The 144179-nt window shown below is 41.3% G+C and overlaps 1 protein-coding gene across 2 annotated transcripts; it reads left to right on the top strand.

Moving 5' to 3' along the window:
* The first annotated feature begins 29443 nt into the window (after positions 1 to 29443).
* KIT (KIT proto-oncogene, receptor tyrosine kinase) lies at positions 29444 to 132628 on the top strand. 2 transcript variants are annotated; one of them, XM_049886886.1, is made up of 21 exons: positions 29444 to 29620; positions 77633 to 77902; positions 80548 to 80829; positions 82069 to 82205; positions 85473 to 85644; positions 89448 to 89637; positions 92048 to 92163; positions 112406 to 112520; positions 114944 to 115125; positions 116303 to 116409; positions 116502 to 116628; positions 116910 to 117014; positions 117099 to 117209; positions 118658 to 118811; positions 121101 to 121189; positions 121836 to 121963; positions 123028 to 123150; positions 127799 to 127910; positions 128027 to 128126; positions 128675 to 128780; positions 130451 to 132628. In XM_049886886.1, the coding sequence occupies exons 1-21, from the start codon at positions 29494 to 29496 to the stop codon at positions 130565 to 130567; spliced, it is 2970 nt and encodes a 989-aa protein (XP_049742843.1). In that variant the 5' UTR covers positions 29444 to 29493; the 3' UTR covers positions 130568 to 132628. The 2 variants fall into 2 exon arrangements, with proteins under 2 accessions (XP_049742843.1, XP_049742842.1); XM_049886885.1 differs by having other exon boundaries at positions 114944 to 115137.
* The last annotated feature ends 11551 nt before the right edge of the window (positions 132629 to 144179 follow it).

The raw sequence follows: 144179 nt of genomic DNA, 5'->3' as shown, positions 1-144179 counted from the left end.
AAGTGAATCTCTCCCACCAAGGCAATCCCTGGAGAGGACTCATCAGACACCAACATTCCCGGCAGTTGTAGGGAGGCATGCCTTACATACAGGAGTGGTGGAGGTTGCAGAAGGGTACCATGGCATCCCTTACAGCTGCTAGCTCTCTTATTGAGTGAAGACCGGAAAGAAAATAGACCGTAAAGAGCAGGCGGTGAAACTCAGACCTTCCCAAGCAAATAAGCCTGATGTCAAATCTTATCTGTGCTGTTTTCTGTTGTGTGATTCTGGGCATGTCCCTTAACTTCTCTGTTTCAGCTTCCTCATCTCTAAATTGTTGTTGTTAGCTGCCATCAAGTCAGGCCCTGACTCATGGCAACCTCAGGGACAATGGAATGAAACGCTGCCCAGTCCTGAGCCATGCCCTGTGATCGGTGGTAGATCAGACCACCGTGATCCATAGGGTTTCCATTAGCTGAGTTTTGGAAGTAGATCATCAGCTCTTCTTTCTAGTCTGTCTTAGTCTGGAAGCTCCACTGAGGCTTGTTCAGCATCACAGCAATGCGCAAGCCCCCACGGACAGACGGGTGGTAGTTGAGTATGAAGCGCATTGGCTGGGAATTGAACCTGGGTCTCTGGCATGGAAGGTGAGAATTCTACCACTGAATCAACAATGTACTCTTCTTAGAATTGCTGTAAAGATTAAATAGAGTAATCAGTGTAAAATGCTTAGTGTAGTACCTGTCATTTAGCCTGTCCCTTACGTGTTAGATTTGGTGATTCATGTTATTATTCAATTACTTGAATTATCCAATTATTATTCAATCATTGAATCAATAAACAAATCCAATTAATAAATTATTTCAAGTGTACTTGTTTCGTAAGCTCAACTCACAATCCCTTACTTACTTTATTCTTTTTGACCCAAACTCAGACATTTAATATGTGAGCTGGAAAGGAAGGGGAAAAAACCCTACAAGAATGCCCAGCAGGTGACACCAGTCATGATTTAAGACACATATCAGTAAAGTCTGGGATTAAGAGGATAGAACCTGGAGCCCGGCTGCCCAGGTGACACTCCCGGTGTGCCACGAACTAGCTGGGTGACCTTGCAAGGTCATTGTGAGAACCAAACGAGATACATGTGTGAAGCTCTCAGGACACCCCTTGACACATAGTAGGTGTCATATGCGTTTGTTATTGTTGTTCTTGTACTACAATATTTCCACAAGGGCAACACTGAGGGAAGAAAACCCTAACTCAGGCCTAGCAGGCTCACCAAGAAGTTTAACACATTTGGAGTACACAGACTGAATTTCTAAAGTTAGCTGCAAATCCTTGGTGTCATCTGTTACTAAATTAACCCTTCACTAGCGCCAATCCCCTGGGTTATGTGTTTAATCATTTACAATTGCAACAGGGTGGCCAAAGAAGATGTTTTCTTTAGTTGGAGGTGGGACTGGATGGAGAAGAGAGTGGAATATAGAGATGCTTAGGAAAATTCATTCCAGAGATTAGCCAAAGGAATATGGCGTTCCTTAACAATCCTGGGCCTTCTTTGAAGGTAGAGTAAGGTAGGTAAAGTAAGGTATTTTGAACCCTTTATGCATTATATGACCTTTTCCTAATTCTTCTTCTTTTTTAATCTAGAAAGATTACTAGAAGTTCTCTTACCCCTATCACAACGGGTAAAAAAGGCTCAAAACTGGGGAAACTTCAGACACTCTAATCCCTACAGATCTGCCACTTTCCCCATATTAAAGCAGTTGCTATTGAGTCGATTCTAACTCATGGTGACCCCATGTGTGTCAGAGTAACTGTATTCCAGAGGGTTTTTAATGGTGATTTTTGGAAGTAGATTGCCAGGCCTTTCTTCTGAGGAGCTCTGGGTAGACTGGAACCTCCTACCTTTGGGTTAACAGCTGAGCACATTAATCGTTTGCACCACCCAGGGACCTTTTCCCTGTCTTACATGTTACCTAATTTCTTTCTCCCAAGCCCATCCCAACCTGGTACACATGTACTGGAAAGGGTTGAAGAAAACATGAATCGTCAGAACAAAGCTGAGACTACACTATTTGGACTTGGAAATGTGGAGTGTAGATCTAAGAGGACACTCTGTCACCAGAGGGCCATGCTCAGGGCTGGGAGCTCTTGCCCCAACCCCCCGTCTCCACTCCTTGCTCCTCCCTCTGTATTAAGTTGAAAAAACATCAGATGTTTACTTTGATTTTTCTTTTCAAGCATGCATGATTTTCAAGCCCAACTTGTTAGGGACATGGCCCCACTGGGCCCTGGCTGACTTCACTGGCTCCCTATCACACCAAGCAAAAAAAATAAACAACCTACAGAAATCCCAAGTCTCATAGCAAGTCAGTTTTTTTGGACTCATTTAAACTTTCTCCAAGAGTAATTCCTTGTTCGTTTTATTTGGTTAAGGGTCACAGTAAAACTTCTTCTGTAACTGTGGTGTCAGAGATTTTTTAGAAGACCTAAGCCATAAAACAAATGCACAAAATGTTTTGATGAAAGGGACAATCATGCTGTTTGTATCTTTTAGAAGCCAAAGAACTTCTGGTGACCCAAAGTTTTGGCATTTAGGGAGATACTTAGCAGGCAGGATCGTGCCCCTGATTTTTATCTTTGTGGATTTAAACTCAGTAAAAGTCAGTTCCCAGAGATATTATTAACAGGCAGGAATGGACTGTATATTTCCTGCACTGACTTTCCATATCAGAAGGTGTGGCTGATTTTTAACATAGTGATGTTTACTCCACAGAAACAAATAAGAACAGGCAAACAAATAGTCGTGGGACTTAAGGGAAAATTCCCAAAATAAAACGTATGTGAATCTATTCTTTTCTATGTCCAGTGCCACCATCCTGGGGCAGTCAACACCATCTCTTACAGAGGCTGCTGTTTTCAGTGGCCTCTAACTGATCTCCTCATGTCAATGTTTTGCCCAACTCCTGCCTGTTTTTGACATACACAGCAGCCAGAGGGATCTTCACAAACGTGTTAATAAAATCAGGTTATACCACTCCTCTGACTAAAATTTTATAGTAACGTCCCTTGCTCTTAGGATAAACCCAAAGCTCTCACTATGGGTACATGGCTCTGTGTGATCTGGCCCCTGCTTTTTTCTCCAGGTTTAACCCACTATCCTCTAGCCCCACTAGACTTTAGTTCCTTAAGTAAGCTTTTTCAGGCCTCAGGGTCTTTGCGCGTGCTGACTCTTTCTCCTTCTCATTCTTTAGACCTCAGCTTAAACGTCACTTCCTCAGGGAGAACTTCTCTGACTATACTTTGTAAACTAGGTTTCTCCTCCTTGTTTTTTTTTTGGGGGGGGGCGGATTTTAGTCCTCTTATATTATTTATTTATTACAATTTGTCATTATTATTAATTTTTTGAATTTTTTTGTCTGCTTACTGCAATTAAATATAGAGGGTTAAAATCAGGTGTTTCTTGTTTACCATTGTATCACTTAGGTCTAGCCAGGCACTGGGTACATATTAAAAAAAAAAAAAAACAGGGACTCAATAAATATTTTTTAAATGAATGTCTTAGCCTGAGTTTTACCAGAGGAGCAAAACCAGTGAAGCGTATATATAAATATATATATAGAGAGAGCGATTTACTTCAAGGAAATAACTCACACAATTGTGGGGGCTGGCAAGTACCAAATCTGTGGGTTAGGTGACAGGCTGAAAACTTCTGATGGTTCACGTGGTTGAGGGGGCTGAAAAACTCAAAATCTTCAGGTCAGGCAGCAGGCTGAAGGTTTCTGCTGGTTTACATTCCAAGAACTGAAGGTCAGGCAACTAGAAGAGTACAGGGTCAAGAAAGAGAGAGCGAGCCTTGCCAGAACATCCATTTATACACTGGAGGCAGGTCACATGCCCAAGGAAACTCCTCTTTCAACTGATTGGCTGTTCACATCAGATCACAAAATAGGTTATCATATTACATTATGGAAGCACAATCAGTCCAATGTCTGCCAAACCACTGAGAATCATAGCCTAGCCAGGTTGACACATAACATTAACCATCACAATGAATAAACACTTACTCCAATAAGGGGTTGTTAACATAGCTGCCTTTTCCACAAAGTAGCCCATTTTTAAAGGTTTAATTTGATTAAACTCTAAATAGCATTGAAGTGTCTACTAAAATTACCTAGCTCTATAGTTCACTGAGATTTTTTTCACCCCCGATTCCTTATGTTTGTCCTTTGTGAATTCCATAAATTCCATGAGTATGAATGTATGCTAGAATATGGGCTTTATTTTGCCTGTTTTGTTTACTGCTATATCTCCAGTGTCTAATCTGGAATAGTCCTTGGTACATAGGGCATTATACCCGCATACAAATATACACACATGTATACATCTATATGTTTACATCTCTGTCTCTACTTATGGCTATTGCACATAAAATCTATCTGGGATGAATTTCTAAACTGATTTAGCAATGAGACTATAAACCCACAGAGCAATGCTTTTTATGATACAGACTTTTCAAATGGCAGTCTATCAGCTGGAACTAGCCCACAGCAGTGCATTGTTTGACCTGGTTAGGATTAAAAAAAAAGAAAAATGTTTTTAATTAGTTTTGAATATTTTTTTAAAATTAGGAAATTTCATATAAAAATCTTGATGCCATTCTTCTTGAAAAGCCAGAAGATAAGGCCGTACGGGGTCCTTTTTGCCACAAGGCACATGGAGCTGAAGCTGGGTAGCACCTGCCCCTATGGAGGGGCACATCCTATTCATTTCCTGTAGCTAATTTTTTATATAGCATCCCTTCGCTAACAGTTTATGCTCATGGAAGAGTCTGCTCCACTACATATTTCCTGAAAATAATAGTGGGTGATTTTTTAACTAGGTAAATATAGGCTTCCATCAGGAAATTCATCAAAAATGAAGAACCAACTCAGGAATATTAGTGCAAGATTGAGATGGAGTTAGGCCTGGTTAGTCCTTTAGAGATTAGTTCAAAGCTCTTTGCAAGTGGTACAGTAGGAGGTGGCTGGAATAGAAATTACTTACCCTCAAGATCTTCTACGTTGTTAAATTCTGGACAGGGAGGAAGAAGTTAAACTGATTTCTTCCTCATTACCAAGCTAACTCAGCTCATAATTATTCAAGGGCACCACGCCCCAATTGCCCAAGAAGGGAGGCAACAGCGTATAGGCAACATTTCCATCTGTTACTGGTCCATATGCTTTGGAAGTTGGCGAACAACTAGTGCCCTGATAAGACAAGTCCAAGTGCACATTCTACCAATTAATGATGGGTTAACAGCAGCAGCAACAGAACATCATCATCATCATCATTGTGGAAATCTGAGTTTTGACATTTGGACATTTGAAAACAAGTTAAGACCCCAAACAATATAAAAAGCTGCTTGAGCTTGATATGTTAAAGGGGCTCAAGCTACATTTGGTCAGGAAATACTTTGGCAATATGTGGGCAAAACCAAACCAAGCCAGTTGCTGTTGAGTTGATTTTGACTCATGGCAACTCTATCTGTATGTCACAGTAGAGCTGTGCTCCATAGGATTTTCAAGGCTGTGACTTTTCAGAAGTAGATCACCAGACCTTACTTCCAAGGATTCCCTGGGTAAGTTGATTGTGGAGCACTTAATTGTTTGCACCACCCAGGCCTAATATGTGGACTAAAACCCGTTGCCCTCGAGCTGATTCCAGCTCATAGCAACCCGACAGGACAGAGTAGATCTGCCCCATAGGGTTTCCAGTGAGAGGCTGGTGGATTCAAACTACAGACCTTTTGGTTAGCAGTCAAGCTCTTCACTGCTATGCTACCAGGGCTCCAAAATGTGGACAGTAGGGTCAAAACAAGCAATTTATGAGGCCTAGAAATGAGTTATTGGCCCAATTAAATCTTGGTTGATTTTAAAATGATAATTTAAGCTTATTATAAGCATTTCTATTTAAAATTTTGCCTCTAGTCCCTTATTGTTTTGGTCACTGTGGGAAAAAAACCCAGGCCTGGTGAGGGTAAATACGTCCAATGCTGTGGAGTTGGATTTAGCCCAGCAATTACATACATTTTTACAAGTGCTACTAATTGTCCCTTAAAATAAACTGGGATGCTATGAAAATGGATGTCACAGTCTAAATTTACTCGTCTATTTTGAAATCTAATTCATGGCTTCCACTTAAATGTTTACAGATTATAGTGAAAAAAAAAAAAAGAACTATCAAAATTATAAAATGTTTGAGCATCATTTGTGGGGAATTTATCCTTCATGATTTAATTAAGTAGTACAGCGAGGCTGCTCAGGTTCATGCCTGAATACAAATATCTTGCACCCCCAGTACTACTGTAAGCCAGAAGTTTTACCTCAACACAGCTAGTTTTTCTTCCTTCTTCTTCTTCTTTTTTTTTTTAAAGTGGGCAAAAACAAGAATGTAGGGAACTGGAAAAGAACGCTTTTTAAAACATGCACAAATTGACACAGAGTCACTGGAATCGTAGTGCTGCCCTATGCTTAAGAGCCACAATCTTGGATTGGAACTGATCTGGGATTCCTGGTCTACCCCACTTGACTCCCCAGCCTAGATCATCTGAGCTCCAGAACCAAGGATGGAGTTTATTTAAAATACAAATGGCTGAGAAGATTCTGATTGCTTAGTTCTAGGTTAATATTTGAAAATCTGTATTTTATAAAATTCCTCAGGTGTATCCGATGATCAGCCGCATTAAGGAAGTACTGATCTAGTACTTCCTTAAGAGGATGATGTAAAGGAATGGACTTGTCATCCGATGTCCTTCAAACTCAGGGGAGCTTCGAACCCATGCTCTGAATAAGTTAAGAACCCTCCAGGTTGATTTGCTACTTGCTGTCCAATTGTCTCAGATTGAAATGCCAAATTCAAGGCGAATGATTATAAAGGGATGGGCAATCTGAAGATTTGGGGTCTTGTTATCTTTTTGCTTCCAACCTGCAGTGTGGATCATCTTTCTGGGCTGGAGCATTATCTACCTGTAAAGTGAAAGAGGTGGAATAAATGGCTCCTAATTTTTTTTTTTTTTTTAAGACAAAGATCTCACTACCTGTCTGACAGTTTGTCTACTGTGGTAGCTTGTGTGTTGCTGTGATACTGAAAGCTATGCCGCTGGTATTTTAAATACCAGCAGGGTCACCCAAGGTGGACAAGTTTCAGTGGGGCTTCCAGACTAAGACAGGATAGTAAGAAAGGCCTGATAATCTACTTCGGAAAATTTGCCAATGATAACCCCATAGATCACAATAGAATATTGTCCAATATGGTGCTGGAAGATGATTCCCTTAGGTTGGAAGGCACTTGAAATACACAGTGGGCACAATAATGGACTCTAGTATACTAAGAATGGATTGTAAAAATGATGCTGGACCAGGCAACGTTTCTTGCTATCGTACACGGGGTTGCCAGGAGTCAGAGCTGACTCCGCGGCAACTAACAAGACGACAAAGATTGCAAACCCATGGGCCCAGGCCACATCCAACCTATAGATTTATTTGATTTTTGGTCTTTTTTTTTTTTTTTTTTAATTGAAGTGAAAACACACACACCAAAAAAATTCTCCAACACAACAACTTCCGCATTTACAGCTCAATGACATTGATTACATTTTTTCTTGCCCTGCCACCATTATCACTATCCTCATCTAAAACATTCCATCACCGTTAACATAAACTCAATGCCTCTCAAACAAACACTTCCTCTTTTTCCCTCCCTGCCTGCCCAGGTAACCATTAATAATCTTTGTTTTCTATTATTTGCTTATTTCATGTGAGATCATATGGTATTTGTCCTTTTGCAACTGACTTATTTTGCTCAGCATAGTGTTTCCAAGGTTCGTTAATATTGTGGCACACATCAGAATGTCATCTTTTTATTGCTGCATAATATTTCATTCTATGCACATACCACCTTTTGCTTATCCACTCATCTATTATTGTACATTTTGGTTGATTCCGCCTTTTGACTATTGTGAAAATGCTGCAATGACTATTGGTGTACAGGTTTCTGTATGCATTCCTGCCTTCACTTCTGGGTACATACCTAGGATTGAAACTGCAGGTACGTTCAACTTTTTAAAGACCTGCCAAGTTGTTTTCCATAGCGGCTGCACCGTTTTACATTCCCACCAGCAATGAATGAAGGCTCTTGTTTCTCCACAACCTTGCCAACACTTGTTTTTTTTGTTTTATTTTGTGTGTGTGTGTGTGTTTTTATCATTGCTGTCCTAGTGGTGGTGAGGTGCTATCTCATTGTGGTTTTGATTTGCATCTTCCTAATAACTAATGAGGAACCCTGGTGGAGCAATGGTTAAGTGTTCAACTGCTAACCAAAAGGTCTGCGGTTTGAACCCATCAGCCACTCAGCAGGAGAAAGATGTGGCAGTCTGCTTCCGTAAAGAGGATAGCTTGGAAACTCTATTGGGCAGTTCTGCTCTGTCCTATAGGGTCACTATAAGTCTAAATGAGTAATGACTAGTGAAGTCAAGCATCATTTAATGTGCTTGTTGACCATTTGAATACCCTCTTTGGTGAACTGTATGTTCAAAGCCTTTGCTCCTTTTTTTGATTGAGTTGTTCTTCTTTTTGTTGTTAAGTTGTAGAAGTTTTTTATCTGTATTGGCTATTAGGTCTTTCTCTGCTATATGGTTCCTGAAAATTGTCTTCCAATCTGTAGGTTGTCTTTTCACTTTGTTGATAAAATCCTTTGATGTATGAAAATATTATTTTTATTTGTCTTTGCTGCTCAGGTTATCATACCTGATAATCTATGGCTAAACACTGGGTCTCACAGCCTCACCCCTACATTTCCTTCTAAGATTTTTATGGTTTTAGTTTTCACATTTAGGTCCTTGATTCATTTTGAATTGATTTTTGTGTGTGGTGTAAAGAAAGCATGAATCCTGATTCCTTCTTTTGCCTGTGGAAATCCAGTTTTCCCAGCACCACCTCGGAAGACCCTTCCAACCTGCAGATTTATATTTCTTGGGCCTGCCTGGTGTTGGAAAATGAGCTTGAAGAGTTTCCAAATAAGGAGATTTCACAAAATTCTGGATTTTCAGCCTGTCTTAGAAAATTGGAAATTCTGGGCAACACTGAGCCCCTCGTTCTTACCTAGCAGCTGTCACTTGGGTAGAGCAGTATCTGCCCCTCTTAAAGGGTATGAGATCTGACATCCAATAATGGTCTCCCCTTTTACCCACCAGCCTGTTCATACATGTATATTTCCTGATTGGTGCCTGTAGGTGTTGACTCTTGCCCCAGGGCCATCTTCAGTGCTAACATTCTTTGATTCTCTAGATAGCACCAAGGGGCGTCTCCTTTAACCTGGTCTGAGCCTGACTGGCACCCTTCACAGCTGCTCGATCCTTCTTAATTTTTGAGGTAGAAAAGCAATTTCTGCTGTTCCTTTTACAGGGTATGGTATTGTTGCTATCAGCTGCCATTGTGTCAGCTCCTGACTCATGGTGACCCATGCACGATGGAATGAAATACGGGTCGATCCTGTGTCATCCCCATGATCAGTTGTGGGCCAGCCCATTGTGACACATAGGGCTTTCACTGGCTAATTTTGGAAGTAGATAACCAGGCCTTTCTTCTCAGCCTGTCTTAGTTTGGAAGCTGTGTTGAAACCTATACAGCATCATAGCAACATGAAAACCTCCAAATGACAGGCAGGTAGTGGCTGTGCATGAGGGGCACTGGCTGGGAATAAAACCAGGTCTCCTGCATGGACAGTGAGAATTCTACCACTGAACCACCACTGCCCCCTTTTCAGGGTATAAGGAGTTTTTAAGGAGGAAGCAAGAGAGTAGGCAATTAAAGAAATGTGGCGGCTGCTTCTTCAGAAGAAGGAATGAAAATTTCTATGTTTACAAATTCCTAAGTACAATATATCCAAATGGACCATATTTAGGCTGAGTGTTTATACCAAGTGTTTTAAAACTGCATGTTTCGTGCAGTTTTACCAAGAGTAAAGACATTACCAAATTACCAGGTTTTTGCAAATTATAACGAAAATTGTATGGCACTGAGTCCAAAATTCTTGTACCAATATAATAATTACCACATAACCAGCATTACTGAAAGGAAGTGGCTTTTCTGAGAAAATAAAAAGTAGTAAAAAACCTTTTAACCTTTTCAGAAACATTTTAAGCCTAAAGGTGTGAGGATTTAGGCTGAGGGGCTTGTGTTTTGGATGTTATTGAGTTGTTATAAACCTGATTGTGAAGTAATCAGATCTCATCATTATTGGAGGGATTGACATATTCAGGATATGTTTTTCACATCATTTTCACCTAAACTCCTTCAAAATAAGTTGAATACAAAGAGTGGTTAGTGTAGATATGACTCTTGGCTTACCAAAGAAAATTAATGTCAAACGCACAATCCCTGTATCATTTAACTCAGTTCAAACATTTCTTGGTCCTTAATTATGTGCATATTCTGTGTTATGTAAGATGTATAAAATCTGAGTCCAGAAGCCAGGGTATGTTACAGATATTAATGTTAGTTACAAAAACATTTGTTGGATGTTTTAAATGATTCTATTGTTCAGAAATAAACAATGCGCTACTGGAAAAGGGGAATCCCTGGGCAGTACAAATGGCTGATGCTCTCGGCTGCTAACTGAAAGGTTAGAGGTTTGAACCACTCAGAGGTGCCTTGGAAGAAAGGCCTGGCAAGCTAATTCTGAAAAACTGGCCATTGAAAACCCTATGGAGCCCAGTTCTAATATGACTTATATGGGGTCACCACTGAGTCAGAATTGACTCAATGGCAACTGGTTACAGGAAGAGAAGGAGGGTATCATTTAGGTTGGGGCTTGAAAAATGGGTTGAGTTGGATGATGAAATGACAAGAAGCATTTAGGCAAAAGGCCTAACAAGAGCAAGGCATGTTTGGCGATTCTGCTGTGAATGGAACTGAAGCTTCATGCGTGATGAGAGAAGTAAAAAGGAGTGAAAACTGGCAAGAAATACAATTAAAAGCTAAGTTACAGCCAAACTGAGAAGGGTCTTAAGTGCCACGCTAAGGCACTGGAACATTATTTTTAGGTAATAGCGAAAGTCATTAAAGGTTTTGAGAGAGACATTGAAATACCATATTTTTATTTTAGGAAAATAACTCTCCCTGCATTGTACAGCATGGATTAGAGGGGTGGATATGAGAAGGGAGGAGCCAAAGTTATCTTGAGCTTTCTAACTTTCATTTGTTATTATCTTCTGCCTTAAGTCTATAAAATATCTATTAATTTGTATTTTGTTCTATTACATGGTTTAATGTTAATTTAATGTCAAACTTGAGTAGTGCCCTTCCTAGCTTACTGAGTTGTTTTGTTAAAGATACATATATCTCATTTTATTCTAAGGCATTCTTTTATTAAAAATTAGTATAAGTAAAAAAGTAACCACAGCAGCTTAATTATTTAAGAATATTTCCCCCTCTTTATGAATATCCTAAGGAGCCCTGGTGGCACAAGGGTTAGAACAGTTGGTTGCTAACTGAAATGTTGGTAGTTCAAACCTACCCATACCAGGTAATCTCCGGTAAAGATCACTGCCTAAAAAACCCTATGGGACAGTTCTACTCTGTTACATGGGGTAGTAATGAGTTGAAAATCAGCTTCATAGCACCTAACAATAAACAACATGAATATTTCTTCCTCCTCTGTCCCTCTTTCATTGTATTCTAAGCCATTTTGCAGTTCACTGAGAGCTATACTACAAGGTTTGCCCAAGGAGGCAGGTGATAGTAAAGTTTCAGATATGGTTTGGGGGCTCCGAATGATCCTTGATATCTCTGTTCTCTCTTGCGACAGCTGAGATTGTCATAAGACATATGGAATGGGAGCTTTCAAGTTAAATGTGGTAGTAAACCAATAAACAAGAAATATGAATATGGAAAAGAAGTAGAAATGAAAAAAAGGGTAACCCACTGAGAAAGGGAAAAAACAACACACGCATTAATTTTTCTGGTATGCCTTATATTGGTCCATATATATAGCACCTATTTCAGCCTCATGGAAAATGGATGATTTTCAGCAGAGTCTACCAATGACAGACCTTTGGGGACTTTGAAGGGAAAAGTGAGCCCTTACATATAAAATAAAATTACAACCATGTGAAATGTCTTCTTGCTGGGTCTGATATTATTACCGCACTGGCAGAGACATACTTAAAAGTTCAATTTGTGGAAAATATAGAAAATGACAGTTGATAAGGAATATAAGGCTGCTTCATGAATTTCATATAACTTGGGCAAGTTCTGCCCACTAGTATGCATGGCTGAAGAAAAAGTCCATGGAATGAGGGAAGGCTGAAGGTACTATTTCATTACTTTGTTAATATTTGTGTTATTTTGGAGGACTGTACACAAACTGCTTTCTGAATATTTGTGTTAAATATTACTATGACTAATTATGGAGCCCTGATGGCGCAGCGGTTAAGTGTTTGCTGCTAACCGAAAGGTCAGCAATTTAAACCCACCAGCCCAGTTCCCTGGGAGAAAGATGTGGCAGTCTGCTTCCATAAAGATTACAGCCTTGGGAACCCTATGGGGCAGTTCTACTCTGTCCTATAGGGTCACTATGAGTTGGAATCGACTCGACAATGGCAACTTTCTTTTTTTTACAACTAATTATAAAAAAATATTATATTCATGAAAATAATGCAATCTCAGAATACTTCGATGGGAAAGATGGTGAAGAGCTGTTAGTATACTGCAGTGCCCACATTCAGAGCAAAGGAAAGAGGTGGAGTTCCTTAAAGATGACAGTGCTAGGCACTAGAACCCCATGGCAACAAATTCTCTGTTATTTAATCATAAATTCTACTGATAATTCAAGATGGTCCGTCGCCTTTCCCACCAACATACAGAAGCCAAGGTTAAGACCTCCAGAGTCAGACAGGCTTGGGCTGGAAAGCTGCTCTGCTACTCATCAGCTAGGTGGTTTGGATCAAAACATCTAATCTTTATATTCCTCAGTTTCCTCATCTGTAAAACAGGGATAATAATCTCCTAGAGTTGTTCGAGTTTTAAATAGAGCATTCTTCTATAGCACGGTTTCTCAATCTGACACTATTGAGATTTTGGGCCAGATAATTCTTTGTTATAGGGGGCTGTTTTGCAGCATCCCTGGCCTCCACCCACTAGATGCCAGTAACAACCTTCTCCCTCCAGTTACGCCAATTAAAATGTCTCCATGCATCGTCAAATATACCCTGGTGGACAAAACCACCCCATACTCTCCAACCACTGATCCAAAGTTATGTGCCTGTCACATAGTAATTGCTCAATAAATATTGAGTGACTTATGATCTTGGCTGCTAACCAAGTGTTGGAGTTTCGAGTCCAGCCAGAGGTATCTTGGAAGAAAGGGCTGGTGATCTATTTCTGAAAAATCAGTCATTGGAAACACTGAGGAGCATAAGTGTTCGCCACGAGTCAGAACTGACTCAATAACAACTTTTTTTTTAATTCTTATTTGGATTGCCATTAAGGCACAGCAACTTGGCACTTACAGAATCTCTTCGTTTCCTTAGTCTTCATGAGAGTGCACAGAAAAATGGTCAAATGCAAGGAAGGAGCAGGGCAAGGGAAAGGATGAGTCACAAAGTGTATAATCAGTTCCTGACAGGTTTGTTAATTTAGTGTTTTGTTTTTTTTTTCCCGCTATGGGGAAGAAGGCGACCTAACCCTTGGTTACCCCTGATATTTTCCAAATTTTTACCAGGCTCTGCAGATGCTTGAGTAAAGAGAAGATTGTCACTGTACTAAGCTTGCTGTATGAGAAAAGGGAAAAAGATAACACGGTTAAATCTGATACTCGCATCCTATCATACAAGTTTCGCTCTGGTGAGCCAAGCCGTCCCCGAATGTAATTTCCGTGTATTTCTTCACCTCTCACCTTCCACCATCGCAATCACTTAACCCACTGGCCCAGATAGCTGCATATTAACATTTAATACATGTGGAAGCGTTAGTGGGCTTTGACCAAAGCGTGGGGAAGTTTCTGATTTGCTTTTAGCTCTTTGCCCTTGAACCATTACATGAGTAATTCCTTAAAACTGCTAGGCCATTGCGAGAAGCCTAGCACATATTTTCTTGATTTAAGATAAAAATGAACAATTCCCGAAAAGACTTTGCCCCCTGATGCATGCAAGCTTTCACTCATTGAACAAATGTTGATGAGCTCTCATTATGCTGGACATTCTGTGCTAGGGAGGTTGAGGTGAACAGACACGGATTTTATTTTCCAGTGGATTGTATTGGGGGAGGGGGGGTTGGGAACCACAGACAAGTCAATGGGGAATTGCAATCCAGTGTGAGAAGCTGTAAGACGCAGGTGTGTCAATAGGCACATGGGGGCCAATTTAAACACATAGGAGGGCACCCAACCCAATCTTCAGAGGTTAGAGATGTTTCCTCTATCAAAAAGCAAATAAAAAGAGAACTATCCCTCACTACCCTCCACTCCAATCATAATAATAAATTAATTTAAAAAAATAAATTGCCGCACTGACAGAAAAATGCAAAAATCAATTTAGATCTTACACATTCAATTTGAATTCAAGAGGGAACCTGAAAGCTTGTGACATCTAAAGTGTGCCACCCCTCTTGAGACTATGTGGACAGCTCTTGTCTGGAGGCGAGACGAGAAGGCAGAAGGGGACAGGAGCTGGTTGAACGGACACGAGAAATACAGGGTGGAGAGAAGGAGTGTGCTGTCACAGTGTAGAGAGAGCAACTAAGGTCAAATAGCAATGTGTGTATAAGTTTTTGTATGAGAAACTGACTTGAATTGCAAACTTTCACTTAAAGCACAGTACAAAAAAAAAGTGTGCAGCCCTGGTATATGCAAAACACAAAAGCATTTGGGAATAGGAATGTTTAATTTGGCGTAAGTGTTTAATTATTCCTAAGTTTGTTCCAAAAAAAAATTTGAAGTAGCTATATTTGTCAAATGTTGTTGTTGTTAGGTGTCGTCTATTCGGCTCCGACCCACAGTGACCCTATGTACAGAATGAAACACCACCCTGTCCTGCACCGTCCCCACAACCGTGGTCACATTTGAGCATACCCCCGCAGAAACTGTGTCAGTTCATCTCATTGAGCATCTTCCTCTGTATTGCTGACCCTCTACTTTACTAAGCATGATGTCCTTCTCTAGGGACCTGTCCAAAATATGTGAGATGAAGTGTCCCTGTCCTTGCTTCAAAGGAGCATTCTGGTTGTACTTCTTCTAAGACAAATTTGTTCATTCATCAGGCAGCCCACGGTATATTCCATATTCTTCTCCAACACCATAATTCAAAGGCATCAATTCTTCTTTGGTCTTCCTTATTCATTGTCCAGCTTTCACATGCATATGATGCGATTGAAAATATCATGGCTTGGGCCAGGAGCACCTTAGTTCTCAAGGTGACATCTTTGCTTTTTAATGCCTTAAAGAGGTGTCACACTGGTTAAGTGTTTGGCTGCTAACCAAAAGGCTGGCAGTTTAAATCTACCAGCTGCTCCTTGGAAACCCTATGGGCAGTTCTACTCTGTCCTATAGGGTCGCTATAAGTCGAAATCATCTCAATGGCAACAGGCTTTTTTGCAGCAGGTTTGCCCAATGCAATACATCCTTTGATTTCTTGACTGCTGCTTCCATAGGTGTTGATGGTGGATCCAAGTAAAATGAAATCCTTGACAAATACAATATTTTCTCCATTTATCATGGTATTGCTTATTGGTCCAGTTATGAGGATTTTTGTTTTCTTTATGTTGAGGTATAATCCATACTGAAGGCTATAGTCTTTGATCTTCATCGGTAAGTGCTTAAAGTCCTCTTCACTTTCAGCAAGCAAGGTTGTGTCACCTACATATCCTCCAACCCTGATGCCACATTTCTTCTTCATATAGTCCAGCTTCACTGATGATTTGCTCAGCATACAGATTCAATGAGTATGATGAAAGGATACAACTGTGACTCACACCTTTCCTAATTTTAAGCCACATAGTATCCCCTTGTTCAGTATGAATGTCTGCCTATTGGTCTATGTACAGGTTCTGCATGAACACAGTGAAGTGTTCTGGAATTCCCATTTTTCACAATGTTATCCATAATTTGTTGTGATCCACACAGTTGAATGCCTTTGCATAGTCAATAAACACAGGTAAGCATCTTTCTGGTGGTCTCTGTTTTCAGCCAAGATCCATCTGATATGAGCAATGGTATCCCTTGTTCCACGTCCTTTTCTGAATCTGGCTTGAATTTTTGGCAGTTCCCTGTAAATGTACTACTGCAACTGTTTTTAAATTATCTTCAGCAAAATTTTACTTGCGTATTTGATAATTTCTGCATTCTGTTGGATCACCTTTCTTTGAAATGGGCCCATATATGAATTTCATCCAGTCGGTTGGCCAAGTAGCTGTCTTCCAAATTTCTTGGCATAGACGAGTGACCACCTCCAGTGCTGCTTCCATTTGTTGAAACATTTTAATTGGTATTCTGTCAATTCCTGGAGCCTTGTTTTTCACCAATGCCTTCAGTGCAGCTTGGACTTCTGCCTTTAAAACCATCGTTTCTTGATCATGTGCTACCTCCTGAAATGGTTGACAGTCAACAAATTCTTTTTAGTATAGTGACTGTGTGTATTCCTTCTGTCTTCTTTTGATGCTTCTTGGGTCATTCAATATTTTGCCCGTAGAACCCTTCAGTATTGCAACTCAAGGCTTGAATTTTTTCTTCAGTTCTTTCAGCTTGAGAGATGCCGAGTGTGTTCTCTTTCCTTTCGGTTTTCTAACTTGAGGTCTTTGCACATTTCATTTTAATCACTTTCCTTTGTCTTCTTGAGCCGCCCTTTGAAATCTTCTGTTCAGCTCAAATATTTACCAAATAGAAACTTATTTATTTTGTAAATTATGAAAATAATGAACATATTTTAATAAAAGCTCAAACAGTATAGAAACAAATAGAGCCAGAAGTAATCTCCTACCTAACCCCACCATTCTCCAATTCTGCCCCCTGGCCAGAGATGAATCCTGCTGACAGTTGGGTGTGTATCCTTTCAGAGATATATTTATATATTAGGTGGAACCATATAAAAATTGCTGTTTTTGGTCGAGGTACCAGCAGCTTCATGTAATTCAACCTGATCTTTAACATAAATGCAATTATTTTACATATATTATTCTATAATTATATATATTATTCTATATGTGTATATATATCCCTGGTGGCATAGTGGTTAAGTGCTATGGCTGCTAACCAAAAGGTCGGCAGTTCAAATCTCCAGGCACTCCTTGGAAACTCTATGGGGCAGTTCTACTCTGTCCTATCAGGTCGCTACGAGTCGGAATCGACTCGATGGCAGTGGATTTTTGGGCTATTTTGTAAGTTCCTTTTTTCCCTTTAACTACACGTCTTTAAACTCTACGTGAACAAATAGAGATCAATCTTATTTCTTTGGCACATAACATCTTTAGAAGTATTATTTAACAAAAATAATCTTGAGATACGGTAAATGCTACAGAAAGGAGATACTCATGATGTTAGAGCTACTGGAAAAATTACTCATAATAAGCTACCAATGGAAAAATAATTCCTGGCCATCTGAAGTCAGCATGCCCAGAAAGCTCAGTTCTTTCCAAGTGGCCCACTGTGCCTGGTTAAGAAGTCCTTCAGAATGCAAACAAGAAAACGTTCCAGTCCTCTTCTCTGTCTGGAGCTGGATCTTGCTGGCTGGTGTAATTTACCTTTCAGCCACCAGTGTTCTCTAACTGCACTGTGCCGAGGCTCCAGGCTGTCTGGGAGAGAGGTTGGCTGGCTCCGAGACCCGGAGGCTGTAGTCTGAGACTCAGAACTAAGATGTTGTGTTAACAACAAATGTTAACTTAGTTTCTGATGACTTCCAGAATCTGAGGAGAGTGCCTGATCCTCCTACATTGTTGTCTAGTATATTTCATAATTGTATTTTTCATAATAATGCCCTCAGAGGGCAATTTGAATGGAAGCAAAACTGGATTTATAGTCAGAAAGTTTGCATCTTAATGTCTGCTCTACTGCTTTATTAGCTGATAGACTTTGGCTAAATTATTTAACCTCACTGAGACACAATTAATTTTATTAGCTATAAAATATAGTAAAAAAAAATCTATAATTTATTGAGCACTTAATATATTTCAGGCTCTGTTCTTAGCATTTTCCGTGTATTAATTCATGCAATTCATATCACAGCCCAATGAGGTGGTTATGACCCTGTTCTCACCCCATTTTACAGATGAGGAAACTGAGTTGTGGAGAAGTTAAATAACTTGTCCAAGGTCACAGAGCTAGGGTGTGAGAAGAATGAAGGCAAGAGCTGCAGTGCTTGAAGAGAGATAAAGACAGAAGTAGGAGTGGTTTCAACATTTCTTGGCCACATGGCAACAAACAGGTCAGCAGCTTAAATTCGTGGAAACCCTATGGGCAGTTCTACTCTGTCCTATAGGGTTGCTCTGAGTTGGAACCAACTCAATGACAACAGGTTAGTGCTAATCCGAGTTGGTGATTTTTTTTTTCCCCTTCAACTATTGCCCCCATACCAGAGAATCAAAAAATTTGAGAGCTGGGTGGGAACTCAGAGATTGTTGAAGGCAAATCTCTTATCTTAGGAGGGGAGGATGCTGGATTCAGTGTCCTAGAGCTTGGGCAAGGTTGAGACTTGCTGATGAGAATGCTGAGCATAGATCTCCAGCTGGTTTTTCTACTGTGCTTTGCTGCCTACTGTTCTCAGCCATTCCCACCATTTTTCCCATTTGAGAAACCACTGGAGATGGCTAAGAAACAATTCCTATCCTTTGGGTCTAAACAATCAGGTATGAAGTTGAAAGCTTGTTATTAAATGTTGAATGATAGTGTACCGTGGTGTACAGCATAGAAGTTTGCTCACCTGCTGCCTGGGTTCTAATCCTACCTCTACCACTTACTTACTAACCAGGTGACTGTCAATGAGTCACTTGACCTATCATTGCCTTACTTTCCTTATCTGTAAGTTGGAGCTAATAACACACCTAGCTCAGGAGTTCTTGTGAAAAAGAAATGGAAGAATATATGCCAACACTTAGATCGGCACAAGAAACATCATAATTATTCACTAAACACTAACTATTATTACTATATCTTGACATGGTTATGACCCATATAGTAGGAAGCTGGGTAGTTCTAACCATTTATGCCAGGAATAATAATAATTATAATCATTATGATAATGACGATTTTGGCTAGGAATGCAACTGGTGCTTTTGCAATTTTATCTGAAAATGGGCTTGCTCTCTCCCTCTCTCTCTCTCTCTGTGCTTACGCCCTACTCCAAGCTGATGCCAGAAGGACTCAGTCTCTTCAGCCCCATCTCCAAGGTATTTCTTCCCTAAAGGACCTTTGCTTGGCCCTGACATAAAGGATAGGACAGATCTGGTTCTAAGCTGAAACGGGGGTAACAGCAGACAGTTTACTCTAATCCCTACACTCAGGTTAATTCATCCTGGATTGCCCATTTTATGCCTGTTGTCCCCTTTCACTCTCAAGTGTCCCAGTGTGGATGACAAATGATAAGATCACCCCGCCTTCAACCAGTAAACCCTGGTGGCATAGTGGTTAAGTGCTACAGCTGCTAGCCAAAAGGTCGGCAGTTCGAATCCACCAGGTGCTCCTTGGAAACTCTATGAGACAGTTCTACTCTGTCCTATGGGGTTGCTATGAGTTGGAATCAACTCAATGGCAAATGAGTTTGGCCTATGCCCAACTCAAACATCGGGTGTGTTTTAAAAAACATGCATTTTGGAATCAAACTTCCTCTTTCCCCAGCCCCTGCAGAGTCAAAAACCAAACCAAACTCACAGCCTTCAAATCTATTCCAACTCAGCGACTCTGTACGACATAGTAGAACTGCCCCCATAGGGTTTCCAAGGCTGTAAATCTTTATGGAAGCAGACTGCCACATCTTTCTCTCCTGGAGCGCGCGGTGGGTTCCAACTGCTGGTTTTTTGGTTAAAAGCCTAGTGCTTAACCACTGCACCACCAGATCGTCCCTGCAAAATATGCCACCCATCTCCTGTCACCTTACACTCTGAAGACCTGTGGACAAGCTATGACCAGAGCTACTTCTATCACTGGAAATGGCTTAGGCTAGAGCACTGACCTAATATGGGTCATATTGTCCATGTTGTTAGCCTTTCCATGGTGGAAAATAGCCTCCATCAATCAAGACTGAGGGGCGGGTCTTAACCTGAGGTCAAGTAGTTGCAAATTTCAAAAAGTACAATGTAAACTAAACCATTCTGCCCTTTCACTCTCCCACCAATCAGGAGACCTGATTTACCTGAATTTTTTTCTGTGTTAAACACATTTTTACTCCTTGCATTTACTCGACCATTTAAGACTTTTAGTTTTAAAGCAAGTTTTGCTTACCTACCCCTGGAGCTGATAGCAATGCAACATGACTTCTTTAGCAACGTGACTTCTTTACTAGATCAGAAGTAAAATGTAAAGAGATGAAAAGGTCATGGCATTTAGCGTAAGGTTAAGACAGATTTGAAAATTATATAAACCTATGATAACAATAAGAGAAGTTGGAGCTCCTGGGACCAAAAGAAATCTTGATGAAATAAGATAGAAAAAAATTTCCCGGAATTTTTCAGTTAATTCAGTTTTGCAAACTTGAGGTACTTAATGTGTGCATGGCCTTGCTGTAAACAGGCCTTACAATGGTACGCAGAGTTGAGTTATAGTGCAGTCCTTCAAGGAATTTATTATTTAGTGGAGAGACTATGACAAGGTTACAAATAATTCTAATATAAGGCAAAGAAAGATATATGACTCAAGAGGTGTCTGAACCATGTGCTGTGGGGATTTATGGAACACAGAGGTGACTCAAGTTTAGAAATGCTCCTCCTCCTGATTCCGGGAAGCAGCATGGAGTTAGATAAGAGGCCCTATGCTCCTTACTTTCTTCTTTTTTCTTTGTACAGTGGCCCAGTTCTAGGAGGTTCTCAGCAACAGCGGTTGATCATTTTAACAAAGTAGTCTTCTAATATCATATTTTAAGTGCTAAACACTAAGGGGAGCCCTGGTGGTGCAGTTGGTTAAGAGCTCAGCTGCTAACCGAAAGGTTGGCAGTTTGAGTCCACCAGCTGCTCCTTAGAAACCCTATGGGGCAGTTCTACTCTGTCGATAGGGTCGCTGTGAGTCGGAATTGACTCATCAACAAGAAGTTTCAAACACTAAGGAGGCTCTAGGACTTTTAACTTGGCCCCTACATAAAACTCCCCCCCCAGTTTCTCACTAGACTCGTCCCTTCTGTTTCCTAAGGTTCATTCCTCCTCCATCTTAGCTTTAGATTTTTTTTCCATCTCCCCTTTTCAATCATTCTTCCTATCAGCTGGATCCTCAAGGTCTTTCTCTCCTGGGCTTTCACCTCAGCCTATGAACTGCTGAAGGCTTCCCAAACTCCTCTTGATCTCTTGTCCTGCCTCGACTTCCTTACACCAGCAGGCTTGTTTAAATCTTGTCAAGAAATAGACTCACCTGGGCCCACTTTTTCACTTCTCAGTGGCTGCTCCACCCCCTGAATTCTGATCCTACCAGTTGCGTGTGTGTGTTTAAGTCACTAAAGGCCTCTAGATTATTAACTAGAGAACTAAGATGCTGCAGTAATTAGGCATAGGGGCTATGGAGTCAGCCTGCTGACGATTCCGTTCCTGGTTTGATTTTTGTGCAAGTTACTTTAAGTTCCTCGTGCCTCAGTGCCCTCATCCGTTAACGGAGAAGAATAAGAGTACCTACCTACCTCGTAGAGTAGTGATGAGGATTAAATGAGTCAGTGCATGTAAAGAATTTAGAACAGTGCTAGTCACTGTCAAGGTCCTGAGTGGCACGGTTTGCTCTTGACTACTAACCTAAAAGTTGATGGTTCTAACTCACCCAGCAGCACAGTGGGAGAAATGCCTGGCAATCTGCTTTCATAAAGATTACAGCTAAGAGCCTATGGGGGTAGTTCTACTCTCTCTGTAACACTTCGGGTTACCATGAGTTAGAATCAACTTGACAGCAAAGGGTTTGGTTTGGTTTTCATTTTAGTCACTGTTAGTTTTTACTGTAATTACAAACTCCAACTGATGCTTTTCTGTCCTTATTTGATCTTCCTGAGAGATATGATACAAAGGAACACTCCTAGTTTTCTGAAACCTCCTTACCTTTGGCTTTTGTGATAGTCTCCTTTTTTGCATTTTTAACCCTTGCTTACTGCGATCCCTTTTTGGGTACCCTTTTCCTTAAATGTGGGGTTCCCCAAGGTGCTGACTTCCACCCTCTGCTTTTCTTCTAGTATGCTTTCTATCTGGAGTGACCTGATCCAAATCCCAGGCTTTAACCACTTGGCTTTAGCTCCAGACGTGTATATGTGGTTTTTGAGAGAAGTCAATGGGAACCTCAAATCTAATAGGCTCAACTCTTTTATCTTTGATCTTCTACTACAAACCTACGTCCCTGTCTTGCTGAAGGAAAGCACGTGTTGCTCACACCAGAAATGGGAACACCATCCTAGCATCCCTCTTCCCACTCACCTTCCATCATACTGCTAGTCATCAAGTCCTGAGCCTACGTCACATCTCTCTTTATTCATGCCCCCTCACCATGCTCACCTCCACTGACTTAATTCAGTTCACCATTTCTCCTACAGATCTCTGCATTAGGCTTCTCACTATTTTCTCCCTGCCTCCAGTTTTGCCCTCTTTCAGCCAATCATTCATGGAGCTTCCTCACTGTCTTTCCAAAATGCAAATCTTATCATCAGGCTCCAGTTTAAAGTCCTTTAATTATGATAGGGTTCAGGGGTGAAGTTCACATTTCTTAGCTTACACACTTCTTGTTTATCTCTGTGGTCTCAACTCACTCTCTCCAAGACGCCTTTCCTATCTCTGACGTACTACTTGTGGCTCTTATTCCTCAAGCTGTTCCATGCCTCTAGCCCTTTGCCAGGGAGCTCTGGTGGCGCAGTGGCAAAATCACTCAGCTGCTAACTTAAAGTTTGGCAGTTGGAACTCACCAGCCACTCCACGAGAGAAAGATGTGGCAGTCCGCTTCTGTAAAGGTTACAGCCTTGGAAACACTCTGGGCAGTTCTACTTTATCTTGTAAGGTCGCTATGAGTCAGACTTGACTCCAGGGCAACGTTTTTAGGCCTTCGCCTGTGCACTTTCCACTGTGCGAGCATTCTCTTCTCCCTACTTCCCCTCCGCTTTGCTGTCTAAATTCCTCCTGATCCTTCAGAATCTAGTCACTGTCTCTTTGGGGAAGCCTCATGAGATCACATCACTTATGATTTAGGTGCTCCTCTGTGTTCAGACGGGAAACCCTGGTGGCATAGTGGTTAAGTGCTACAGCTGCTAACCAAAAGGTCGGCAGTTCAAATCTGCCAGGCGCTCCTTGGAAACTCTATGGGGCAGTTCTACTCTGTCCTATAGGGCCGGCTATGAGTCAGAATCGACTCGATGGCAGTGGGTTTTTTTTTTTTTTTCTGTGTCAGACAGACATCACCCTGTGTGTAGCTCTGTTAGAGGACTTATGAGAATTTAATTAATTTAATCTTTGGCCCCCTTCTGTGTCTCCCCCTTTCACTGTAAACCCCATGAGGGCAGGGTCTGTGTTTTGTCTGACTTTGTATTCCTGGCACTTAATGTAGTGCATCTACATTAAGCGCCACGTAGAAGGTTTCTTATAAATACTGAACCTTTGTACTAAGACCAGCTATTATCGCCTTTCATCCTCACAAACTGTGAGGTGGTTGTTGTTAGTATAAACCAGTTGCTATTGAGTCAATTCCAACTCATGGTGACCCCACGTGTGTTTGAGTAGAACCGTGCTCCATAGAATTTTCAATGTCTGTGATCTTTTGGAAGTATATCGCCAGGCCTTTCTTCTGAGGTGCCTCTGAGTGGGCTCGAACTTCCAACCTTTTGGTTAGTAGCTGAACAAGGTAACTGTTTGCAACATCCAGGGACTCCATTATTAGTATAACCCCCCCCCCAAAAAAACCAAACCCACTACTGTCAAGTCGATTCCGACTCATAGTGACCCTATAGGACAGAGTAGAACTGCCTGATAGTTCCAAGGAGTTTCCAAGGAGCACCTGGCGGATTCGAGCTGCCGACCTCTTGATTAGCAGTGGTAGCACTTAACCACTACGCCACCAGGGTTTCAATTATTAGTACAGATTCTGCAAATGAAGATTATATATTCATCTCTCCAACTTTATTGACAAAAGGTATTCAAACGGTTACCAGAAAAACAAGGACTATTAAGTAGCAAACTGGAAAAGGATTATAACCTGATGCAATAATTCCATTTCTAGAAACCTATTCTACATAAATATCAGAGTCAAGGAAGTTTTATCCATAAAGATGTTCATCACCAAGTAATTTATGATACTAAAAAAACCTGGAAAAATAGCAAAATGATTAAACATCCAGAATTATAATCCATCCATACAATTGAACATGATACTGCCATTAAAATTGTTTTCCAAATTTTTTTAATAATTTGGGCAATGCTTATGTGATGTTTAGTGAAAAAGCCAGATAGAAAACTAGCGAATATAGTAAAATCTTAAATTATGTAAAGAAAAAAAAAGGTCATATATAAGCAAAGAAAAAAGATTAGAAACATACCAAAATGAACTCTTCAGTGATTATTATCTTAGGCAATTTTTGGTTTTTTGTTCTTTATAATTTCTGGCACTTTTCAAATTTTCTACAACAAGCATTTTTACTTTTACAATAAGAAACATAACATTTACATTTTTCAAGTTAGAAATTATAGTGAACATGTTCTGTTGCCCAGCATCATTCCTCCTTCTTCTGGCGAGAGTACTTCACTCTTTCTTGGAGGACACACCTTTCCCCATTCTTAGAGTGAGTGGTATGGATGAAGTAGAGCTCTGTCTTAGTTATCTAGTGCTGCTATAACAAAAATACCACAAGTGGATGGCTTTAACAGTTTATTTCCTCACAGTAAAGTACGCTAAAAGTCCAAATTTAGGGTGTCAGCTCTAGAGGAGGCCTTTCTTCCTCTGTCGGCCTTCTCATCAGTCTTCCCTTTGACTAGGAGCTTCTCCATGCAGGGACCCTGGGTCCGAAGGACGCGATCTACTCCCAGTACTGCTTTCTTGATGGTATGAGGTCCCCCTGGCTCTCTGTGCACTTCTCTCTTTTATATCTCAAGAGATTGCCTCAAGACACAATGCAATCTTGCAGATTGAGTCCTGCCTCACTGACACAACTGCCGGCCATCCTCCCTCATTAACATCACAGAGGCAGGATTTACAACATATAGGAAAATCACACAATACCGGGAATCATGGTCCAACCAAACTGATACACACATTTTTTGGGGGACATAATTCAATCCACAATAACCCCCAACATTTCCGGGGTAGACATGTGACCCAAGCCTGGCCAAGCATTATATCTTGTCCCTCTGGCCTCCTTGACTGGTTTTCAATGTGCATGTGACTTAAACCAGGCCAGCAAGACCCAGTTTTAGTGCTTTTATAAACCTTTGCAGTGAGTAGATTCTGACTCACAGCAACCTTATAGGACAGAGTAGAACTGCTGCATAAGGTTTCCAAGGAGCAGCTGGTGGACTCGACCTGCTGACCTCTTGGTTAGCAGCCATAGCTCTTAACCACTGTGCCACCAGGGCTCTAGAGTTTTTATAGGAACTGTTGATGGGGCAGAGAAGTTCTGCTTCCACTGGTATTAGAGCTGAAACCTAGAGCTGCCCGAGTGCACAAGAGACAATTAAACAACAAAGAAAGTATTGTTGAAAGATGGAGAAATGTATGTATGTGTCTGTACACACACACACACCACCCTCAAGTCCTGCCGACTCTGAGTTCCTGGATCTAGGAATGTCTAGAACTAGCACTGTTCCTGGACTGTCCAGTTATAAGAGCCAGTAGATTTTAGGGTTCTTTGTTTGCTTATGCCAGCTAGAGCTGGGTTTCTACAAGTTGTAATCAAATGTCCTCATTGACACAATTATGAAAACTATAAAATACATCCTATATAAGATACAGAATATTTGCATCATCACAAATGGTCCACTGAACAGTGCTGATCTATAGTATAGTTCAACCCCATAGCTGTTCACTCGCTGTAGTTATACATGTCTGATTTCAGTACACAGCTAACAAACCCAAAGGCCCAGGTACTGGAGGTTGTCTGCTGTGCCCTGCACAAAGCCTAGATCTAAGGAGATTGAGGGCATCTCAGGGGAGAGGTAGGGGTGAAGGGACACTTAGGAAGTGCTTAAGGCAGTGGCTTTTTTCCAATCAGTACAGAAGGATTTCAATATTCTACTAACCAATATGGCTAAATTGATGTGTAACGGCTGAGTAAGAGCCCTGTTAGCAGATATTATAGTTTCTTATTTGGATGTTTGTTTTTCCTGCTGGACTGTGAATTCCTCTAAGTAGGGATTTTGTCTTACTCATTTTTGGAGGCCTAGTGCCTACTGGGAAACCCTGGTGGCATATAGGTTAAAAGATACACCTGCTAACCACAAGGTCAGCAGTTCAAATCCACCAGGTGCTCCTTGGAAACTCTATGGGGCAGTTCTGACTCGATGGCAACAGGTTTTCAGTAAATGTTTGTTAAATAAATGAATACAGATGACATTCTAGCATTATATAATCCCCTTATTCCGATTTTTTTTTTCCCCCTGATGGAAGTTTCCTTCCTAGAATTAAATTGCAATATGGTCTCTTTTTACCCACTCTTCTGAAGACTTGTACTCTCCAATATCAGTTGATTGAAGAAAAAAATTATAAATTTTCTCTCTCAGGCACAATGTTGATATTTTAACTCATAGTAATTTTTTTTCTCTTACAAAATGGATTTGAGTAATAAATCAAGATCCTGGAAATTTATGATTGCCTCAAGTGATATCTTTGATCTGTCATCTTAAGAAAAAAGTATGGTCTGATGGGCCAGAGCACAAACAGAGACCTTCTGAGTTTCAGTTCTCCCACAGCTGTGTGACTTAAACCATTTGCTAGGAGACTGGGATGTGGGTTCCCACATATAATGATAATGACTGTGAGGGCAGGCCCACATCTGGCTATTAACTATTGTACTCCTGCTACCTTGAAGGAGCCCTGGTGGCAAAGTGGCTAAGAACTCAGCTGCTAACTAGAAAGTGGGTGGTTAGAACCCACCTGCCACATTGTAGGAGAAGGATGTGGCAGTCTGTTTCCTTAAAGATTTACAGCCTTGGAAACCCTATGGGGGCAGTTCTGTTCTGTCCTATATGGTCGCATGAGTTGGCGATTGGTTTTGTTTTTTTTGGACTCCTGGTACCTAGCTTCTCCCTGCCTCACAGGTGTTTTTGTTAGGTGCTATCTAGTTGATTTCAACTCATAGCAGTCCCATGTGACAGAGTACAACTGTCCCATAGGGTTTCCGAGGCTGTAATCTTTATGGAAGCAGATCGCCAGGTCTTTCTCCCCTAGAGCTGCTGGGTGGGTTCAAACTGCCGACCTTTGGGTTAGCAGCCACGTGCTTAACTTTTGTTTCACGGTTGTTTTTGTTGTGTGTTGTAGAATCGACTATGACTCATAGAGACCCTATATGACAGAAAACTGCCCCATAGGATTTTCTAGACCCTCAACAAAATGCATTGACACAGTGGCTGTAGCAATGGGCTCAAACATAGCAAGGTTTGTGAGTTATGGCGCAGGACTGGGCAGCGTTTAGTTCTGTTGTACATAGAGTCACTATGAGTCGGAACTGACTCGAAGGTGCCTAACGACAACAGCAACAATCTTTATGGGAGCAGATCGCCAGGTCTTTTTTCCTTCAGAGCTGCTGGTAGGTTCAAATCGCTATTAGGTTAGCAGCCCAGATCTTAACCACTGCTTTGCAGTGGACAACAATAAATGTTTGTTGAATGAATACATAAATAAATTTAAAGAGAAGCAATTATACATATTGATCATTTGATCATCCTCTAGTAGTGATAATTTTTAAGTGATTAATTTAAGCCAATTTAGGTTATGTCAGCATCAAACAGGAGAGCTTTCAACATTAAATGAAGTGGGGATCTGGGCAATTATAAATTTTGGATGATACTTTAGAGAGGAGTCTAGGTGTACCTACATTGTTCTATAGCTTTTTTCTGATGGGCACTTCCCATTTATTTTCCATTCTTAAGCTCTGGGGAAAGTGGGGGGAGGATGTTTGTCTAGTTCATCAGAAGGCATAGGGAAAGCTCATCGTAACCTGGAGTCAGTTTTAAGATTAGGGTTCCAATCCTGGTCTCCCCTTTATTAGCTGTGTGATCTAAGGCGACTTTTAGAAATAAAATAATAAAGATATCTGCTCTAGCTACCTTATAAAGTTGTTATTGTGAGCATGAAGTAATATTCAGCATGGGGAAGAATTATAAAACTCTATACAGATATTGTTGTTACATTTCATTCAGGGGCGCCACCATAAGCAGGTGGGCGAAGCACTTTCTATGCAAAGGGACCTGGGTTAAAAGTATCATTTTACTATCATTTTGAGCCTGGCACGGGCTGGAGCAGCTAAGAAGAACGCAGGGATCCTCAGCCCTGTAACTGTCGTGATACAGACGCAGAGAAACTGCATAGAAAAAAAAAAAAAAAAAAAGGCACCCAAAAGGCTTTGCACAAGGATTGGTGCAAGTGGGTTTAAAAAATCAGGTTACCTGAGCAAACTTCGCAAGGCGCCCTTCCCCACTCCAAGGCCGCAGTCTTCAGAAAAGTCTGAGCAGGGGGTTGTTGGGTGGAGGCTACGCCGACCAATAGGGAACCAACTATGCTCTTACAGGTAACGGAGCAGGTGGAGAAACTGAGCATAATTACCTAAACTCCCTTTTAGCCTTTTACCGCGACGCCAGGCGCCACGCTAGGTCCCACTTGTCTAACAGGAATGGGGAACAATGTCGGGGTCCAATTTACTAACCACCCCGCTCCCGTCCCGGAACCACTTCCACCACCAGAAGTGTCCACGCCCTCCCTCATGAGTATGCACGAAGGCTGGCGGCCAACCTTTATTGTTTGGGGAACACCTGGCAGGTGGTGAGCCCTTGCCCTAAAGTGCGCTGGTGTTCGGCTTCACAAAACGCACACCCTCGTCCAGGAACTGCCTCCCGAGCCTCTACCACATTACAGAGGAGGAGAGGTGGAGAGATGTAGGGCTCGGGGGTCGAGACCCTGGCTGCGAGGGCCGGAGTGCCCTCCCCCGCCCCTTGGACACAGCCCCCAGGGATTAGCCAGTCGAAAGAGGTTGGGGCCAGCGACGCTAGAAGGGAGCGCAACCCATGCGGGCGGGAGGAGGGGAGGCGAGGAGGGGCGTGGCCGGCTCGCAGGGGGAGGGCACTGGGAGGAGGGGCTGCTTCTCCGCGCTCAGGCTCTGGGGGCTCGGCTTTGCCGCGCTGAATGCACTTGGGCAAGAGCAGGAACGTGGAACAGAGCTCAGGTTCCAGCGCAACCACCGCGATGAGAGGCGCTCGCGGCGCCTGGGATTTTCTCTGCGTCCTGCTTCTCCTGCTCCGCGTCCAGACAGGTGGGAGAGCACGGCGGACACCCCGGACCGCGCCCCCCAGGGCAGCCTATGCCCGACGAAGGGCTGAACATACTGGGGTGTGTCGGGAGAGGTGGCTGTTGGCCTTTCAGGTGCCAGGCGTTTTAGCCTGCGGGAAGATTCGAGGCGTCCCCGGGGACTCTCCTGCGCCCTGCCTTGCTCACCTGCGCAAGAAGCCCCCAGTCCCTGGTGCTGGGGCCACTGAGCTGGGAACCAGAAATGAGGGCAGCGAGGGGGCTGAGGGTGAGCGAGGTTGCAGGCTGAGGGCAGCCGAACTGCATGCGAGTTTGGGATTTCTTTTGTGCCGAGGGTTCGCGGGTGGTAGAGGCGGGCGGTCAGGGGTTCGCACCGAGCGCGTTATCTCTACCGTGCGAGGTGCGGCCACAGCTTCCTTTTGTTAAAAGTTGCGTGCGTGTGACCGGTACCCCAGAGGGCCGGCCGGCAGGTTCTCAGCCTTGCGTAGGGTAAAGTTCGAAAGCCTTTTTTTGCTCTGTGGCTGCTGCTTTCCAACCACGGGCGCTCTTTGTGCCTGCCCAGAGATAGGAACCAACGCGCTACCGCCTCTACTAGCGGCGAGACCGGTGGAGACGAGTCGGAGGCGGCTGTGCTTCCCGGCTCCCTGGTTATGCTTTTGCAAGCGAGGCGCGCGGCGTGCGGCCGTGGGGCCGGACCCAGGGTGCGTGGAGGTGGCGACGACAGGGTCAACTTGGGCAGGGCGTATAGCAAGCAGCCGCTAGGTTGCAGACTTTTTGCTTTTGTAAATCCCGTGCCGGAGGCTCTCCCCTTTTTGCCGCGATGCCGTTTCATCCTTCCACGCGCGCCGGAGCGGCTGGAGGCTGCGTTTGCCGCCGGCTCCCGGGGAGACAGGGACAGCGCGCTGGGGCACTGCGATCCACGACCCCAGTAGCCGCGCGCGCCCAAGGCAGTGTCCCAACAGGCTGGCGGGGCCCTGGAAGCCCCTCGTCTCGGCGACCTGTGATCGCAGCTCCCAGTTTTCTTCGGGAATTTTGAGATTCGCTGCACCCCTTCCCACGTAGTATTAATACTTCAGAGCAGCCTGAGGTGGGGGGTGGGAGATGGAGTGGAACTTTCTGCAAATTCTCCTTGGTTCTTAAAGCTGTTATGGAAATCCAGTTATATCCGCGCGGGAACTTGGGTCTTAAGGTGGGGAAGGATTTGCAGATTCCTGGACCGCTTCCTGACTCCTTTTTTTCTGGGTGTCGCTGGTACACGCGGCCCTTGCGGGTCGCCTGGGTAACCCCCTGAAGCCCTTTTCTCCCTCAGGTCATTTTTTTTTTTTTTTAAATCATTTAAGATTACCCTGATGATGTAAGGATAGAAAGTGAGTCTGAACTGGAATACAAGGGCTCCAGAGAAAGCATCGCAATGAACTATGGTGGGCTCTGTCGACTACCGGTCGTTTCTCCATAAAGTCTCAAGACGCAGCTTCCCCCTCCCGGTCCGAAAGGCATTGTGAAGGCTTTCCTGTCGGGGAGGAGAGGCCTTCCATCTGGACCCCTGTGAAGTAGGAGGGATCATGAGTCAGGGTTCCAATGCCTTGGAATTGACTGCCTAGCTAAAACGACGTATGCGGTTGTTACGTTCTTGTGTCTTATTTTATTTTTTGATTTCAGATAGGGTATGTGAACTAGACCCGAGTACGGTTCCAAGAAAGACAGGCCTCATTAAACATTTCCCTTTTTTTTTTAATTAAATGAATCGATTGTTTCCTTCTTCCCCATAATTCTCCCGCTTCATCCAGCAGATGTTTGGCAAAGGGAATTTTAAAGTCTGTGTCTCCTGGGGAGCACTGTGGTGTAGTGACAAAGCCTTGGACTTCCAATCTGGTTCGTTTTCTCTGCCATTCATTGGCTGTGTGCCCTTGGGCAGGATGCTGAAATTCTTGGGGATCCCAGTTTCCTCTGAAAGTATAATGAGGCATCCGCCTCATGAAGGTTCCTTTGAGTCCAAAATTCTCCTCCAGAGTTCTGATAGTCAACTGAGCATCTTTCTCAACTCTCTCACTGACCCCTTCCAGCTGTCTGGAAATTTCTTTGCTGCTTCTGGTCACTAGGGCCGCTTGGTGTGACCTACCTGTCTGCCCTTATAGTTTACGCTACCCACTCCTCTGCTGCCCTACAGTTTGCCTCTGACAGCTAGGAGAGGTGCCAACTCTCTAATGCCACCCCCTCCCTCCTCTAGTATTTACAGCTCCTATGTCAGGCAGGATGAACCTGGAAGGAATAGTGAATCATACCATCCCCTTGTTCCTGCAGGTGTGAAGCCAGAGTCATCGCCAGCAGCTGGACACAGGGCATGCTGGATTATTATCCTGCTGAAAATAATATGACAGTTTTATGGAGCGATCCCAGATAACTCATTTAATCCCATTCTCCTTCCTACCCATCCACTCATTTTTTCCTATGACTTTATAAATCATATATACTGGGCTTCTACAAAGCACGTTTTCTAATGTGCCCTAAATTTCATATTACATAAACTTGCTGCCCTTGAGTCGGTTCTGGCTTATAGCGACCCTATAGGACAGAGTAGAACTGCCCCGTAGGGTTTCCAAGGGACAGCTGGTGAATTTGAACTGCCAACCTTTAACCAGCCACCAAGCTCTTAACCACCGTGCATGTGTGTTATAAAATAGTTGTTGCTCTTTGATTAGAAAATGTGTGCCAGGCACTGTGCTGGGAGCTTTGCCTGTCATTTCCAATCCTCTCAGCAAGTCCAGGAGGCAGTACTATTACACCCCCAGCACCTACAGCTGAAGAAACTGGCTCAGGACAAAACACTTGCCCAAAATAATCAGTGGTAAAATCCGAGATCGTCGGACCATACAGTGAGATTTGCATTCATTCGTTCAAAAATATTTAATGAATGCCAACTATATGCTGTAGGTTCTGGGAATAAAACGGAGTGAACAGGAGCGCCAAGGGCCTTCCCAATTTTGGTGAAAAAGACCTAGAATTGCTTGTTTTATAATGTTTGAGTTAGAGTATTCTCCGGTGCAATGGTTAAAGCGCTTGGCAAATGGCCTCTATCAAACTGGTAAAAATTGTAGCCTAGGAAACCCGTGGGGGCAGTTCTGCTCTGTCCTGTGGGGTCGCCGTGAGTTGGAATTGACTCGGTGGCACTCCACCACCAACAGCATTCACTGAGGGAGGATTATTAAATTATAGCTTTCCTGGAGGTGTGGAGGCTTTTGATCCAGTGAGGGTTGCACAAAGAAACTTTAGGTGGTAGCTGTTCATTCCAGTTATATGGAAGTGAAGATAAGCTATCTCTAAAATGTTAGTGTAAGTCAGTTGAAAATCACCCCTCAACTCCCCCCCAAAAATGAATGGTCTTAGCATTATGTACTTGTGACAGACTTGTGAAGGAGAAAACCCCCAGCAACAGCTAATACCTTAGGCTATTTACACTCCAGCACCATGAGATATAATGACAGCTTACCACTCACAGTCTTTCTTCTCCGTAAAGAAATTCTCATCAGAAATGTGCCAAGTATTTTGTGGGCTTCCCTTGCAGCGCATTTACGTACAGCTGTTCTTGTACGTAATGGATTTTGCTGCTGTTGTTGACGGCTGCTAGAAGTTACCCTTAGGATTTTGACTCATTTCCTCAAGTCTCCTCCAGCTGAGTAAAGAAGGACATCAGGAAATGAGCCGTGGTGTCCTGCGTTGAATTCTCAGAGCCAGGCTGTAGTGCCGGGACCCCACAAAGGCAGTGGTCAAGGCTGCAGCCACATTTTCCCCAGAATGAATTTAGTTTAAGAGTTGACAGGCTAGGAAGTGGGAAGCTCCTTATTTTGCTGCAGTCATGTGTGGTAACTTTTCAAAAGTGAGGTTAAAAGACATTTGAAGAAATCCAAATATGCAAAATTTCCTAAGTAATTTAAATAAACAAATATTTTCATGGTTACAGATTTAGAATGTGGAGGGTCTGGTAGGGAGTTAAACCAAACCCAACACAACCCATTGCCATGGAGTCGATTCCAACTCATGACAACCCCATGTGTTACAGAGTAGAACTGCTCCATAGCATTTTCTTGGCTGTGATCCTTATAGGAACAGATTGCCAGGCCTTTCTTTTATGCTGCTGCTGAGTGGGTTCCAAGCGCTAACCTTTAGGTTAGAAGGTGGTTGCAAACCACTTGCGCCACCGAAGCTCCATTGGAAGGGAGTTACCAGTGGCAAAAGTTTGACTCCGGGGTAAATCCTTGTTGGAAATGGGGAGGATTTATAAGTAAGCCTGGCCCAGCCGTTCTGATTTCTGACATTTTTGGACATGAGACAACCCATAATTTCACTTAAGACTCTTAATAAATAAAGAGGAGTTGCAAGCTGACAGCTTGTGATCCTGTTTTGTTTGGCCCACACAATGCTTACAAAACATGTAGACAGTATTTAAAAATCTGGAGAATTTATATCAAAATCTAGCTTTCTTTTCTCGAAGAACTGGCCCCTCTACAAGACCTGTCCTTTAGACTCTACTGCTTCCTCCTGCTGGCCAGAGCTTCGGCATCTGAGGTTGGGCCCTGGCTAGTTTAGGCATTTGAGATTGGGACCAGGCAGGTACTGCAGTGGAAGAAGAACGGGCTTAAGTAGTCCAGACAGCCCTGCATTAGTCAGCTAGCTCCATGGCTGACAATCCTGAAGCCTGGAACAAGTTGCTTAACCTGTCCGAGCTTTGGTTTCTCATCTGAGCATTGCCAGTTAATAACTGTGTGACTTTGGGCAAATTATTTGACCCCTCTGTCCAGTGCAGTGGTTAAGCGCTCCAGTGCTAACTGAAAGGTTGACGGTTTGAACCCGCCAGCCGCTCTGCAGGAGAAAGATGTGGCAGTCTGCTTCTGTAAAGATTACAGCCTTGGAGACCCTGTGGGGCAGTTCTGCTCTGTCCTATAGGGTAGCTATGGGTTGGAATTGACTTGACGGCACTGAAGTTTTCTTTAGGGCCAGTTTCCTTATCAGTAAAATGGAGATAATAGCACCTACTTCATAGACTGGTTGTGAGGATTAAATGTGTTACTACATGGAAGGGTTTTAGAATGTGCCTGGCACATAGTACATGCTCAGTGCATGCCAGCCATAATTATCATCTGTAAATGAGGAGTTATTACTGTCCCTAAATTGGGAATAATGCCAACCTAAAACCAGGGCCCTAAAGATTAGATAGAGATGCTTGTTATAGGTGCTTGGCACACAGTCGGAGACGGGTTAGCAACTACTGAATGAATGAACTTCTTGAGAATGTAGGCTTTGACTATTTCTCTTTATAGTCCTTGCACTTGGGTACCAATAAATCCTAACTTTTAAAAATGAAATAAAGTCAATTTTTGTCTTGAGTTTTACATAGCTTTTGATATCATAGTTGCGAATCACTGGTCTTGGAGATAAAACAGATCTTGGAATTTTTTCTCTCCCCAGAGGAAGAAAAAAAAAAAAAAAAAAACACATCTCAGATTTCTTGAACGAAAACATTCATACTAGCTAATTTTTCCATTCATTTTATGCCTTAGCCCTCATGCTTACATTTTGGTCATGACACACACATTTTTGTTAGATATGTTCAAGTATCTACCTTTCTTTCTGACAGCTAGATTTTCAACATTTCTGCAAAATGTAAAGTTTAATGTAAATTGTTATTAAGAGCATGTGGCTTCAGTGGAAACCCTGGTGGCATAGTGGTTAAGTGCTACAGCTGCTAACCAAAGGGTCAGCAGTTCAAATCCGCCAGGTGCTCCTTGGAAACTCTATGGGGCAGTTCTACTCTGTCCTATAGGGTCGCTAGGAGTTGGAATCGACTCGATGGCACTGGGTTTGGTTTTGGTGTTTTTTGTGGCCTCAGTGAAGAGGGTGGGCTTTGGAATTGACAGCCCAAGTTTTATCGCAATTCCTCCATTTACCAGCTGTGTGATCTTGGACAAGATATTTCACCTCTGGCTAAGCTTCATTTCTTCATCTGTAAAATGGGGATAATAGCATAGCATAGAGCTGCTGCAAAATGATACACACAATACGCTCAGCACAGTGTCCTGCACAGAGCGAGCCCCTGTCCGGCTGACTTTCTTACATTTCTCTTTCAGCTTTACCTCTTATGAAAAATTTTGGAAATAGTTTAAAACCAGATTATGTTGGGTTTTTCTTTTTCTTTTTGTATTAAGATGAAGTTTCTTAAACTTACAATTAGTACCTAATTTAAATAAAGACTACAGCTAGTGGTTAAGGCATACTTCTCCCTGATTCTTTGTTAACCTTATTTTTGGACCACTTTCCACCAAAGGGAGTATAGATTTCTGGATAAAAGTTTTAAGAGGGCTGGCATCCCTGGGTGGTGCCTATGGTTAAGTGCTTTGTTGCTAACCAAAAAGGGTGACGTCCACCCAGAGATGCCTTAGAAGAAAGGCCTGGCAATCTATTTCTGAAAAAGAAAGTTTTAAGGGGGAAAAACTCTGTAAATGACCATTTTCCCAAGGTAGATGAGTAAGAGGTAGGTTACCTAGGGTCCACGAACCCTATTACCTTTTGAATTTGCATTGAGAAGTCCTTGAGAGAGAGGGAGCTTTTTCTTTACTGCCTTCCCTAGATGTGCAGGGACCAAGCTGAACTTGTTCATTGCCCCAGGCTTGACACGCAGTGGTGTTCAGTAAATATTGGTTTAACGTCTCTTCTACTCTCCAGCACTTACACCTTGCTTTGAAGGTAATAGATGCTCAGTAAACATTTTTGATTTGGTTTAACAAAGGTTTATTGATCCCTGTCCCTTGCTCCTGTAGGTACTAGAGAGAGAGGCTGGGGCTGGGATGGGGCAAGAGCACAGCTACATTCAAAGTACAATTTGATGTCAAAAAAAGTGCAAAGTGCTCTGGGTAGGATTTTAGTAGAGGGGAGCTTAGCTCTTGGTGAACCGTTGATAGAGATCAGTAACCAGTAAAAGTGTCCCTATGAGAGATAGTATTTGAGATTAATTTCTGCCCCTTAAAGGAAGGAGAGTAGAGTGTTAGTAATTGAGGCTTCAATTGGAAAAAGCTACAAAAACACAGGTCAAGACATGAAGAATTTATCTGAGCATCTTCAAGTCTTTCAGTTGATATGATGGCTGGGGGTAGGGAATCAGAGAGGAAAAGGCTGGAGAGGTAGGCTCTTTGTTTAGCTTCAAGGAGCATAAGAACCAAAAAAAAACCAAACCTACTGCCCTCGAGTTGATTCCGACTCATAGTGACCCTATAGGACAGAGGCAGAACTACCCCATAAGGTTTCCAAGGAACGCCTGGTGGATTCGAACTGCTGACCTTTTGGTTAGCAGCTGTATCACTTAACCACTACGCCACCAGGGTTTCCAGGAGCATCACAGGGAAGGTATATTTTGTGGTGAGTGTTGTCCAGACTATGAAGAGAGCTTTGAAATCGAGGCCCACGTAGACTTGAGCCAGGCTTTACTTATCAGTCCAGTGCTGCTCACACCACCATTCTCTCCTGCTACGCACGCTGCACAACCTGCTCCACAGTTTGGGGAAGTGAGACACCAAGACCTATCCCCCAGAGTTGGACATTCCATTGCTGTATTCACCTAGGAAATTCAGCTAGGAAAGCCTTTGAGGGGGGCTATTTTACCACCATCCATATGTCAGTTTGCTGTACTGTGGTGGGTTGCACATTGCTATGATGCTGGAAGCTATGCCACCGGTATTTCAAATACCAGAAGGTTCACCCAGGGCAGACACGTTTCAGCAGAGCTTCCAGACTACGAATGACTAGGAAGAAAAACCTGGCAATCTATGTATGAAAATTAGTGAATGCCCTATGAGTTACAACAGAATATTATTCAGTATAGTGCTAGAAGATGAGCCCCCTGGGTTGGAAGGCACTTGAAATACATAGTGGCGGCAACAGTGGTGGTAGCATAGGACTCGGCAACATTTCATTCTTTTGTACATGGGGTTGCTATGAGTCGGAGCCAACTCAATGTCAGCTAACAACAGCAATAGTCTTAGAGCTGAGAGCCATGTGGTGGGGAGTCCTGCAGAGGGATGATGAAGCAGCCTCTTTGAAACCTCTCTGGATGAAGGAATGAGGGCCTAGGTGTTGGGGTGCATGCCTTGGGAAGAAGGGAGAAGACTTACAGACACAGGAACATATAGCTGATGAGACTTCATTCAGTTGGCTGATTTATGGGTACCTTTTCTATGAGTTGGAATTGACTCGACGGCACTGGGTTTTCTATGTGTTAGGAGCCCTGATGGTGCAGTGGGTTAAGCATTTGGCTGTTAACCAAAACGTCAGCAATTTGAATCCACCAGCCTCTCCTTGGAAACCCTGTGGGGCAGTTCTACTCTGTCCTGTAGGGTCGCTATGAGTTGGAATCACCTCTTCAGCAATGGGTTTTGGTTTTCTATGTGTTAGGTACTGATGAGATGGAGGGAAAGGAGAACGGGAGCTATTGTGGGTGTAAATAACTAACTGGGAGGAATAGCAGCACTATGGAATTAACAGAAATAAAGTCAAGAAGAGGAGGAAGGCCCTTTGAGGGAGGGCATGTGGTGATGGACTCAGGGCTCCGTTCATTGATTATTTACAGGCTGCATTTACTTGAAACTCAGTTTCGCGGATAAGATGGTAGATGTAAATGAAATTTTCAGGGTCAAATCTGCAAGAAATAAACGAAACACCAAAGGTCACGGGACCTGGCTTTATTTTAACATGAGGGTAGGATTTGGGGACTATAAAGAATTGTGGGTCACCGATGTATCAGTCATATAATGAAAAGTAAATTTGATCCATGAAAAGAAATTTTAGCATGAAGAAGATCCTGCATCTCTTCTCTGTATTAGGCCATTTTTAAGGTATGCTTGTTTTTTGGTTTTCTCAAAGAATAAAGTAGACATTTTGGGTGTAGAAAACATGGAGTTGATTAAAGCTTTGGGAAATAGGCCGTTCCAAGGCAACTTAAAAAGAAATTGGATTTATTAAGCCTGGAGAATATAAGGTGAGGGAAGCTTTAGTGAATGACAGTCTTCAAATATTTGTAATGTGTCAGGGTTGGAAAGGACTTTATTGCATTACCAGAGCTAGTTATAGGGTCTTCGTTGGAGGTATGAGGGAAGGCAAGTAACTGTCATTTTGAGATGGTTAAGTCCTGCCCAGCTCAATTGGTTTGATGTTCCTTTAAAGGCGTGTCTGAAATCTTTTCTAATTAATTTGGAAATGGAAAATAACCAGTCGTCTTTTCTTTCTTTACTGCTTTGGTTATGAGAGTAAGCATTTTTTCCTAAGTGCTGGGTAGATTCTAGCACGATCTACTACTATATTCACAATTTTTGACTATATTGAAAACAGCTGATAAAGAACCCACAGCCTAAAAATGGGTTATTGATCTGTTGTGCTGTTGAGGGATCTAACCACAGAGCAAATTGTGCAGTGTGATAGCTTAAGCTGAGTGTCAAAGAAAAAGGAAGTGCGAGGTCTAGAGATATCCATAATTGATTGTGTAGCCCTAATCTAAGGATGATTGTGCTCTGTGATCACCCAACTGACTGATAATTTTGAGGTACAGCCACATTACATCTAGGCTGAAAAATCTGTAAGGAAGGATGAACTACTGAAGTCCTTTTCCCTTGATTACTTAATAATGGATTGTTCACTTTGCAGTTTACCTACTACCTTGACTTCCCTTCCCATCTCTCTTTTCTCTTTGGTCATTTCATGGTCATGGCTCAATGGTACCTATTAGATGAGCGAGCCAGAGGGAGAAGGTGGTAGAAATGAAATTATGATTCAACAACTTCTAGTAGACAATGCCATTTTACCTGTCACATGGAAATGTGTGATAACATCTGAGAGGCGATCCCTGCCCTTAAGGAGCCTAGGATCTGTGGGAAGATAAGATATACATTCATTAAATGTAATTAAAATTTAAATAACAATTCTAGCCTAGAAGCTCGGACAAATACTCATTACCATTGAATTGGAGGTCATTAGGCACCTCTTCTTGAGTAGAATGGCTGATTTCGAAGGAAGACATCGAACCTGAGTTAAATCTTGAAGAATGGTTAGGGTTTGGACAAGGCATAAGACTAGCAAAAACAAAGGGTTAGAGTTAGTGAAAAGTGATGGCCAGAAGGTTCCACTGGAAAGAATCTTTGTGGAGAGGAGCAGAAGATGAGGTGGGAAAAATTTTAAGGGCACCTGTTGTAGTAATTGCAGTATTTTCTATAGTGCTGTATGTGATGAGGAGTCCTTCAGTGGTGCAAATGGTTAACACACTTGGCTGCTAACTGAAAAGTTGGAGATTTGAGTCCACCCAGAGGTGCCTGGGAAGAAAGGGCTGGTGATTTTCTTCTGAAAAACTCACCCACTGAAAACTCTATGGAGCATAGTTATACTCTTGACACACATGAGGTCACCATGAGTCAGAATCAACTCGATGGCAACTGAAAATATGTGATGAGGTTTTTCAGAACTGTAATCTGGTCAAGTGGTTGCTTATTCAGAGAAATAACTATAAAAAACGGGAAAATACAGCTCTCACTTCTGTATGTGTTACATGTATTGTATGTACAAGGCAACTCCAGAGTAAGTCCACAGGTATGTTCTTTGAGTTGTTTTCTAAATCCAGGGCTAATTACTGCACCTTGTCCCAGCCAAGATCACAGATTTTGTGGGCTCACTATCTGATAGTGACAATAGATGGAAGACTCTTTGCTTCTTAACAAATTTTAAATTCCTTATTCTTGACTCAGTGGTAAAAAGATAAGAAGGAAAATTAAAGACAGAAGAAACCCTTACTCCTTTACTTTTATCTTTAAGTTCTTTTGTTATTGTCAGGTGCTGTCAAGTCAATTTCTACTCATAGCGACTCCATGTGACAGTGTAGAACTGCTCCATTGGTTTTCCTAGGCTGTGATCTTTATGGGAGCAGATTGTGCCAGGTTTTTCTCCCAAGTTGATGCCGAGTGGTTTCCATCCCTCAGCCTTTAGAGTTAGCAGCTGAGCACTTAACCATTTTGCCACCAGGACTCTTTTTAAGTTCTTTACTAAACCAAAACCAAACCCACTGCCCTCGAGTTGATTTCCAACTCATAGTGACCCTATAAGACAAAGTAGAACTGCCTCATAGGGTTTCCAAGGCTGTAAATCTTTTACGGAAGCAGACTGCTACATTTTTCTCCCATGGGGTGGCTGGTGGATTTGAACCGTTGACCTTTTGGTTCAGTCGAGTGCTTTAACTACTGTGCCACCAGGGCTCACTTTTTAAATTCTTTAGGGAAGCACACTATCCAACTTAATTTGAGCTTGCCCTGGGTGACTCTAGTTATTTCAATGGGCGTTATAAAATTCTTCAAGAGAATCCCCAAACTCCTAGTAATTTAAATATAATAGCCTATGTAGACCTTAAAAGAGGAATTACTTCGCAGAGTTGGGACAAAGTAGGGTATTATCACAGAGAACCTTGGAAATTATTTGGTGTCTCAGCTTCTTTGTTTTTAATTGGAATTACAGTATTTATAGAAAGGGATCCAGGGTCAGTATTGGCTTCTGGGGAGAACTGATTTTTAGGATTTTTGTCATTGTTAAACCAAGATTCTTTATATAAACTATGTCATTAGAATAAGCAATTGGAAATGGTTAATTGGGGTACTTAAATATTCTGTTTATTTTAGTACAATCTCTATATTTACTATAGGGAATGCAGTAGATAAGTTTCTAGCTCAAAACGCATCACTTTCATAAAAAAGAACCCCCTCCCTCTACTTATAAGAATAAACTAGCATAGGTAGAAGGGTTTATGAGTTTTTTTTTTTTAGTAGACTTGAATGTGTAGCCTAATTTACACTCCAGCATTTTCAAGGAATATTTATTTTAAATGATTTTCATAGTTTTAGAACTACAGTCATGCGTTGCATAACGTCCCTTTGGGGAGTGTCCTACCGTCATCCAGCGTGCCCCCTCTGGGGGATGCCCACCCGCCCCTCCTGGCACTCAACAGCTTCGGCCCTCATAGCCTGTATGTGAAGCTCATGGCCACTACGTTCCAGAACCTATACCCCTCCATCATTGTGCACAAGGTAAACATGAACACTGTCAAGCTGCCCGCTCATCATCCGACTCCCAGGAGCTTGATGTCCGCCCGCCATTAAAGTCGTTCCTGTGGGCAGGTCACGGGATGAAGAAGCTTCTCCAGAAGTTCCCCAACATGACCCATCTGCAGGATATCAGTGAGCTGCTGGCCATGGTTGCGGGGACAGAGATGCCTAGGACCCGGGGACGCGGGAGGACAAAGCCGGCCGACCTGAGGAGGAGGAGGGTGAAGCTGAGTATTTCCGCCAGGCGGTGAGCGAGGGGCCTGATGAGGACGTGTTCCCCAGGCTGAAAGTGGAGACAGCCCACTGGTTCTCGAAGCCGGAAGAAACGGCTAAAGGATTGGAGGCCAGACCAAGGGGGTGACCGTAGGCCTCCAAAGCCCAAGATCAGGTTCCTCGGAGCCCAGACGACGCTGGGACCCAGAGGGGCTGCCTGGCGCGGCCGCCTAAGGGAGCAGCCGGAGCCTGAGCCCCAGCAAGGCCCACGGAACGCCCCAGACTGGAGCCCAGAGATGCTGCCCTGCGGCTCCCGCTGGCAGCCTTCGGTTTCCTTTTATTAAGGACTGTTTCCCTAACTCCACCCCTACCCTCATGATTGACGTCCCCAAAAAGACGGAAAAAAAAATTATCCCATCCTTTCCAAGAGGAATGCCTGCAGCCCGACTAGACACCGAGCCCGCTTCGTAGCCCCCCACCCTCGGGACCAGGCGCCCCTGCTGCTCGGTGAAATGGGCACCCGGTCCTGCTCCCGAGTGCCCAAGGTGGGCAGGCATGTCCTGGCCGGCCTGGAATCGACTTAACGGCAAAGGGTTTTGTTTTTTTTTTTTCCCCTCAACCATATTGCATTAGGGTCCACCCTACCCCAATATGACTTTATGCTAACTTATAATATCTGCAAAGACGCTGTTTCCAAACAAGGTCAAATTTACCGGTACCAGCGGTTAAGACTTAAATAGATCTTAAAAAAAAAAATCTTAGAGGAGATATAATTCAATCCGTAATGCTGACCTGATAGGAGGAATTCACAGATTTATTCACAGAAACTATTGAAGTGTTGGGAGTATAGAAGGAAACACACCAGGCAAAAATCCTTATCCTCTAGGGGCTTATGTTCTAGTGAATTCTTTTTATTTTAAGAGTCCAGGTCCACAAGGGGGAGGAGGGGCAGGAAGAAAAAAAAAATGTTTAGGATTTCTGTAGACGGTAGCTTAATTTAGACTTATTTCAGTTCCCTATTGTGGTCAATTAAGGAAGAAAGTAGAGAAAGGGAAGGTTTCTCAGAAGGTGAGAGGCGACCGGTTCACAGGCAAAGGAGGGGGCCAAACCAAAAACCAAACCCCCTGCCGTGGAGTCGATTTCCGACTCATAGCGACCCTATAGGACAGAGTAGAGTGCGCCACAGAGTTTCCAAGGAGGGCCTGGCAGATTCGAACTGCTGACCTCTTGGTTAGCAGCTGTAGCAATTAACTACTACGTCACCAGGGTTTCCAAGGAGGGGGCAGAGAAGGCAAACTAGGAGAAGAGGGAAAGGAGATGGGTTGCGGGGAGGTGTTAGGGGCCAAGTTAGTGCAAGCTTTTTAAGGGGCTTGTCACTTGAGCTCTATCCCCTGCTGGCCCTGTTTGTTGGAAGGGCTGAGCTCTTCCCACTTTTCACTGCTCCAAACTTTGTGACCAGAGCAGTGGGCCTCTTGCTCAAGCAGGTGTTCCTTTGGAGGACTTACTTGACAGGGGTCTAAATAAGCGTGTGAAACACCAGGGAACACAGACACTTGCCTTCACTCTCAGGGCTTCGTACAGTTTGTAGAGTGCCAAGGTGTGTTGTCAGTCTATAGACTGAAACCATTTTTCTTAGAACATGCTAGAATGTTTTCTCATACCCGAGAGATGTTTCAGGGGTCCAGGCTGAATGCTCTTCATTATCTCTTCAAGGACTGAAGGCTCAGGACCTCCTTCTAAAATTCTTATCTCTTTTGCTTGTGAAAAATCTTACCAGCTTTCATTTAATAGTGACCATTGAGTTCCTGGGTGGTGCCACCCATTAACTGCTTGATTGCTAACCTAAAGGTTGGTGGTTAGAGTCTATCCAGAGGTATCTTGGAAGAAAGGCCTGGTGATGGAAAACCCTGTGGAGCACAGTTCTGCTCTGACACACATGGGTTCACCATGAGTATAAATGACTCCTAGGTTTTCTGTAGACCATGGTGTGTGTCAGAGTCGACTCAACTGTAATTGGATGTTACACTGATGGCACTTTGCATTTTACAAAGTACTTTTAGCCACCATCAGTCATCCTGTGCTTCATGTTTCAACTCTCTTGTTACTAAAGCTGGCCTGGATGAGATGGCAGCATAGGTTGACTTCATCTGACTTGTTGCATTTTACCCTTAGGGTGGCCCTTAATAGGCCCATGAAGTGATAAGCTATCTATAGGATCAAATCTAGGACTTCCCAAAATGAGCTGACACTCTTTAGTTGCTCAGGACTACAAAGTTCCTTCTTTGACAATTCTTGCCTGTTAGAGTAGGACTCTTCCTGGCTATAGTATTGCCGGTTCTGGCCCTCAGGACGAAATCTAAGATAAAGACTGTGAAGGGACACAAAGTGGCACCCTCTTGAGTTGCACGTAAGGGGTTGTGGTCTCCAGTGGCAACAGCCTTGGTTGAAAGTATTAAGGAAGAATCCTCAGGTGCTTGGTAGGATGTCTGGTAATATTTAGATGAAACAATCAGCTTTCCATTTACAGGTATGAAAAAAAAAAATTTTTTTGGTATGAGTACGTAGTAATTATGAAGTCAATTGCTTTAATGTACTAACCTGAAGATCGACAGTTGGAGTCTACCCAGGGGCTCCTCAGAACAAGGGCCTGGAGACCTACTTCTGAAAGATTAAACCAAAACCAAACCAAACCCGTTGCTGTCAAGTCGCTTCCAACTCATAGCGACCCTATAGGACAGAGTAGAACTGCCCCATAGAGTTTCCAAGGAGCACTTGGTAGATTTGAATTGCTGACCGTTTGGTTACAAGCCATAACACTTAACCACTATGCCACCAGGGTTTCCTCTGAAAAATTAGCCATTGAAAATTCAGGGAAGCACAGTTCTACTCCTGACACACATAAATTGCCCTGAATTAGGAACTGGTTATTTTTTTTTTTTTATTGTTTCTAAACCAGAGAATTCCTTTTATCTAGTGTAATCATCATTTGTTAGCACCTATTGTTTTGGGTGAGAATTTCGGGGCCTAAATTTAAATAGATCTTGTTTGAATTTACTATCCTTTGACCAGGGAAAGGTAAAAATGCAAACAAACAAAAGTAGCAGGGGACCTGTGAATTCTAGGCTACTCCCTGGCTTGCCTGAAAACCTATTAGCAGCCATTTTATTTCAAGACAGAAGAATTGAGCCTTACCTTTGACTTTAAAAATAATCTTTTTATTATGGGAACAAGACAGAGAAGAGAGTCATAAATCCCCATGTCCTCATCACCCAGTTTCAGCAATTACTAATATGGCCAATCTTTTTGCTTTATCCATTCCCTTCTCCCGTTATTTTGAAGCAAATCTCAAGCATCACAGCATTTCATCTGTAAATATTTCAGTATGTAGCACACTAAAATACAAAGTCCTTTCTCGAAACATAATGAAAATAACCAATATTACACCCTTCCAAATCAATATAATTTTACAGTGTCATCAGATATACAGTCACTGTTCACATTTCCCCTATTGAAAATAAATACGTTTAAAAATTTGCACAAATATATGTACATTTGGTATAATCCAAACAAGATCCACATTGTAATTGGCTGATCTATCCTTTAAGTTACTTGTTATCTACAGGTTCTGTGTCCCAATTTTTGTTGAAGACATTGGGTAATTGCCCTGCGCAGTCTTTTGCAGCCTGAATTCTGCTGACGGCATACCTGTGGTGGTGCTTCACATGCTCTTTGTTCCCCCTGTTTCCTGTAAAGTGGTGATTTAGAAGCTTGATTACATTCAGGCTTGATTTTTTTTTTTTTTTTTTTAAACAAGTCACTTAATAGACGGTGTGTTTTCCCATTATTCTACTTTCTCTTTTTGGTATACCTTTTGGTATTTGGAAAGATTTGTATTTTTGTCCTAATGGTTGCCTTGTTACTGATACCTTTATGTAATACCCTTTGTCCCCTCTGTTTGAGGGGCTCTTTTATGTGTTTCCTATTGTGACATTTAAATTAGCCAGTAGCCTGTTCTTCCTTCTCCCCTTTCTCCTCCTAGATTGAGATTTTAAGTAATATCCATCTACTCACTGTCGATATCTATAAATGGAGCCCTGGTGGTGCAGCAGTTAAGAGAGAGCACTGCTAACCAAAAGGCAGGCAGTTTGAATCTACCAGCTGCTCCCTGGAAACCCTGTGGGGCAGTTCTACTCTGTCCTATAGGGTTGCTATGAGTTGAAATCAACTCATTGGCAACAGGTTTAATATCTATTAAAAAAAAACAAACAAACCTGTGTTTTATTGACTGTGCAAAGGAATTTGTGTGGATCATAACAAATTAGGGGTAACATGGTGAAGAATGGAAATTCCAGAACACTTTATTGTGCTCTTGAGGAACCTATTCATAGATCAAGAGGCAGTCTTTTGAATAGAACAAGGGGATACTGGGTGGTTTATTGTCAGGAAAGGTGTGCATCAGGGTTGTATCCTTTCACTATACCTATTCAGTCTATATGCTGAGCAAATAATCCGAGAAGCTGGACTATACGAAGAAGAACGGGGCATCAGGATTGGTGGAAGACTCATTGACAACCTGCCTTATGGGGATGACACAACCCTGTTTGCTGAAAGTGAAGAGGACTTGAAGCACTTACTAATGAAGTTCAAAGACTATAGCCTTCAATATGAATTACATCTCAACATGAAGAAAACAAAAATCCTCACAACTGGACCCACAAGCCAACATCATGATAAACAGAGAAAAGACTGAAGTTGTCATGGATTTCATTTTACTTGGATCCACAATCAACACCCATGGAAGCAGCAGTCAAAAAATCAGATGTTGCATTGCATTGGGTAAACCTGCTGCAAAAGACCTTTTTAAGGTGTTAAAAAGCGAATATGTCACCTTGAGGACTAAGGTATGCTTGGCCCAAGCCATAGTGTTTTCAGTCACCCATATGCATGCAAAAGCTGGGCAATGAATAGGGAGGACTGAAGAAGAATCAATGACTTTGAATTAGGGCGATGGCAAATATTGAATATACCATGGACTGCCAAAAGAATGAACAGGTCTGTCTTGGAGGAAGGACAGCCAGAATGCTCCTTAGAAGCCAGGATGTCCAGACTTTGTCTCACATAGTTTGGACATGTTATCAAGAGGGAGCCAGTCTCTGGTGAAGGACATCATGCTTGGCAAAGTAGAGGGTCAGTAAAAAAGAGGAAGACCCTCAGTGAGATGGGTTGATATAGTGACTACAATAATGGGCTCAAATACAAAAACGATTGTGAGGATGGTGCAGGATTGGGCAACTTTTCATTCTGTTGTACATAGGGTTGCTGTGAGTTGAAACGGATTTGATGGTACCTAACAACAACAACAATAAGGCAATCAGCAAGCATATTTCTACTCATACATTACACCCCCCATTTTTCTGAGGGGTGTACTAAAACTGAGGCCTGGTGGTATAGTGGCTAAACATTTGTCTGCTAAACAAAAGATCAGCAGTTGGAATCCACCAGCTGCTCCTTGGAAACTTTATGGGGCACTTCTCTGTCCTGTAGGGTCGCTATGAGTTGGAATTGACTCGATGGCAATGGGTTTAGTTTTTGTTTTAGTGTTAAAACTACTTTTTCAGAGCTTACAGCAATCACACACTGTACTATGTCCTTTGTTACTGTTTAGTTTTAGTTCTACAGGTAAATATATATCTATTTAATGTTTGCCACCAACCCTTATGTCTTTCCTGCTTTCTTAGTTTTCTGAAGCTTATTCTCTAGTAGCTGCCTCAGGAAGCATCTTAGAAAGTATTTCCTGAATTATATGTTCACAACAGTTCGTCTGTGGCCTTTTCACTTGAAGGTCAGATTGGCTGATAGAAAATCTTTGGCCCATTTTTTTCTCTGCTTGAGTATCTTTAATATTTTACTGTATTGTCTTTTTGCAAAAAGCATTGTCAAAGTCTGATGACATTCTGACTTTCTTTCCTTCACATTTGGTTTGGTCTTTTTGTCCAGAGATAACCAAAGGATTTTTTTTTTTTTCACTTTTTTTTTTTCTTTAAAGTCCAATAGTTTCATAGTGTTGATTGCTTTGGGATGATTTTTCCAGGGACAGTACATGCTACTCTTATATATAATTTAAGGTTTTTTTAATTCCAGTAAAGTTTTTTTGAAGTGGCTTTTCGTGTTTGTTCTATTCTCCTTCCTTGGCTTCAGGAACTCCTATTATGTGTATATTAGATCTTCTTTGCCTATCTTTTTTATCTGTTACTTTATCTCATACTTTTAATCCCTTCATAGTTTGTTTGATTTTTAAAATTTTCCTTATTTCCATTTTCTAGCTCTTGTAAGGCAGTATTTTTTATTTAGTCTTGTGTTCCTTCTAACTACCCTTCATTTCTGAAATGATTTTTTTTCTTTTATTTCTAATTCCTTTCCTAATTCTCTAAACTCTGTTTTTCAAATCTTCATTTTCTACAGACAATTCAGAGTTTTAAAAATTCTGATTTATGCTGTTCTTTTATAGCTTCTTTTAGCTCATTTTGAAATAACTAGGTTATATTTTCATTTGCTTTGGATCTTTCTGGAATGACCTTATTATCCATATGAGGCATGACATTCTGCTCCTTATTTTTTCTTCTTACAAGAACATTTGGAATTCAATTGTGATTTCTTTTTTGTTGTTCAGTGTGAATTTTTCCGTTACTTTTAAGATGTCCAGTATAGCTTTTGTAGCTTCACAGCACTAGGGTACCCTCTTATGTTGTTTTTAGGAAGTGGTAAAAAAGTATGGACTCTATTTTCCTATATCCTAAGGTCTTTCTTTTGTTTCCCTAACATCCCTCCCATCCAGACCTTCCTTTCGCCCCTATTTTGCTCATTTTGTATTCCATCCCCAGCAGTTATTCCTCAGTGTGGAACTTTGTCCTGGTTTATTAGTCCATAGGGATCAGACCTCCCCGCCTTAGACCATTTCAGCATATTAGACATAAATTGGTCACAATCCCTTTCTACTTACCTGTAACTTTGGAACCTACAAAAAGCCCTCTCCCTGCTTCTGTGGCTGTTCTCAGAATGCCCCCTGAACTTTCCAGAAAGTACCTGATGGCAGCTCTCATAGCCGTTGGTGGTTTATCCTCACCTATTTGTATATAGGGTTTGTGGGGATACCTTGTCACCCAGTTTTATTGTAGATGCTGTTTGTGGGTTTTTGGTTCTGCTCTGCTATCTGTCTGTTTTTATGGAGGGGGGAGGACTTTGTTGGGGATACTTAATAATTATGCTTCCACCACTGCAGCCCACAGCTGTCTCCTCAGAATCTATATTATTGTGGTAAAATATCTGTAACAACATTTAACCATTTTTACTATTTTTAAGGATACAATTCAGTGACATTAATTACATTTACCACATTGTACAACCATTACCACTGTTCATCTTCAAATGTTTTTCATCCCTCTAAACAGAAACTCAGTGCCCTTTAAGTGATAAGTCCCCCACTACACTGACTTTTTAACATAAAATTTGGTAACCTGGAGCCCTGGTGGCTCAGTATTTAAGAGCTTGACTGCTAACCAAAAGGTCGGCAGTTCGAATCCACCTGCTGCTTCTGGGAAACCCTATGAGGCATTTCTACTCTGTCCTGTAGGGTCGCTGTAAGTCAGAATTGACTCGAGGGCTTTGGGTTTGGTTTTGCTTTGGCCTCCCAAATCTGGAATAGCAAAATCTTGAAACATTAAATCATTGATGGTGGCTACCTTTAAAAATAATTTTTTTCCAAACTAAGTTATTAAAAATGTGTTATAGATATAAAAGTTAGTGGTTGTAACTATCTGAAAACTGGTTCATATGGTCTGACCACTTTATGGCCTACCTATCATTAGCTTTGTAAGCTGTTGTTCATGACAAAACGTGGTTGAAATCATCTGAGTACCAGAAAGCTCATTTCTGAACTTTTGTTTCTAAGGAAAATTTATAAAAAATGACACACTTTTGCCATTATTTGTTTGTTGTAAAGTTCCTTGGGTTCTGGAGAAGATAATGCTATTTTATAGTTTTAAAAGCATTAAGCCATATTTATACTTTTAGTATCATTTAATAAAGATAACGTCATTACTTAATTAGGTGCATTTTTCCTCTCAGATTTTTTTCCCAGTGAAAAATTTGCATATCTCTAATTATAGTCATTTCATAAAAAATGCTGCCAGGGCTTGACATAATATTAATTTAGATTTCCAAAAATACTAAATTTCCTTCCTTCAACTTGAGTTTCCTCCAATTGGCCATTGATTTAAATTATATGCTAAAAGGTTACAATTTTGAAATTGCCCTCTTTTTTTCCCTTCTTTTGGGGATGGCCATTATTCTAAAGCCATATAAGGAAGAAATAAGACTTTCTCAGTGGACATATTGGAAACTTTTTTCTTTTATTCTGGAAAATAGAGCAAGATCGTTTTCAGACATTTCCTCCTGTTTTCTACAAAGAGATTGAGAAGGAATCATTTCAAACATGGGCTCGTCATTAAGAATTTTTTTTGCAAACGGGAAGCAGCCTTAATGTATTACTCTAAGTGAACGTCACCCAAGAAAAATTAAGGGAAGAGTGAACACTCATTAAGCAAATTGGCCAACAAGTGTTCTGATGAATGTCGAATGAAATTGAATAAACTGATATTGTCCATTAGTGTGCTTTTTAAACCAATGTGATTGTTTTGGTCTAATTATTTTCTGTTTTGTTTATTCAAAATGTAGAATAGTTACAGAATTAACTATTACAGCAATTATCTGATTAGCAATTTAGAAAATGGGTGAATGGTATCTGACAGCCTACCAAGCAACGTATTTGATAGGGCTGCATGCAGGGGCGCCTCCAGATTAAGGAGAAGCCTGCGCTGTGTGCCCTCTTTCTCGCCCACGGCGGGCAGAACCTCGGAGGCCCTCACCGGATTAGGCATGGGCTGTAGTACAGACAGGGCTCCGGGCTTTCACATATAATGCACCAGATTGAGTTGTGATCTGCTGCAGAAGTTGTCTTTACCACCCAGTGTCACTATTCTGGAGTCCTGTAGCTGTGACTGGTGAATTCTGCAACATTTCCCACTTCTAAAGCTTGGGGATTCGTGAAATCTGTACCCGACTGGCTGCCAAAACTTGTCAGGGGGACCCAGTGCTAGGCTGACTTCTAGGTGTAAAAGCCAGGCAGATTTGCTTATTCAAGAAAATCTGTTTTTGCAGGTTTGCTTTGAGTTCCAAGATACAGATATTGGTAAAAATCTTTGCTGCATTAAAGCCCTGGGTTTTTTTCTGGTAGGTACAGGAGGGCACTACCTGATTCTCTAAGAATGGTCCTGGATTAAGAAGTCCCTGGGTGGCACAAATGGTTAAGTGCTGGACTGCTTACTAGTCGAAAGGTTGATGGTTCAAACCACCCGGAGGTGCCTTGGAAGAAAGGCCTGGCTATCTATTCCCAAAGGTCCACAGCCTTGAAAATCCTGTGAAGCACAGCTCTACTCTGCAACACATGGGGCCGCCATGAGTCTGAATGAACTCGAGGGCAACTGGTTTTGGTCCTGGACTAGCAGTTGGAGCATCCCCTGGAACTTGTTAGAAATGCACACTCTCTGGCCCCACACCAGAACTACTGAATCTGAAACTCTGGGAGCAGGCCCCCACAAGCCATGTTGAAACAAGCATCTGAGGTGATTCTGATGCAGGCCAAAAGTTCGAGAACCATTGGCCTAGAATGTGAAAATTACTTGGCTTATCACTGTGTGGGGCTGTGATAGTTAAAAAGTTAAAGCTCTTGTGGCCTGTTGAATTCTCTTCATGCCAAACAAGGGTGCAATTCTTAGTTCTCCTTCTGTCGGACTAAGAAAGATAGATATGAGTTTCGGTTAGTCCAGACAGGAAAACAGACAATTGCAGTACCATGGGACAGAGCTGCGGTAGAGGCTGCAAGGGGTGTTTGGGAGCTCAGAAAACATGCACAGGCCCAGGGGTAAAGGGGAAGGGAAGGCACCTCCAGAGGTGGTGTTGTAAAAGGACTTGTGTGATTGTGTCCTTCAGACCTTCCAGGGCTCCTAGAATAAAGTTCATAATATAGATCTCTCTCAAGCTTCCAGTGTTTCCTTTAATCTCTTTTGCTCACAGCACCTGCTCACCCTTTGCACCAAGTGCATCAGGCGTCTGTTTCCTTCACTCCTGAAAGGGGCTCTGCTCCTTCCCACTTGGGGTCTCTCTGTAGGAGGCACCCTCTGCCCACTGCCAGGGGCACCACCCTTCTCCCTGCCTCCTAAAAAACAAAACCTAACCAGCTGCCATTGAGGCTACCCTGACTCATGGCAGCCCCGTGTATATCGGAGTAGAACTATGCTCCATAGGGTTTTCAACGGCTGTGTTTTGGAAGTAGATCACCAGGCCTTCTGAGGCACCTCTGGGTGGACTTGAACCTCCAACCTTTTGGTTAGCAGCTGAGTTTGCACCATCCGGGGACTCCCCTGGCCTCCTCCTGCACCTCAAATTCCAGTTTACATGTTTCCTTTGGAATCCTTTTTGACCTCCCAGGGTAGGTGAAGGCAGCTCTCACTGTACAGTATACTTCATATTGTAATTATGTAATTATATAATTATTGGTTTATTGTTCACCCTGGAGCTAAATATAAAGTCTGTGAGGGGGAGGGAACCTTGCCTTATTCTCTGCTGCCCAAGGGCTCAGCAAATGTTCAGGAAATATTTTTGGATGAATGAATAGTGGGGCCATCACCATCCTTATCCCTAGCTTATGTGGACTGGTTAATGTATCCCATTTTGATAATGGAGTTTCATGAAGGCTGATGGGAGCCTCTGCCACCAACATCTAATCCTACCACTGGACAGGCCAGTCGCTTGCGTGGGGGCAGCAGAATTTCATAACTTCATTCTAATTTTTGGTCTGGCCTGTGGGACACCTGAGAGGAGAAGCTCTCGAGTATTAATTAGCATTCCAAGTATATGGGAAAGGACAGGACATCCTTTGATCTTGGAGACTTTCAAGGATATGGGAAAGGACAGAACATTTTGTGATCTTAGAGACTTTCATAATACATGGAGCCGTAACACAGGTAGTAATGGTGGTGCCTGGGAAGTTTTCATGCAAAGGACTGTTGTCCCGTGTCTCCTCAGGTGTTCCGAGAAGAGTTGCCTTTTTTGCTCACAGAAGTTGATGTTTGGTGGCCCTATTTCTTTCCACCTTTTTCCAAGCCCTTTTAACAGAAGAACAAAGATGTACTCCTTTGCCATATTTTAATCAATTTATCTTGGCCAGAATAAAGCTTGGGTGTTTTCATTCCTATTCTAGAAGGAGAAGGTTTAGGAGTTGTTTCCCAGAGGCAATGTCTCCGAGGTGGGAGTGTTTGTCTAAAATAAGAAACTAAGCCTTGCTGATATTTAATATAAAGATTAGCAGAAGTGTACAAGTGTGTGATTTATAAAAATACAGATAGGGAGGTTGAGGGGTCAAATTTTTTTTAAAGATAGAAATTTCAAAACCAACAGAACTCGGCAGTCTGTTGACTATTTGTAAATTAGTTGATTATTGTTTTTTTCATTTGGGGTTCAATATAGTTTCATATCTATTACGTAAACTCCTGTTTGATTAAGGGAGTGTAATAAAACACAGTATGTTTTAGAACAAAAGTCATAAACACAATTTCTCTTGCCATCAGAATAGATAGGTCCCTCCTTCATGGCACAAATAGTTTGCATGCGACTACTAACTTAAAGGTGAGAGGTTTGAACTTACCCAGTGGTACTGCAGAAGAAAAGGCCTGGAAATCTGTTTCTGTAATCTTTGCTTCCGTAAAGATTACAGCCAACCTCGGACACCCTTCTAACTCAACTGAAGCCACTCTTGAAGCCGACCTTTCAGCCAAAGATCAGACAAGCCTGTACAATAAAGAATAACACGAGAGGAACGTGCTTCTAAGATCAATCAGGTATACAAGACCAAATGGGCAGCACCAGCCCAAAAGCAAAGAGGAGGTGGGAAGGGAAGGAAAACTGGATGAATGGAAACAGGGAACCTGGGGTGGAAAGGGGGAGACTGCTGACACATTGTAGGTGATAATTGCAACCAATGTCACAAAACAATTTGTGTGTAAAGTTTTAAATGAGAAATCAATTTGCTCTGTAAAGTTTCACCTAAAGCACAGTTAAAAAAATGAAACAAACAAACAAAAAACGCCAAGAAAACTCTATGGAGCAGTTCTACTCTGTCCACATGGTTTTGCCATGCATCAGAATCAACTCCACAACAACCGGTTTGGTTTTGGTTTTGGTCAAAATAGGTACTATCTGCTGAGTGAGCCAGAAGTATTGATAGCACAAAGAACTATAATTTTGTGTTTTGCTGTCTACGTCTTTTATCTATCTGTCTAATCTATCTATTAATTATCAGGTGCTGTTTTGCATGGTATAACTTTAGTTCATTCCAACCCCCTTCCCCCACCCCCATCCTGGATAGGTGTGGGCTGTTTCAGTGATACTTTCTCTGGTACTTTAGGTTGCCTCACCTTCTTATCCTCCTTTGCAGCTGTGATGGGTGGTAATTACATGAGTGGTAGTAATAACGTGACAATTTGTTGACTATAAGGTGCATACAGGATTTAGTGCTATTGTAAGAATCCTGAAACATTTTACTCCCAATTTATAGATGTCAGCACTGAGGCTTGGAGAGGTAAAGTAACTTCCTCAAAGTCTTAAACAGCTTGCACTGGAATCCACACTTGCATGGCCCCAAAGCTCACTCCCTTTCTCATTTATATATTGTTGCTTCATTTGCTCACCTAGTATCTGATCTTACTTCTAGACTTTGAAATAATAGCTGAATAAAGTTACAAAGCTGATTCGCTTTTTTTAAACTCTTTTTTGGGGGTGAAATAATTTCAAACTTTACAGAGAAGTTGCAAGAGTAGTACAAAGAGCTCCAGTGTGCCTTCATCTAGATTCATTTTGCCACATTTGCTTTATCATCTGTTTCTATGTATATATCTTACTTTTCTTCTGAACCATTTGAGAGTAAGTTGCTAACATCATGCCCTCCCTTTTTCTTCACCTCCCTCCCCCCTGCGACCAAGACCCATCTGAAAGGCCCAGCCTTGCACTCGAGAACATTGCAGCTACCCAGTGTGAGTTCTTTCTTTCACGCTCCACCCAAGTGCCTCCCTTCCCCCTTTTGCCTATGGCTGAGGGCCTTGGATCCAAGGAGGGACACTCTGAGCTTCTGACTTGTACCCTCAGCCTGAATCCTTTAAATTGAACTCAGACCCTAAAATTGCAGTCCTGAAACATGGCCCTCTCTAGCACCTGCAAGGGAGTCCCTGGGAGTGCAAGCAGTTAAAAGTGGGAGGTTTGAGTACACCCAGAGGCACCTCAGAAGAAAGGCCTGGCAATCTTCTAAAAAAAAAAAGAACCATTGTAAACCTTATGAGCAGAGTTCTACCCTTATACACACGGGATTGCCACGAGTATACATGATGGCAACTTTTTTTTTGCACCTAGAAGACAGCAACACAAAAGAAAGTAAAAAGGGGCACCCTGAATGTTTTAACCTATTCCCAGAAAAGTGGAAAAAGAGAGTTTGCCTCAGCTTGTTATCCAGGACTTAAGGTAAACAGTTTCGTCCTGCTGATTCAAGTCTGTCTGGGAGACAGTAATCAATGCCAATAACCTTTTCTTTTGCAACTGCCTCAGATGAAATGCCCCCCCCCCTTTTTAGTACTTTTTTTTTACTTTCTGAGGTAAAAACCAGCCCCATGGCTATAAAATGACATTTTGAAAGCGGAAACAGAAGGAAAAAACTATCCTGTCTGCCCACTGTGTGGGATGGAGGGGAAGGTACAATTTCCCTTATCTGACAGGCCCATTAAGAGTAGGACTCAGAATCTACTCACTAGTAAAGTGTATTGATTTACCCATTAGGGTGAAAATTAGCTTAAATATCTATTTATGTCAAGAATAATTTGTAGCATTTTTCAGAGCTATAAAATCAGAAAGGCCTTTCCAAATGCAGATCACAGTTGGATATAGGGTTTTAAAAAAGTGTCTCAGCATTTGATTACATATATATATATTGTTGTTGTTAGGTGCCGTTGAATCCGTTCCGACTCATAGAGACCCTACGCACAACAGAATGAAACACTGGCTGGTCCTGAGCCATCCTTAAAATAATTGTTATGCTTGAGCTCATTGTTGCAGCCACTGTGACAATTCACCTCGTTGAGGGTCTTCTTCTTTTCCGCTGACCCTGTACTGTGCCAAGCATGATGTCCTTCTCCAGGGACTGATCCCTCCTGACAACATGTCCAAAGTATGTAAGACGCAGTCTCGCCATCCTTGCTTCTAAGGAGCATTCTGGTTGTACTTCTTCTAAGACAGATTTGTTCGTTCTTTCGGCAGTCCATGGTATATAGTCAATATTCTTCGCCAACACCACAATTCAAAGGCATCAATTCTTCTTCAGTCTTCCTTATTCATTGTCCAGATTTCACATGCATATGATGCGATTGAAAATATCATGGCTTGAGTCAGGCGCAACTTAGTCTTCAGGGTGACATCTTTGCTCTTCGACACTTTGAAGAGGTCCTTTGCAGCAGATTTACCTAGTGCAATGTGTCTTTCGATTTCTTGACTGCTGCTTCCATGGCTGTTGATTGTGGATCCAAGTAAAATGAAATCCTTGACAACTTCAATCTTTTCTCCATTTATCATGATGTTGCTCATTGGTCCACTTGTGAGGATTTTTGTTTTCTTTATGCTGAGGTGCAATCCATACTGAAGGCTATGGTCTTTGATCTTCATTAGCAAGTGCTTCAAGTCCTCTTCACTTTCAGCAAGCAAGGTTGTGTCATCTGCATCATGCAGGTTGTTAATGAATCTTCCTCCAACCCTGATGCCCCGTTCTTCTTCATATAGTCCAACTTCTCATATTATTTGCTCAGCATACAGATTGAATAGGTATGGTGAAAGAATACAACCCTGACACACACCTTTCCTGACTTTAAATCACTCAGTGTCCCCTTGTTCTGTCCGAACAACTGCCTCTTGATCTATGTAAAGGTTCCTCATAAGCACAAGTAAGTGTTCTGGAATTCCCATTCTTTGCAATGTTATCCATAATTTGTTATGATCCACACAGTCGAATGCCTTTGCATAGTCAGTAAAACACAGGCAAACATCCTTTCTGGTATTCTCTGCTTTCAGCCAGGATCCCATCCGACATCAGCAATGATATCCCTGTTTCCATGTCCTCTTCTGAAACTGGCCTGAATTTCTGGCAGTTCCCTGTCAATATGCTGCTGCAGCCATTTTTGAATGATCTTCAGCAAAATTTTGCTTGCATGTGATATTAATGATACTGTTCTATAATTTCCACATTCGGTTGGATCACCTTTCTTGGGAATAGGCATAAATATGGATCTCTTCCAGTCAGTTGGCCAGGAAGCTGTCGTCCATATTTCTTGGCATAGACCAGTGAGCACCTCCAGCGCTGCATTTGTTTGTTGAAACATCTCAGTTGATATTCCATCAATTCCTGGAGCCTTGTTTTTCACCAATGCCTTCGGAGCAGCTTGGACTTCTTCCTTCAGTACCATCGGTTCCTGATCATATGCCACTTCTGGAAATGGTTGAACATTGACCAATTCTTTTTGGTATAATGACTCTGTATATTCCCTTCCATCTTCTTTTGATGCTTCCTGCATCGTTTAATATTTTCTCTATAGAATCTTTCACTATTGCAACTTGAGGCTTGAATTTTTTCTTCAGTTCTTTCAGCTTGAGAAACGCCGAGTATGTTCTTCCCTTTTGTTTTTCCATCTCCAGCTCTTTGCACATGTCGTTATAATACTTTACTTTGTCTTCTTGAGACATCCTTTGAAATCTTCTGTTCATTTCTTTTGTTTCATCAATTCTTCCTTTTGCTTTAGCTGCTTGATGTTCGAGAGCAAGTTTCAGAGTCTCCTCTGACATCCATCTTGGGCTTTTCTTTCTTTCCTGTCTTTTCAGTGTCCTCTTGCTTTCTTCATGGATGATGTCCTTGATGTTATTCCACAACTTGTCTGGTCTTCGGTCACTGGTGTTCAATGCATCAAATCTACATTCAGGCGGGATATACTCAAGGTCATATTTTGGCTCTTGTGGACTTGCTCTGATTTTCTTCAGTTTCAGCTTGAACTTGCATATGAGCGATTGATGGTCTGTTCCACAGTCAGCCCCTGGCCGGCCTTGTTCTGACTGATGATATTGAGTTTTTCCATCGTCTCTTTCCACAGGTGTAGTCAGTTTGATTTCTGTATGTTCCCTCTGGAGAGATCCATGTGTATAGTCACCGTTTATGTTGGTAAAAGAAGGTATTTGCAGTGAAGAAGTTGTTGGTCTTGCAAAATTCTATCGTTTGATCTCCGGCATTGTTTCTATCACCAAGGCCATATTTTCCAACTACTGATCCTTGTTCTTTGTTTCCAACGTTCGCATCCCAATTGCCAGTAATTATCAATGCATCTTGATTGCATGTTTGATCAATTGCAGACTGCATCAGCTGATAAAAATCTTCTATTTCTTCATCTTTGGCCCTAGTGGTTGGTGGGTAAATTTGAATAATAGTCGTATTAACTGGTCTTCCTTGTATGCAAATGGATATTATCCTATCACCGACAGCGTTGTACTTCAGGATAGGTCTTGAAACATTCTTTTTGACGATGAATGCAGCACCATTCCTCTTCGAGTTGTCATTCCCAGCATAGTAGACTATATGGTTGTCGGGTTCAAAATGGCCAATACCAGTCCATTTCAGCTCACTAATGCCTAGGATATCGATGTTTATGCATTCCATTTCATTTTTGACGATTTCTAATTTTCCTAGATTCATTCTTCGTACATTCCAGGTTCCCATTATTAATGGACGTTTGCAGCTGTTTCTTCTCATTTTGAGTCGTGCCACATCGGCAAATGAAGGTCTTGAAAGCTTTACTCCATCCATGCCATTAAGGTCGATGCTGTTTTGAGGAGGCAGCTCTTCCCCAGTCATCTTTTGAGTGCCTTCCAACCTGGGGGGCTCATCTTCCGGCACTATATCAGACAAGGTTCCGCTGGTATTCAGAAGGTTTTCACTGGCTAATGCTTTTCAGAAGTAGACTGCCGGGTCCTTCTTCCTAGTCTGTCTTAGTCTGGAAGCTCAGCTGAAACCTGTCCTCCATGGGTGACCCTGTTGGTATCTGAGTACCGGTGGCATAGCTTCCAGCATCACCGCAACACGCAAGCCCCCACAGTATGACTAACTGACAGACATGTGGGGGATATATATATATATATATATTAAACCTACTGCCCTTGAGTTGATTCTGACTCATAACGACCCCACAGGGTTTCCAACACTGTAAATCTTTATGGAAGCAGAGTGCCACATCTTTCTCCCACAGAACCGCTGGTGGTTTCAAACGGCCACCCTTACGGATATCACCCGATGACTTTAACCACTGTGGCAATAGGGCTTCATGTATATGTATATATATATGTATATAAATTTGTGTATATATATGTACGTATGTATAATCATATACATACGTATTCCCATACCCCATTGCTCTTGAGTTGATTCTGACTCGTAACAACCCTGTAGGACAGAGTAGAACTGCCCCATAGGGTTTCCAAGGAGCGCCTGGTAGATTCGAACTGCCGACCTTTTGGTTAGCCACCGAACTCTTAACCACTATGCCACCAGGGTTTTCTACACATAAGTATGTAAATGTGTAAATGTTAACCAGCCTATTCCTCACTTTGTTTCATTTGATGTGGAGGCTCAAGTTCACCTAGAGGTGCATTGAAAGAAAGGTCTGGCAATCTATTTCCAAAAAATCAGCCATTGAAAATTCTGTGGAGCACAGCTCTGCTCTGACACACTTGGGCTTGCCATGAGTCGCCACTGGCTTGGTAACAACTGGGATAATAATAGAGCATAGGATTAGAACTAGTACTTCTGGTGTCCAGTGCTTTTTTGTTTCTGTTAAAGTTTTTGCTGTTGCCATCACAACCTCATTTCTCCTCCCGAAGCTAAGGAAATTGGCATTTTGTAGAATTCTGGGAGAACGTGATATGGTGATCAGTTAATACTGGAGTGTTCTGCACCCATACACACCCACCCTCTGTCACATGTGTCCAGGACAACACTTAATGTGAATGCAGCTTACATTCTCACAGGTCGCATTGCAAGATCTTTCGAGGATCTGGCTACACCCATCTGTTTCTGGAGCGGTCAGCCAGGATCTGCTTGGAGGCAAGACAAGCTCACACAGGGCCTTTTCTTTGTGCTTGGTCAGGCTCAGAGGTAAAGCTGGACTTCTACCAGCTTGGCCATAGCAGCCTACCTTTGCCATTGCTTTTCTTGACCTGTTCCTTTTTACTTTGTTCTTCAGTTGTTCTTTAGGTTAAGGAAGTCAATGTTGAAAGAAGTCAAGAGCTCCCCTTCCCCCCCCACTTTGCAGATGGTGAGGGCCTTCTTCTGGTGTTTATTGGAATGGAATCCTAGTGCTTCTTATCTATCCAGAAATCAAAACACGGAAATCTACATATTTACAACAGGATCTGGACTGGGCTATTGGGAAAAACCCTCTGGAAATGAGAAATTTCCTCCTCGCTGCTGCAGGGATGGATCCTAATATATTGTGCTTGTCAAATCCAGACCTTATCTGACTCCCCAAAGACCCACTTCATAGCGGCTGAGAAAGGTTTCCTCTCATACATATCTCTGTCTGAGATCAAAAGGGGAAGTCCTGCTTCCTCAAACATCGAGTTGTATTTTTCTTAGGATGAGTGAGTAGGGAAAATATTAAATTGTCCTGTGAAAGCTTTTGCTGGTGATGATTTATGTGCGTCTAGGAGAAATGTTGCAAAATAATAAGTCAAGAAGGGTCTTTTAGTTTTGAATGGTGTGGGTATCTTCATAGTTATTGTTAACTTGGTAAGAGGTAAAATCTGGGATTTAGACTCCTTGTTTAGGTCCTTATTCTAATTCGGTGTTCAAACAGTAATTAAAAAAAAATGTAGATGATTAATTACATTGTTTATATCTTAAAGAGAATCACAGCTATTCATTCTTGCCACAGACATTTGAGTATTTTCTATGTTTAGACACTGGATCTTCATAGGGGATTTATCTTGTTGGAGTTCTGGGTGGTGCAAACACTTAACGCACTCAGCTGCTAATGGAAAGGAAGGTTTGATTCCACCCAGAGCTGCTTCAGAAGAAAGGCTTGGTGATTGATTGACTTGCGAAAAATCGGCTCTTGAAAACCCTGTGGAGCACAGTTCTACTCTGATACACATGGGGTCGCCCTAGTTCGGAATCGACTCAACAACAACTGTTTATTTATCAATTTTTTTTTTATCTTGTAATCCTAGATTCAAACACCAAACCAAACCCAGTGCCATCGAGTTGATTCCAACTCATAGTGACCCTATAGGACAGAGTGGAACTGCCCCACAGAGTTTCCAAGGAGCGCCTGGCAGAATCGAACTGCTGACCCTTTGGTTAGCAGCCGTAGCACTTAACCAGTACGCCATCAGGGTTTCCAATCCTAGATTATGGATCCTAAAATTTTAGAGTTGTTGGTTGCTTTAGACCACCTCCCCCCCTCTTTTTTCAGATGAGGAAACTGAGGCCTAGAGAACCTAAGTGACTTATCAGAGATCTCAGAGGCAGAACTTCTAGATGTCTCCACCAGTACATTTTTCTTCACCTCTCCTCACTAACTGCTTGAGAGCAAAAATACGGAGTTATGCATTTTGCCGGAAATGTACAGATATTAAATATCTTAGCAAAAGTTTGATAATTTTGCCTCTCTTCTCCATTCTGAGGAGAAAGCTTTGACAGATGTCATACCCTAAAAGGCATTTACTGGTAACTCGAATCTACTGCTACCAGATTCTCTTAGTATGATTCCTTAGAAGCACACAGAGCATTTAACATCTGCTTTGGTCTTGGGTGCGCTTTTTAAAAAGCAGCCTAAGGGCTTCTCCTCTTGCCACCAGATGGCACGCTTGTGAATCGGGAAACCAGCAGAAGCAATCCGTTGAGGGTTCAAATACAATGAAGCTTCCAGTTGGGCAATGTTGAGTGGAAAATCCTTTATAGCAGAGAATGAGGTCTGCATGATTTGCCCAGGGATCAGAAAAATAACAGCTAGAAAAGCAGAAAATGCAGACGCTACAGAAAAGGTGTGTGTGCTTGGCCCAGGTGATTTATAAGGGGTGGGTTTGTCCATGTGGTTAAGGCAGAAAATAGAGGCGCTCAGGAGGAAACTGCTCTCGGTAGCAGAGGCAGGAAGTACCAAAACCACCGGAGAATCCACCCGAACCGAAAGCCCACAGAAAGGTGAGCGGGTAGGGAGGTGGGGTGGGGGGTGGCGCAGCCTGCTCCTGCCACCCCGGCGAAGAGCACCCCCATTTTTGGTGGGACATCCTCTCTAGCACTGGGGAGCCTTCTGAACTACTTTTCCTCTTTGTGCCACAGAGGTTTTCCTGAAGAGTGTGCCCAAAGAAAGGACGGTTTAGAAACAGTGTTTTCTTTCACCTTGCCTTTGGTGCCCTCAAGCCTAGAATGGGGCCCTTGCTTCTGGGTGCATTCATCAGGCCCCGGGGTCAGGTGAGCCCCAGACATGTCTGCTTAGGCACGCCCCCCCCACCCCCAGTTTCTTCTTTCTCTATGGCTAGCTGCTTCTGGAAATGCAACCCCCCTAACTCTTTATTCTGCATCCTTTGGGGGGTGCCCTGTGTCTTCTTTCTACCGTTAGCCCTCTCCTCCACATACTCACTGACTCCAGGGATTCTTCCTCCACTGCCCCTGAGGGACACCAACTGGCCCCGGGACTGCTGCTCTGCCAACAGCACACGCAGGCTAAGGCTCCTCTTCACTCAGCCCACTACTACCACACCGATGTCCACGTTCCACATGTCGAGATGCTGTTTTCATTGGTGTGCGGTGGGCCTGGATGGCAGTGGAACATTTGAACCATATAGGAGCTATATGGTTCTTTATCCCTTCTCACCACTGTCGCTGACCAATCCTGTTCATTGGACACTTTGGGACTGCTTCTCTATTCTCCTGCACCTCTACCTACTGCCGTGCCCTCAGAGATTCTAGTGTCCATCTAGAAGGCACTCTGCTCTGTCTAGTCTCGAAGTTTCTGGTTCTCCTTTACCAGTTGAATAACTGTCATCTCTGTCCTACTTCAGATGCCTTGGGTCTTGTCACATCCTTCTTGGCCCCCTCTGTTCTTGGTACTCTCCATTCTCTTTCTGGGTGATTTCATGGACACTCCTGGTTACCACTCCTGTGTGTTACTAAGTAAGACTCCAGAGTATGTCTTGCCCCGACCTCTCTAATTTCCAGGGCCTTCCAGCTGCCATCTGCTGGTCTCACAATTTTTCCGTATCTGTTGGTGCCCTCTCTCCGTCCCCTAAGCCAGAAACATGGATGCCTTCTCATTCTTCTCCCTTCTTCACTGCCCACTTCCAGCCCATCCCAAGGCTGCTTATTACTCACCCAGGAGATACCCATCTCTCCTCTGGGCCCCCACCTTCCCTGGTTTATGCTGTTACCATCTCTTGCCTGGATGACTGTACTTATCCCCTAACTGACCTCAGCTCTAGTCCTGTTCCCCTCAGCGCCACCCTTCCCTGTTCCCAGAGGGTCCCTTAAAGCACATATCACACAGAATCTCATACGGGCCATCTTAGAACCCCTCAGGGGCTCCCATCAGGGCAGGCTTACCCCTTCACCCAGAGAAAGGAGGCCCGGCTGGAGTCCTGCCCTCAGTCACTCTCTAGCCTCTCATATCTTGATGCTGCAGTGCTTCGGACTGACTTGCGATTCCTCAGCTCAGCACACACTTGAATAGTTCTTGCTTCTGTGGCATTTGCTTTTGCTGTCTCCTCCTTTGTTTGGCCTTTCTTCTCTTCTACCCCTCAGCCTGTTCAGTCTAGTCTTTATTCTGAGCTGTGTTTGAGTCCCTGGGTGGCACAAACAGTTAGGCCCTTGGCTACTAGCTGAAAGGTTGGTGGTTAGAACTCAGAGGTATCTTAGAAGAAAGCCTTGGCAGTCGGCTTCCAAAAGGTCACCTGTGGAGCACAGTTCTACTCTGAAGCATGTAGGGTCACCATGAGTTGGAATGGACTTGACTGAACTGTTTTTTTTCTTTTGGGGGGGGTTGTTGTTAGCTGTCTTTGAGTAGACCCCTGACTCATGGCAACCCCATGCTTGACAGAACAAGTCGATGCCTTGTCTTGTGCTGTGCCATCCACATGGTCAGTTTCGATGTATTGTGATCCATGGGCTTTTCATTGGCTGACTTTTTTGGAAGTATATCGCCAGGTCTTTCTTCCTAGTCCTTCTTAATCTGGAAGCTCCCCTGAAACTTATTTGGCATCATGGCAATGTACAAGCCTCCACTAACAGATGGGTGGTGCCTGTGCATGAGGTGAATCAGCCAGGAATTGAGCTCAGGTCTCCCACATGTAAGGCAAGAATTCTACCACTGAACCACCACTGAGGAATCCTTTTCTGAGTCCTCTGCCCTTGTCCACCCCCTTGTTCCCCAGGTCAGTTCTGATAATACCCTGCCCTGTGGTTTTGCCTACACTGGCTTCTTTGTATGGTAATTACCTATCTAAGTCTGTCCCCTCCCACACCAGCTTTTTCAGGGGAGGGGCTCTTAGTCCTCTTTGTACTCCTGACCCACAGCCCCACCCATGACAAAGGGTGGGGGCTCAATTACCATTTCATCAATGAAGGACAACTTTTCTGTTGTCCCCATTTTGTTATGGATCCGACTTTGTTTGCCACCGATCACTAACACTCCTAGCTTTGTTTTTCTGCCCTGCAGTTCCCTGCCGTCAATTAATTCACGATCTTTAGGCTAACATTTCAATATATTTAAAAAGCTGTTTTTTGTTATTTGCGACTTCTAACTTTCAAAAGGCTGGTCATTTTGCAGTGGTATATTGCTATTGCTTGAAACCCTAGGCTGTTTTATATCTTGAAACAGACTTGTATAATCACTAAATATCCTGTACCTAACGTGGTGCTGACAGCTAGGATGCAGATAGAAACTTTTTCATTTTTATTTTTAAAAGCTTAGCAGAAACTTGCATTGTACCAAGGAATTGTGTTCTCAGACCCCGGACATAGGAATATTGCAGTCAAAGACTTCGGACAATAAGGAGATCATGTCAACCTCACAGTTACTTATTATTTACCTCATGTCTAACCCTGAGTAAACAAGTCCTGATGGCCCAATGGCTAAGCAGTGAGCTGCTAACCAGTTTGAACCCACCAGCTCTGCAGGAGAAAAGACTTGGCGATCTGCTTCCATCAAGATTCTAAAACCTATGGCAAACCGGTGGCCACCAAGTCTGTTCTGACTCAGAGAGATCCTACAAGACAGAGTGGAACTGCCCCATAGTGTTTCCAAGGCTGTAAATCTTTATGGAAGCAGATTGCCACGTCTTTCTCTCGCAGAGCAGCTGGTGGGTTCGAACCACTGATCTTTCGGTTAGCAGCGGAGCGCTTTAACCACTGCACCACCAGGGCTCCTAGGAAACCCTATGGGGCAGTTCTCCTCTGTGCTGTAGGGCCACTATGAGTTGGAACTGACCATAAACCTGGAGATTTTACTGATGGGTTCTACCTAGGTAAGTACTTTCATCTCTATTGTCAGAGTTAAGAATATACCTGAACTCTGTTTTACCCAGAAAATCCTGTTGGAGAAAGGAGAATTTTGAATCCCTGTGCAATCCATTTAGGGCAGCTCTTGTCAGACTCGTCCATGGAGGAGCTTTTAATGATTGGGGGTGTTAGGGCTGGGTAGAGTGTTTGGGAGCATATAGTTGTCAGATATGGAACTCTAGTGGCAATACGGTTAAATGCTCAGTTGCTAACCGAAAGGTTGGCAGTGCCAACCTACCTGGTGGCTTCCCAGGAGAAAGACCTGGTGATCTGCTCCTGTAAAGATTGTTGTTGTTAGGTGCCGTCCTCTTGGTTCTGACTCATAGCAACCCTATGTACAACAGAATAAAACGCTGCCCAGTCCTGTGCCATCCTCACAATCCTTGTTATGCGTGAGCCCATTGTTGCAGCCACTGTGTCAATCCATCTCATCGTGGCTCTTCTTTTTCGATGATGACCCTCCACCAAGCATGATGTCCTTCTCCAGGAACTGGTCCCTCCTGATAACATGTCCAAAGTATGTGAGACAAAATTTCACCATCCTGGCTTCCAAGGAGCACTCTGGCTGTACGTCTTCCTAGACAGACTTCTTCATTCTTCGGCGGTCCATTGTATATTCAGTGTACTTCACCAACACCATCATTCAAAGGCATCAGTTCTTCAGTCTTCCTTATTCATTGTCCAGCTTTCTCATGCATATGAGGTGATTGAAAATATCATGGCTTGGGTCAGGCACACCTTAGTTTTTAAAGTGACATCTTGCTTTTTACACTTCAAAGATTACAGCCTAGAAAACCTGTGGGGCAGCCTAGAAAACCCTATGGGGCAGTTCTGCCTTGTCACATGGGCTCTCTATGCATCAAAAATCAACTCCAGGGCACTCAGCAACAACCACAACAGTTGTAAGATAGTTCAGTTTTTTTGATAGCTCATGTGTTTTCCCCCTGAAAAATACATTTGAATTTCATCTTCCATTTTACAATAGCCAAAGCCATTTTACAATACGTAAGGTAATATTTTAAAAAACCAAACCAAATCAATTGATGACAAGTTGATTCTGACTCATGGTGGCCCTATGCGTTTCAGAGTAGAACTGCGCTCTGTAGGGTTTTCAATGCCTATGGTCTTTCAGAAGTAGTTCATCAGGCTTTTCTTCTGAGGTGCATCTGGGTGGACTTGAGAACCTCTAACTTTTTGAGTAGCAGCTGATAGTGTAACTGCACAACTCAGGGACTCCAAAAGTATTATCGAACGTGTTTACAATGATTTGTCAGTGAAATTGACCATCAAGAAAGCTTGCAAGCAAACACCCTAGTTTGGAGAAGCATTGCTGCACAGGATGATGTCCTGAATTATCTAACCATTCTTCTCCTGTTCTGCACTTTAACATTTCCTATGCTGTAGTTTTTTTTTTAGTCCTGGTGCTGCAGTGGTTAAGAGCTGGGCTGCTAACCAAAGAAGGGGTCAGCAGCTTGAATCCACCAGCCACTCCTCGGAAACCTTGTGCGGCAGTTCTACCCTGTCCTGTAGGGTCCCTGTGAGTCAGAATTGATTTGACAGCAAAGGTTTTTTTTGTTGTTGTTTTTGTTTTATGCTCTAGTCGTTCCTTTGGAGACACTGAGGTGGTGCATGGTTAAGCACTCAGTTGCTAACGGAAAGGTTGGAGGTTTGAGTCATCCTAGAGGTCTGGAAGAAAGGTCTGGCCATCTACTTCTGAAAAGTCAACCTTTGAAAACTCTGTGGAGCACAGTTCTATCTGACACACCTGGAGTCACCACAAGTCGGAATCTACTTGACAGCAGCTGATTTTGTTTTAGTCATTCATTCACTCTGCACTTCCCAAGCACTTTCTGTGTGCCTGGAACTCTGAGGCATTGAGGCTGTAGGGATAGATATGGGCCTTGCTTTGGATTCTGAGAGCTCACCGTTGAGGAGGGTAAGGTTTTCCTGTAGAATAACCTTTCCTAAATCACCATACACCTTCACCCTTTGAGAGCTTATGCTCACGTACAAACATACATACAAAGGCTTCCTGGCTCAGCTGTTGCGGACCTTCCCCCGGGTCCTTTTGTGGTCCTTCTAGTCAGAATAATAGCTGCTTCCTTTGAACTCTGTGGCATGTTCATCAGCATTAAGTATTATTTTATTTGCCTTGAGCCTGTCTCCTACACAAGACTGTAAGTTCCCCGTCAGCATCTAGTTCACTACTGTAGTAATAATTACACAATAGATGTGTGCGGAAATGAAAGACTTTTCAATGACGTTACAGTGGCATGGCCTTACTGCAGTAGAATGTAGACAGTTCTGGGATCCTCCATGGTGTGGCTTCCTTTAGTTTGTGTGGGTGATCAAGAGTTGATTTACAGTCACAGTGCCATTGGGCAAGAATGTTTTTGAGCACTTGTGTGGTTTTCACTGAGCTCATACTCCCCCTCCCTGAGTCTTATTCTATTTCCAGTATCATCTACTTGTTTCTTAAAGTCTCGTGGGTGTTGTGGGCAATTACTAGGATCTTTCCATCTTGGTTTTCATCCAGCTCATTCCTATGGGAATATATAAGAATGTCAGAACCAGTATGATATACAAATCATTAGATTTGTATTACGAATTGTGGTTAAACTATATGAGAACCAAAGAGTAGTTGAACTGCCATGTAGAGGGTTTATCATTTGTCACAGCTCTTCCTGCCCTACTTCCCCAAAGCTAGAAGAGGTCTCTCTACGTGAGTTTCCTTCCCCACCATTATTTTGCCTGGTTCCTTATATTTGTGTCCATAGGAGAAAAGATTTTGAAATAACTTCCTTACTTTCACCCTCGGCTACATATAAATCCAGTCTTTGCAGGTTTAGACATTTGTGAAGGGTGTAAAGACCTTAGGAAGACCATTGAGACACTAGATTATAGTAATGGTTGGCATGGTCCAGCCACTGTTGAAGGTGGTTGGGGACTTGCTGTTGTTAGGTGCTGTGGACCCAGATCTGACTCAGAGCAATCCTATGTTCAACAGAACAAAACTCCGCTGGGTCCTGCTTCATCCTCCCTCACAGTTGTTATGCTTGAGCCCATTGTTGCAGGCACTGTGTCAATCCATCTTGTAGAGGGTCTTCCTCTTTTTTGCTCACCCTCTACTTTACCAAGTATGATGTGCTTCTCCAGGGTTGGGGATTGGGAACCGGTAAATTGTTTCTACTTACACATTCCAGATTACTGAGAACCTTCTACAGTAGAAGCCTGATCTGAACTAATCTGTTAATTGATAGACCATAAAAAAAAATATAGGTATATCTCATACATTAAGTCCCTGGGTGGTGTAAAGGATTAAGCACTTGACTGCTAGCCCAAAGGTTGGTTGTTTAAATCCACCCAGAGTCACCTCAGAAGACAGACCTGGTGATCAGCTTCTGAAAGGTCACAGCCTTGAAACCTTATGGAGCAGTTCTGCTCTGCACACATGGGGTGCCGTAAGTCAGAATTGACTCCACGGCAATTAACAACAATAGCAGAACATTTGAACATTTTGTTTGCACTTAAGAAAAGAAAGACAGTTGCCTGTTTTTTGCTGGAGGGCCAAAGTCTTTTCATTGAACTTTGGTGGACCAGTTAGAATTCTGAGTGGTGTTTTGAGCTGTCAAATCCTTGTCATACACCACCCAAAATTTCTAACTCTAGTTTTAAGTGTAGTATTTGTGAAAGAATCTTGAATGAAGAATCCAAGTTTTTTTTTTTGGAATTGAAGGTTCTCCCCCAAGTTGTACTAATACTTCACCCACATTTAAGTCAACAGCAGTCTTACTTTAGTTGAGCCACTTTTATGAAGTCTTTCTTAGTTATCATAGAACCAACCTCTTCCCCCACCACCATCACATACTCATATTTCATTAGTTTTCATAACATGTAATTAATTTATACATAATACAATATCAAGTACAACTTCCATAAACAGATTTGGGAATAAAACCAAATGACTCAGATAGTGTGAGTAGAACAAGGATGTATTAGAGAAGAGCCTAATAGCCTTGAGCAGTCATCAGTGTGGCTTAAAGGGAAATGAAGAACTTCTAGGTCTTTATTCCTAGAGTATATAAAGAACTTCTACTGTACGATGGACTCACATACCAGCGATGAAGATGACACAGGACTGGGCAATGTTTCCTTCTGTTATACATAAGGTCACATGAGTCAGCTGACTGAACAGCAACTAACAACAAAGTATGAAGATGAAAGGAAGTTGTCCTTGAGGAATGTGTGGGATAAATAATGACAATACTGTTTTTTTAAATGGTATGTGCCTTAGTCATCTAGTGCTGCTGTAACAGAAATACCACAAGTGGATTTAACAAAGTTTATTTCCTCATAGTAAAGTAGGCCAAAAGTTCAAATTCAGGGCGGCAGCTCCGGGAAGGCTTTCTCTTTCTTTGTTGGCTTCTTTATGAGTCTTCCTCCAGACTAGGAGCTTCTGCAAGCAGGGACCCTGGGTCTGAAGGCCAGGTTCTTCTTTCTTGGTGGTATGTGGTACCCCCTCTCTGCTCACTTCCCATTTCTTTTTATGTCTTAAGAGATAGAAGGTGGTGCAGGCCACACCCCAGGGAAACTCCCTTTACTTTGACCAAGGACATGATTTGGGTAAGAGTGTTACAATCCCACCTTAATCCTCTTTAATATAAAATTACAATCACAAAATGGAGGACAACCACAGGATACTGGGAATCATGGCCTAACTAAGTTGACACTTATCTTGTGTCAATCCATGACATTATGATTTAAAAAAAAAATGTCAAAGGGCTCATATAAAGAGCCTGGGTAGCTGAGAAAGTTTTAGAATTCAGCTGGGCCTTGAAGAATTTTTTGGCACTGGTAAAGGGGGTACCCAAAGCATGTACCTGAAGAGGTTATAAACTGTGAGGGTATGTTGGCATTTCTTTTGTCTTGAACTATTGTTAAAATCTTGCATTGTTGACTGTCCATAAGTGCCTCCTTCCTTACTTATGTTCTTTGAGAGCAAGGACCGTCTTCTAGGTTCAGCACCTAGTAAGTTGCCTGGGAGAAATATTTGCTGAATCGTTCCTGGAGTTCCTAGCCTGGAGCCATCATTCATTTAGTAGTTGGTCCCCAGAGTGGTGGGTTTTGCCATCTATCATTTATTTATTTTTTTTGGCTCATTAATTAACATGTGTTTAGGGAACAGAAAATAACTCTTAGTATTAGCCTTAAAGCCTTAGCCAACCATAATTAGGGAAGTACATTTACTTATGCAAAAAAAGTCCTGCTGTAGAAATGTGTAATTTCAGAACTACTTCAAAGCTCAGTTGGTGGAATGCCTTTTTGAGTTATATAACTTTTAACATGAATCTCTACTCTTATTGTGAGAATATTATAACAACATTCAAGACAGTTTGGAAAAAAAGAGAATAAATATTACCTACAGCGTCACCCTAATGTAATGTCTGTTTTCAGTTCATAGTGTAATTTGGAGGTTGAACTTAGAAATGATTTATTTTGAAAATAGAACCCTGAATGCTTCTGGAGGTAATTATTTTAAAATTCTAGAAATAAAGCATAAGGTAATGATCTCAAGTATGGAGGCCCTCTTTTTGGAGGTATCCATAGGGATCCCTGGGTGGCACAGATGGTTAAGCGCTGGGCTGCTAACCGAAAAGTTGGTGGTTCAAACCCATCTAGAGACATCTGGGAAGTAAGGCCTGGCAATCTGCTTCCAACAGATCACAGCCTTGAAAACCTTTATGGAGCAGTTCTACTCTGCACCCATGGGGTCGCCATGAGTCGGAATCAACTTGAAAACAATCAACAACAACAATGCAGTTACAATTGATGACTTAAATCATTCTTTTCTTGATGGTGCAGTAGAATTGACATCTGTCATCTTCTGGGGATAGCGCAGTGGACTGTTGATGTCTGTTGTAAGAGGTGGGGTATTAGGAGTCCATCTTTCCTTCCATCTTTTTTTGTTTGGGGATATTGAAGGGAATGTCTTTTGTAACTATTCTAGAGAAGAAAATTACAATTTAGAATGCTTACTCTGAGGGCTCTAAAACCTTAGAGTGGGTAAGACACAGACATAGACCACTGGTGAGCCTCAGTACAAACCAAAGGGGTGGTGTGCTGAACATGTCACGGGAACTTACTGAGAATAGTAAGTTCAGGTCATTGTGACCTGTAGTGGTTAGGGAACAGCATCCATGAAGAGGCTGGCCTTAAGCCAGGCTTCTAGATGACAAGGAGGTGAGCTGATGGAGTAGCTGTGTCCTGTGGACAAAGGAAGAGAGATGGGCGTAGCAAGGGAGGAAGAATGTGGGTGGAATTCTTAGCCAACCAGCCAGCCTTAAAAAAAAAAAAAAAAAAAAACCAAAACCAGTGCTGTCGAGTCGATTCCGACTCATAACGAACGACCCTACAGGACAGAGTGGAACTGCCCTATAGAGTTTCCAAGGAGCGCCTGGTGGATTCGAACTGCCAACCCTCTGGTTAGCAGCCATAGCACTTAACCACCACACCACCAGGGTTTCCAGCCAGTCTTAAGGGTCTATCTTTTTGGAGAGACAGGTTGGATCCAGAGGAAACCGCTAGAAGTTAACCCATGAAACTGCTTTTTGCAAATTGTACGGGGTGTCATTGTTAGCTGCCACCACCACTGTTACGGCTTCTGAGTCTGGAGAGGGGGAATTTAATTGAAAGGTGGCGTTTGAGGCTGATGGATCTGACAATGTTATGAGGTAGGATGAGATGGTGGGTTGGCAGAGACTGGTGGCAGTGAGATCACTTAGGAGAGGATGCTATCTCTCCGGTGAGGTGGTAAGTTGACTGGATTGTACGAGGGGCAGCAGGAGTTGGAAAGGGCTATAAGGCTGTGGTCAGGTGCTGAATGCAAGATTGCTAGGATTTGCTACTGGGGAGAGAGAAGTCAGACAGGATCTTGTTTAGGAGATGATAGAGCCTTCATATTCCTAAGTAAGTCAGAACTGATTTGGATGGATCATAAGAGTTCTGTTTCTAGAGTAATTGTGTCTAACATTTATATGTGCTTTCTATATGCTGACTCAGCGGCAGCTAACAGTAACAACATGTGCCTAAGCAGGAGTCCCTGGGTAATGCAAACGGTTAACATGTGTGGCTGCTAACCGAAAGGTTTTAAGTTTGAGTCTATTTAGAGGTGCATCTGAAGAAAGGCCGTCTGAAAAAAGCCATTGGAAACTCTATGGAGCACAGTTCTGCCCTGGCACATGGGGTCACCATGAGTCGGAGTCAACTCAGTGGCATCTGGTGTTTGGTTTTATGTGCTCAAGCACAGTTCTAACTGCTTATATAACAGCCTTTGAAATGCAATAGGTGCTGTTACGATTGCTAGTTTATAGATGAGGAAACTGAGGCAGAGCTGATTAGTAACTTGCCCAAGAGTTACATACTTAGTAAGTGGCAGAGCTAGGACATAAATCTAGATAGTCTTAACTTCAGAGCCAAGCTCTTACCTGGTATGCTACAATGCTTTACTGCCTCACTATAATATCTAAAAACTGCTCAGTCCTGTTTTAAGCTCTTTGCATGTTATTACCTCCTTTAATTCTCATAAGAATTCCATGAGATGGAGAGGATATTTTTTTTTAATCCTCATTTTCCAGATATGGAAACTTGGACACAGAGAGGTTGAGAAACCTGCATGAAATCACACAGCTAGAACTTGCCTACATTGGCCCACGGGTCTTGGGAAGTCAGCAATACTTGACTAGATTGTACCCTTAAGATGCCCTTAAGATCCACTCGTGCAAAAATGGAATTGATTGAAATATATTGCAATATAAATTCTTTAGAAGATATTTTGGAATGAATTTACTATCATATTGGACATATTCAGTTGGAACCACTCATTTTTTAAAGGGCATAAATAATTGAAATAATAGCATCTCCCTTTATTGCTGCCACCATCTTCATTATTTAATGCTTTGTATGACTGTGAAAATAATCTCACCCACTCCGTTTCCATATTCTGGCTGCTTGATTTAGATGCTGTGCCTAGTGGGCACAGATAGTCTCACTCTATTTAGCACTTCTCATGTTGGTGCTTAATAACACTTAATGATTATAATTGACGTCATTGTTATCTTCTGCAAATCAAGACTGCTGGGAGTGTTTTTGATCTCTGGTGTACTTTGGCTTGAAATCATAGGGCTATAATTGATACCACAGTTGAAAGGCATTCGGATGAAATATTCTTCTGGATGATAAATTGAAATTGAGACATGACTGGTCATCTATGCACATATGTAGTTGTTAGGTGCCATCGAATTGCTTCCAACTCATAGAGACCTTCCGTACCACAGAAAGAAACACTGCATGGTTGTGTACCATCCTCACAATCGTTGTTATGCTTGAGCCCATTGTTGCAGCCACTGTGTCAATCCATCTCGCTTAGGGTCTTCCTCTTTTTCACTGACCCTACTTTACCAAGCATGATGTCCTTCTCCAGGGACTGATCCCTCCTGATAACATGTCCCAGGGATGTAAGACACAGTCTCACCATCCTTGCATCTAAGGAGCATTCTGGCTGTACTTCTTCCAAGACAGATTTGTTTGTCCTTTTGGCACATATATGACTGATCGTATATCCATGGACTGTCTTCCTTCTACCTTCAAATGTGAACCAAACCAGCTGATGTCAAGTTGATTCTGACTCATGGCGGCCCCATGTGTATCAGAGTAGAACTCTGCTCCATAGGGTTTTCAAGGCTGTGACCTTTTGGAAGCAGATTGTCAGGCCTGTCTTTTGAGGAGCCTCTGGGTGGGTTCAAATCGCCAATCTTTTGGTTAGTAGCTGAGTGCTTACCTGTTTTGCCACCCAGGGACTCCTCTTTTCTTTCTTGTAACTCTGTTTTGTTACAAATTTATTTTTCTGCCTTTTGCACCCATAGCTCTCCAAGGAGAAAGCTACACTTTCAACCTTTAGTCCTGGAGCAAACAGAAATTTCCTCTCAATTACAATTGTACTCTTGAATTTCCAGTGGTCTCTTTCTAACTAAATTTGGGATCTTTCGCGTATTGCCTTTGATCTCGCTGAGGCATTTGCCCTCTGAACCACCCACCCTCTCTTTAAAACATTCCAATGTATTGCCTTCCTTGCCACTTCTCTTTGTTGTTGTTAGGCGCCATCAAGCCTGTTTTGACTCATAGCTACCCTATGTACAACAGAATGAAACGCTGCCTGAACCTGCACCATCCTCACAATTGGTATGCTTGAGCCCATTGTTGCAGCCACTATATCAGTCCATCTCATTGAAGGTCTTCCTCTTTTTCGCTGACCCTCCACTTTACCACTTCTCTGTAGCCACCCCCTTTCTTTCTGGTGGTGATTTGGTCTTCTCTGGTGACACTTTCCCTGGCCTCTTGACTGGAAGGGCCCTCTCAGATTGGTTCTTGGTCTCTTCCTCCTTTTCTTCACAAGCCTTTTCCCTTGATTATCTGATCCTGTCTTTTGACTTTACCAGTTATGTCTATACCACTGGCTTTCTCGATCCGAATTTCAGGTTGGAAGCAATCATTTGCTGAGAATTACCAATGGCACCTGTGAACTGGTCTCTGCCTCACCCATCCTCGTCTCTGATCATGTCCCCATCTTATCTCCCAGTTCTCACACATGCCAAGCTCATGGCTGATTTCCTGGACATGGCTTGCCCTTTGGTGCCCTTGTTGCTGTTTGCCTCCTCGCAGCCCCTTCCCTCACCTGGCTTGGATGGCATTTACTCCTCCTTCAGAACTCAGGCCTGTTCTTTTCTCCGGTCTTATATGTGTGTGGCTGTTGTTGTTAGCAGCCCTAGAATCTTTCCCTGACTCATGACAACCTCTGGCACAATGAGATCATTTCATTGTGATCCATAAGGTTTTCGCTGGCTGATTTTTATGGAAATAGATTGCCAGGCTTTTCTTCCTAGTCTGTCTTAGTCTAGAAGCACTGCTGAAACTCGTGCAGCATCGTAGCAACACGTAAGCCTCCGCTGACAGATGGCTGCTCATCCTTTCTTCTTTGTTCTGAGCTCTTTACTGTAGATTCTCATCACTTCTGCTTGGATGAAGACCAGTACTTTTCACTGATTTCCTTGAATCTAAGTGATTGGTGTCTCATTGTGCATGTCACTTTTCTGCTGGGGTTAGGGGGGAAACCTGTAGTGACTCTACATGGTCTCTGATAAATCCCAAGTATTTATACCAGGTGTTTGGGAACCTTGATGATCTGGTTCTATCCTGCTTAGCCTAGTTACTCTGTCCTCTTATGTTCTCCACAAAACCAAAAAACCAAATCCATAGCCATCAAGTTGATTCCAACTCATAGCGACCCTACAGGACAAAGTTAGAACTGCCCCATAGGGTTTCCAAGGAGCGGCTGGTGGATTTGAACTGCCAACCTTTTGGTTAGCAGCCGTAGTTCGTGTTCTCCACAAGGAACCCTATTTTCCAGCCAGCATGGTTTCTGTTTAGCTCTACGGGCCTCATGTGGCAACCTCAGTACCAACTCTTCATACTGTCTCCTCTTTCTTCACCTCTTCTGATTCTGTCAAGACCCCTTACTTTTTTTTTTTTTTAAATAGACTATTTATTCAGAGTAGGTTTAAGTTTACAGAAAAATTGTGTGGAAAGCACATTTACCCCCTCCTCTGCACATTGGCCCCCTATTAGTGTCTTGCATTCCTGTGGTTCACGTACTACTATTGATGAACCAGTACTGGTACATTACTATTAACTAAAGCCATAGCTCACATTAGGGTTCGCTCTTTCTGTTGGTAGTCCTATGGGTTTTGATAAATGCTTAATTAAATTTCCACCATTACAGTGTTATCCAGAATAGCTTCACTGCTCTAAAAATGCCCTGTGCTCCAACTATTCACCCTTCTTCCCCTCTCCCAGAACCCCTGGCAACCACTGATCTTTTCACTGTCTCTGGTTTTGCCTTTTCCAGAATGACAGGTAGTTGGAATCATACAATACAAAGCTTTTTCAGACTGTCTTCTTTCATTCACCCCTTACTTTTTCTTCAACTTAAATCAAAATCTTGTAGCCATGCTTCACTTATTCTGGCACTTAGGTAGTTTGTTCTTTAAGCCCCTAGAATGTGTGTAAGGACCATGTGTCATACTTATTGGATTTTCCTCAGCACCTAGCATGATGCCTTTGCAGATCATAATTCATAAACAGGTATTTGAATAAATGAATGGATAAATAAATGAATGAATTGGCAGCTGTGAATTTTCTAAGGTTCAAGTTTAATATTCAGAGTCTCCAGCTGGCATCTTTAAACTTGCCTCCTCTTCCAGAACTGTGACAACTGTCTAGGCATCGTGTCGATCAAGCCGAAATGCAGCATATGCCTTGGAATGTTTCATGATCTGAGCTTGAAAATGGGATTGTACTTAGGCCTTATTGTTTGGAGAGTTTTAGATAGTTCTCCTTTTGATGAACGCTGCCACATACGGAGAATTACATAGAAATAACTGTATTCACACAGCTTTAAGAAAAACAAGCTCTGTCATGTACCTTCTTCCAAAAGTGTGACAGGCCGATAGTTTTTTTTTCAATAATGTGAGATTTTGTTTCTGTTGTTTCTAAGCCTGATTTCAGCATGTCAGTGCCATGTCGATGGCCCGTATTCAGAATGGAAACTTGAACCCCATTGCATGTTTAACTCAGAGAAGTTCATGACGTCTACCAAGTCTTAGCTTACACGCCACATGTGACCCTTAGGAATTATTTTAGGATGACAAAAAAGTAATAATTTTGTAGGTGAATTTCAGAAACTTCAGACAGAGCTATCCTTCCAGCCATAAATAGTAGGGCAGCTTTGTCCTATTTTTATTGTAGAGTACACAGAAGATGGAGATCAATATTGGAAGAAATGCTTTGTTTGGCCAAGGCACATCGTACTCAACATGCTTCTTATTTTTCCTGGCAGGCTCTTCTCAACCATCTGTGAGTCCAGAGGATCTGTCTCCACCATCCATCCATCCAGCAAAACCACAGTTAATAGTCAATGTGGGAGACGAGATTAGGCTGCTGTGCACAGACTCAGGCTTTGTCAAGTGGACTTTTGAGATACTGGGTCAAGTGAGTGAGAATAAACACAATGAGTGGATCACAGAGAAAGCAGTCGCCACCAACACAGGCAACTATACGTGCACCAATGAAGGTGGCTTAAGCAGTTCCATTTATGTATTTGTTAGAGGTAAGTGCTTGGCTTTCTTTGATGCTATGCTTTAGAGAACTTAATATCCTGTTCTTAATTTTGGGTGACATATAGATGACCAAGCCGTAGATAAAATATTACCAGTTGGATCTAATAAACCTGAAACAAATTTTCTCCATCTTTTGATATGTAGTGGCTTGGCTATGACACCTAGCTCCGGGTCTGTAAGGCTGTGATGCTTTTCCTAATGAGATTACAATATGTTTAGCCCATTTGTCCTGGTGCTCCGAGTAAACCCTAAGAATAAATTAGGCCCTCTGGGAAAGCTGCATTTTAATGCCCTGAGATACTAGATACTCCCATTTACTTAAAACACTTTAGGCAACCAAATGATTCTCTAAAGGCCTAAACGGACCAACACTTGAAAAGATTTGACCCATTCTCAGGGAGTAAATTCCAGAAGAATAGCTTGATCAGCTAAGCACCCCATGTCCTTCGTAGATTCTTTGTAATGTCAGTTCACTCATTTCAAAGATTGTGACCTCTTAGAAACAAAGAAAAAGAAATAGTTGTATTTTAATACCACTTTCCTCTAATGAATTCTGTGTTTGCGTATTTAACGTCCCTGACAAGAATAGGTATCTGGTGGTATCTTTGCTGATGTGGGAACTGAGGTCCTGACAGCTTCAGAGACATATCCCAGTTGTAGGAGAAGAAATAGAGTCCCTGTTCTAGTTCTGGGTTTATACCTAGACTGGTGCTGTCATTGAAACAGGCCAAGGTAGGACCTTATCCATAGTGTTATGGAAGAATGATGGATAAATTTATCTATCCTAGATTGGAGATTTACCCAGTAACATTTGGATAAGATTACCTGCCCTGTCTGTCTTATATAATTGTGGGTAGAGAGATAGAATTGTGCAGCCTCTAGTATGCTGTACAATGCTGACTCACATGTAAGCTGTAAAGAAGATTGCCGTGAAGTTGACTATATGGCTCTCTTTAGTCCACCAGTTGCCCTTTCTTAGGTGCATAGCTGAAAAGACATGTACAATGATAAGCCACAGTTTAGTCTCTGGGTATGATTCCATAATTGTTGAGCCAAACTGTGTGCTTTTCTTAGCATTCAAGGTGAAAACACACTGGAATTTCCAGGTGGTAATGAGTATCATTCTGCTTGTTAATAGCACAGATAGATAACTGCGTAAGTGAGGAAAACTGCTGAATTAGCAAAATCGCTAGCACAGAGCTCACAGACGTTCTTTCTAGGAGAAGGCATCCTCAGTAACTTAGAACTATACTTAATTATTACTGATTGAAGATGTTTGGACACTTAAGTGTTCTATGTTACAGCAGTGAACAAAAGCGGGGCTTTGTTGTAGGAGCTATACTCAACTGACTGAGAAAGAGTAGATGGAAAAATAACAAACTTGGACTGTAGTTCAACCATCATGAGGTAATTTGATCTCAGGATAAATTAGTAAGGCTGGGAGATGCGTAATTAATTTTGGAAGACTTTCAAAATTGGTCAAAATTAAGTAATAAAGTACATTTAAGTGATGTCAAGTTCATTTTTGTGGACCATCGGATTTCCAGATGGAAAGGACATTACAAAACCAAATTTTAAACAAACTCTCTCGGCCTAACCATATACGGTGAAACCTATGAGAGCTGGAACTTGACAGGACTGCCTTGTTTTTCCAGGTCTCATAAATTTCCCACCTTTGAGAGGGAGCTTCTTTACCACTCTTCTCTTGTTTGTTTTAGTGGAAAATATTTGTGTTTTCCTTCTCTGACAGGTTTCTGCTTTACAAACGTTCCGGCTCTCGCAGGTTTTACTGTATCTGTATTATCATTACACGGTAGAGGGTGGCAGCCTATGGCCTATACAGAATCAGCTTTGTCTTTGCTTATGTGAGGTTCCAGTTGGCCTGAGGCATCCCCAGTCCTGCCTGTTGTCCTGGCATGATTAATAATAGTGTATTTATTTGTTGCAGCATTCCTAAAACTCACAAGCTCCTTTTGTGCATTTGAAATTATTTCATTTGCCAGTTTACAGATGAAGAGAGTTAGGTTTACATGTCATTTGGCCTGCCGATAGCTTTCTAGATTCTATTCAGATGCTGAGAGATTCAGAACACCGAGAACTCTGAAAGGGGCCCAGGTGAGGTTGAGAGGAAGGAAAACCTTTCCCTATCCCTGAGAGGAATCATCAAACTGACTTATTGTTAGAAAAAAAGTAACTGTTGTAATAACATATTCTCAGAGTTATAAGAACTCAAACTTTGGTGTCGGTCAGATCCGGGTTTGGGCCCTTCTCTGCCATTTTCTGGCCGTATCACTTTACCCAGTGCCGTCTTTAGGAACGCTGCTTTTTAATGCCTGAGTTTCTTCATCTGTAAAATGGCAATAATGATAGTATCTACTCTGTAAGGGATGTTTTAAGGATGAAGTGAGATGAAGTGTGGAATGGTTCAAGTTTAGTTCCTGACACATAGAAAGAGCTTAATAAATAGTAGATATTATTATTTGAATACATTTTGCTTTTGCTTGCAAAGAAAAAGGTCAGTGGCCATTTGAGCCACTAGGAATTTGTTGTCATGAAAGGCAACATCTTAAATGTTTTTTAAATGTGTTCCATGCCTGTGACCAGTCATGCAGACTAATTTTTGATATGCTTATAGATCCTAACAAGCTTTTCCTGGTGAGCCAGCTGCTGTACGGGAAAGAAGGCAACGATGCATTGGTCCGATGTCCGCTGACAGACCCAGAGGTGTCCAATTACTCCCTTAAGGGTTGCAAGGGAAAACCTCTTCCCAAGGACTTGGTCTTTGTCTCTGATCCCAAGGCTGGTATCACTATCAGAAGTGTGAAGCGCACTTATCATCAGCTTTGTGTGCACTGCTCTGCAGATCGGGAGGGAAAGTCAGTGCTATCAGAGAAGTTCATCCTGAAAGTGAGGGCAGGTATGGGCCCTTTCTTATTTTCTTCTGGGATTTGGAGACTCTATTGATTTGAGGAAGACTTCTCTCTTAATGGAGTCCCTTGGAAGAAAGGCCTGACAAACTACTTCTGAAAATCTGCCATTGAAAACAGTATGGAGCACAGTTCTACTCCGACATACATGGAGTCCCTATGAGTTGGAGTTGACTCGATGGCAGCTGGTTTCTCTCTTCACATTGGCCCATTTTTATGTAGTAAATCAGGAAGGCTGTTTATCAAGAAAGTACCCCCCAGCTTCAAAATAATGTCCTTTGCTTGTGAATTTTTTTATCCCAGTCCCAACCCTACATGACTGTTCCATGACTTTTATCTCATCTGTGACTATTTGAGGTGAATGTGTCTGTAATGGCTTGACATCTGGACTTTACTGGGGGCAGTAGTTAAACCTACTGACTGTAGGGTACCTCAAAGTTTCATAAATATAAGAAATGGTCCTTCCAAGAGAAACCCATTGGGAAACTTTATGTACCCTGTTTGAAAAGATTAGCATACAGGTTATTCACTCCTTGATTCACTGTTAATATGTAAGTTGACTTTCTAGTCACCTAATTTATTGTAAGGCACTCTCAAACTGTTTATAATTTGAGGAGGAAAGTACCAGCTGACTAAGGGCCTTGTTGTTGTGGCGTTATATACAATATTTTGGAAGATAATCTAGGTTTTGTACCTCAAAGATTATCTAATTCAATGCCGGATGGCATTCAACTACTCAGTATAGATTTTATAAAGGCTTTTGAAAAAGTATGCTCATTGAAATTAAGCAAAGTGTGGTTATTTAAAATCTGGAATTTTCAGAAATGAGCAAAGTATTATTTTTACAGTGCATGTTGAAAGACACCTGTTTGGTTAAAAAGATATCATTAGTTGTATGTCACGTTCTCATCAAACCATCAAGAGTTGTCTGAGGTAAAGATTAAAGTTTGTTTCACCATGCCAGGGCTTCCACCTGTTTTGAAAAAGCATCGTCCAGAAGCTTATAATCTCCAAGTAGACATTCAGAGCTTTTTCACGCAATATTAATGAATTTACTTGAAAGATAGATGATTTAATTGCTGATGTCTTCAGATATGCAAGTGATACAGATATGTGTTATTACCTTACTTGATATTTTATTTAAAGGATGACAGTTGAAAAATGATGAGTTAAAATTTTATGCTGTGTTAGAGCAAATTATGTGAGGGCCACACTTCTTTTTCTTCTAGCCATCAAAGCTGTACCAAGTGTCTCTGTATCCAAAGCGAGCTATCTTCTCAGGGAGGGGGAAGAATTTGCTGTGACATGTACAATAAAAGATGAGGCTAGTTCTGTGCTATCGATGTGGATAAGGGAAAACAGTCAGGTAAGTGAATTGTTTCCTTCATTCTGTGGGAGATTTTAAGGTTTTTCTTTCAAAGGTCCATGAAGGGTGTCTTGGGGATGGCTCAGCTGGTGTGTCTGTCTGAGGTGGAATTGTCTGGGAGTGTGTTAAGATGCATATTTTCCCCTTTGACACCTCCATATGTAAGTATGCATGTTCAATATCACTGGCAAATAGATGTCATTTTGTAAATGCATCTTGAGAAAGTTGAGAGAACTTTTGACCCATTCTTTCATGCCTTTTTTCTGAATGACTTTAGCAGGGAAATTAAAAAAAGAAAAAAAAAACAGAATGATAAAATGTATAAATAACTTGGTTTAAAGATACTATTGATATTATTCAGGCCAGATTGTTAAAAATATTGGAAAAAGTTGCTGATTTTTTTCTTGCATATTTAAAAAATGATAAATGCTCTCAGATATGAATCAGGAAGCCCTTCCCTCCCCACAAAGGGGCTTGTCTAAGTAGTTTGAGAGATGGTGTTCTTTTTGTATGGATCTGATTTCTTCCCTTGAGGCTGGCTACCTGAGATTAAGTTGCTAATGGTTTATTATTTGTTTTAAATAGTTATCTTTAATATGAACCACTTGGACATGTTTAGGTTCTGATTCATTTCACAAATGCATATTGAGTGACTACTATAGGTCTGATACAGTGTTAAAAACCAAAAAAAAAAAAAAAACCAAACTCGTTGCCATCAAGTCGATTCCGACTCATAGCAACCCTATAGGATAGAGTAGAACTGCCCCATAGAGTTTCCAAGGAGCACCTGGTGGATTCGAACAGCCAACCTTTTGGTTAACAACTGTAGCTCTTTAACTACTATGCCACTGGCATTTCCAATAGAGTGTTAAGCATATCTTAAAATTAAATAAATCTTAGTCACTTTTTTCTTCTTTTCTAAATACTTAGATTAATAGCAAAGTCTTTAAAATGTCTAATTTCACTAATATTTTGCTTGAAATTCCTATTGCCTGAGTTCTCAATATATTTTTTGGGGGGGGGGAATAATCTTGGCCATTTAGTTAATTGACTCTCACAGTAGTTTTTTTGAGTTTTCAATAATTTTTTTTTGAATAATCTTGGCCATTTAATTAACTATCACAGTAGTTTTTCTTCCTGATACACGTATTACATTGGAAAAAAAGAAATAATATCTTTTCTTTCTTCTCCTCCTCATGCCCTATATTCAACATTGGCAATTTCATGCCTGTTTAAAGAATTCTTTTCTAAACAAGTAACCATGGTGATTAGCATAATGCAGGGACATTATGATGGTATTTATGTAGACCTGTGATGGATGATACCTTGCTAAATGAAGCTTGCCATTGACTAGAAGAATGGATTGTACCGCAAACCAATGGTTCAGAGAAATAAGTTCAGTTTTCATATCATATAATTTAATAAAAACAATACCTAGGTATGGAATTTTGCCTAATCTTATAGAACACAATCCCAAATTAATTGACTTTCTATAATCCTTGATTTCAGCTGAGAGAGAATGTATTAGGGCCTCTGTATAACTTGAAAATTACCCTTTTTGAAATGAGAAATTAAATTGCCCCAGGCAGTTTTGTTCTGAACCATTTTTCCCAGGAGTCCTGCATGCCATTCTCAATTAATCCACTGGCGCTAGATGATAAGCCTTCAGTGTTGGAAGCTCTTTGGGGAATTCCCAGTGTGTACCTCCAAGGGTTAAGAAAAACCAAATCACGGCGGCAGACAGTATGTGATGTGTGACTTGCAGATGGGGCTCGTGGCTCTATGCCAAGGTTTATCCATCAATCTTTTATTGATATACCTTGGCTCTATTTGGAGCACTGTTAGCATGATTAGCACTATCAAATGATTTTAGAAAACTCATAGTGTTTGATTGTGAGAATTTAGAATAAGTTTAAGTCACAATGAATATCTGGGTAAAATGAAGTTTTTGCAACTGTTTGTTTTGAGCCTAAGAGAATCTCAACACTTGTAAAACCCTTGGTTTGCTTCTCTAATGCTGCTAAACTCTACTGTTTTTACTTGCTTTTAATTATGCTCTATGACACTATTGTAAATAATGGTCTTTGGGCTTGGGTATTGATATTGCATCACTTGTGACCAGGTTATTCCTTCAGACTCTGACATGTTCAGTGTTCCTGTGTAGGCCCTCTAACTGTTAGGACTCTTGTAAGAACTAGAAGGGAAAAAAAAAACCTTAAATCTGAGATTTGGAATGTTATATGTCCATTGTCGCTCTGTCCTTGTAGAGGAGACAATCTAGACTTTAAACTGGAAAAGGCCAGTGTGAAACTGTGCTGTTGTGCCTTCTGAAGAGTTGGTTTTTTAAAGTTAAATGACAGATTTTTGCCAATTATTAGAAGGATCTCTTAGAAGGCGGTAGCTTCAAATCTATATAGTGTTTCAAACTGGAAGGGCCTTTAAAGACCCTCTTTCTTCTCCCTTGACGGCTACTCTGCCTTACAGGGTTGCTATGAGTCAGAATCGACTCGATGGCAATAAGTTTGGTTTTGTTGGCTGTATTTTATATTATGGGTTTTCTATGACATTTTAAATGCAAGAAATCTTTTCATGTTTTACCTTTAGGCAAGTAAGAGTTAGAATTCACAAGGGTAAATTCACAAGCTTTTCTTCTCAGCTAATGCTTAAATAATTTGGGGCCTGGCCATATATGTCTCATACCTTGCGGAACTGCCTTCAGTAGGATGAATTCAGTAGGATGAATTACCAAATTAGTTGTAGTTATGCTTATAACTTGTGCTTATGTTTTTATATATGAAAACTATACATGTTAATAAAACAAAACCTTATTGTCAGTAACAATATGTTTTCTTTCTACTATTGGAATATAGGATAGAAAAGGCTGAAATATATAACAGAAAATACTGATATCACCCAAGTATGCTGATTCATAGTGTAAGAAATCAGTATTCTGTAATATTTATAATATAGTAACTTTTAAAATTTAGCATTGCAGTTTGGAGTTATGTATATCATTTTTACTAAGAAATATATTTTCATGTTTTTTTTTTCCAGTCTTTAATAATGACTAACTTTCACTATAACCCTGTATTATGAAGTGTTCCAGTGACAAACTTGTCATGATGTTTTATTATTCTTACTTCCCTGGTGTATAATGAATGCTAATATGGAGAAGTTAATTGCTGCTATTTTTAATTTATCTATGAAAGATCCTGAATATAAATTATATGGTAATCTTTGATTCTTTTTCCCCCCTTCCAAAACCAGCACATTAAAGCACAGGTACAAAGCACGAGCCGGCATAAGGGTGACTTCTATTATGAACGTCAGGAAACGTTGACTGTCAGCTCAGCAAGAGTTAATGATTCTGGAGTGTTCATGTGTTATGCCAATAATACTTTTGGATCAGCCAATGTCACAACAACCTTGAAAGTAGTAGGTAAATATCTCTATGGGAATGTATAAGTTACTGGTAAGAATGAAAAGAAATTACTAAGTAGTCTCTTTTTTACGTAAATGGAATGTTGAGCAGATTCTAAGAATTTTATTATCAATGAATGAATGAATGAATGAAAATTTTCTTTGTGGCCCCTTCCATGAGAGCACAGAAGCAAAAGGTACCACTTAATAGAAGCAAGTGGAAAGATGTAACTGAAGTTGTTCAAACCTACCAATCTCTCCGCCTCACCAAACTAAGCATCAGTTGAGCTTTTTCAAAAATCTGAGTCCTTGCTGAAGGACTTGAGTTTGGAAATGGACACAGGCTTTCTCTGTTAAGGAACACAGATGCTTAGAGCCTAGAGTATGTCTCTGGATCTTCTGGCTGTTTTTGCCACTCTTTGGCTTCAGTTCATTGCAGCAAGAAGGGCTGAATTGGGCTTCTCCTCTCTACTAACCCCCTCCACCTCACTCGTATCCTCCAACCCTAAAGTTTGTACCATAATCCTTCAGGAAGGAAGTCCACTGTGGCATGAGTCATCGGTTCTACTATGCATTAAACTGGAACATGGTAATCTGTTTCCTGACAGTATCACATCTGGTGTGCACAATTGGTTCAGCCTTGCCTTCCCCATCCTAGAAATCTTGCTTAATATTTATTTTCCAAGTATCTACTAAAAGAGAACAGAGTGTAGTGGGGTACTTCCTATTGTTGATTTCCTGCAAGTAATAAAAAATTACTTCCTACTTTGCCACATTTTTTGCCTTTTGAACATGGTTTGAATTTAATCTATTTTCTTGTCTTTTTAATGCAACTGTATTCTTATGGCTTTACTTTGATTAAATGCTTGTAGGGTATTGAAATTTTTCGTCATGAGCAATAATAAAATGATGCAGTATTTGTTTTAATTTCTCTCTACCCTCCACCAAATTTCTTTGATATCTATATGTAGCCATGTTGGAGGTCTCTGATTTATCCCACAATAATGTCATTCATCATTTTGGTGTTTCTGCCGTCATAATGGAAAGTATCTCACCAGACTGAACACAGAAAAAACCCTTTACTTACAATTATAGAGTCAGCACGCACAAAGAGTACTACTTGTCCCTAAATGTGATTGTGAACCATTTATTAATTTGAATAGAAGGCTATGCTTTTAAAATATTAAACTCCATAAGTGCTAATTTGCTAAATTGATTAGGGAGCATGTTGATATATCAGCTTCAGCTCCAGAAAGCAATTAGTAAGGTTGTTTTGAGCATATTGTTGTATGTAATCGGATTTTTAAAATCCATTCATCAATTTCCAAGAATGTTACTGCATAACTGGAAAGACTTGTGGCAGTGAAACCTGAATCTGGTTTTGTATTGTTTTAGGAGTGGGTTGGGGTGGGACAAGAACACGAAGAGACAAAGGAAGAAGTAATTTTTTAGAGGCTGGGAGTAGAATTTGGATACAACATGGTAGGGAGAACAAGGCTTTGGGATCACCCTGACCTGGTCTTGAATTGGGGCTCTGCCACTGACCTTTCTAATGCACCCTGCTTTAACTCTGACTGCGTTTTCTCTTCTGAGAACCACAGCCTCTTAACTCCTAAGGCTGTGGAAAGGAGAAAAGGCAATAGATTGTATAAAAGTGCCTGGCATTAGGGTTTGCACTTGATTAAACGTTAATGCATTGGCGGTTTCTTAATGCGGAAGTGGTAGGGAAATCATACGTTCTGTTACAACCTACCCACGTGGAGTTCTCTGATTCTGATAATTCTTTCATTTCATGAATTTCAAACTTTGTAGGACTTAAAACTATACTGAGCAAATAAGACTATAGAAGTGATCGTGAAAGAAAAAATTTCAATGTAAATATTGTTGTCTGAAATATTTGAATATTTTGCATTGTCTTTGAATTTCTGACCTTGTCTTTGAATTTCTGACCTTGAGGACCTAAACATGTAATGCACTATTCAAATGAAACATTTATTCCCTAAACATTCACCTAAATTAGCTTAAATAACGGTCAGGAGATATCATTTATGATTCTGGTATTAAAACAAGGTGACAGTTTCCATTTCTCCCCAGTTTTCATTTTCACGATTTTTCATTCTCACCTGAAAAATTTTTTAATTGGCACAGTGTGCAAAGGAATAGTTGGACTCTGTTTTTGATTCTGAATTTATAGGAGTTCAAAAACCAGTAAAGACTATGACAACCTCATGTGGAACTTCACTATATTTAACCAGCTAGCAGCAAAGATAATAAATAACCACTTGAATTTTATAATTATTTTTAAATATTAAAAAATAAGTAGAAGAATAAAGTTAAAATTGCCCCATAATCCCACTAACTTGATGTAATCATTTTTAGGACTGATGTATTGCCTAAATATTTATACGTAATGAGTTTAAGTTATACATACGATTTATTCTATCTCTGTCTCTCAACTTACTGTCGAGGCTCTAGGGTATGGTGTAGTAAAAGGCCAGCCTCAGTTTCTCACAGACCCGTGTTCAAATCTAGGCTCTGCCATTGGGTAGCTATCTATATGGCTTTCTAGGCCCAGATCTTTTTCATCTCTAAATTAGGGGTTATAAGACTTATCTCTCAGCATTATAATAAGATTAAATGTTTGCTATAATTATCTAATAAAATAATATATGATAAAGTGATTTTTTTTTTAAAGTGATTAGGGCAGTTTTGTGCACATAATAAGCATTCTATAAAATAGCATTGATAATTATTTTATTTCTTTTTTGTTCAAGTTCTTTCTTAACTTATTATAGTATAACCAGTTGTAAGGGCTGCATGATGCTCTGCTGCTTGGCTGTACCATTATTTAACCAGTTCTTATTTTCTCATTTGTGAATTATTACAGCTAGTGTAGTACTTCTTTTTGCATGTAACTTGTCCACCCTGTTAAGATGAGTTCTCACATGAGAATTATGTAATTAGAAAAAAAAAAAAACTTTTTCTAAATGCTTTTTAAAAGTTGTGCCATTTTACAGTGTGCTTCTGTTATCACACTTGCAAAACCATTGAGTTTACTTTATAGTAGTTTTTTTTGCTATTTTTAATAATAAAAAGTGATGCCTTGTTTTAATTTAGTTACCAGTTTAGCTGAATGCTTTTCCATCTGTATTTTCCTTTACTCTTTTTCCTGTTATTTTAACTAATTTTAATAGATAGACATTAACAATGTCTGTGTATTTAAATCAGTCTCCTATAATTTTTTTTCCTGCTGCTTCTGAAGAGCCTCTCCAGAGGTTTGATAGGAGTCAATTCTGTTGTTCCATTAAAAATATGATTTGATTGTTAAAATGCTGTCCGATACATCTTTGACATAAAGTGATGAGAAGACCTAAGTTTATTTTTTTCTAAATACTAAATGGCGTTCTTTCAATGTTTTTATTGAATGTTAGTGTTTTCTTTCCCTTTTATTGATTTGTGGCACATTTTTTTAAATCACATATACAATTACGTTGGGTCTGAACATTAGGTGTTTAATCTAAATACTTTTAACCTAATAAATATCAAGACTAAAAGAATTTTAAGAGGGTCGCGGGTCTTTGAGATGGCTGCTTGGGAAGTAGACGGGAGACTAAGCAGTCCAAATGTGTGCCATTTTTAACCTTATGACAGTGATTGTACAAAACCAAAATAAAATCTAAAATGGTCAGTTAAAATTCTCTTACTTGTTATTGTCAATTAATGCTGAAAATTAGTCAATTAACTTTGTAATTCAAAGGTGAGGTTGTGTTCTTTGTCAGGCAGTTGGAGCTAATGGTTTCTGTTTTATTCTGTTATAATTAGATAAAGGATTCATTCATATCTCTCCCATAATGAATACTACAATATTTGTAAATGATGGAGAAAATTTAGATTTAATTGTTGAATACGAGGCATACCCCAAACCTGAACACCAACAGTGGATATATATGAATAGAACCTCCACTGATAAATGGGAGGATTATCCCAAGTCTGAGAATGAAAGTAATATCAGGTAAGAAAAGGGACTTACCGCCCATTTTCCACTTGGCTTAATGGCTCTTTCTGTGACCCTTTAAATGTATGAGAAGCCACTTGATATAGGAGGAAGTTTGGGGCTGCCTTCTATTCTCATCTCACTTCTTCCATTTTGCTGTGTTCAGAGCAGAAAAAAATTTCTGTGCCTCAGTTTTCTCAGTTGTAAAATGGAGTTAACCCCTTCTTTCCCACAGCTCTGAGGACATTTTCAAAGCATATATACTACGGACACAATGAATAATTCTCTTCAGAGAAAGAGGAAAATTAATCTGTTTAAACTATAAGAAAACTAAGGATCTTTAAGTAGCTTTGGGCCAGGTGGTGAACTCAAGTGCTTTTACATAAGTCATGTCATTTGATTTTCAAAACAGTTATAATAAAACAATAGTAAACACTTTATATACGCTGTATGGCCTTTTTCTGCCAGGCACTATTCTAAGAACCTTAGGTATGTTAACTCATTAATTTTAGTCTTCACACAGCCCTGTGAGGTAAACACTCCCATTTTCCCTATTTTTATAGAAGAGGAAACTGAGGCACAGAAAGGTTAAGTAACTTGACCAAGATCAAATGGCTGGTAAGAGGTAGGGGGCCTGGATACAGTTTATATGTTTTTCCAGTCAGAAGGCCATTGGCTGTTGTAAAAATATGAGTGAGAGAGGATAATGTCTGGGACCAAGAATGAAGGATAGAGGGAAGAGGATGGATTTGGGAGGTGTTTGGGGGTGTGGGAAAGATATGGGGAGGAGCTGAAGAGGCCTCTTAGGAGTCTGGTTCCCTCAGTGGGCTTGGATGGTGAGTGGTAATGCCATTCACTGAGAGGATGAGGGCAAGAATGAGGAGGAGGATCATCAGAAATAACAAGTTTCTGAGGAAAGGCAGTGGGTTCAGTTTGGGCTTTGTTGAATTCGAGGTTGACTGTGGAGATGTTCAGGTAAGATATATTCCATAGAAGCAGAGGTTGAGACAGGGATTCACATGCAAGTGATTTATTAAGGGAGCAGTCTCAGAGAGAGACCTGTCAGGGAGTGAGAGAAGCAGGATGGGAAAGGGAAGAGAGCTGAGGGAGCAAGGTGGTGGTTTCAGGTGAAGCTGAGCTTCAGTCTGGTCCTAGGGAAACTCGAGATGGCCTTTTCCCATCATGGGTCACTCATGGCTGTGGACCTGACTGGATAGTAAACTTCCAAGTAGGTCCAGTCGCCCAAGGGCAATCCTTGGGAGAAGGTTGCGGACGTGAGTCAATAACGGTTGCCCTGAGAGCAGGTTGGGGATGGGGCACAAAATAGCTTCTGTATAGGAGACTTACGACAGAGAGTCCTGGGCCAGAAGTAAAGACTTGAAAGTTGTGAGCAAACAGCAAGTAGTTCAGTGAGAGAGAGAGAGTGGATTGCCCAGAGAGCGGTGAGAGAGGCCACTGCATATGTTGCATGTAGGCTGGGGCTGCTCAGTCCTAGAGAGCTCCATCCACGTCAGAGCCCCGTCAGTCACCCCCCCTGAGAGTTGTGCAGTGCTCAGTCTACACAGCCAGATCTCGAGGCCCTGCAGGAAAACAGCTTAAATAACATACTGCAGGGGAGACTGAGAAGAAGTAGAGGGGGTAGGTGGAGGACCAGGAGGTTGTGGTTTCATGGAAACCAAGAGAGAAAGTGTTGCAAGAAGGGAGGTGAGGGCAACAGTACTGATCTTCCTGAGAGGGTTCTGAAGAGGGTCTGCATGGGGACAGATGACATGTAAATGCCTGCCTGTCTGGGGGTTGCAGGTGGCTATTAGAGCACAGTAGACAGGGGAGTTTAGGACACTGCTGAGAGGGAAGTTCAGCAAATGGGCCATGGGCAAAGGAGGAAGTGGTCATGGAGGTAGCCAGGGTTGGAGGGAGAGGCTACAGTCTCTGTGAGGTTACCTTTATGCTTAGTTTTTCTCATTCTATCTTACATTATAGGCATTTGTCTAACTTTTGAAAAAATACATATATGTGTACACACACACACACATAAATATATGTGTGGGTAATATGTATTTGCTAATGTGGATTTTAAGGATCTGTGGTGGCATAGTGGTTAAACGCTAAGCTGCTAACTGAAAGCTGGGTGATTTGAACCCACCAGCTGCTGTGTGGGAGAAAGATGTGGTATTCTGCTTCTGTAAAGATTTATAGCCTTGAAAACCCTATGGGGCAGTTCTACTCTGTCCTATAGGGTCGCTACAAGTCAGAATGGAATCAGCAGCAATGGGTTTGGTTTGGTGGGCTTAATGTGGATTTTAATTAAATGAGTCATATTTTTTTTCCCTCAGAATGGGCATGTATTTCCAGACAGAGTCGTGAAAAAGACATGCACTCTGAGGCAGGTCATTTGTGAGTGATTGATTTATTGTTCTTTCTTTTGTAGATATGTAAGTGAACTTCATTTAACCAGGTTAAAAGGGACCGAGGGAGGCATTTACACATTTCTAGTGTCCAATTCTGATGCCAACTCTTCCGTGACATTTAATGTTTACGTGAACAGTAAGTAAAATGAATGGCTCCTTATCTTTTGTTTTTTATTATTCGGATTGTAACAGCTGCAGAACTGAGAGACATTGTGTACTATGTAAATAACATTTCATGATAATTTTGACCTTAACAAAGACCTCGTGGCTTGGTGGTTAGACGAGCATGTAAGAAAACCAATTCCTTGTCCTACATTTCACTGACCATATGACCTCGTAGAAATCTCTCAAATTCTGAGTGCTGCCTTTGAAGTAAACTGAGGAGACATCAAAGTTCAAAATAACAGTTGTTGGAGGGAAAATGTATTATTATTGATTGCTGAAATGGGGAACTAGAGGTTGAATAGGAGCTGGATCGTGTGAGAAAGAGATGCTATCAAGCCCTGACGTGATTCCTTTGTTACGATGCTTTCTCTTTTGGGGTTGTGATAGTATTTGTGTTTAGGTTGTTCACCCACTAAGATGAATGCAGTATTGATCCAGCTCAACAGGCCATTACAGAGTACCGTGTGGGTACTGTGGTAGAAGGTGGTTTAGGTGGGAGGATGGCTCTAGACATGGGAATCTGAACAGCCCTGGGTCCTGCCTGGCTACAACTTCCCACCCCCACTGCCTACAGGGTTCTTGAGAAATGTCTCTGCTAAAGGATCGAGGCCAAGGGAGCACAATCACCAGCTGGGGCTTTTGCCTCCTGTCTCTGCTCTGGGTCCTGTTTACATTTCCAGGGAAATGTGTACAGGAGCCTGCCACACCACATCAGTCAAAGGAAGGAATTGCAAGGGAGTGGCCCAATATATGACCACTGGAATTAGCCATCCTGGGTGTGTGGGGGTAAGGAGACCACCTGAGACATCCAGAGACCAACTTAGGAACCAGGCTGTGCTTTGTGTGTGTTAGAGGTTGGGGATTGGAAGAACAAAGCATGGGAGCCAATTCTATACTCTCAAGGGAGCTTACTTGCTGTATAAAGTGATTTTACCTAATTATCTCACTAATGTTGCAGCTCAGCAAGTATGGTGGGGTGTGTAGTATGATCAATTTATAAATGAAGAAAAGAAACAGCTAGTACGTGGTCGTCCGGACAGGTTTTTGATTGCTACTCTAGAGTCTTTTGCCTATACGAGCATTTCCAAAATTGTGTTTCCTGAATAGGGTTTTAATATTTGCTTAGGTAAAGAGGGGCACAGTTGTTCAAACATGTCTCTTTATTACAGGCCTTCTCAGAATCTTTACGAGGCTGATATGTATTATGCTTCCCCAGGAGGGGGCCAAGGGGTGGAGTGGATATCTCAAAGTTGTTTGACCACAGAATTCTTTTTCCAGGGAACACTTGTTAATATCTGTGTTCCTTGGAACTGTTTTGATTATATATCTCGTTGGCCCTGAATTCAGTTCTCTGCAGATTAATTCAGATGTTAATCAGAGGGTCTTTGTCTATAAGACATGGGCAAAATTATCTGCTTTTGAGAAATCTTAATATTTAAGTAACGTAAGAGGTAATTGTTGGTAAATCAATATTCTTGCAAGTTTAATAAGCATACTGTTCGTACCAAACTTTATTTTGAATGCTCTAGTGCAGTGCCTCGTGCTTCTCAAACTATCTGTGGGGTAAAGGACCAGTTTTTTTTTAAATTTCTAATTCACCATGGGTCAATTGTTGTTGTTATTCTTGGTTGTGGTAGAGTCCATTCTGACTCATGGCGACCCCGTGTGTGTCAGAGTAGAACTGCACTCCATACGGTTTTCAAGGCTGTGACATTTCTGAAGGAGATTGCCAGGCCTGTCTTCCAAGGCTCCTCTGGGTGGTTTTGAACTGGCAAACTTTGGGTAATAGCCCAGTGCTGAACCATTTGCATGACTCAAGAACAATATTTCTTATAAAATACAGTAAGAGCAAATTCCTAGAAAAAGAGAGCTCTGTGGTCAGACAAGTTTGGGATATACATTCTATTCATTGGCCCCCTTCTAGGGAGGCAGGATACACATCAGCACAGTGAAGCTTCTGAAAAGGTCTGTAGTAAAGAGACATGTTTGACTGCCATGCCTCTCTTTATGAAAAAGAACAGAGGTGCATAAAGATATAAGCCAGGATTTTTATTAGTGTTTGACTCAACAGTCATAAAATTACTCTGTCAGATTGCTCCCAGTTTCTTTCTAAATATTTATTCTTGATTTCTGTCCTTATCACCTGTAGACCTGTCACAGCAAATCATGGACATGACCCCCTCCACAGACCACACTTTTTCGAAAGCTCAGCTGAAGGGAATTTTGTAAGATTAGGTGCTTTGTGTTCCTGGGTGGTATAAACGGTCAATGCACTTGGCTGCTAACTGAAAGGTTGGAGTTTCCAGTCTACTCAGACACTTCTGAAGAAAGGCCTGCCAATCTCCTTCTGAAAAATCAGCCACTGAAAACCCTGTGGAACAGAGTTCTACTTTGACACACGTGGGTCACCATGAATTGGAGTCCACTCAGTGGGCAACTGTTTTTAGGTGCCTTGTGTCTCTTTCTCTCTCTTCCCCTGACTTCAAGGCCATAGGGGTATTTAGGTCTGTCTCTTAACCCCTTTCTTATGCTTCCCGTTTACTGGTGTGTGGTCTGGTCATGAGTCATCGACCTCAAAGTTTCGAAAATAACCTGCCTTTTCTCTAGGTAGCATACTTGCTACCATTTTACTTACAAGTCTAATTGACCATCGGGCAGCATCAACTACAGTACTTTTCGAGGTCCTGCTTCATGCCACTGGGATACAGAGGAGGATAATGTGGTTCCTGACCTCTTAGGGAGTCCCTGGGCGGTGCAAACAGCTAACGTGAGCGGAAAAGGTGACGGGTCGAGTCCACCCAGAGGCCTCGATCTACTTCTAAAAAATCAGCCATTGAAAACTCTGTGGAGCACAGTTCTACTTTGACATACATGGGGCCACCATGAATCAAAGTCAACTCCATGGCAACTGTTTTTTTGCCTTTTTAAGTTAAACTCTTCAGGAAGTCTTTTTGTAGACAAGTTGATGTCAGTTGCAAACACTGCAAATACTTTGACAGACACAGCATTTTTGGGTGAAAATGAAAACTTCTGCCTCTTGTGAAGTATGTCCTGTGAGTGTGAGTGCTCTTTACGCATAGTTAGCTAATCTATTTGTTGGGGTTATTTTAATTGAAAAACAAAACAAAACAAAACAAAAATTTAGATTTTTTAAAAAATTAAGATAAATTTTAATATCAAAAGCTCAAACTAGCTTTAAAAATTAGAACTTGGAGTGGTTACGTACATCATTTTAACCAAGCCAAATACATACATAAACTTACTGTGTGGTTTATCCTCTAACTCAGCTTAGCCTCATGGATGAAAAGAAATTGTGCTCTGCAATAATTAGAATGGATAAAAATCAGAATAATAATATATAGTGTTAGCGTAGAAACTCAGGGCACTTTTATCAGAGGCGTTGGTGCATTAGTGCTTAGTGGATTCAGCTGTGAGAAATGCTAGTGACAGTCCCTGATTTTGAACGCTTAAATGTTTGGTGGCTGAAAAGTCCATTTGTTTTGAAAACCCCACATGTAGATTTATTGAGTACTGTGTGTGTGTGTGTGTGCGCGCGCGCGCGCGTGCGTGCTTTAATCACTTAAGTGGGAGGCTATTGTGCTCACACAATTTGTGTTAAAAACAGTTAAATATGTAACATGTTAGGTTTGAAGATTTTTCTTTTTTCTTCTTTTTAGCCAAGCCATGCTTTACCAAATCTGTTAAATTGGCTCAGTGATGTTCAAGGAGGTTTGTAATGGCCGAGAGCCATAACTCGTTTGTCATCTTTGAACAGAACTTCCAATGAAAACTGATGGGAGTTTTTATTAAAAGTAAAAACAAAACAAAAACTGGTGATTCTTTGCATTGAATTTGTATTACTACTATTATTCAAAGATACATACAGAAATCAGATCTTTAGTTCAAAAAAATTTGCTATCCTTTGGCGAAAATGATGATTTGTTCACCTTGCAGGTCAAAATTGGGAGGATAATAAAAAACAAAACAAAAACAAGTACGTGTTGCCATCAAGTCGAGACTTGCTGACCTTTTGGTTGACAGCCGAGTGAGTGCTTAGCCACCGTGCCACTAGGGCTCCGGGAGTATAATAGGGTTTTCAAACTATAAAACTTTACCTAAAATTGCTTTGTTAATACTTCTCTTTCCAGTACTCCTGGAGATGTTAGAAAAAGTGGCATTGCCAAGATTCTGTAGGTAGCCTGTGCCACTTGTTTAGGAATACATAGATTCTGGTGACAATAATGGAGCCCTGGCTGAGCAGTGGTTAAAAGCTCGGCTGCTAACCAAGAGGTCAGCAGTAGCTTGGCTGCTAACCAAGAGGTCAGCAGTTCCAGTCCACCAGCTGCTCCTTGGGAACCCCATGGAACAGTTCTACTCTGTCCTATAGGGTCACTAATGAGTTGGAATCAACTTGACAGCAATGGGTTTGGTTTTTTTTTGGTTACCATAAATGTTGCACAGTAAGATTTTAGCCAGAACCAGGACAAGTAAAAGACTAATGTGCATTTTAACCCTAATTTATCCAATTTTTTTCTTTTCTCCATCCACTATCTCTTGAATAAATATCAAATTTTTGTTGAACTTAAATGGTAATCAGTACAGTAAATATTTTGGAAGTTTATTTTGGCTTATAACTTCAAATATCCCATGTGAATCCTGAAATAATTTACATAATTATGAAAAGAAATTATGATTATGATAAATCAATTGCTTTTCAATCTTCTGGAATGGTTTTAAGAAGATCCAATAACCTTAAAAATGATACTTCTAACCATTATCTGATAGCATTTTCAGATCAGTATTAGCTATGAATTTAAAATCTGTGACCATAAGTAGATTTCTCTCTGATCGTAAAGGTACATCCTTTAATAACAAACCTAGCCAGTGACGGTCATTTGAGAGTACTGTATAGTACTCAGATGGTGGTAACAAGGAAGACAAGCGGAATGAATGAGGTATTGAAAACCAGCTTCCTTTCATCACTGGGCTGACAAACCAGTTATTGTCAAGTCGATTCTAACTCATGGAGATCCCGTGTATGTCAGAGTAGAACGGTGCTCCATAGGGTTTTCGTTGGCTGGTTTTCTGGATTGCCAGGCCTTTTTTCTGAAGTACCTGTGTGGATTACAACTGCCAACCTTTCAGTTAGCAGCTGCGTGCTTAACTTTATACCACCCAGGGACTCCTTGGTCTTACATAGAACACATTTAATTTAATGTTAAGCTAGATTGTATACTGAAATGACTGCTGTGAACCGCACCAAATTAACTCTCAAAGTCACCGATTTCACCCTGTTCGTGGCAGTGTGTTAACAGGGACTTGAGAAACAATTTAAGGAAATGCTAAGTAAAGTATTATTTCTAAGTCACTGCATCATAAAATTAACATCCTGTCTGGTGTTTGCAATTATTTATAGAATATACAGTATACTGAAATCAGCCAAAGTAGTGCAGGTAGTCCCCAGATTACAAATGATTTCCATTCTTAAGTATGTCTTTAGGTCTAATTTGTATGTAAGTCGAAACAGGTGCAGTTCGTCTTAGTATATAGTATACCTTTCTATGCATAAAAAACATTAAAGAAACACTTCCGGATATACTAAAATACCTTTAACATAGTAATATAATAGTAATAATAATGTTTTGGTGTGCTTGTTATTAGGAACCATTGTATGTACCTTGAATTTTTAGTATAACAGGCTTTATAGTTGGTTCGTAACTAAGGATTATAAGTCAGACATTCTTCGTAACCTAGGGACTGCCTGTAAAACACCCAGAATGAGGCCTCTTGATGAGAAACTTTCCTTTTGACCACACTTGTAAAGTCTGGGTTACCTTTTATGTATTTTTGGTTATAGTTAAATTCAGTTATGGGTGGCCAAACTGATTCTACAGAGAAACCACTTTTTTTTTCTTTTTGTATTTTTATTGTGCTTTAAGTTTACAAATCAAGTCAGTATCCCATACAAAACCTTATATACACCTTGCTATTTTTTTTTTTTTTTATACTCCTAGTTGCTCTCCACCTAACGAGACAGCACATTGCTTCTCTCCACCCTGAGTTTCCGTGACCATTCAGCCAGCTTCTATCCCTTTATGCCTTCACATCTCCCCTCCAGACAGGAGCTGCTGAGATAGTCTCACGTGTCTACTTGATCCAAGAAGCCCACTCCTCACCAGTATCATTTTCTTATAGTCCAGTCCAATCTCTGTCTGAAGAGTTGGCTTTGAGAATGGTTCCTGTCTTGGGCTAACAGAGGGTCTTGGGACCATGACCTCTGCGGTCCTTCTAGTCTCAGTCAGGAAGAAACCATTTTTAATTGCAACCTCTTGCAAGCAAGGCACAGGGGCGGCCTTGCATTTGCTAAAAGTGAGGGTAGACCTGTCAAGTTGACTGTGGATGACTTCAGACTGCCTGCCAGCCATCTGGATCACCCACCTGGCTGGAGGCCTCAGGGACTGTTACCTAGCCCTTGCTTGGTGGGCTTGCTTTCAAGAAGATCTTCACAAAATAAGAGAGCAAAGGTACTAGAACTTTGCCTTTTTGAAAAATGGAAATGCCTTCCTACTTCTTAGTCTTCTATTTCCATTTTTAAAAGATGGGAGGAACCTCTGATCAGACACTTGGATATCCAAACCTACTTGTGTTAAGGACAAAAAAATTTTAGGACATGCTGCTAACATACTTACTGATTTTGCTTGAGAGGATTGCTTTTTAGTGTTTTTGTTTTTTTCATATTAGGTGAATTTTGTTAGACCTACCCCTATATTAAATTATTGGAATCTTAAACATTAAATAAATCTAGTGCTGAGTAGGACTCCTTTCTGATTTATTTCCTTGCTTCTGAGACTTTGCTACCACCGTAACTGGAATATAGCTCGGTTTGTGCAAGTATTTGTATGCTGTTATTGTTGTTAGTTGCCGTCGAGTCATTTCTGATTCATGGTGACCCCATGTGGGCAGAGTAGAACTGCTTCATGGGGCTTTGAAGTCTGTGACCTTTCAGAAGTAGATTGCCAGGCCTTACTTCCACGGTGTCTCTGAGCGGGTCTGAACTGCCAACCCTTTGGTTAGTAGTTCAGCGCTTTTAAATTAAAACAATTCTTTCTTATTATGAAAGTGTCAAGTGGTAGGTAGAAAAACTAGAAAGTGTAAATAAGCAAAATTAAAAATCAAGGAAGTTTTAATTTCCCCTTTTAAAGCTTATTTACATTTTATAGATTACAATTCCTGGTATATCCCTTATTGTATACATTCTTCCAGACCATTTTTTTTAAAAACATTTTTTTTTAACTACAAAAATGAAATCACATTGCTTCGTCGCTGATGTTTTGGTGCTGAATAACAATGCATTGTGAACATCTTTTCCATATCATAAAATACTCTTCTATAGCATCATTTTGTATCTCATTTCACAGATATTTCATAATTTTTTAAACCCATGTCTGATGTAAGTTTGAGACACTATGGAGTATGAGATGGGCTGCTGAAATGATGTGACTGAGTTTTAAAAGAAACCCAGCAGACAATTGTTTTTTAAATTGTGCTTTAGGTGAAAGTTTACAGCTCCAGTTAGCTTCTCATACAAAAATTTATACACACATTGTTATGTGACCCTAGTTGCTATCCCTGTAGTGTGACAGCACACTCCTCCTTTCTACCCCGGATTTCCCATGTCCATGCAGTGAGCTCCTGTCCCTTTCTGCCTTCTCATCCCACCTTCAAACAGGAGCCTCCCATTTGGCCTCATGTATCTGCTTGAACTAAGAAATACACTCTTCACGAGTATCATTTTATGTCTTATAGTCCAGCCTAATCTTGTCTGAAGAGTTGGCTTTAGGAATGGTTTTAGTTCTGGGTTAACAGAGAATCCAGGGGCCATGTCTTCTGGGGTTCCTCCAGTCTTAGTCAGACCATTAAGTCTGGCCTTTTTACTAGAATTTGAGATCTGCACCCCACCTTTCTCCTGCTCTGTCAGGGACTGTGGGTTGTGTTCCCTGTCAGGATGGTCATTTGTGGTAGCTGGGCACCATCTAGTTCTTTTGATTTCAGGCTGATGGAGTCTCTGGTTTATCGGGCCCTTTTAGACAGTTGGAAACCCTGGTGGGCATAGTGGTTAAGTGCTACGGCTGCTAACCAAAGGGTCGGCAGTTCGAATCCGCCAGGTGCTCTTTGGAAACTCTATGGGGCAGTTCTACTCTGTCCTGTAGGGTCGCTATGAGTCGGAATCGACTCAATGGCACTGGGTTTGGTTTTCTGGGTTTTTTTTAGACAGTTGTTTTAAAGTTTATAATTACCTGGCTTAATCTCAAATGAGTGACCTTGCTTAAGTCCCTGGAAGATGATACTGAAATCTGTCCTTGTCTTTCATCTTCCTATATCTTGAACAAATAACATGAAAGGTGCGCTGTGCTGGCTTTTTAGGACAGTTCTAAACTAAGGAATTTTTTTCCCACCTTGGTGGGGTAGCTGGTTTATGTAAAAATAGTTACTTGTCTTTTTTACATTTATCTTTTTATAGGTAATGTGTGTTCATTTGTGATAATCCGACAGTGTCTGAACTGTTTTTTATTTTCTCTTCCTGAGCCTGGAATGCATTTTTGTTCTCAAATTGCTTAGAATTTATGAGCGTTTTTGATATGACACTTTTAATATCTCTTTCTCCTTTTAGAGAGGATCTCTGTGTATATAAGGATTGTTATAGATATTTGAATTGGAATAGATAGTGTGGCAACCTCCTTTTAAAGAAGGGCTTGCTTTTCTTCTATTCGGAAAAAATTTAAAGATATGACTCTGAACAAAAGAGTTTCCTTTTTCCCCCTCAAGTGTAACATGTTTTCTTTCCCTCTTATAAGAAAGTTTGCCGGGTGGGGTGTGTGTCACTAATGTGGGGGTCTGTTTAAATGCTGAGCCTGTTGTTCAAGAACGAGGTAGCCTGTCTGGGTCATTTAGGCCTGATGTTGCCCCTGGTTGTGTGGTCTGGCCATTATTTTATGCTTATAGTAGAAAAGCAGGAGAAGCAGGGTTAGGCTATGGAACCATATAAACTTCTGCTAGAATTGACCCTGAACTCTCGATATACATTTCTAAAAATGGTGTTTTAGATTTGTGGAGCTTCTTTATGGAAATTTCCTTTTCAGTTGTGCCACGTGTGTTTTTATATCAAATTACTTGTAACCAGTTGCTGTTGAGTTGATCTCAACCCATAGTGACTGTATGTGCATTAGAGTACAACTGTGTCCTATAGGTTTTTAGTGCCTGATTTTTTGAAAGCAGATAACCAGGCCTTTCTTCCAAGGCACCTGTGGGTATACTAAAACCTCCAACCTTTTGGTTAGCAGCTGAGTGCCTTAACTGTTTGTACCACCCAGGGACTCTGACATCAAACTAGCCCTCTTTCATTACAAATATATTCAGGGTCACCTATAATTTGGTGGAAATTTAAAGCTGTCCAAAATTAGGTGCCTAATTTTTTTCTACGGGCATTGTGTCCACACTTGTCTTAGTAATGTTATGCTGCTATAACAGAGATAGTACAAGTGGGCGGCTTTAACAAACAGAAATGTGTTTTCTCACATTTTAGGAGGTTAGAGGTCTGAATTCAGGGTGCCGGCTTTATGGGTAGGCTTTTTCTCTCTGTTGGCTCTGGAGGAAGGCCCTCGTCTGTTTCAGCTTCTGCTCCTGGGCAATCTTCTTGTGGCTTGGCATCTCTCTTCCACCATCTCTGCTTCTCTTTTACATATCAAAAGAGATTGACTCAGGATAGACCCTACAACTAATCCTAATCCTGCCTCATTAACATAACAAAGACAACCCTTTCCCAAATGGAATTATAACCACAGGCATAGAGGTTAGGATTTACAATACATATTTTTGGGGGGCACCATTCAATCCGTGGTAACAATACTCTTCTCCCCTACTTCTGAATTATGTGGCAAATGAATTAACTGCTTTTACAGAGTAGGAAAATAACATTTTATCACAAGCCCACACTGCTTGGCAGCGAGCAGAATGGCTTTGTAATGTGTGTGCAGACCCCCTCCCTGGACCTGGTCAGCACTGCAGTGGTGCTAGTGTAAACTGAGCACAGTGAACCTGGCTGAGGAAGCCTTTCTCCAGGGAGTTTCACTGTTTTTCAACTTAACCTAGGAATTAGGAGATTTTTTTTTTTTTAATTTTTACTGTGCTTTAAGTGAAAGTTCACAAATCAAGTCAGCTTCTCAAACAAAAATTTATATACACCTTGCTATATACTCCTAGTTGCTCTCCCCCTAATGAGACAGCACATTCCCTCCCTCCACTCTCTATTTTCGTGTCCATTCGGCCAGCTTCTGACCCCCTCTGCCCTCTCATCTCCTCTCCAGACAGGAACTGCCCACATAACCTCATGTGTCCACTTAATCTAAGAAGCTCACTCTTCACCAGTATTCTTTTCTATCTCTTAGTCCAGTCCAGTTCCTGTCTGAAGAGTTGGCTTTGGGAATGGTTCCTGTCTTGGGCTAACAGAAGGCCTGGGGACCATGACCTCTGGGGTCCTTCTAGTCTCAGTCAGACCATTAAGTCTGGTCTTTTTACAAGAATTCGAGGTCTGTATCCCACTGCTCTCCTGCTCCTTCAGGGATTCTCTGTTGTGTTCCCTGTCAGGGCAGTCATCGGCTGTAGCTGGGCACCATCTAGTTCTCCTGGTCTCAGGCTGATATAGTCTCTGATTTATGTGGTCTTTTCTGTCTCTTGGGCTCATAATTACCTTGTGTCTTTGGTGTTCTTCATATTCCTTTGCACCAGGTGGGTTGAGAACAATTGATGCATCTTAGATGGCTGCTTGCTAGCATTTAAGACCCCAGACCCCACTCTCCAAAGTGGGATGCAGAATATTTTCTTAATGAATTTTATTATGCCGGTTGACCTAGATGTCCCCTGAAACCATGGTCCCCAAACTCTCACCCCTGCTACGCTGGCCTTTGAAATGTTCAGTTTATTCAGGAAACTTCTTAGCTTTTGGTTTAGTCCAGTTGTGCTGACCTCTCCTGTATTGTGTGTTGTCTTTCCCTTTACCTGAAATAGTTCTTCTCCACTATCTAATTAGTGAAAACCCCTTTCCCTCCCTCCCTCCCCACTCTTGTAACCATGGAAGGATATTTTCTTCTCTGTTTAAACTATTCTTCGAGTTCTTACAATGGTGGTCTCATACAATATTTGTCCTTTTGCAACTGACTAATTTCTCTCAGCATAATGCCTTCCAGATTCCTCCATGTTATGAAATGTTTCACGGATTCATCATTGTTCTTTATCGATGAGTAGTATTCCACTGTGTGAATATACCATAATTTATTTATCCATTCATCCATTGATGGGCAGCTTGGTTGCTTCCATCCTTTTGCTATTGTAAACAGCGCTGCAGTGAATATCTGTGTGCAGGTATCTGTTCGTGTAAAGGCTTTTGTTTCTCTAGGATATATTCCAAGGAGTGGGATTGCTGGATCGGATGGTAGTTCTATTTCTAGCTTTTGAAGGAAGCGCCAAATCGATTTCCAAAGTGGTTGTACCATTTTACATTCCCACCAGCAATGTATAAGTGTTCCAGTCTCTCCACAACCTCTCCAACATTTATTATTTTGTGTTTTTTGGATTAATGCCAGCCTTGTTGGAGTGAGATGGAATCTCATTGTAGTTTTGATTTGCATTTCTCTAATGGCTAATGATCCTGAGCATTTCCTCATGTATCTGTTAGCTACCTGAATGTCATCTTTAGTGAAGTGTCTGTTCATATCCTTTGCCCACTTTTTAATTTTGTTATTTGTCTTTTTGTAGTTGAGTTTTTGCAGTATCATGTAGATTTTAGAGATTAGACGCTGATCAGAAATGTCATAGCTGAAGGCTTTTTCCCAGTCTGTAGGTAATCTTTTTACTCTTTTGGTGAAGTCTTTGGATGAGCATAGGTGTTTGATTTTTAGGAGCTCCCAGTTATCTAGTTTCTCTTCTGCACTGTTAATAATGTTTTGTGCACTGTTTATGCCGTGTACTAGGGCTCCTGGCGTTGTTCCTATTTTTTCCTTCCATGGTCTATCGTTTTAGATTTTATTTTTAGGTCTTTGATCCAATCTTAGTTTGTTTTTGTGCATGGTGTGAGGTATGGGTCTTGTTCCATTTTTTTGCAGCTGGATATTCAGTTATGCCAGCACCATTTGTCAAAAGACTATCTTTTCCCCATTTAACTGACTTTGGACCTTTGTCAAATATCAGCTGCTCGTATGTAGATGGATTTATGTCTGGATTCTCAGTTCTTTTCCACTGGTTTTTGGTCTATGTGTCTGTTGTTGTACCAGTACCAGGCTGTTTTGACTACTGTGTCAGTATAATAGGTTCTAAAATCAGGTAGTGCGAGGCCTCCCTCTGTGTTCTTCTTTTTCAGTAATGCTTTACTTATCTGGGGCCTCTTTTGCTTCCATATGAAGTTGATGATTTGTTTCTCCATCTCATTGAAAAATGTCATTGGAATTTGGATCGGAATTGCATTGTGTCTGTAGATCACTTTTGGTAGAATAGACGTTTTTGCAATGTTGAGTCTTCCTATCCATGAGCACGGTATGTTTTTCCACTTAACTTATGTATGTCTCTTTTGGTTTCTTGCAGTAGTGTCTTAGGAGATTTTTTTTTTTTGATGACTCTTTAGAATAAGAATTTGACAAACTACAGCCCATGGGCCAAAACTTGCCTGCAACCTTTTTTTTATGGCCCAGAAATTAGAAATGTTTTTTATATTTTTTAATGGTTCAAAAATATCTAAAGGAGAGCATTTCATGACACATGAAAATGAAATGAAAATCAAATTTCCATGTTTGTAGTTATTTTTTTCCCCCCTCTAAACAAAATTTATGATAAGGTAGTAGGTTAGCTGTTTTCAGAAAGTGTGGCAAATACAGGAAAAACCTGCCAAGGTTTTTGAGCCAATTCTTCTGATGCTAATGAGAACCCTGGATTCTGGGTTGAGGAACCCATATATTTAGCGGCCAAGCTGGAGTCAGGGCTTAGAGAAGCTATGTCAAAGGCAAGTCTGGGTGTGTATTAGTTATGTACATCCCTGTAACAAATTATCCCAAAATTTAGCAGCTTAAAACAACACATAGTGTCTGAGGGTCAGAAATCTGAAGTGACTTATCAGGGTGTTCCTGGGCCAGGGCACTGTCTCTCATGAGGTTGTAATCAAGGAGTTAGCTAGGGCCACAATCATCGGAAGGCTTGAATGTGAGCTACTAAGGTAGCTACTCATATGGCTGGAGGCCTTAGTTATAAAGTTTTATTAGAACAAAGCTATGCCCATTTGCTTACATAATGTCTATGACTGCATTGGTGATACGATAGAGTTGAGTAGTTGCAACAGAGGCCATGTAGCCTGCAAAGCCTAAAATATTTACTTTCTGACCCTTTACAGTAAAACTTTGCTGACCCTAGTTTAGAATATTTCCTCATTAGGAGGAAGAATTTTTTTTTTTTAAAGTGACTCAAAAAAAAAAAAAAATTGCTAGTATTCTCTGGGTGGCACAAAGGGTTAAGCCCTTGACTACAAGCTGGGCAGCAGTTCAAGCCCACCAAGAGGTGCCTCGGAATACAGACGTGGTGATCTGCTTCCAAAAGGTCACAGCCTGGAAAACCCTGTGTAGAGAACTGTGCTCTATAGGGTTTTCAAGGTAGTGACCTTTCAGAAGCAGATCACCAGGCCTTTCTGTTGAGTCTCCTCTGAGTGGGTTCCAACCTCCAACCTGTCAGTTACTAGTCAAGTGCTTGACGTCACCCAAGGACTCTGTTAAAAGGAGCCCTGGTAGCACAGTGGTTAAGCACTTGGCTGCTATCAGAAAGGTGGGCGGTTAGAACTCACTAGCCGCTCTGATGGAGAAAGATGTGGCAATCTGCTTCCGTAAAGGTCTACAGCCTTGGAAACCCTATGGGGCAGTTCTACTCTGTCGTATAGGGTTGCCATGAGTCAGAATCAACTTGACACTAACCGATTTTTTGGCTCTATTAAAGATAGCTGAGTGAAGGACACTATAGTACAAGCTTTGTTTCATTTACTGAACAAACCTCTATTAAAGTGCCAGTTTCTGGCTATCTTTCAGAATGTATTAAAAAAACAAAGTATGTTTTCAAAATACCCATTCTGGCAATTTGATTTAAAGGGATAGGGACCAATCGCTGAAAAGTGTTATTGCATCTCCATTAAATATCAACAAGTTTAGAACAGTGAAAACAAATTCATCTTTTTATTCCTTCTTCATTTAGTCTTTTATTATTTGGAGACTTAAGTCTGTGTTCTTTGTCCTGCTGATTATGGTATCTAGCAAATGTGGGTTTATAACAGAGTTGGGTCAAAGTGGTTAGTGATGAGAAGGGTTGTACTCAAAAATGCTTCTCCACACTCAGATGAATGAAACCAAGATCTTCCCCACCAGCTACTTGTGTTTCTTCTTCCCTCACGTCCCCCAGCTCTTGTTATCTGTGCTGTGTTCTTCAAAATTCTTTTTGTTCTTGCCTTCCGTATAGACCTGATGGTGGCGGGAAAGGAGTATTTTTAAGATTGCAAATCTGCAGAGTAAACCAGCAAATGGTTAGGAGTTTTAATTGCATAAGCAGTAAATTCTCTGCAGGGTTACAAGAACTCTGAAATCTGCCTACAAGCTGATCAGTGTTGTTGGAGACACCAGAGTGATTCAGGTCCACCATGCTTTGAAAGGAGCAGGTACTATTTTTATCTCAAAAGAAAATACATAACTTATATACCTCTTAGGCTTATCTCAACCTCCAACTTGGGAGGAATTAGGGAATTTGTCATTTGCTGTACCGCTTATTGCAGCCTATCTGAGAAACCGCAGCTCAGATTTAACCTGGAGAATTGCAGGGAGCTGATGTATCTTTAAAAGCAAAATGTCTATTTAATGCCTTACACCGTGCATTCAGGCACTTCAAAAATGCAGATGAGCTGAGATTTTCATTTTTAGGAAACAGATTTATACCTAGCTCATTCTGTATGCATTGAACATTTCCATAGTGCCACTTCCCATGTACGGGCCAAACTGTACTCAGTGGAACTTAGCTTTTCGGAATGAGGTCTCTCATCACCAGTTCCAGGGTCAGGACTGGGACTGGGGTGCAAAAATTAAGGAGGCACCCCCTAGCAGGGGCCAACTCTGTGCTTAAAAGACCTTAAGAGTGAGTGCCTTCTTGAATTTTGTGCCTTAGGTTCTTCTCCAGAGCCCTGGTGGGTGCAGTGGTTAAGCGCTCGGCTGCTAATGAAAAGGTCAGCAGTTTGAAACCCACCAGCTGCTCCTCGGGAGAAAGATGTGGCAGTAGGCTTTCCTAAAGATTACAGCTTTGGAAACCCTATGGGGCAGTTCTACTCTGTCATATAGGGTCACTATGAGTTGGAATCAACCCTCCGGCAATGGGTAGATGCATCTCTGGGAGTCCTTGGGTAGTGCAAATGGTTAAGCACTTGACTACTAGCTGAAAGGTTAGTGGTTTGAGCCCATCCAGAGGTACCTCGGAAGACAGGCCTGGCAATTTCCAAAAGGCCATTACCTTAAAAATCCTATGGAGCAGTTCTACTCTGAACACATGGGGTCACCATGAGTCGGAATCGACTTGACTGGAACTAACAACAACAACAGGTTCTTCTCTTGCCTCACCCTAGACCTAGCCCTGATCAGGGTCCCTTTGAGGTGCTTTTAGAAAGCAGATTGCTGACCCAGACCCTTGACTTACTGAATCTCTAGGGGCTACAGTCCAGGAGCCTGCGTTTTTACTTCTTCCCTTAGTGATTCTAATGCACACTGAAGTTTGAGGACCTTCTGAGCTTAGATGGCCAATCTAAGGCCCAACAGGAGAAAAGCTGCTCAACTAGCCTCAGGTTATGATCCACCTGGAATAGTGGCTTAAAAAACTACCTAATTATTTGGCACACAGGAGCAAGTAGGCCAGCCAGGTTGCACCACTTGCCAACCACGGCTGTTGTATAACTGCTACCAGGTGTTACGCTTGAAGGCTTAGATCTTTGAGCACTTGTAACTGAAGCTAAATGGAATTCATTATGTAATTTTAAGTTGTTCCAATTTTTTAATTGAAAAATGTTTTATAGGTTCATTGTTAGCTGCATGTTCATTGTTTTAAAAAAAATGAAAAGAAGAAAATACAAACTATCCATAACCCTCCTACCCAGAGATACCAGTGTTAACATCTTAAGGTTCCTTTTCAGCCACTTTTTCCTGTTAACATTTAATTCTACTAAAAATCCGTCACGTGGCATTATGGCAATTAGGAAAAGTAATATAGGGTGTGAGCGTATCTTTCTTATGAATTTGAGATTCCTATTTGAGTACTTGTTGCTGTTGAGGCATTTTCTCCTCATAGTGACCCTGTAGGGCAGAGTAGAACTACCCAATGACAATTTTCTGGGCTGTAATCTTTATGGAAGGAGGCCCCGTGGCACAGTGGTTTAAAGCACTTGGCTGCTAATGGAAAGATCAGTGGATTGAACCCACCAGCTGCTCCGCAGGAGAAAGATGTGGCAGCCTGCTTCCATAAAGATTTACAGTCTTGGAAACCCTACGGGGCAGTTCTGCTCTGTCCTACAGGGTCACTATGAGTTGGAATCGACTGGATGATAATAGGGTTGTGTTTTTTTTTTTTTTTTAAATCTTAACAGAAGCAAATTGTCACATCTTTCTCCAGCGAAGCGACTGGTGGGTTCAAACTGCCGAACTTTTGGTTAGCAGATGAGCACTTAACCACTGCGCCACCAGGGCTCCTTTCCTGTTTGAGTATTGTCTAGTTATCTTTGCCATATATGTGTATACCCTCTCCACTCATCATTAATCTCAGTATTAAGAGGAAAAAAGATCACGTGGCCATGTGTTTTTCTTATCTTATGGCCCACTGTTGTAAAACTGTGGCCTCCCCTTACATAAGACCGCCATGATGCTGTTCTCCTAGGTTTGTGTGTGTGTGTGTGCACCTGTACTTTATAACTGAATTCCTTTGTGGTGTGAGAGACTTGGTTTTTTGGGATGAGATATTAATCAGCAGCTCTTGCTGTGCCTGCCATGGGTCAAGCTCTGTGCTAAGAAAGTATAGTCTGATGGAGGAGGCAGACCAAGGCACTGCATAGCAGTGGCACATGTCTTAAGTGCTGCAGGAATAGGAAGGAGAGGCCAACCAACTTGGCTTGGAAGAGTTGGGGTTTGCTTGGAAAAGGAGGTGACACTTGAATTGATTCCAGAGAGACCCATGGCATGGCGCATGCAGTCTCCAGCAAACAGCATTCTCCTAAGTTTCCCCTGCTTTTTGTGTGTGAGTTATGTCCTACTTTTCAGCCCAATCACACACTTTTTCAGCCCAATCACACAGTTGCCGATGATAATTAAATGAAACTTGCCAGATGGATGCTTTCGCGAGACGATGGCTCGTCTTCTTGCTCTATTTGTGAAAGCTGGCATTGGATCCAAACTTTCAAGGATGCTCCTACCTTGAGATTGCTTTGGAGTGTTTCAGTTTTGTGTGTATTAACCAAATGGCCTGCCCATCGGGAGGGCCAGGCTGAGTGACAGGTGGGTGTGCCATGCATGTGGACACTTGGACCCCTGCCAACCTGTTTTGCCTCCAAGGAGGTGAGGTGCTGAGAGGTTATTCTACAAAGATGTCATTTACTGCTGTTACCTTTTTGGGGGAAGTAAAACTTCCTAAACTCCTGATCTGTTGTTCTTTCCTTCTTACCGCATATTTTTTTCTTATCTGTTGCAACATAATTGATGTTGAATTCCCAGTGTATTGGGTTAAAATATATGCACGTTATCACGCTGTCTTAAACAAGCAATTTCCAGATCATTGAAGAGAGTGGAATAGTAAATGGAGTTAATAGTGGGGAAACCATCAAGTTGATTCCGACTTATAGTGACTCTAGAACAGAGAAGAACTGCCACATAGGATTTCCAAGGAGCAGCTGGTGGACTTTAACTGCTGACCTTTTGATTAGCAGCTGAGCTCTTAACCACTACACCACCAAGGCTCCTAACAGTGGATATTCTGATTAAAAAAGAATAACATATGACATTCTGCATTTGTCAAAACTCCTAGAACTGTATAAAAGAAAGATCGAGCCTTAATGTTTAACTGAACTGGCTCGGCAATTGTACCAAATGTACTATAGGAATGCCAGATGTTAACAATAGGAGAAACAGTGTGTCTGGTGGGGAGGGACCATATGTGGACTTTGTACTTTCTGAGTTTCTGGGTGGCACAGGCACAAATGGTTTGTGCTTGACTACTAACCAGAAGGTTAGCAGTTCAAACCCATCCAGCGGCACCGTGGATAGAGCTGGTATTCTGGTCTGTCCACGACAAACATGGCCTCCTGTAGTTCTGTACTCAAATTTGGCACAAAAAATGCTATAACAACAAGCGTACAGGGTGAGCACCACACTGTCCCTGACCCCAGCATGCTCACAGTGTAGCTTACTCATTCTCAGAGAATTGTTAGCTGCCATCGAGTCTGCTGTAACTCAAGGTGACCCAACTTACAACTGAACTAAATGCCTGGTCCTATGCCGTCTTCGTAATTGCTGGTATGCTCAGATCCATTGTTGTGGCCACTGTGTGTTTTGAATCCCTTTCTACCCAAGAGGCTCATATTCCAGCACTGCATGGGACAATATTCTGTCATAGGGTTTTTATTGGCTAATTTTTGAAGGTAGATCACTAGGCCTTTCTGCCTAGTCTTTCTTAGTCTGGAAGCTCTCCTGAAAGCTGTCCACCATGGGTGACCGTGCTGGTATTTAAAATACTGGTGGCATAGTTTCCAGCATCATAGCGACACGCAAGCCTCCACAGTACAAAGAATTGACAAACAGATGATGATCTTGAAGAATTAGAATCCTTCAAGTGTATTACCACTAGAAAAACTGAACATAAGTTAATCTCCCTTTCACGTTAGGAATAACTTCAAAAATTTGCAGCATTTTAGGGCACTCTTAAATACCAGTTGATTACTGTAGTTACACAGACATATCAAATTAGAGCGTTCCTGCTGATTCAATTTACTTTTTAGGTGATTGTACTCAGGTTTAGATGTATGTGCAAATAAAACTCTTGGGCTGGCTTTTTCTCTTCTAATTTTCTGCCCATATTTGGCATTTGAGATAAAAATTTAAAGTTAAAAGTCCATATTGTATTTTACTCTTATATTGTGGTTTCTTTCTAAACAGTGATTCAGCTCTTGGTCTGTGCCTCCCTCCACCTCTCAAAAAAGAAAATTTCTAGAAGAGAATGGGGGTTTCTCTTTTCCTGTAACTCCTAATTTCATCCATTCTAGTCTCCACAGTAACTAGAAATTTCGATGGTAGGAATTCCTTTAAACAGAGTTTCCACCTTTAGAACCACCATTCGTCTGTCAGTTTGTCATACTGTGGTGGCTTGCTTGTTGCTGCCGTAATGGAAGCTGTGCCACCGATATGTTAAATGCTACCAAGGGTCACCTATGGTGGACAGGTTTCAGCAGAGTTTCCAGGTGAAGACAGACTAAGAAAAAAGTCCTGGTGATATATTTCTGAGAAATTAGCCAATGGAAACCCTATGGTTAACAACAGAATGTTATCTAATATAGTCCTGGAAGGTGAGCCCCCTGGATGGGAAGGCACTCAAAATACACAGTGGCTGCAACAATCGACTCAACACACCAACGCTCATGAAGATGACTCAGGACCAGGCAACCTTTTGGTCTATTGTACGTAAGGTCACTTTGAGTCACAGCTGACTCCATGGCAACTAAAAACAGCAACAACCTTCAGAATAGTTTGGGATCCTAGAATCTTGACTAGAAGGCATCTTTCAGATACCCCTCACTTGAAGCAGAAACCCTACCATATGGCCTTTGGGTCTCCACTTTAGCCACTCCAGGAACAGGGAGCTCCCAGGACCTTCACATCTGCAGGGTGGACGGTCCTTGCCACACCGGGCAGCCCAAACTGGGAGGGCCTTCCCTGGCTTGGCCCTCACATCCGCCCGCCTGTGCCTTGCACTCACTGGTGCAGACTGTCTCATTTGAGCAATATGTGTTCCCTCAGGGTGCTCATCAGCCTCATGATGATTCTGGGGATTAGAGCGAGAGCGAAGCAAATCTTGGTGAGGTTTCAGCAGTCTGACATATGGCCGTTTCTCCTTTCCTGCAGCAAAACCAGAAATCCTGACTTCTGACAGGCTTGTGAATGGCAAGCTCCAGTGTGTGGCAGCAGGATTTCCAGAGCCCACAATAGAGTGGTATTTTTGTCCAGGAACGGAGCAGAGGTGAGATGGGTATTTTTGGCACTGCTTAACGTGCAGAAAGGAGGGACTGCCATTCAGCTGAATTTCAAACGTGTTTTCAGACTTTTTTTTTAAAGCTTTGTTTTATTATTTTTTCTATCCATGTGGCTTTTGAGAGGGGATAATTGCTATGTTTTTCGTGTTTGACATTAATTTTGTTTGCTGAAAAATGATGACTGAATGACTTCTCTCTTTTAGTGGTTATCTTTTTGGATTTATCTCGCAATTTCTAGCCTGCAGGTAGATAAAGCAATTTTCCAGGGCCGGAGTAATTAGATTTCCATTCTATACACAGGAGTAATGTGTATGGGAAATGTGGCTGTAGTTATCATGAAAAAATTACCTTAGATGTTAATTGCCAAGTTACCAAAAAGTAATGATCACGCAATTACCACATACATATGGCAATTGTAAGCTACATGTTTTGAAAATGTTTTCTCCTGATTAGGTACCCAGCCCCTGAGCAGAGCACGTCTGCATTGGTGCCTTCTCTCCCACTCAAGGCACACTTAAGCCTTAAATTGTCCTTTCACATTACCTGAAGACTAAAATGGGGTCAGTAATGTTGTTTTTATCCATCAAATGCTATTTTATGCTCAGGCTTTAAGAGCCCAGTTTAACATCACGATTGCATAGTCAGGCTAATAATGGAAATTTCATTTTTCATCACATAGACCTTTTCCTCACAACAAGTTAGAAGAGGTAACATAGGATTATTGTTTTCAGTGGAGTTCTAGTAGACTGCTCTCTTTGGGGAATAATAGTGAGGGTTCAAGACCCCTGGAAAGTGTGCCCACAGTGAGAACAACCCCAGTGTTACATTCATTCATTCAGCAAATATTTGTGCAGTGCCAATCTTGCGCCAGGAGCCCTGGGGCACAGTGGTTGGGTGCTACAGCTGCTATCCACAAGGTCGGCAGTTTGAATCCACCAGCCACTCCTTGGAAACCCTATGGGGCAGTTCTACTCAGTTCTATAGCGTCGCTATGAGTCAGAATCATCTCGACGGCACTAGGTTTTTAACTGTGTGCCAGACACTGTTCTGGTGAATGAAACACACCTGAGTCCCTGCCTTTGTGTGTTTATATTCTAATTGGAAGAGACAGACAACAGACAAAACAAATAAGTTAGATAGCTGTTTAGTGTTAAAAGGGTCCCTGGGTGGCACAAATGGCTAAGCGCTTAGCTACTAACTGAAAGGCTGGCGGTTCAAACCCACCCAGTGACTCCGTGGGAGAAGGGTTTGATGATCTCTTTCCATACGATTACGGCCGGGGAAACCCTATGGAGCAGTTCTTCACTGTAACATATGGGGTCACCATGAGTTGGGGGTCAAACTCAACAGTGGCAAACAATAGCAAGGATAAAAATAAAGCAAGGTAGAGGACACGAAACTGCTGGGAACATGGGAAAGGCAATTTAAAATTGGGAGTCAGAGTCTGGCACAGAGAAGGTGAGCCAAGGCAAGGATCTCCTCCAGTGGGATTGTCTTTGTTACCTGGAGTGTAACTGGGTGGTATCCCCTACGTAGAACCTTGAGCCTCACAAACCTCACTGCTGCAGTTCTGGGGGCCTGCCTTGTCCTTGTAGACTTTTCACGCTTTCATGGAGCTCCTCCATGCTGTTTGTTTTCAGCCATTCATACATCCATTCGGAGTTTGTTTATTCCAGGGGCCTACTGAGTGTCGGAGGAGGCATTGGTGGTTGATAGGTAGAATTCTGTCTTGCATGTGGGAGACCCAGCTTTGAATCTGGGCCAGTACACGTCATGCAAAACCACCACTCATCCGTCAGTGGAGGCTTGCATATGGCTATGATGCTACGAAGCAGAGCTTTCAGACTAAGATAGACTAGGAAGAAGGACCCCGTGATCTACTTCTGAAAATCAGACGATGAAAACCCTGTGGATCACGACAGTTTGATCCACAACTAATCAAGGGGATGGTGCAGAATCAGGCAGTATTTCCTTGTGTTGTGCATGGGGTCGCCATGCACAACAAAGACTGACAACTAACAGCAAGAACACTGGGTGCCAAAATATGTGCCAGGCATTTTATTTAATCCATTTATTTCTTTTTCTTTCAGTAACCCTCCAGGGTAAATATTACCATCTTGATTTAACAGCTCTGAGAACTGGGCCTCATGGGATTTAAGTAACTTGTCAGAAGTCAGCAGAATATATGCTGGAGTCAGGATTCTAACCCCGATAGCTCAATTGATAGTGCTTTTCTTGCTCACTGTGCCACAGAAGTGCTCATTCATTGCCAGTCACTGACGGTTGTAAAAGGAAATTTCTACATATTATGAACCTTTAATTTAGTTTTAAAAGCGTGCCAAGTTCAAGGTGTTTCCTTTACTTTTTTACTTTCCTAGAGTGAGTCAAGGTTGTTGTTTTCTTCTGCTAGGTGCTCCCCTCCTATTGTGCCAGTGGATGTGCAGATACAAAACTCATCTGTGTCACCGTTTGGAAGATTAGTGGTTCAAAGTTCCATAGATTCCAGTGCATTTAAGCACAATGGCACATTTGAGTGTAAGGCTTACAACGATGTGGGCAAGAATTCTGCCTATTTTAACTTTGCATTTAAAGGTAACAACAAAGGTATATTTCCTTTTAATCCAATTTAAGGGGATGTTGAGGCTTTGTCTGCCGTATCAATCATGATTTTAAGCCCATTCCATCATTGACCATGTCCATTTCTGGTAATATCTGCATTGCACTGCACAGTCATCAAACTCACTATGTTTCATCCTCTACTAGCTTATTAATAAATCGTATGCATTTATCAGTGTAATTTTAACCGTGCTCTTTTCTGTATTTTGTGTGTCTGTTGTGTGTAATTGTATATTTCCAGTTGCTTTTCTATTGAAAGGGGTGGAGAAAGCAAGTAGGGGAAGAGATTTACTTTATACCCAAACAGAACTAGGACTATTTTAAATTTAAAGTCAGTGTAAAAGTTCAGTTATTTAAAATGAGTGATTTTAACACATTTGCAGACACTACCAGAAAGTTAACAATGTCTTTTTATGAAGTTAGGCTAGCAAGCTTTTTTCTTTAAAATCTTTAAAATTTGAATCATGAGTGAATTGCTCTTCTAACATAAGTTCAATGGCTCTTGTGGATGAATTGATGAATTGATTTAACGTTAGAAGACAAGGAAACTGGGCATCATAGCTTTTAGGGCTCAGTGTTTTTTGTTTCTTTGAGTCGTCAAGGACTAGTGCCAAAAGTGGTGTTTTCAGTTTTTGAGTAATGAGGGAAAGAATCTTACATTGTTCTATATCATTGATTTTTTTTTTTTTTTTCCCAGACAGGGCCATGAAAAGAATACTTTAAAAATGGTTTTCTTGGTTGTGAATGAAATTCATGCTTAATGTAGAAAATGTGGAAAATGCAGGAAAGCTTAAGGAAGAAAATATAAGCCAAAAGGAAACTTCTTCTTAAAAGCTGTGCAAGGCAGGAATTAGATTCATGTACAAAGTCCTCTCAGATGGTGTTTTTCATTGAAAAGTGGCATAAGATTATTGTTGTGCTACAGAAATCCCAAGTTCTCTCCCCTAGCAGTCTGGCTTAAAGTTATGTTTTAAATGATTCATTTGAATAAGCAGAGTAGGATGCTAACCACAGCAAGGATCTGAGATCCACACAGCTTTGCATCCTGCCATGGGCTTTGAGTTGGGAGACGGTGAGTTTAGGGGTGAGTGGTGGTGGTGTAAATCCAGCCCTGCTAAGAGTTTGTGATTCCACACTTCTCTTTTCATTTTAGAACAAATCCAGTCCCATACCCTGTTCACACCTTTGCTGATTGGGTTTGTGATCGCAGCTGGCATGATGTGTATCATTGTGATGATTCTTACCTACAAATATTTACAGGTAACCATCTGTATGTTTCCCCCTGTGTGCTGTAATGACTGAAACATTAATCATCAAAAGGTAATAGATACCTTTCCATGTCTCTTCCCCAGAAACCCATGTATGAAGTGCAGTGGAAGGTTGTCGAGGAGATAAATGGGAACAATTATGTTTACATAGACCCAACTCAACTTCCTTATGATCACAAATGGGAGTTTCCCAGAAACAGGCTGAGTTTCGGTCAGTATGAAGCAGGGGCTTTCCACAGACCCTTTTTGTGTACCCATAACAATGACTTAGGGAGCCCCAATCACTTCCTTTGTTTTATTTCACCTAAAATAATAAGTCATTTTTTTGTGTGAAATTTCACTTCCTTTGGTAGATTTGGCATAGCATGTGTTATAGGGGACTATCTCTAGACAAAGTTGTCTCTGTTTCCTTTGTTGATTTTGAAATTATGCAATGACTCTTCGGTCTCATCACTGCCACCCCCACTTACCTTGCTGTCTTCCTGGTTAAAGGGAAAACCTTGGGTGCTGGAGCTTTTGGGAAAGTTGTTGAGGCGACTGCATACGGCTTAATTAAATCGGATGCGGCGATGACTGTGGCTGTGAAGATGCTCAAACGTAAGTTCCCGCAGGGTGCTGCGTGTGCTCAACATTGGTTTGCCAAATTTGCTTTTTGCTAAAATAAGATGTTTCTAATTTTAGCAAGTGCCCACTTAACTGAGCGAGAAGCCCTAATGTCTGAACTCAAAGTCCTGAGTTATCTCGGTAATCATATGAACATTGTGAATCTTCTCGGAGCATGCACCGTTGGAGGTAAAGCCATGGCTAAATTGCCTGTTATTATCAAAAGAGGGGAGATTTTAGTATGTTTGGACAATGCTTGGTTATAAACTCCCTTGTATGATTTTTACCCAGGTTATTATTTCTTGCTAGATATGTTTTTTTTTGAGAGCCGTTGTTCTTCAGGGGTGCCCCCTGGGTGGGACAAACGATTTGTGCTCAACTACTAACCTAAATGTTGGCAGTTCAAACCCACCCATTGGTATCACAGAAGAAAGGCCCAGCGAATCTGCTGCCGTAAAAATGACAGCCAAGAAAACCCTACGAAGCAGTTCTCCTCTGTCACTGGGGTCAGCATGAGTCTGAATCGACTCATTGGCAATGGGCTTGGGTTTGTTTTTTGGTAGTCTTAAAAATGTATATTTTAGTTTTATCATTGTAGGTGGGACAGCCCTGGACATACCCTAGTTATTGTCACAAATGCCACCTTGACAACATTGCTCTCTTGAATATCTCATCTAGGCTGGAGAGCTTTTCTTTCTATCTTGCAAACTTTATATATTCCTAGATCATATTTTGTCGCTCAAGGGTTAATCCTCATTTGCATACTTTAATTAAAACTAGGCCTCTAAGCCTCCCAGTGCTTAAATATATACCAAACGAGGCAAACTTTTCACTTGTGTAAAAATAAATTTCCAATTCTGAAGCATTAGTGGAACTGTCCGTCAAGCATTTGTGATGTTTGCAGAAAGCATTTTGGCCTAAAGGAACAAAGATGTGTAGGACGAGCTGTTCCTTGAGTTCTGGATAGATTCACGGGCAAGTTGACAGCTTTATATGATTTTTTTAAAACAACCCCCACTAGTGTTGCTTAACTGCATCATGAATTGTTCATGAGCACTTTCTACCTAAATTAATTAGTTGCCTGTTATCTCTGAGCTACAGCTTTAGGCATTGGTAACACGAAGGTATTTTTCCACTGGCAGCGCTCAGAACCAGGTGATGCCCTGTCATTGCAGGTTTTCACCTCATTTCCGGTCTTGTCTCAGCTGGCTGTTCCATGCGATTGGCTTTCCCATTATGCTGCAGTTTGTGCTCTTCATCATTTCCATAATAACCTTACAGAGAGGGTGGGAAGCCCCGCTGTAAACAGGAGTGAATCACAGTGTTCTTGTAGGAAACCTGATAATAGTATAACATAGTTTGAAAGCATAACTTCTGTCTATAAAACCAGCCATCACACCTGGCCCCAAACATTAACATCACTTAGAAATCCAGGTAAAAGGGGTTTGCTCATTTAGCTTTACTCCACATGATGCTGCTGCTTTTTGACAAGCGGTGTTAATAGATAGGATTGTATTGGCATTAAGTAGGTTTATTCATTTAAGCTGAATTTTAATGACCGGGAGCACCCTTGGATGTTTTTAGGGGAGGCAGAATTATCTCTACATATCACCCCTTTCTTACCTTATATGCTGCAGGACCCACCCTGGTCATTACAGAATATTGTTGCTATGGCGATCTTCTGAATTTTTTGAGACGAAAACGTGATTCATTTATTTGCGCCAAGCAGGAAGATCACGCAGAAGCAGCGCTTTATAAGAACCTTCTGCATTCAAAGGAGTCCTCGTCGTGGTAAGACTGATTTACATAAATAGTCAGCTGTTGACAGGCAGTTCATGGGGTCGTAAGGGTTTGCAATCAAGGCTGATTCTTTGAAAAATGAACTGAGGTACTCTGAGGTGCAAAATCAAAATTATTAAATCATTTAAATGTGATTAACAGTTTAGAAAGTTCAGAGAGTGTTTTTAAAGATTCAAGTAGTCTTAAACTTAAGATTTTTGCTGGAGTTTTTTTTTTTTTTTAATGCATCGCTGGTTTTTTTCCTCAGCTTTAGTTCTGAGTTCCGTTGAGTGAGTTCTATACCTGCTTCTCTTATCGTGGATCTGTTCTCGTGTGTCATTCCATTTATACTGTAGAGCTTAGTACTATGTGCATCTTTGCAGTGAGACACTGTTTATAGGGAAAATGCTAAAACCTGTCACGTTGTCACAGTACATTCCTTTAAAACACTGAACAGAATGGCAAAGAGCTCTGAAAATATCTCCACATGTAGTTTTCTCCCCATCTACCTCTGAATTATTTTTATATACCGTGCCTTTTTTTTTTTTTTTACTCGTCATGCTATAAAAAAGCATAACTACTCTACCACGTTAAAAAAAATTCTGTACCATATTCTCATCTCTTGTATCATTGATAACATTCAGAAATTGAATGATGTGTAAAGAGCTTCAAGTTCTTTAGGGAGAATTAGTTTGACTTACAACCAGAATAGAATTCTTTTCTGCTAAACCTTGCCCGTTCCTTCTTTCCGAATGCTATTAAGATCCACCACTTAGGAAGACTTCCTAGATTTACCTGGGCCAATAATTGTCACCCTCAACCCCTTATGCTTTATATTTCCGCTGTTGTGTAGTGGATCCCTCCTCTCCTTTTTATTCATTCCGTCTCTTATGTCCTGAGATAGCAGGACCTTGTCTCCTAAGCTCTTACCACCTAGCCTTCAAGAGACCTTGGTAAATATTATGGATGGCTAATCACCTCTTAAGGAACCCTGCTGGCACAGTAGTTTGGCTGCTAACCAGTCAGCAGTTCAAATGCACTAGCAGTTCTATGGGAGAAAAGACCTGGCGATCTGCTCCTGTAAAGATTTACAGCTTAGTAAATCCTATGGGGCAATTCTACTCTGTCCTGTAGTGTTGCCATGATTTGGAATTGACTAGATGGCATACAGCAGCACTTGGCTACTAACCAAAAAGTTGGAGGATGGAACTCACCCAGCGCCTCCGCAGGAGAAAACCTGGCAAATCCTCTTCTATGAAGATTACAGCCTAGAAGATTCTATGGGGTAGTTCTACTCTGTCACATGGGGTCGCTAGGAGTCAAAAGCAACTCGATGTCACCCAAAAACAACAATAATCATTTCTTAAGGCCATTTTCTGTACCTCTGGCTAAAGTTTAAAATCCTAAGTGAAGCTTTTAATTTTTTTTTGGTTCTGTAAACTTGAGTAGTTTCAAGGTATGGTAAATACAGGACAAACCATCTTTTGTCTGTTTCTCCAAAGCATATGCTCTTTGTAAAAAGAAATGAACTACCTTGCCCTATTTCTATAATCTTGGCCCCATGTATATTTTTTAACTTTCTGAAATAATAGCCCAAATTGTTCAATCCTGTGCAGTGTTCTTTGTGCTTTGGGATTCCATATGGGATTGGAACCACCAGCATGCTCTGAAGGAGATTGTTGTCATGGTGTTTCTATGCTAATCAGAAGCAGGAAGTACTAGAAATCTTGAAGAGTCTCCAGCCAAATGTTGCAGATTCAAGAGGTCCAGATGGTTCAGAAAATCATCCAAATTATTGGTGTTTATCTGAACCAAACTTGGTTTTTTAAACCTTTTTCCATCAGTCGCTATATGTTAACAGTCTCTGCCTTCCCCCTTAACACATCTCGGAAGTCCTTGTTCTTTATCTTTCTTTCATCTTATCTCGTCTCTTGGCTAATTTAGAGAGTTGGAAGTCATGTGGGATAATGTTTTTGACTCTCTTTTTCCTGTTAGAGCCATAGTGTCAAGAAATAGGACATTTCTTACACCAGTCCTCTCTGTTACTGAACATAAAAGAGGCCATCTAATTCCTGGGATTGGATCGTACTTAATGTTGAATATTCAAAACTCATATCCTCTAGAACAAGATTTTCAAACTCTTCATTGGAACTTGACATGCTTTCTTCAAATAAAATCAACACATTGTGTAAAAAGAAAGAGGGGGTTGGTGAGGAGATTGAGCCTGCTTCATTAGTGCCTCCGGCCCATTTCCCATCCTGCTCAGTCATGACTTGGTGAATATTTCTTCTCTTCCCACAGTGACGGTACTAATGAGTACATGGACATGAAACCTGGAGTTTCTTATGTTGTCCCCACCAAAGCAGACAGAAGGAGATCGGGGAGAATAGGTGGGTGCCTATCAAGCAATAATAGCGATTTCATTTGCAGAAGATTTAGATGGTGCAAATGGTTTGTGCTTTGACTACTAACCAAGGTTGACAGTTCAAACCCACCTAGCGGCACCAAAGTATAAAAAGGCCTGGTGATCTGCTTCCCTAAAGATTACAGCCAAGAAGACCCTGTGGAGCAGTTCTACTCTGTACCACATGGGGTTTCCATGAGTAAGAATTGATTTGATGTCAGTAGGTTTGGTTTTGGTTTTTGTAGACTGAAAACTCATTCCTAAGAGTGACCAGTTCTCCTTTATAATAGGGTCCATATTAATGGCAGTTAAGGGTTGCAAGGAGGTATTTGGGGTAAAAAAAAAAAAAAAGCATATGTTTTTGTATCTGAGCATCGTACTACATTTATGGAATTTTGGTATTTGTCTTGTTTGTAACTACTCCTATCTCCCAAGGATTTTGTAACCCAGTCCAGGATTGCAATATTAACTTTGTGGTTCGACACCTACGTTTCCTCCACATTGGGGTGGTGATTGGCCTGCAAGTTCACATTAGTTCATTCATTCCCAGCCTTTGGTGTTATTGTCTCTGTCTCTTATTTTCCTCGCCTTTAAGGTTTAAAATGTTTAGAAAACCCGTCTCCTCCTGACAGGCTCATACATAGAACACGATGTGACTCCTGCCATCATGGAGGATGACGAGTTGGCTCTGGACCTTGAAGACTTGCTGAGCTTTTCCTACCAAGTAGCAAAGGGCATGGCCTTCCTTGCCTCGAAGAACGTAAGTGGGAGTGTGCCCCAGAAGAGTCCTATTTTTTTTAGATTGGAGTATTTTAGAGCCATAGTTAGAATGCAGAATGTCATTTTGAAGTGTGGTAACTAAAAGCAGAGGAAATCTAGTTTTTTCATGTTCCAACTGCTGTCTCCTTGGTATTCCTGTTCTAATTTACAAGCTTTAAAGTACAAGCCTGTCTAAATGAGCTTTCCATGAATATTTTTCATATGCAATGAATTCATTTAAAACTTTAGGCTTTTAGGATATAGGATCTGCTCTTAGAAAACAGAGAAATAATCATTTCATCAATAAATGAAGGGGGACCATATGTAGTTGCTGTGCTTAGGTGAAGCATATACTTGGGTTTTACTGAAGTTAGACCCCAAACATTACATGTATGGTTTATGACATATGGGGAATCCGGGATTAGATAGAACAATATGCATTTGGGAAAAGGGTGGGTATGTGAAATGAAGGATGGAACCAAACAAGGAATGTGGTCTCTAGAAGAGTGAGAGGAATTCCCTAGGATATAGCACTAACAGAATAGGATGAGGCTACTGATCCTATCCTTAAGCATCAGTGGTGACATTTCCGAGCAATTACCAAACTAAAAGGGGATGTAGGGTGGCTGAAATGAAGAGCTGCTTCCTTGTGTCCCTGGAAGGTGTCAAACTGAAGTTACGAAGAAATTTTAGGGACTTTATAAGACATTCAAAGAGCTGCATGCAAAATGAAATTTCAGTTTAAAAAAAAAGTATAAGACTGTAATGTGTTGTTTTCCTATGAATGAAAGCAGTCCTGAGAAGGAACAAAAAAAGCATTTATTAGGAGTCAGTTTTGAAAGTGATTATAGTAATTAGGGTCCTCACAATTGGAAACATAAAATAGGATGATTCAAGGCATAATTGTGATTTAAAAAAAAAAAAAGGTGCATAAAATAGTTTAAGGATAAAACAAAAGTATTCGATTTTTATAATATAAGCAGCACTCTAGTGTTAAAAATAGTTTTTACTCTTTAAAAGTGAAAATGAATTTAAACAGTTTTCTTTTCTCTCCTATTCTAATAGTGCATTCATAGAGACTTGGCAGCCAGAAATATCCTTCTTACTCATGGTCGAATCACAAAAATTTGTGATTTTGGTCTAGCCAGAGACATCAAGAATGACTCTAATTATGTGGTCAAAGGAAACGTGAGTACTCACTCTTTGCCTGACAATCAAGGGAAAGATTTTAAGTCTCGAGTTTTGATCAGAATTGTTTTCTATCATTTTCATAATACAGGTCCTCCCTTGAGATTTCATGTGTTTTTGCCATCAAATTAAGTGTACTTCAGCAAAATTTACATGGTATGCTGAACATTACTACAACTAACATTCCGATAATAGAATTCCTAATTCTAATTGTGTAATTATGGGGTATGTGAAGGAAACAGAAATAGCCTTAATTTCCATTATAGCCTGAGAATAGCAATGAACTCAATTTTGCCCAAGTGTAACAAATGTGGACCTGAAGGTCACAGCAGGAGAATTTATTTTGAGATTGACATGCTATGTGGGAAAGATTAAAATCTAAGGTAATATTCAGAATTAGCTGTATAGATTGTTGGATCTTATCAATAGAAAGCTATTAGATAGGCTCATAAGTAATAATTTGTTTATAGAACATAGAGATCTTTATTTCAAAGTCCTTTATTTCATTGACAGTTTTCACTGTATCCTCAGAACAAATGCTTGGCCTAGAATACAGTGTCTTCCCGTTTTAAGAGTTGGAGAAAATGAGGCATAGTGTATTTTAGTGATTTTTGTCTGTGGTGACACAGGCCAGCAAAGGCTGAAACCAGAGCCCATGATTCCCAGAGCAGCATTCCCTTAGCACAGCAGCCCTGGTGGCGTTCAGCTGCTAACTGAAGGATCGATGGCTCGAACCCACCGAGCGGCTCTGTAAAGATTACAGCCTAAGAAACTCTATGGGGCAGTTCTCTTGTGTCCTGTAGGGTTGCTGTGAGTCAGAACTGACTCAATGGCCCACAACAACAACAAGAACAATCCCTTTAGCATGGGAAACCATATAGTCTTGAATATGTATTCCTGGAATGCCTATTTTCCAGACCCATTTCTACACTCTACTTGACTTTGTTTCGTGTAAGCCTTGCTGGGTTCAGGTACTAACCAAAGCATGCATTTATATAAAAGCTCCTCTGAGACTAGATTTCATCATCATGAGTATTGATAAAACCAACTTCTCTGCATCCTGATGTAGTATCGGAAGGAAGAATGCAAGGTGGCTCAGTAGGCCTCTGAATACTGACAAAAGGGTGAAGGGAAAAAGGTAATGGTCTCTGGACTCAGTCTTGCTGAGTTTGAATCTCGGCTCCATCATTTAGTGGCTGTGTAATATTTGGGAAGAACACCTCTGAAACCTTGGGTTTTCTCATCTTGGGAAAAATACTGCCATCTATCTCTTAAAATGGCTGTCAGGATTAAATGAGTTGATATATGTCAAGTGCTTAGAACAGTCCCTGGCACATTACAGCTAACATGTGTATGACATTATTATTCTTACTATTTTTTATAGATGTCTTATTTGAATTTTAAATAATCATGGCAATGGTTATACCCCAAATTCTTAATGGCTTGTTATTGCTTAGGAATCTTAGTTGGAACTTGCTAGGGTGAGTTAGGCCCACCAAGCTCCTAGATTGTGAACTTCAGCTCAGGTCAGCTGAACGAACCAATCAGACAATACTTTCCCCAAGGCAACTGGATAAGGAGAATTTATTGGACAAGTATACAACAAGGAAACTTACCCATGTTAAAAAAAAAAAAAAAAACCCATGTTACTGCCCCAAAATTTACATGGGGTACTGATTTGAGGCCTTGAGTCAGGCTATCTGAAAGTTCTTCTCTTCTGCATGGCTTCTTAGTCATTTTAATGCCATGATCCCTTTCATAGTATGGTGAAGCCTATGGATCCCTTGTCAGAATACGGTTTTAAACGCATCAAGTAAAATACATAGCAATTCAAAGGAAACCAGTTAAATTGAAATACGGCTATCAAAATATTAAAAAGTAAATTTGTGATATAGCAATAAATGTGCTTCCCCCCACCCCATGAGCATAATTTATTTATTTATGAACATTTTATTGTGCTCTAGGTGAAAGTTTACAGGTCAAATTAGTTTCCCGTTAAATAATTTATACACAAATTTTTCTACGCATTCATTGCAATCCTCAAAATGTGTCTGTGCTTTCTACCCTGGGTTCCCTGTTTCCATTGGTCTGATTTTCCTGCCTTCTCATCTTTGCTTTCGGGCAAAGCTCCTCATGGGTGTTATTGTTTGTTTTATTCTACAATATTGAATAAGAGTGGTGATAAAAGGCATCCCTGTCTGGCTCCCATTCTCAAGGGGAATGCTTTCAGTCTTGAATAATGTTTGCTGTTGGTTTTGTATATATGCCCCTAGTTATGTTGAGGAATTTTCCTTCTATTCCTATTTTGGTGAGTTTTTATCAGGAACGGGTGTTGGACTTTATCAAATGCCTTCTCTATTGATTGAGATGATCACGTGATTCTTTTCCTTTGTTTTATTTATGTGGTGGATTATGTTGATTCGTTTTTCTGCTATCGAGGTCTCCTTGCATATCTGGGATGAATCTTACTTGGTCGTGATGTATTATTTTTTTTGATATGTTGCTGAATTCTGCTGGCTAGAATTTTATTGAAAATTATTCATGAGGAAACCCTGGTGGCATAGTGGTTAAGTGCTATGGCTGCTAACCAGAAGGTCAGCAGTTCTAAACCGCCAGGTGCTCCTCGGAAACTCTATGGGGCAGTTCTGCTCTGTCCTGTGGGGTCGCTATCAGTCAAATCAACTCGACAGCAGTGGGTTATATTCGTGAGGGCTATTGGTCTTAAGTTTCTTTTTAAGCAGTGTCTTTGCCTGGCTTTGGTATCAGGGTTATTCTGGGTTCATAGAATGAATTTGGGAGTGCTCCTTCCTTTTCTGTGTTTTGGAGTAGTTTGAGTAGTATTGGTGTCAGCTCTTCTCTGAATGTTTAGTAGAATTCTCCAGTGAAGCCATCCAGGCCAGGGCTTTTGTTGTTGTTGTTGTTTTACAGAGTTTTTTTTTTTTTTTTAATGGCTTCTTCAATCTCTTCTTTTGTCATCAGTCTGTTCAGATTTTCTACTTCAGTTTATGTTAGTTTAGGTAGGTACATTTGCTTTTTTATCACACAGAATAACAGAGTCTAATTGTGCTTCTAAAAACTTACCATAATATCAAATTTGGTAGGTTTTTGTGTCTACTAAAATAACTTTGAAGACTAGAGAAATTATTTTCACAGTTTTCAATCCCAAATGAATTAAAGGACCAAAAAACCCAAACCAAACCCACTGCTGTTGAGTCAATTCTGATTAGGCAATTTAGCTTATTACGGCACATGAGGACCCAGGAATCCAGATTATCTGTAAAAGGAATTGTCACGGAAAGTTTAGCTCAACCTTAGTGGAAAGTCAGGATGTGAGGTTGAGCTGTTGAATGAAAGCTTTGTCGTGGCCACTCACCACCTCAGAATACTCATTATCATCATAAATAACTCCTGTCTATTGAGTGTTTGCTTATGCTAGGTGCTTTTTCAGATATTAGTGAGCCAGGCAATACTGTGTGAAGCACTCTCACTCACATTATCTCATTTAACCCATAAAACAATTCATGAAATTGGAGGTATTTTTTGTTTTACTGAAGCTTAATTACAAATATTGAAGGGACTTTTCCAATGTATTAGTAAGAATAGTTTAGTTTGCATGTGATCAAGCCAGACCAGTTGCCATTCAGTCGATTCTGACTTACAGCAACCCCATGTGTGTCAGAGTAGAAATGCACTCCATAGGGTTTTCAGTGGTTTGTTTTTGTAAGTAGATTGTCAAGCTTTTCTCCCAAGGAGCCTCTGGGCAGACTCCAACCTCCTACCTTTCAGCTAATAGCTGAGCACGTTAAACATTTGCACCACCCAGGGACTCCTTGCATGTGAAAGCAACCTCTAAATAAAGGTAGAACTCTAAGGGCAACAGGCCAGGGCTGGCGTAGAGGTCCCATGAAGTATTCAGGGCTGGTGGAGAGGTCCTGTGAAGTACTCAGGGCTGGAGTAGCGGTCCCATGAAGTACTCAGGGCTGGTGGAGAGGTCTCACGAAGTACTCAGGGACCAGTTCCTTTCACCTTTCCAGTTCTTACCATTCCTGGGTTATAGCCATCATGGTCCAAGATGGCCACTAGGTATCCTGTCATATCCAGAAGGCAGAATAGAGGAAGGGACACAGAAGAAAGAACGCAAGGGGCACATGCCAACTGTATTTGCAGAAGGTTTTCCTAAAGCTGCCATATTTCACTTACAGTTTAGTGGCCCAAAATGAGTTAATGGCCACACTTGGCCACAAAGAAGGCTGGGAAATGTAATCTTTACTGAGGGTGGTTTTGTGTCTATTATTAAGGAACAAGGGGGATACTGCCATTCAGTAGCAACTAACAAATCTCTGCTTTACTCAAAGCCAGTGGTGGAGCCAGGATTACAACCCCTGTCTATGTGTCTCTGAAGTCTGTGCTCTTAACCACCATGCTATACTCACTCAATGTCCCCATCTTTATGGAGATAATATAATTCTAAGCCAGTTATTCAGAGGTGGCTGGGATTATTTGCAGTCACAGAGTTAAAAGGCCTTTGTGAGATGGTGGTCAAACTCCCGCCCCTGTGTCTCATCAAGAGCAACATCTATAAGTATTTTCTATTCAGTAGTTGAGCTTCTTAATTAACACTGTCAAATCTTTTGTGCTGCCATTACAGGCTCGACTCCCTGTGAAGTGGATGGCCCCGGAAAGCATTTTCAACTGTGTGTACACATTTGAAAGTGATGTCTGGTCCTATGGGATTTTCCTGTGGGAGCTGTTCTCCTTAGGTAAAATGATCCTCGCCATAGGCACCTTGATTAGACTCAGAGCATCATTTTGAGGGTTTTAGCAGAGTCCTGCTTGCTTGTGGTTAAAACAGATTCGCACTCTGTTTGTGCCTCAGGAAGCAGCCCCTACCCTGGGATGCCAGTCGATTCCAAGTTCTACAAGATGATCAAGGAAGGTTTCCGGATGTTCAGTCCCGAGCATGCACCTGCTGAAATGTAAGGGCTGAGAAGCTTTTCCTTCAGATAATATTTCCCCTTTCATTTTTCTTTTTAAAGACAGATGTTGAGGGTTTGCACTAGAACAATTTCAAATGTCATCTGGCTCCTTTTTATAACACACCCTGGTCAAATGTCATTTCTGTAGATTATTTTCATGATCTCTTGTCACCAAAAACACGGACGACTTCAGCGGCGTCTCATGTATACCAGGACCAGTTGCTGCTGAGTCCGCCTTGACTCACGGTGAACCCCCATGTGTGTCAGAGTAGAACTGTGCTCTGTAGGGTTTTCAATGGCTGATTTTTGGGAAGTAGATTGCCAGACCTTTCTTTTGAGGCACACTTGGGTAGACTCAAGGCTCCAACCTTTCCGTTAATAGCTGAGCACTTTAACTGTTTCCATTTCATATGTACATGTATTTTATTTTATGTGCATGTCATTCAGTATGTCCATTTGCACAGCCCTGGAGTTATTATTTCAATTGTTGGATTAGAAGACAGGTTAAGGGCACTGAGGAGCAGTAGTGAGCGGCCCTCATTTTGCAGGTATGACATCATGAAGACTTGCTGGGATGCTGATCCCCTAAAGAGGCCAACCTTCAAGCAGATGGTTCAGCTCATCGAGAAGCAGATTTCAGATAGCACCAATCATGTGAGTACACTCTGCCCAGGTAGGGAAAAGCCCTCTTTTCCCAGTTCCAGGTGTGTCCCTCCTCTCAGGCTCTGGGGGATATGCACTGACCTCCTCGTCCATTCTTTCCTTGGCTTCGGTAATAAATTGGGCTTCAAGTGAGGAAGGAAAGCAATGGAAACAAGTTCTTTCTGACCAACCCTGCTGTTCTGAGCCAAGAAGGATATGAGACGAGAAGGGGGCAGGTAGGGTGCTTTGCTCTCAGAAGTGTGGAAGTAGAAGTTTCTATAAGGCTTAGTTTTCTTCCCAACCCCAAATGGTGGTGGTGGGGTCACTATGTTCTCCCTTTACCTGTCAGGGCATTCACTCTCTGGAGGGTTGGGGTGATCTGAACTAGCATAACAGCATAGAAAAGATAGCTTGTTACTGCATGAAATAAGCCTTCTGCTCAAATAAGCATAGCCAGAAAATGGCAGAGAGCTGTCATGCCCATGAGCCATAGATAATGAAGAGAGGTATTTGAAGTTGGGGAGAAACCCTCCCAGTGATTTTAGATGGAGGGAGGAATGAAAAGTCAAATCCACTATTTCTTCTCCTCCTTGTTAGGAAGAATTAGTTATCTTCACTTTGACTCAGATTATTTTAAAGCTCCTTTTTTTCCCCCCTGAGCTGCGTGCTTGAAGCTATCTTTTCTTTCTTCAAGCAGCGCATCACTGATACTTTTGGGTTAAAGCTTGCTCTTCTGGGTGTCAAAGCATATTTCAAATTAAATGGTATTTTCCATCCAGGGGCTTTGATTCTCAGGGCAAGGCCCTTGGAAGGGCCACCAATTTCCTAGCAAATTACATCTGTCGTTGGGCTGTAGTTGGCTGTAAAGATTTATATATAAACCTTTTTATTAAGTGAGGTAGTGCTCATTCCCACATGTGTCCCATTATAAGAGCTAGGCCTGAGCATTTTCTCTCTATCTTTTTTTTTTTTTTATTGTGGTGAAAACATACCAAAATATTTGCCAATGCAAAAACTTCTACGTTTACAACTCAATGACATTGATTGCATTTTCATGTTGTACCACCATTATCCCTATCCTCATCCAAAACCACCATTAACATAAACTCCGTAAAAAGACCCAAACCTGTTGCCATCGAATCAATTCCAACTCATGGCAGCCTTATAGGACAGAGTAGAACTGCCCCATAGGGTTTCCAAGGAGCAGCTGGTGGATGCAAACTGCTGACCTTTTGGTTAGCAGCCGAGCTTTTAAGCACTATGCCACCAGGGCCCCAGCATAAAGACAAGTGCCCCCCAAACAAAAATTCCTGCTTTCCCCTCCCTCCTATGCCTTGTAGCCATTCATAATCTTTGGTTTCTATTTATTTCATATAAGTGAGAGCATACAGTATTTTTCCTTTTGCGACCGACTTATTTTACACAGCATGATGTTTTTAAGGTTCATGCATGAGATCTGAACATTTTTTGCTATCACTTCTTGTGTAATCGGACATGAGGAACAAGAAGCTTGTAGTCTGCTTTGTCAATACGTTTTGTTTTTTGGCCATCCAGGTCTTGTATAAGCCCCTGCTCTTTAAGACTCTTAACCAGTTATTTGTGATTCTGAAGCTGTAAGCATGCTGTTGTTGCTGTGTTCATTGTAGGAACCAGTGTATTGACTGTGCACTTGTTTTCCTCAGATTTACTCCAATTTTGCAAACCCCAGCCCCATCCCAGCGGACCATTCAGTGCGAATCAACTCCGTCGGCAGCAGTGCTTCTTCCACCCAGCCTCTGCTTGTGCACGAAGACGTCTGAGACAGAATGTGTCTAGGGGTCTCCCCAGCGAGGACGAGCCCCATTCTTTCAGATTCCATAGTTGTTATTTTGTTTTCCTTCGATTTGCATCCCAATCCCGCCTTTACGAGCACATTTTAGTGGCCAGTGATCTTTGTTGTCAGCCACCAGCCCATTGCAAGGGTTGCAACTGTATATATTCCCTATAGCGAGGAAGCCCAGCAAGTGAAAAAAATTGGGAGGGTAGGGGATGGGCTGGACACACTGGAGTCCTTTTGAAGGCTTCTCCAATTCTGTTCAAAAAGTAAGGTTGATATTTTATTTGAATAAATGCTAAGTATTCCCGTTTGGCCCTCGTAATCATCCACAGTGATGTAACGATGCAACAAGATTAGAGGCTGAAACCCGAGCCCTTTACGTGGAAAATAGAACATTATTGCAACAAAAGGCAGAAGTCTTTGAACATTTGGGTTTACGAAAACTAGTTTTTTATGCTGAGAATGAGACATGGGCCATCCTGAGCACAAATAGAGACACGCTGCTGTGAACCACTGCATGAGTTTTTGTGCTACTGACCTGATTTTTAGAGTTTGCTTTTAGAGAGTTGAAATGGAGAGAAGGCCTCCCCAGCCAGCATTTGTATATAACTCATCTATAAAAATACATGTTCGTACATTAGGGGTGGGGGGAGAATCGGCAAGGTTTAGCTTCTGTATGCAACCCTGGCGCAGGGTCCGCTGTGAGTAGGCATAGATTAGAGCCATACAGGTTTGAAGGACACAGTTCTTTTTTTTTTTTTTTTTTTTTGGGTAAAGCATAACTACCAAGCAAAGTCTTAAACAGTCTCTGATTTGGTCGATGAACTTACTCTACGGATTCTCCAGAACAAGCCTACCAGCTTTACGATGGCATCGTACTCAATGGATTTGATGCCATTTGACAAAGTTACTGATTTACTGCATGATTCCGGCAGGAGTGAGAAAACAGTGCTGTGTCAGTTTGGATTTTTATATAGCAGGAAAAAAAAATTTAGATTAAGCCTCCTTTACAGGCATGCCCTGGACTTTGGGCCAGTATGTATATTAAGTGCGTATCTGTGCACACTCATGTGTATACGTGTGACAAATATTTTTTCAGGTAGTCTTGCCCTGAGCCCATGAGGGTCCTTTAGCACCCCAGAAATAACTTAGCTTTTATCATCAGTACTGCTCGTGTTTCTCTTCATATGGCTGTCTGGAATAGCCTACCGAAAGCTTACATAGAGGGATGTAGGAAGCAGGGTGCTTAACTGCCTACTTAGTTGCAGTCCACCTACACTTAAGGCACTCTGTTATTTATACTCCACATACTGTAGCCGTTCCCTAGACTTTCATAATGCTACTGTCCCACTGAAACATATTTAAATTTTTACCCTTTAGGGTATAGGCTGAATACTATTCTTGTGGCTTACCTTTTTTTAAGAAAGTAAATGTACATGGCCAGGTTGATGTGTTGTCTTGCAAGATTCAAGTATGCTGTCTTCATGGTTTTTCCCTCTGTATCCCTTAGATTACATGTAGAGAACTGTGGCCATTAATCTGGAAATAACCATTTGCACTGGAGTTCTAATGCTCTCGCACCTTTCCAAAGTTAGCAGGTTTTGCGGTTGTGTTGTCATGTAAGAGATTGTTGCTGTTTGCCATTCTTTGTCTGAAAAATTCTTTTGCGTTTCTATTGACTTTGGTTATAGTAAGAAAAGTGGTTGTTAATTGTAGATGTCTAGGTATTTCAGGGCACTTCACTGAAAGTTTGCCTTGGATATTCTTGAAAGTTTATATTTTTATAATTTTTTTTTTTTACATCAGAAGTTCCTTTGCAGTGGCTTAATGTTTGAAATTATTTTGTGGCTTTTTTTGTAAATATTGAAATGTAGCAATAATGTCTTTTGAATATTCCCAAGCCCATGAGTCCCTGAAAATATTTTTTATATATATACGGTAACTTTATGTGTAAATATGTAAGCGGTGCAAGTTTAAAGGATGTTTGTGTTCCATGTGGTCCTTTTTTTTTCTTTTCTGATATGTTGTTCAGTTGTTGACAGTTCTGAAGAATTCTAATAAAAAATGTAAATATATAAATCAAATGATTTTTTGGATTGTTTCAGTCTTAATGGAATTAAGCTTTAAAATGTTAAAGTCCATTCATCTTGACGTTAGAAAAGTTTGTACTTAGCATGTATGTATGAGATAAAAGTCCCTGGATGGTGCAAATGGTTAACTTGTTCTGCTGCTAGCTGAAAATTTGGTGGCTCGAGTCCATCCAAAGTCACCTCGGAAGAAAGGCCTGACGCTCTACTGAAAAATCAGCCATTGAACACCTTATGGAGCACGTTTCTACTCTGACACACACGGGCACACCATGAGCCAGAGTCTTGATGACAACTGGTATGTATAAAAAAAAATAGGATACATGCAGTTCTTAAACCCGAGGTCTCTATTTAAATTAGAAAGTAAAGGAAACACTGTGGGAATTGTACATTTTATGATTATTATTAAGGAGCCCTGGTGGTGCGAACGGTTAAGGGCTCGGCTGCCAATGGAAAGGTTGGTGGTTTGAACCCACCCAGCTGCTCCACTAGAGAAAGACCTGATGATCTGCTTCTGTAAATATTACAGTGAAGAAAACTTTGTGGGGCAGTTCTACTCTGTAAAACGTGGGGTTGCCATGAGTCGAAAATGGATCAATGGCACCTAACGACAACAATGATTATTATTAGGTTGGTTCATCTGAAAGGACCATTTTTGTTGGCAAAATAATGGTCAAAGCAGCAATTTTATGTGGTTCAATTTAATATAATTGGCATGTTTCCTCTTAAAAGAGAGTCCTTACGAATTAAGATGAATAGTAAACAAATTCATGAGGTTGATATCAGGAATCCCAATAAAGTGTTTTGTGTTTTTGTTGACTTGAGTTTTGAAGAGAGATGATTTCATCATGAGATCTTCATGCTGCACCCTTCAATCCTTATCGTCTCTTGCTTTTGGAATGGAGTTAAGTTCCATCATTTGCGTGGCAGTAGGTGCCTTGTTGCCTGTTATTTCTCCACTGTCCATGGCTAGAGAATTGGGTGTGACCAGGAGGTACTGCTCAGACCAGGGAAATTTTCAGAGAGCCTGAGAGTTCTTCCAGTTTGGAATGAAGAACCACCCTGAACCACATAATCCTTTCAAGAATGTGCTGGCACACAAAACACTAGCAGTCTTGACTTCTTTATGAACCTGGTAGGTGCCTACTGAAAGGAAAGGGAAGGAGTGAACGTTGACCTGTAATGGACAGGAATGTGTCAATACTCCATGAAGAACAGACTACATTTCATCAGGTGATTTCATTTCATTGCTCACAGGAATGAAAGCTAATTGATCATAAAACAAAGAGGTCCTTTCTGAATGTTTTCAGTGTCATTCAGCCCTTTTCACGTATGTGAAATCTTGAGTTAGAAGCAGTTGACAGGCGCCTGTATTATTAGTCTGTTTCTATTTCCCTTACTGGCCCACCTTAAAATAGCAAAGTCATACTAGGTAGTCGTACCAGGTATTTAAATTTTGGTGCCAATCCTGCCTTTACCACACTGTTGCTGTGTAAATGTTTTGGTTATCTAGTGCTGCTATAACAGAAATACCACAAGTGAATGGCTTTAACAAAGAAAAATTTATTCTTTCACAGTCTAGGAGGCTAGAAGTCTGAATTCAGGGTGCCAGCTCCAGGGGAAGGCTTTCTCTCTCTGTTGGTTCTGGGGGAAGGTCCTTGTCATCAATTTTCCCTGGTCAAGGAGCTTCTCAGCACAGAAACCGCAGGTCCAAAGGACATGCTATTCTCCTGACTCTTGTTTCTTGGTGTTTTGAGGTCCCCATGTCTCTCTGCTTGGTTCTCTCTTTTATATTTCCAAAGAGATTAACTTAAAACATAACCTAATCTTGTAGATTGAGTCCTGCCTCATTGACATAACTACTTCTAATCCTGTCTCCTTAACATCATAGAGGCAGGATTTATAACACATAGGAAAATCACATCAGATGACAAAATGGTAGACCATCACACAATACTGGAAATCATGGTCTAGCCAAGTTGACACATATTTTGGGGGGACACAAATCAATCCATGACAGTGAGGTTGGACAGATTTGTTCTTGAAATATCAGTTCCATAATAATAGTACCTGTCTCCCAGTACTAACGTGAAGCAGTGAAGAGGACCTTGTTCATGTGTGTAATACATAATTAGTGCTCAAGAATGATAACTTTACTGATGGTCAACTAGGCTTATTATAATGGAAGAAGATAGCTCCTGTGCTGCCATAACTCCATTGTCACCCCATATAGAACTATGCAGTCAAGAATTTGCATTTGTCTTTCTAATAAATGCAAACAAAACTGTACTAGTTTGCTGTGAAACTTGAATTTGCTATAGAGATTACTGTATTTTATTAAAATTCCAACATTTTAGCTAGGAACTCAAGGGTCTTTGTTCTTGCTTCAGCCTTCCTTGCAGGGTTCTCTCTCTGTCATACTATCCACCATCCATCGAGTCAATCTGAACTCATGGCAACCCCATTCCCATGAATATACCTCATTCTTTCCTACTATCATGCGCAAGCTTTATGTTGTCTATGTCTGTTCTCTCCCAACAAGACTCCGTCTTTCAAGGCCAGCAAAATAATCTCAACTGGAAGCTGCCTCTGAATTCCCACAACACTCTTGCAATCTATTCTGCCTAGTACTGTAATTATTTTGGTTCTTGTCTTATCTCCTCCTCACCTTCACTATGCCCATATTTAAAATGAATTAACATAAAATACCTATACGTGATAGGTGTCGCTGATATCATTTATTTGTTAAAATATATAATTATCCAGACACCCAGAACTTTGCAAGAGATTAAGAAATCCCCAAGTTCACACAGGAGTACATAGAACCAGAATTTGTATTCGCATCTGAGCCTCTCCACAAGGGTTGGCAAATACGTAGTTTTTTCACGCTGGCATTTCCCCTCCCTGTCCATTCACACATCGCTCATTTATCACAGCAGTCTTTTCCATTGAGCCAAAGTGCCTTAGAGTTCTCAACCCAGCAGCCGGAACAAATCAACTGGAGTTAGCCTAAGGAGAGAGACTTACCTGTTGTCCTTATACCAAAAAACAAAACCAAACCCACTGCCGTGGAGTCAATTCCAACTCATAGCGACCACATAGGACAGAGTAGAACTACCCCATAGAGTTTACAAGGAGTACCTGGTGGATTTGAACTGCTGACCCCTTGGTTAACAGCTATAGCACTTAACCACTACGCCACCAGGGTTTTCCATTGTCCTTAAATGAGTATCAAATTTCCATTTTCTTGAGGTGCAGGTGTCTCCATCTCAGAATCTCCTGCAGCTGCTAGTACAGCACTTCATGAGTGGTTTATTAATACTTTTTGAGTGAGTAGTTGAATATTCCATCAGCACTGGGAGTGAGGAAGAGCCATCTGGGAAGAAATAGACCCAAAGGAAAAGAGAAGAAAACAAAACTTGTACCCAGAATGGCACCTATGAAGGTAGCTTCATTTCTCACTAGGGGGTGGGACTTTAGGGAGAAGGAAAAAGGGGAACTAGAAAAGGTCTCTTGGGTACACTTACTGGACCCTACACAGCTGCTTTGTGGGAACCAAGAGAAGAGAAGTAAAGAAAAGGAGGACTTGGGTAGATGGGAAGGGTGTTCTGTTCTTGTTATCTGATTCCCTCTTCAACTGTATTTGTTATTCAATCTGTCCATGTAGATTATTTTTAGCATCTTTACTGAGGTGCCCTCATTGTGGTGCAGTGGTTAAGTGCTCAGCTGCTAACCGAAAGATGTGTCAGTCTGCTTCTGTAAAGATTTACAGCCTTGGAAATCCTATGGGGCAGTTCTACTCCATCCTGTGGGGTCATTATGAGTCAGAAAGGACTCCATGGCAATGGGTATATAGAGGGTATTGAAGCATACTTAACATTCATAACACAATGATTTTAGTGAATTTATAGAATTGTGTAACGATCCCTATACATTCTAGTTTCAGAGCATTGTTATCATCCAAAAAATTTCCTTCAAGCCTGTTTACAATTAATCTCCACTCCCGCTACCTTCCCAAAGCAACCATTGATCTACCTCTATAAATCTGCCTTTTCTAGACATTTCATGTCAATGAAATTATACAATATATAGTTTTTTATGCCTGGCTTCTTTCACTTAACATAATGTTTTTGAGGTTCATTCATGTTTTAGCATATCTCAGTAGCAGAAATTTTATTGAATTTATAGATTAAAAATAGATAAGTTCATGGAATGAGGTGGGAAGTCTCCTCTCCTGAAAGAGCCAGCGGGAGAAAGAGATTGTAGGGGCCTAACATCTTGGGTATTGTAGCAATGTTTCCACATGACTTGCATAGTTAGCTTTTGCATACCCCGGGGATTTTGGGATTTGTGGTTTGTTTCCTCCCTTCCCTATCCTATTCTCCGTGATTCTATAAAGTTTGAGATTAACCTATGTTCTTGAACAAGCAGAACAAAGATCAATAAGATCTGGGATGAGATAACCAAACGATGGGGGCCCATCTTGTTACTGAAGCCAGGATGGCATCAGAGGACCTCTAAAGAATACCCACAGAAGGTCCACATGTCTGAAATGTGGTCAACATGCCCCTCCCCTCCCCCTTCAAAGGGCAACTACCATTCTCCAGATTCTTTAAGCCTAAACCCTAACCATATAAAACCCTCTGGTCCGTCTCCAACAGGCAGACATTTTGGAGGAGCCCATTACTCTCCGACTGTTGTATACCTGTATACAATAAAGCCCTCTTACTGCTTACCTCACACCTGTCACAGTATTGGCTTTGTGGCAGGTGGCTTGAATCCATGTTTTGCGGTTAACACTCTATTTTGAAAGAGTTGGAAAGGATTGGTATTATTTTTCCTTTAAATATTTGATAATATTTCCCAGTGAAACCTGGACTTCTACTTGTGGGAAGATTTCTGACTATTAATCCCATTTCTTTAATTGTTATAGGAGTATACAGATTTTCTAGTTCTCCTTGAGTCAGTTTTTGTAATTTCTGTCTTTCTAGGAATTTGTCCATTTCATCTAAGTTGTCTAATTTATTGGCATAAAGTTTTCCATAATATTCCCTTATAATCCTTTTTTATCTCTGTAAAGTTGGTAGTGTTGTCCTTTCTTTTCTTCCTGCTTTTGGTCACTTGAGTCTTTTCTTTCTTGGTCAGTCTAGCCAAAAGTTTGTCAATTTTATTGATAATTAAAAATTTTTTTTTTTGTTTCATTGATTTCTCTTTCTTGTTTCATTGAGTTTTGCTTTATTGTTAAGTTTTTAAATCTTTATTATTTGTTTTCTTTTTCTTGCTTTTGGTTTAGTTTGCTTGTTTTTAATTTCTTAAGGTAGAAGCTTAGGTTATTGGTATGAGGCCTTTTGTGATATAGAACTTAAAGCTATAAATTGACTTCTAAGTGCTGCTTTAGCTACAGTCCATAAATTTTGATGTGTTTTTATATGTTCATTTTTTTCTGTGTTTTGTTTCAATGTGCTCATTTTTATTCAGTTCATAATATTTTCTAATTTCTTTTTTGACCTTTGGGTTATTTAGATGTATGTTGTTTAATTTTCCAAATAGGGATTTCTCAAAATTTTTTTGTCATATTCATTTCTAATTTAATTCTGTTGGGGATCAGATAACATACTTTGTAGGGTTGCAATTTTTAAAAGTTATTGAGACTTTTTTATGGCCTAGCGTATGGTCTGTTATGAAGCATGTTCCATATGTGCTTAAAAATGGTATTCTACAGTCATTGGATGAAGTGTGCTATATATGCCAGTTATTTGAAGTTGATTGTTAGTGCTCAAGTCTTTTATATCCTAGCTGATTTCCTATAGAGTTGTTCTATCTATTATTTAGCATGGGTTATTGAAATTTCCAACTCTAATTGTTGAGGAGTAGTTTATTTCTCCTTTTAATTCTGTCAATTTTTGCTTCATGTATTTTGGGACTCTGCTGTTAGATGCATATGCATTTATAATTTGTATCCCTCTGATGGATTTACCCTCTTTGCCTCTAATACTATTTCTTGTCTCAAAGTCTATTTTATCTAATATCAATAGATATCATTATGTTTACATGATATCTATATCTGCAACCTCTTAATTTCAATCTATTTGTATCTCATACAGATAGCGTATAATTGGATTTTCCTTTCATATCTAGTCTGAAAATCTGCCTTTTGATTTGGACATTCAGACCATTTGTATTTAATGTAACTATTGATATCATTGCATTTATATTTGCCTTTTTTCTATTTGTGCCCTGTCTTTTTTGTTCCTCTGTTCCCTTTGACTGCCTTTTTTTGTGTTAATATTTTTTAGTGTACCAATTTAATTGCTTGTTTTTTATTTTTGATGTATTTTTTGGGTTATTTTCTCTGTTTTCTTAAAGTGTTAGCTCATGCTGTTCCTCTGACTAGCCATCCAGAGAGGCCTGCCTTCTCCTGGAAAGCCCTCTCTACCACTACTCTTGGAAAAAACTACTATCCTTTGATCACCTTGGTCTCTTCACAGGCCCTTTCCTTTTACTGATTGTCACTGTGACCATTTTTTAATCCACCTGTGTCTTATCTCCCCCAATCAATTTTGAACTCTGTGAAGGGAGAGACCATGGTTTATTAATTTGTAACCCCATCAGCATTTTTGAACAGTCTGTCAGTAGGTACTCAAATAATTTTACTTTTCAGTTTATTCTTGCCCTGTGAGATGACACCTTATATTTCACTCCCTCTTATAATATGTATTCACTCATTGAGTCATTTATTATCTCTGGGATCTTTCTAGACATTTGGGTTAGATAAATTGCAGTGATAATTGGTTAGTTACCTTGTTTGGATGATCATTGTGATGATGATTTATTTAATGCCTACAATGTTGGCCCTGTGTTGGATATTTTACTTGTTTAGCTTTGTTTAAGCCTTACAACAACCCTAGAAGGTAGGTATTATTTATCCCCATCTAAAGGTGAGAAAACTTTGCCTGTTGAGAGTCTCACCGACTTGCCTCAAACCTCACGGCTGTGAGCAGTAGAACTGAGAGGAAGGCCTGGTTTGGCTGACCACAAATTCTAGAATTGGAAATAGTAACTTCACTAATATAGTTGGTATAGGAGTAAGCCCTTATTGTCCTTTCTGGGTTTTTCACCCTAAAAAATACAAGAAATACAAGAAAAGATAAAGAAATCAAATCAACCACTTTGCTTACAGTACCACTTGCTGTCAACTCGAATCTAACTCATGACGACCCCATGTATGTCAGAGCAGAGCTGCGCTCCATGGAGTGTTCAGTGGCTAATTTTTTGGAAGTAGACCCCCAGGCCTTTCTTCCGAGGCACCTCTGGGTGGATTTGAGCCTCCAACCTTCTGGTTAGCAACTGAGCATATTAACCATTTGCACTACCCAGGGACTTACTACTAATGCTTCTAAAATGTTGAGAGTGGCAATTGTAAAAGCTCGTGTGAGGACCCAGAATTATCTGTTGATTTCACAGGTTCCTGATCTGCCCACTTCCTTATGCACCATGTAATCTTCCTCATACCCTCCAGAAACACTTTTCCCTTCCTGTTTGATACAACAGCCTTGTTCATTTGAGCCTTCTGAGAGAAAAAACACTAGGTTTGCAGAAGGGGATGAGGTCTCAAGTGTAGGGAGGAGTGGTAGAGAGAGGGGACAACAAGAATTTCAGATCAGTGACAGTGTGGGTGAAAATACAACCTTTCCCTTGCTTCAGCAGTTGTTAGTTATAAGTTAACAAGCTGTTATCCATATGCCTCTTTCACTGTTGATTTCACTTTCATTGGTTAAATGCAGCTTTTACAATGTGGGTTCTTCAATGAGGGGTTTATCCTCGTGAAAGGGCTGGGTCTTCAGGGTAAACGCTCCTAGTTGCAATAAATGGTCTCAAGTAGCTTGCCTCCATCATTGGTTAGCTTTGAAGTGTGCATGCTTTTTTGAGCACATCAGCAGGATTGTGGTATATTTTATGAGACGACCTTTTTCTTTGTGGTCTGTGGCTTAGCAGCCACTCTTGTTATACAGCAAATGAAAAACCAGGATAAGCAAAAGGACTTTTTTTTATGGCTGCTTGTCTCAGGGTATGAATAGGCATTCTGGGTAGCTGTAAACACTTTTGTCCACACAACAGGCTATATGGCCTGAGTGCCAAACCTCCTTTTCTGGAATCATTGGACTCTACTCTGTATGCATTTTACTCTTCTGGAATGTTTGGTATAGAAAACTGGTGTGGGTGAACTGAGTTTCTCCAGGACTATGTCTAGATATTCTAGTCAACATTATGATTTGAAAATAGTTTTCATTTGGTGAGCTAATCAATTAGCAATGACAAGGGAAGGCTGTGTTTAGAAGTATACAGAGAATCTGTAATTGCTTAGTTGTGTCTGCCTGAACATGGGTATGGCGAATATATGAGCTAACTCTTATATGTTCTTGTTATCCCTCGTTGCCATCGAGTCAGCTCTGACTCATGGCAACCTTATGTATAACAGAATACAATGTTGCTTTGTCCTGTGCCATCTTCACAATTGCTGGTATGTTGGAGTCCATTGTTGTGGCCATTGTGTAAATCCATCTCATCGAGGGTTTCCCTTGTTTTTGTTGGCCCTCTATTTTACCAAACAGGATGACCTTTTCTAGCAATTGATTTTTCCTGATGACATATCCAAAGTAAGCAAGATGAAGTCTCACCATTCTTGCTGCTAAGGAGCATTCTGGCTGTATTGCTTCCTGTCTTAGTCATCTAGTGCTGCTATAACAGAAATGCCACAAGTGGATGGCTTTAACAAAGAGAAATTTATTTCTTCACAGCAAAATAGTCTAAAAGTTCAAATTCAGGGTGTCAGCTCCAGAGGAAAACTTTCTCTCTCTGTCGGCCTTCTCATCAATCTTTCTCTGGACTAGGAGCTTCTCTGTGCAGGGATCCCAGGTCTAAAGGATGCAATCTGCTCCCGGTGCCTCTTTCTTGGTGATATGAGGTCCCCCTGTCTTTCTGCTTGCTTCTTTCTTTTATATTTTAAGAGATTGCCTCAAGATACAATCCAGTCTTGTAGACTGAGTCCTGCCTCACTAACACAACTACTGCCCATCCTTCCTCATTAACATCATAGAGTCAGGGTTTACAAAATATAGGAAAATCACACAATACCGGGAATCATGACCCAGCCAAATTGATATACACATTTTGGGGGAGGACATAATTCAATCCATGACACTTCCAAAACTGATTTGTTCTTTCTTTTGGCAGTTCATGATATATTTATTCAGCCTTCTTCACCAACACCACAGTTCAAATGCATCAATACTTATTCCTTTTTCACTATCCAACTTTCACTTGCAAATGAGGCAATGCACCTTACTCATCAAAGTGACATCTTTGTTTTTTAAAATTTTATGTGTAACACTTACGTAGCTCTTCTTAATATTCTAAGTGCTTTACATGCATTAAGTGGTCTGATCCTCTCTATAACCATATGCAAGAGTTACTCTTTTGCAGATGAGGAAACTAAGGCACAGGGAGGTTAAGTAACTTTCTCAAGGTCACATAGTAAGTGAATAAGGCAGGATTTGAATCCAGGGAGTCTGGTTCAGACTGAGACAGACTTCCTAGTTCAATGAAGGCCTTACTTTTTCCCTGGTCTAGGATTCAAGATTCTCCACCACGATACTTACTAAACATGAGCTTCATGGGACTCTTGCCCTTCTTTCCTCCCAGACCTAAAAGAATTTAGATTCCTGACCTTGCAAAATGAGATGCTTTTTTTTTTTCCTTCAAATAGACAAGACTAAAAAGGAAGGTGAATAGGAGCTCAGAGCACATGGTGACAATTTCATCCAGGTCTCTATAATGAGTAATATCTAAGGGTGATAAGGAAAATTGAAGATGAAAGTATAGTGTAAAGAGTGATGCTTGAGAAGTTCTGAGCCCATCATCTCGCCCCTACTTGCGCATCTATTTACCACTCAGGTGAGCTTTGTTTTTGTGATCATTTATTAAGTACAGGTGGTGCAAAGTGTTACTGCCCTTGGTTGCCAACCAAAGGGTTACAGTTTCTAGTCCACCCAGAGGTGCCTTGGAAGAAACATCAGCCATTGAAAACCCTATGGAGCACAGTTCTAATCAGTCACACTTGGGGTTGCTGTAAGTCAGAGTCAGCAATTGGTTTAAGAACTTCTTGTTGTTAGGTGCCGTTGAGGGGGTTCTGACTCATAGTGACCCTATGTACAACATAACACTACCTGGTCCTGCACCAGCCTCACAGTTGTTGCTATGCTTGAGCCCGTCGTTGCAGCCACTGTGTCAATCCATCTCACTGTGGGTCTTCCTCTTTTTCATTGGTCGTCTTTACCCGGCATGATGTCTCTCTCTCTTCTGTCCGAAGTATGTGAGACAGAGTCTCATCATTCTCCCTTCCAAGGAGCATTCTGGCTATATTTTCTCTGAGACAGATTTGTTTGTTCTCCTGGCAGTCCATGGTATATTCAATATTCTTCATCAACACCATAATTCAAAGGCAGCAATTCCTCTTCATTCTTCCTCATTCATGGTGCAGCTTTCGTGTGCATATGAAGTGATTGAAAATACCTGGCTTGTGTCAGGTGCAGTTTAGTCCCCATCTGTGCTTTTGAACACTTTAAAGAGGTCTTTTGCAGCAGATTTGCCCAATGCAATATGTCGTTTGATTTCTTGACTGCTGCTTCCATGGGTGTTGATTGTGGATCCAAGTAAAATGAAATCTTTGACAACTTCAATCTTTTCTCCATTTATCATGATGTTGCTCTTTGCTCCAGTTGTAAGGATTTTTGTTTTCTTTATGTTGAGGTGCAATCCATACTGAAGGCTGTAGTCTTTGATCTTCATCTGTAAATGCTTCAAGTCCTCTTAGCTTTCAGCAAGCAAGGTTGTGTTGTCTGCATATCGCAGGTTGTTAATGAGTCGTCCTCCAATCTTGATGACCCGTTCTTCTTCATATAGCCCAGCTTTCTGGATTATTTGCTGAGCATACAGATTGAATGAGCATGGTAAAAGGGTTACAACCTTGATACACACCTTTCCTGATTCTAAACCACACAGTATCCACTTGTTCTGTTCAAAAGACTGTTATTTACTTGTTCCTCATGAGCACAATTGTTTTGGAGTTACCATTCTTTGCAATGCTGTCCATTATTTGTTATGATTCACACAGTTGAACGCCTTTGCGTAGTCAATAAGACACAAGTAAACATCTTTCAGGCATTCCCTGCTTCCAGCCAAGATCCATCTGACATCAGAAATGATATCACTTGTTCCACGTCCTCTTCTGAATCCAGCTTGAATTTCTGGCAGTTGCCTGTTGATGTACTGCTGCAATCACTTTTGAATTATCTTCAGCAAAATTTTCCTTGCATGTGGTATTAATGATATTATTCAATAATTTCTGCATTCTGTTGGATCACCTTTCTTTGGAATGGGTAAATGTCAATCTCTTCCAGCCGGTTGGCCAGGTAACTGTCCTCCAAATTTCTTGGCACAGACACATGA

Source organism: Elephas maximus, chromosome 5 (genome assembly GCF_024166365.1).
Source record: "Elephas maximus indicus isolate mEleMax1 chromosome 5, mEleMax1 primary haplotype, whole genome shotgun sequence".
Classification (NCBI taxonomy): domain Eukaryota; kingdom Metazoa; phylum Chordata; class Mammalia; order Proboscidea; family Elephantidae; genus Elephas; species Elephas maximus.
The sequence above is the reverse complement of the archived record's forward strand: the minus strand, read 5'-3'. Positions and strand labels throughout refer to the sequence as shown.

Coding starts and splice junctions, on each gene's coding strand:
- KIT (XM_049886885.1), top strand. CDS start 29,494: ATGCACTTGGGCAAGAGCAGGAACGTGGAACAGAGCTCAGGTTCCAGC. Junction 121,190..121,835: donor AAGGAGATCGGGGAGAATAG/GTGGGTGCCTAT, acceptor TCCTCCTGACAG/GCTCATACATAGAACACGAT. Junction 128,127..128,674: donor GAGCATGCACCTGCTGAAAT/GTAAGGGCTGAG, acceptor CTCATTTTGCAG/GTATGACATCATGAAGACTT.